The 140,956-nt window shown below is 42.2% G+C and overlaps 9 protein-coding genes across 16 annotated transcripts; 4 read left to right on the top strand and 5 right to left on the bottom strand.

Annotated features, from left to right (window-relative positions):
- Positions 1-5,212: 5,212 nt before the first annotated feature.
- Positions 5,213-16,534, bottom strand: il17rel (interleukin 17 receptor E-like). Of its 2 annotated transcripts, none has more exons than XM_041029709.1 (18): positions 16,182-16,534; positions 15,085-15,112; positions 14,125-14,274; positions 13,013-13,119; positions 12,599-12,713; positions 12,191-12,235; positions 11,820-11,959; positions 10,810-10,881; positions 10,664-10,718; positions 10,376-10,539; positions 9,327-9,371; positions 8,264-8,318; positions 7,908-8,053; positions 7,175-7,234; positions 7,026-7,083; positions 6,316-6,435; positions 5,795-5,839; positions 5,213-5,694 (listed from the first exon to the last, which is right to left on the bottom strand). In XM_041029709.1, exons 1-18 carry the CDS (start codon positions 16,293-16,295, stop codon positions 5,579-5,581), a joined length of 1,635 nt encoding a protein of 544 aa, XP_040885643.1. In that variant the 5' UTR covers positions 16,296-16,534; the 3' UTR covers positions 5,213-5,578. The 2 variants fall into 2 exon arrangements, with proteins under 2 accessions (XP_040885643.1, XP_040885642.1); XM_041029708.1 differs by having other exon boundaries at positions 5,218-5,694; positions 5,795-5,842.
- A 3,762-nt stretch (positions 16,535-20,296) lies between these two features.
- LOC121176514 (protein phosphatase 1H-like) lies at positions 20,297-39,031 on the top strand. The gene is made up of 10 exons (XM_041030590.1): positions 20,297-20,820; positions 25,696-25,885; positions 26,092-26,463; positions 28,104-28,216; positions 28,376-28,460; positions 29,196-29,314; positions 32,042-32,105; positions 33,380-33,487; positions 35,379-35,530; positions 35,725-39,031. Exons 1-10 carry the CDS (start codon positions 20,585-20,587, stop codon positions 35,870-35,872), a joined length of 1,587 nt encoding a protein of 528 aa, XP_040886524.1. The 5' UTR covers positions 20,297-20,584; the 3' UTR covers positions 35,873-39,031.
- Positions 39,032-43,667: 4,636 nt separating this feature from the next.
- On the bottom strand, positions 43,668-62,921 carry LOC121176223 (ubiquitin carboxyl-terminal hydrolase 15-like). Of its 5 annotated transcripts, XM_041030235.1 has the most exons (22): positions 62,832-62,921; positions 61,940-62,067; positions 61,460-61,590; positions 59,180-59,306; positions 58,421-58,566; positions 57,311-57,372; positions 56,696-56,785; positions 52,561-52,708; positions 51,898-52,071; positions 51,527-51,685; positions 51,149-51,373; positions 50,978-51,061; positions 50,376-50,470; positions 49,787-49,975; positions 49,574-49,692; positions 49,177-49,458; positions 48,782-48,852; positions 47,979-48,094; positions 47,715-47,864; positions 47,362-47,465; positions 47,027-47,115; positions 43,668-46,449 (listed from the first exon to the last, which is right to left on the bottom strand). In XM_041030235.1, exons 1-22 carry the CDS (start codon positions 62,918-62,920, stop codon positions 46,078-46,080), a joined length of 3,150 nt encoding a protein of 1,049 aa, XP_040886169.1. In that variant the 5' UTR covers position 62,921; the 3' UTR covers positions 43,668-46,077. The 5 variants fall into 5 exon arrangements, with proteins under 5 accessions (XP_040886169.1, XP_040886170.1, XP_040886171.1 ...); XM_041030236.1 differs by lacking the exon at positions 56,696-56,785; XM_041030237.1 differs by lacking the exons at positions 61,460-61,590; positions 61,940-62,067; positions 62,832-62,921 and adding an exon at positions 60,531-60,557.
- Positions 62,922-72,793: 9,872 nt separating this feature from the next.
- kdm5a (lysine (K)-specific demethylase 5A) lies at positions 72,794-86,807 on the bottom strand. The gene is made up of 28 exons (XM_041030393.1): positions 85,559-86,807; positions 84,810-84,887; positions 84,247-84,369; positions 83,981-84,151; positions 83,377-83,568; positions 82,999-83,077; positions 82,798-82,889; positions 82,528-82,686; positions 82,283-82,402; positions 81,949-82,107; positions 81,535-81,716; positions 81,180-81,342; positions 80,960-81,079; positions 80,673-80,867; positions 80,349-80,530; positions 80,057-80,181; positions 79,796-79,946; positions 79,504-79,624; positions 79,174-79,350; positions 78,902-79,080; positions 78,394-78,712; positions 77,660-78,220; positions 77,376-77,534; positions 76,834-76,962; positions 76,563-76,710; positions 76,124-76,344; positions 75,436-75,909; positions 72,794-73,867 (listed from the first exon to the last, which is right to left on the bottom strand). The coding sequence occupies exons 1-28, from the start codon at positions 85,703-85,705 to the stop codon at positions 73,526-73,528; spliced, it is 5,268 nt and encodes a 1,755-aa protein (XP_040886327.1). The 5' UTR covers positions 85,706-86,807; the 3' UTR covers positions 72,794-73,525.
- A 531-nt stretch (positions 86,808-87,338) lies between these two features.
- Positions 87,339-89,986, bottom strand: LOC121176068 (aldo-keto reductase family 1 member D1-like). Of its 2 annotated transcripts, XM_041030028.1 has the most exons (9): positions 89,823-89,981; positions 89,465-89,632; positions 89,210-89,326; positions 89,051-89,128; positions 88,596-88,718; positions 88,333-88,442; positions 87,992-88,157; positions 87,818-87,900; positions 87,339-87,734 (listed from the first exon to the last, which is right to left on the bottom strand). In XM_041030028.1, the coding sequence occupies exons 1-9, from the start codon at positions 89,913-89,915 to the stop codon at positions 87,692-87,694; spliced, it is 981 nt and encodes a 326-aa protein (XP_040885962.1). In that variant the 5' UTR covers positions 89,916-89,981; the 3' UTR covers positions 87,339-87,691. The 2 variants fall into 2 exon arrangements, with proteins under 2 accessions (XP_040885962.1, XP_040885963.1); XM_041030029.1 differs by lacking the exon at positions 89,465-89,632 and having other exon boundaries at positions 89,823-89,986.
- On the top strand, positions 89,946-98,707 carry trim24 (tripartite motif containing 24). Of its 2 annotated transcripts, none has more exons than XM_041030027.1 (19): positions 89,946-90,972; positions 91,252-91,370; positions 91,503-91,650; positions 92,081-92,213; positions 92,485-92,601; positions 92,733-92,847; positions 92,942-93,088; positions 93,185-93,299; positions 94,136-94,275; positions 94,566-94,790; positions 95,016-95,138; positions 95,262-95,409; positions 95,527-95,584; positions 95,832-95,958; positions 96,158-96,459; positions 96,879-96,990; positions 97,153-97,227; positions 97,575-97,736; positions 97,939-98,707. In XM_041030027.1, exons 1-19 carry the CDS (start codon positions 90,699-90,701, stop codon positions 98,506-98,508), a joined length of 3,210 nt encoding a protein of 1,069 aa, XP_040885961.1. In that variant the 5' UTR covers positions 89,946-90,698; the 3' UTR covers positions 98,509-98,707. The 2 variants fall into 2 exon arrangements, with proteins under 2 accessions (XP_040885961.1, XP_040885960.1); XM_041030026.1 differs by having other exon boundaries at positions 94,545-94,790.
- A 2,000-nt stretch (positions 98,708-100,707) lies between these two features.
- LOC121176206 (fibulin-1-like) lies at positions 100,708-111,322 on the top strand. Its single transcript, XM_041030218.1, has 18 exons — positions 100,708-100,769; positions 101,021-101,329; positions 101,638-101,746; positions 102,876-103,011; positions 103,163-103,316; positions 104,029-104,094; positions 104,280-104,369; positions 104,677-104,814; positions 105,051-105,188; positions 105,273-105,416; positions 105,567-105,689; positions 105,932-106,057; positions 106,239-106,358; positions 106,484-106,615; positions 106,878-107,001; positions 109,571-109,713; positions 110,098-110,238; positions 110,389-111,322. Exons 2-18 carry the CDS (start codon positions 101,251-101,253, stop codon positions 110,526-110,528), a joined length of 2,103 nt encoding a protein of 700 aa, XP_040886152.1. The 5' UTR covers positions 100,708-100,769; positions 101,021-101,250; the 3' UTR covers positions 110,529-111,322.
- A 1,375-nt stretch (positions 111,323-112,697) lies between these two features.
- atxn10 (ataxin 10) lies at positions 112,698-120,610 on the top strand. Its single transcript, XM_041029672.1, has 11 exons — positions 112,698-112,833; positions 113,323-113,514; positions 113,827-113,912; positions 114,023-114,119; positions 114,434-114,598; positions 114,765-114,845; positions 115,011-115,167; positions 115,353-115,470; positions 115,868-116,052; positions 118,002-118,065; positions 119,391-120,610. Exons 1-11 carry the CDS (start codon positions 112,703-112,705, stop codon positions 119,573-119,575), a joined length of 1,461 nt encoding a protein of 486 aa, XP_040885606.1. The 5' UTR covers positions 112,698-112,702; the 3' UTR covers positions 119,576-120,610.
- A 3,597-nt stretch (positions 120,611-124,207) lies between these two features.
- On the bottom strand, positions 124,208-131,086 carry wnt7ba (wingless-type MMTV integration site family, member 7Ba). The gene is made up of 4 exons (XM_041030051.1): positions 131,004-131,086; positions 129,582-129,808; positions 125,649-125,920; positions 124,208-124,687 (listed from the first exon to the last, which is right to left on the bottom strand). The coding sequence occupies exons 1-4, from the start codon at positions 131,084-131,086 to the stop codon at positions 124,208-124,210; spliced, it is 1,062 nt and encodes a 353-aa protein (XP_040885985.1).
- Positions 131,087-140,956: the final 9,870 nt, after the last annotated feature.

The following is a 140,956-nucleotide window of genomic DNA, read 5'->3' as shown; positions in this document are numbered from 1 at the left end:
AAACCCATCCATTTTCAGTAAGTCACCCTGTCCCAACACAGTCAAGCCTTGGTGAGCACTGCCATCTTGTGGCCACTGTTGTAGAATACCATGCGCTGAATCATAGTGAAAATGATGTGGTTCACTGTTAGTGATTCAGTGAACACTGCGCCACTGTATAATTAGTCAACTAAAATACAATGCAGACGTAGCAAATGGCATAATAGTAAATTATATCCTTCTGCCAATAGTTAATCAAATAATTAACTGCATACTCTGCATAAGTTGGTTAACATGTAGTTGTCCCCTGACTTCTCTAGGGCTGAGCATCTGGTGCCCTGCAACTGCTTTTTTTTTTTTTCTCTTTTTCTTGAGACACATCTTCAAAAGATTAAACATCAGTCCAGGCTCACTTCAGTGTTAGAGCTCAGCAGGTTGCTTTCTCTCTCTCTTTTTTTTTTGTATGGAGGCACCCAAGTACTTCAGCTGAGTGGTATTTCCTAAAAATTGAGCTCAACCTAAACGTGATCTTACATTTTTATCATTATAATAAAAATGAACAAAGCGCATTATTTGCCATAAATGAATGTGGAAGTCATATCTAAAATCCAAAGTGAGCATCCAGGACTGAGCTTCCTCCATTCTCTCTGTAGATGATGGCCCATAGCCTCTCCAGTAATGAACCAAATAATAATATGTTGATGGAAAATAATATCAGGGTAGTTCTGTAATTGGCGATGACCCCAATCTCTATAGATAAGTGCAAATAATAATTTCTTCTGGAAAAAAATGGCCTGAAGATGGCACTGTTCACCATGTATTTAATAGAGTATACTATATACTGCCTTGTCCCCATTTCCCGTTACAGTAAATTGCTAACAATTATTATAGTTATATTACTGTATTTACATGAATACTATAAAAAAATTCTCATTATGTCAAACAAAGACATTTTCCTTGTATATAAATACAAACATAATCTTGTACACATGATTTTTTCCCCCTTATGTGAATTTGGTCAAAATTCCAATTTTATCTAAACGACACTGCCATGCTCCCCTCCTTTGACTGAGTGAGATCATGTCTGCCTAGTGATGTTTCTGATACAATCACATCAGGTTAGTGGCTCATTGTGGTGTCTGTTTGAAAGTACAAGGCTTCAAATGAAGCTGATGGACAGACCCACATTGCCCTTTCCTGATAACTGATACAGAAAGATGTTTGTTGTGGGTGCGAAAAGTTCAAGCTTGCACATGAAATCTAACACTGTTGGGTGACGTCAGGGCACAACAATCCACTGCCAAGGGTACACACTTACGTGCCTTTTGATTTCTTTTCCTGCAGCAGTGTTGTTGGAACGTGTTTGTGCATTGATTTCCCTCTCGCATTTTTTTCCTTTGTCTCTTTCTTCATCTTTTTCTCATTTTTTTATTCGTGCAAATTTAATTTTCTTTCCCCTCTTTCATCTCGTGGTAGTATAGTAGCCATGCATGTAGTATAAGATATATACAGTCTGTAAATAGTAGGACAGTTATACATTTTTAGTTGTTACCAAGTAGGTTTGCTCCATTATCACCATCCACAAGAATTCCCTGGTGCTGAGCAAAACAGATGTAATTGACAAAATCAAAATATCTGCACGCCGGGAAGCTCATTTTAATGTTCTTCAGCAGTTCATTGTAATCAAGTAAGAGCAACGGTGGTTCTCTTAGAAACGTGTACTGAAATTTTTATCTGGAAGAGAATATTGTTTGGTGCAACTAACACAACCCTGAGTTCATGTTCTCTGTAATCCTTCTGCAAATTTGCGGGTTATAGCAGCATGTGAAGTTAAAAAACTTACACATGCTGATTGTTTAGAGTCAATGTGTTAAAATTTTTCCCCTTTTACAGCAATAGTTTATTCATGACGAGACATATTCCCACATAAGATACAGTAGAACTATTCACCCTCACAACTGCACCTACAGGCAATTTAGAGTTGCTGATAAATCTAATTTGCCTGTCTTTGGACTGTGGGAAGGAACCGGATCACCCACAGGAAAAAGCACAGGGAGAACATGTAAGCTCCTCAGAGAAAAGCCCTGGCAGGTTTGAACCTGGAACCATCTTGTTGTGAGGTGAGAGTGCTAACCACTGCTCCACCATGCTGCCCCAGAGGTAGGGGGGGGGGGGGGGGCTTTCTCAAAAAATTGTCGTGCTATCTAAGACAGCAGATGACTTAGTATGTAGAGTGTCAAAGCCTGTGCTGGGCTAGGTTTGGGTGGATGGATGGGTCAACAAAATACAGGACTTTGTCATGGGAGACCGTTTTTTATTTCCTGTTCAAAACAAATCCTCATCCTTGTTGTTTCTTTAAACCATTCCACAACCTTTACTGTGTAACCATGACGATGAAGGTCCCGCATGCCTGCTGCCACAGGGGCAGACCCCTATGCGTCGTAGTAGATGATATGGACCTGTATGGTTACTGCCGTCGGAGGACTTGTTGTGAAACACAGTTTCCTGTTGAACTGGTCAAATATCCACCTCACATATAATCTTTATCACTAGTTTATTGGGCTGGTTATACAAATCTCAGTGACAGACTTCCCAAAGCGTGTTCAAAGAAAAACTTTATGGATATAATACCATTCATCGCACGAACGGTATTACATAATTCATGTGTAGTGTGGCAAGATCTTCCTCTTGCCATACCATTCATGGAAAGTGGAAACACAGGGTGGACTTACTCATTAAGCTAGTGAGTAAGCACTTATCGTGCTGCGAACATTTACCAGTGTTTGTCTCAGGTCCAGGATCCTTTCTGGGTTAAAGCACCACCTGATATTGGCAGTGGATTTTTTGCTTTGTCACCATGAATTATAATGATGTTTTACAGTAACCAGATAGCTGTTAAATTAAATTAGTTCCTCAACGGGACAAAGTTATGATTAACACTAACATGCTGATACAACGCTAGGTGAAGGTCACTGATATCTTCTCTTAACACACATGGAAATGTTTTATCATTCATGCACGAATATTTAGTGCCTTTATGAGGAAGCATTTCTTGTACATGCAGAGTTTGGGAAAAGGTAAGAACAGGATGAACATATATGACTTTGTCCTATAGTATGTTTGTAGTCCTCTCGTGTGTGTGCTCTCTGTGCTAAAGAGTAAAAATAGAGACTGCTTTTTATTTCCTGCTTCCGGTGAGGGGACTGGCTGTGTAATTTCAAAGAGCACATTATTTTGTTCTCTTGCTTTATATTCAACTCATCACATGTTTTACATGCTTTTTAAAGCACATTCAAAATCAATCTAACAGGGAAATGCGTTTTATCACACCCAGACTAAAAGACTGACCCATTTAGAATTTTACAGTAACAAGTTCCTCATGTGTGAAAGCCTGGTCATTGGGTGGATTGTGTACTTGTGCATGCCTGCAGGTCTTTCTGTAAAAATGTGCACAGAGACACCACTGTTCTCTTACTGGAATAGTGTCCTGTTTTGAACAACATCATTTGCCTGTGTAAACCAAGCGGAAATCATTTCCGTACAGCGAAAGATGTGGGTTGCGCAGTAAGGAGGCTAGAGGAAGAGACTATGGCAAGAAGGGAGAGAGACATCCAGGCTGTTTGCTCGCTTTCCAGACAAAAATCTGATGTCAAGCCTTGCATCAAGCCCCTTGAAGCTAAAGCAATGGACTGAAATAAATATGCACAAATAGACCAGAGCACTGGGGGGAAAGTGGTGTCTGAGAAGAACTAATATAATTTGCTACTGAAACCAAGGACCTATGTAAAGATGTGATCTAACATTGTGCCAGACATTAGTAGCGCACTTTAAGTGGACTGTGAGTTTGGATATAATGAGAGCCAAAGCAGAACAACTCAATTTAAGTTGAAAACTGTGGGGGAATAATTACAATGAAAGAAATGAATATAACTGAGCTAGAGAAGGTGGCGAAGGTGTATCATGGAAGTTTATTATAGCTAAGCTGGTGGCATGGCTCTACAGCCTGGCCTGTCATTCCACCACTTTGGTCCAGATTGAAATGGGTTGCCATGAAATTTTGCTCTATCATTGATGGTTCCCAAAGGATGAAGCCTTTTGACTTTGGTAAATCCCTAACTTTTCATCTGGCACCACCATATGCCTTCGTTATGAATGACATTCCTGTCAGTCATTGTTGACATTACCATTTAGCTCAAAGCGCCACTGAGCCTACACCAGGGGTGTCCAAACGGTTCCACAAAGGGCTGTGTGGCTGCAGGTTTTTGTTCCAACCAATGAAGAGCACAAGGTGTGACCAATCAACTGTCTGAAGACTGAGATCAGTTGATTAAATGACTCAAGTCTGGTGTGCTGCTGCTTGATTGGAACAAAAACCTGCAGCCACACCGGCCCTTTGTGGAACAGTTTGGACACCCCTGGCTTACATCATCACAGAGACGCAATTTGCAGTATTGTCATCCTAAAACTCTGCAACTCCATGAATTATTTGTCATTGGCATTTATGCATTTTGATTATTTAAATCACCTTTCAGTTGGTGAACGTTAACTGTTGTTCACACATTCATTTTATATATTGTTAATATAGAAATAGAATAGAAGCTTTTATAGTTTGCCGTTACAATACATAAATTCACCTGTATATATAGTATGTTTATCATCATGTGTGATTCTTTATAAGGTTACAGTAAGTAAGAATGTTTTGTTGCTTTGTTTTGTTGGGGGGGGGGGGGTGTTTTGTTTTTTTTTATTCTGGTAAGAATGGTATGAATTATGTGAATGCAAGAAAAAGAAACTGAGAAAAAGAAACAGTAAACAGTAGTGCTTGCTTGTGTGAACAACTTGCTGCAGGGAATACCCATTTCTTGAAAACTGTAAAGTTTAAATGTCAAAGGAGACCTGTAGCCTTTGGGGGCTGGTAGGAGCCCTGGGTAAAATAACACATCTTGCAATTCAGCACAACACAAAAACTTGTGAAGCTCTTAGTGTTGAGCGTCATTTTTGTTGATTCAACTTGCTGCTCCTGTTTGCAAGTCCACTGTGCTTTGTGTCACAATATAGTGCTTTTCCAGTTGTCATATTACATAATTTTGTGAATAACATGCCACACTTAGGGCTGTGACTAATGTACAGTGAGCTCCCAATACAAGGAAGTGAGATACAGAATTGTTATACTTACCATAAAAAAAACTAGGACATACTGTAGAATTGTTGTGTGAAGTATTGTGAAAGAGTTACCGTGTATTGTATTATGATTGAAAAGAAACCAGTGGTATTGTTTGCATTTTATTACTGAAAATAGAAATATAAATTAGGATGGGAAAGGTTTAGCTGCAAGCTGAAATTTTTAACTTAAAAAAAAAAAAAGACAAAATACACTGTAACTTTCACCCAAACAGACAACATCACACAGAATACTTAAACAACAACCACTAACTATGGCAAGCACACTAACCGGCACATATACAGTAACACACATGGAATATCTGTCACAACATCATACACTGTATTCAACAGAGAACTTATTTGGTTTGTGTGACATCTTTACAGTTTTATACTGCACACTGCAAATGTTGTTTTTGACCATGGTAGGATGCTTTAGTTATTCTGAGATTAAGTTGGCCTTCTCAGCGTTCCCACACTGCAGCGAACCTGGTATGAGGATCCCTCTGTGGGGATGTGTTTGTAATACAGGGACCACACAGTGGAGAGCAGGATCTGCAACAACACAGGAATAGAGTCGGCTGAAAGTGAGCGATTTGAAAATGGATATGCCTCTTGCTCAGCAAAAGTTAAAGGAATCAAGTGGTCTTCTTACCTATTTGCTTTTCATCGCCATTTCGATTTTGTTTCCTCCTTTGATCTACTGAAATAAAACACAGGAGGAACCTCATGAGGAACTGCACCAATAGACAATCACCTTGTTTGCAAGCATTTACACGTATAGCAGCCAAGTGTATAATTATTTCTGACATGTTGTGTTTTGAACCTGATTATAATCACTATTTTTTGAAAAAGTGTCAGATCAGATATCAAAGAGAAGGAAAACAAATATAGATAATAACTGTTTTTAACATTAGAAAACTATTAACTGTAGTTTGTTGTTCTTCTTAAGCAAGTCTGCAGCGTTGAAGCCTTAATCAGGAGTGCACAGACTGGGCTGAGGAAGGTTTGCCCTGAACCCTCCTTACTTATCAGGAGTGTGCGACAAAGTCTGAGGGTTGGAAGGGTGGAAGCTGGAAGTGGGCCTAAATCAATTTTGAAGTGCTTACATTACAGTATGTCAGCAGAGAGGAGAATAAAGCAGGCCTGAGCTTGATAGTGTAATTTTCTACCTACCGGTTAACAGTACATGGAGTACCAGAGTGACAATTATGATGCCAGACAGGCAAACACCAGCTAGTACAACAACCCAAGTCAGGCCCCAAGAGCTTCGACTGGTTGTGGGATGTGACTGATCTGTGAAGAGAACACATGGCATTCAGCTGACAGCATTTTATATGAAGCTTTTTTAAGGGATAGTTTGAGATTTTGGGAAATCTCACGTCTGAAAGTGAAAACAACCAGCATACATTCTGTTCCTTGCAGTTTCTCTTTGGCAATCTTTATAGTTATCAATTATGCGTAAAGACATTAGAGCTCAAATGAAAATACTGAGAACAGCACATCAAAGTTGGTATTCTTCACTTTCTTCAGAACCCTGATGTTTACACATGGTTTCATCGACCCTCGCACATAAAATTCAAGAGGAGTAAATGATGCTGACACACAAAATCCTTTAATTTTTTTCAGAAGACAGAGAAACCATTTAGGGCAAAGTCAAAGTCAGAGGAACATACATTTGTGATTACCCTATTAAATGAGGTGTGACAGTAAAGATGAGCTCTATCACTGCTTCAAACCACATTTAAAAATGAAGAGAAAAGAAAGAGTGAAGGAAAAGAAAAGAGTTGGGATACACCCAGAGTAGACCATAGAAGATTAGACCAAGAGAGCAGAGGAGTTCATCTCTAGATTATAAGGAACAGTAGGCCAAAAACCATACTTACTGCATTGCTCAAGACAGTGGATTATTGTGGCAGCATACTTCACATCGAGTCTCCTCACCTGTCCAAATACAGCATTCAAAGTCACTGTCTCAATTTCACAGAACGCACAGTTTTACCTTTTAGAGGAGATATTGACTACACAAACATACCTGGACACAAGAGTTGCATGGTTCCTCTGTCAGGTTTAAGCCAACACCTTTATTTTCTTCCTGAGAAAGAGACAAAAGAAACAAATAACCTTAACTGTGCAAGGGCAACAGATGTCACAGTTTCTGTTTTTTGTCTCTTTCATGAGCAATCAGCCAAGTCACTGTTCAGTACTAACTCAGGAGAGAGATGATTGATTCAAGAAGCATTACAGCTTAATGTCACACATAAATGAGAGGCCTCCTGCAACAATAATACCGGAGAACATGTTGTCCCACATTTAATGTAGCTGATGTGTTGATAGCTCTCCTGTGGTTGCTAAAAAAGCACAATTTTAAAGGTATAATTACTTTTAATTTCTTTGTTTATTACAGATGGTGTTTCAAAGTTACAACACCACAGAGAAGTTATTTACAAGTTATTGCTTCCCAGCAACAAAATAGCAAACAAACTAAGCAGATACACTGGAAGCTGATGTGCAATTATTGCAAGCATGTTGTTATAACTCCTCCATGGTATGAAAATTATGTTAATCAAATGTTTTTACTTGCACTTACTTATAGTGACCAAGTTGTGGTCAGAGTTTGGAACAAAGTGCACAGTGCGCTCCACCACTATCATCAAACACCATCATCATCAACACCAAATAAGGGAATCTGCAACCTGCACTGCTGGCACTACCCTAAATCTGCACCAGATGAGTTTTCCCTGCCTTGGCAAGTGTGTGATACCTACCACATGCACTGTGTTTGTTTTGGTGATCTGGCACACAGCAGGCCCTCCAGACTTCACACATAGACCCACAGAAAACGTTGCAGAGATCTTTGACATCATCTTCACTTCTTCATGACCCTCTTGTCTTGTCACAACCACTTCCCATGCTGGAAATTATTGCACAGCTGTCATTATGATTGCTGAGCAATTTGACAACACCACATTACACATTACATTAAGTCCATCATTATCTTCATAATATAATCTACAAGATTGTTCTTAATTCACCCATAGACAGATGTGACGTGTTGTGATAATCACATGTTACTCGTGTCATATGATGTGACAAAAAATGCCAATGTGAAAAAAGGTGCTACCTTGGAATCTCCCAACAAAGGGGCACCTGGTCCAGGACTGAGAGCCTGCAGTAAACTGAAGAGGATATAAGATATAATTATTGCAGAAGTTACGTACAGCCCATAAACATACCGTGATCCTATGAAACACAACAGCAACTGTAAAGAGTTCCAGTGAACTGCTGAACCCCTGCTCTAATCAGCGTAGACAGTAACACTAGTAACAGCACTTCTGCTTCGTGGTTAGGTAACAGGTTATCTGCTGAAATGAGCTAGAACGGAAGAATTTGAACGCTGCCTCTCCCCCATTCCCCTCCCTTTTTTTTCTATGGCCTGTTATCACAGGTGTGTGATGAACAGGGCTGCCACAGGCCTATACCACAGAGATATATTAGCTTTATTATAATATACTGTATTTAATTACACCATTTTCGGACCTAGGTGAAAGAACTGATTAGGGAAAATTGCTTTTAATGCTGACACACTTAACATTTATGGTGTTACCTTGTAGATGTTACAATACATTTGGCAATGATGTCAATGTTCTTGAACTTTAAAAGCAGTGTATACGGTTTAGCAGAGGTATATTTTGAGATCTGGTATTGGGCTGATTTTGATAGGCCATTGTGTGGAGTTTTCACACAGAACTGGTAAACCTGGTGACCGTAAACGGTGGGGCCCCCTGATATAGAAAATAAAAAAGGCTATTAGCATTCACATTTTTTATCCAGTTTCATATAATTGCGTCAATATCAGCAAGAAAGCTGAGACTTAGAAAGCTTAGAAGAAGTGAAGTTCTCAAAATGTCAAACTGTTCCTTTCAAGACAGAGGAAAGTTATTTGAACACAGTCCTCCTACGCTAACCTTAGTTGCACAACTGCCACAGCTAGCAGAAAGGGCATCTTGCTGTAATCAGACACGAATACAGCATGGTCAAATACAGGAAAAGAAATAAATATTATCGCTTTGTTCCTAAATCCTACAGTGTACGTGAGGAGTAATCTCTACCACTAAAAATGTCAGACCTATTGTTTTTCTACAATGAAACTCCAAAAGAGCCAAAGGGGGAAAAGCGATCATTACCTTTACGCACAGTTGAGGGTGTGGATCCACTTCAGTAAATGTTATCTGAAAAAACAAAGATTGGTGAAATTGTTTTTAATGGAGTAACACTTCGCATTAAACAAACCAGTGTTTCAGCTTCTCAAGTGGATGTCCACAATTTTTAGTTTATATCAGACCAACTAAATGCTGCACTACTCATTTTGTTTACGTTCAGACTGTTCCTTCAGGTCAGCTGGATTCAGTTTCTGGACTGTCTGCGTCACGGGCTATTTTTAAGCTAACGGAGAAGTGCCCTTCTCAAGTGACCTGAGCCCAGGTTTAAATCAGATTGCTAATTTAAGATAAACACAGCCTAAATACAGTCTCTACTTTGCCTGAGGATTCCCAGGTGTGCACACTCTCACTTTGTTCCTGTGACTGTACTTTTGAGGCAACGGCTGTTTGTATTAGCTACATACAGGTTTATCTTGACACAACTCAACATTTACAGTGTGTTTTCAATGTCCAGCGTTGCATAGTTTACTCTTTTAAGGAAACACTTTTCCACTCACAGAATGTTTACAGGCACATGAAGTCAACCTGCTGTTGTAATAACTACTTTCCTCTGTGCAAAGTCTATTTGCTCAGTCACAGAGGAAGATGTTAGCAGAATGATTTCATACTTTTCCCATTGTGTAAATAGCTTAGGTCACAAGCCACGTTGAGATCAGTCACACATTTTCCTGCATGACATGTTCAAATTCCTCACCTCGCTGTCATCACTAATCTTTTGATAAAATATCAAAAGATTAGTGATGACACTTAGCACTTTTTCAGAGGCAGTGACTAACCTGTGAGACACATGGCACTCTAGGTTTTTTAATTTCCTGTTCTCCATCTACATGATCTGGATCCTGTGTACTTTCTGTGTGGCTCTTCTGGCGAGTTTTCTATTTATTAATCTTATGCATTGTGGGCTCATATTCACACCACCTTTAGATTTCATGCTTCTGTGATCAGTGACCATCACAGCCAAAAACTTTGCAAAGTAAATACCACAACAGTTTCAACACTTTCAGGGCTTGTACCTTTCCTCTGCTAACATTCTGGGAAGCATGGGGCAGATCCACACAGGCGCCGTCCCCTCTTTTCTGACACAACGTGGCAACAGCAGTAACTGGACAGGCTGACTCCCATGATAGCGTCTCCTCCAGTGGGTCAAAGGTAACTCCAAACCACAGTTCTTCAAGACCTGTGTGGAGGTGAAGTCAGAATCTTTCATATCACATATGATATGGTATTGGTTTTGAAGTACTCCAGCACACGCCCCATTTATTATGGCATTTTTGAAGACTAAAAGCAATCTGGTGACTCACGGTCTCTGAATGGGCAGACTTGGACTCTAGGGGCATCCGTCACAGTTGACCAACCCTGTGACGAATTTAATTAGAAGCGTTAAAAGTTCTATTTCCTTCACAAACTTTATTACACAACAAATCATAAGTGTTGAGAGAAACTGTACCTCGATACAGAGGCAGGGCAAAGGTCGGGAGTATGGGAGGGCAGCATTCTTCACAGGATCCTCCTTCTTTATCTGAAAAGTAAACAATGTTTTGTAAGTTTTACTCATCTTTCTTCGGCATGTGTTTAGGGGCACATAAGTGTGTGGGTTGGTGTTTGATGGTTCTTGGTGATTCTTGAGTCATTCGTAATCAGCCACATTTTTTCACTAGATAGGTCTGTGAGGGTTTTCTCCATGAGGCAGAGGATATGTTTCCAATCATGCATCTGAGGACAGCGTCATTCTCCTTTACTCTCTTTACTGCTAAGAAAAGTGAGTAAATTTTGTTTGTATGACCTACTGACTCACATGGAGCAGAAAGGTTTCCAGTAATAAAAGGTGCTCTGACTAAAATCAATAGTGAGTATGGTTTTAAGAAGATGATGGTATTAATTCATTAATTCATTGCCGGGAATATATCTATACCCTCCATACCCCGAGCAGGTCAGCTGGATTCAGTTTTCAAAATGGAGACTGTCTGCGTCACTAGCTATTTTTATACTAACAGATATCTCCTTTCTCAAGTGACTTGCGCCCAGGTATAAATCAGATGACGATCACAGATCTAAATGCAGTTTCAGCTTTGTCTAAGCATTCCCAGCTGTGCATGCTCTCATGTAGTTCTTGTGACTGTGCTGTTGAGTCAACTGCTTTGTGTAAGCTGTATATAGGATTTGTTTGACTTACAATAACAACACAACTCAATATTTATCATTATCATTTTTAAGTGAAGATGGTGGTATTTAACACTACTTAAAAGCCGGCAGCATCTATACCCACCATACCCTGTGATAGTAAAATGTATACATTTGTAATTCTTGTTTTCTTACACTGTTCTGTAGCACTAAAAGGATCCTGTACTCCCTTTGCCATGAGTGTGCACTGTTTTGACATAAATGAGCTCATATTCAGAATTTTTAAACACAAAACGTAATTCTTATCTTCAGTTTATAACTAATAGAGGGACTAACCAGTGCACTCGCCCCTGTGCCAGAACAGATGAAACCCTTGTAGCACAGACGGAGGTAGTAGTTGTGATCTTCAAGCATGTCTGATACGCTGACGTTCAGCTCTTTCCTTCTTGGGTTTACATCATACGACAGCCTACCAGCTGAAAGAAAAAGGTCACACATCAGGTAGTTTTAGTTCTCAAGGCCTGTAAAATGTGTTAAAATGAAACAGTCACCCTTTGATAAAATTGCTCAGGGCTGGCATATACACCCTGTGATGAGGGGTTGTAACTTTGTTTTAAAGGCTTTAAAAGGGACCACTAGCTTGTAATACTGTATGTTAGACATATCAATGCATTGTCTAGTTTGGTTAAAAAAAAGAATGTACTTACTGATGCATTCTGGGACATGTTTTCTCAAATCTTCACTCCCGCATTCTGTGGTGAAAAATAACAAACTTGAAAAGACTAAAAGTAGCCAAGGGGGAAAGATGACAGGAAGACAAATGTGACATAACTCCTGTGAGTGTGAGACGTTTACGTAATACCCACCTACTACAGTTCTACTAGTTTTCTTAGCGTTAATCATTTTCCTTCATCTTAACATAACTGCAGATCAAAGTGCTTTTAATGTTTCCTGTTTCTGTCATTTACAAAGAAATACAACACCATTAATGGACTTCAACCATGTACGTTGTATTACATTTCATCTTCAACGTCTCTCTTTCCTGTTTGTGTACCATCATGTGCCCATGAGTAAGTGTTTTCATAATTCTGAAAATATGTATGACGTGTTCTTACCTGGTGCATTATAGGTGCCACTCCAGGTTAATCCACAGTAGCTTGGAATAGTTTTCAGCATTACTTGCACTTGTTGGTTTGGAGAAACGTCAGTACAATCATTCTCAACTTCCACCTTCAGAAAAAGGGCAAATAAAAACACACAAGCTGTCACGTGTCTGCCACAGTTCAGCAGTGTTAGCATGTGATTCGGAAAGTTTTGGTGTCCAATTAGTTCTAGTTTTGAGGGTTCCTAGCTTATGCGTAATACTATAAAATAATATAATACCACAGATCAAAGTAAGAATTTGTGAAATGTCACAGAAGATTGCTTCTAATACTGGCATTGAAGCCATTAAAACATGCCTCTTGCATCACACTGTGTTAAATTGCTGCAACAACTATAGTTTTGATGTTCAAGGCTGTTAACAGTACCTGAAGTCCCGACATTCTTTCTCTTGACGATCTTGTGAAGCTGAGGATTCGGCAGTTCATCATCATCCCTGCAGTTATGGTGCAAATAGACAAACCATGGATGGATTCTGTGGGAAAAAAAAAACATGTAGGAGATGGCTTTCAAACAGTAACAGTAACCATTAACCAGTCAGTTAAACATTAAAAAACTGTTACCGCATTTCAGCTGACATTATTTTAGGTGCCATACAGGAAGAACTGTATGGCTGAGTGGAACTTATTGGCTGAGTGGATGTTAGTTAAAAACTGGATAAAAGGGATTTCCCCAGTTTAACCCAGACAGTCAGGAAATCCATGAAGGTTGTTATATTGTGCTCCTGATATGGATAAGTGTGCATGTGTTTGCCAGTATTCATGTTTTGAACACACCTTATCAGATTGTGTGTGGTTGTGCACAGAATAAGGAACAGAAAAAGTCAATTGACATATTCAAAAGCAGAAGTTCGATCATGGAAAGTTGTTGGTTTTGGAAAGGAGACTTCCTTCACTGCTTATCTACAAATGCTTCTGAATGTGTCATGGGTTACATACATCTCTAACTATGACAAGTGCACATTGGCTTTGCTGCATTCAAAAAGCTGCATTTCAAACTTCCTTAGGAAACAGAGTGAAATAAGTTGAGTAATACATTGTGTAGGTGTGAAAGTCAGTTATAGAGAATATACAGTCATCGTACAAAATAAAAATCCTATGAGAAAACTTTAACTGATAAAAACACTCCCTCTTTGTAACAACATCTTAAGAGACAGATAATAATCTACAGCTCTCCGTCATTTTTGCAAACACATATCTTTTGCTGCTATGCTTTGTTTTTTATTCCTGACCACCTCCCCCCAATGTCCAACTCCCAAGGCCAATGTCTCATTTCCATTAGTCATTCCAAAAACAACAGGCTGACGTGGGAACAGTTCATTCATGGCTTAAGTTTGACATGGTTACTGTCTGAGAGAGGTCCACTGGCTGATAATTCTCAGTGGTAGTCAATCGCCCACTGTGGTCTAGACTGAAACTTCTCAACAACTATGAGCCCAAAAGAGCCATTCACACAGATGTAGACTATCACATTTACATACCAGTAAGCTGTAATACAGTTTTGATTCTGAGGTGTAGTGAGCACTTCTGCCTCCCCTCACAGCTCATGACTGTGGAGAGGCTGATGTTGTGGAACACGGAGGACGCGTTGAGATCTTCCGTAGCGTTTTCACATGGAGGAGAAAACACATCTAGACATAACAGAGCCAGAAAAAATAAATAAATGTAACAAGTTAATTTTCCTTGATGAGATCATATAGAAAAACAGTGACGCTATGATGCTTTATTTTCACAGGAAACTCACTTGGGTCATACAGAAAACTGCCAAAATCTATTTGGTGTGGCTCTGCTGTGTTTAAGTGCAAATCAAGTCATCATGTGGGCTGTGTCCTTCCAAAGTGGGAAAAAGGCTGCCATGGGTGGTCATGGAAAAATATTTATGAGCCATACTGTTTTTCTTCCTCTGTTATTCATAGGGAAAAGCAAAACCCACTGACATTCCCTCCATTATTGTCTGTGATGCACAACATCATGATTTCACTTAAGCGCTTTGTGTCTTTACATACAACTGTTTTTGATGTGTTCTGCTTGGGTGAATAATACCACGATGCCTTGCACAATGAGTGCAGTTCAGTGGTTTAATGTGACGCCCACGTACCTGTCAGTGATGCATTGTATAGCGGGGTCAAAAAAATATATCAGGCATTTGTTTTCATTGCATGCCAAGTTGTTATACGTTGCAAATGTTTCTTGTGTATTTTGATAGGTGGGGCACCCTGCTTTCACCCACTCAAAAAATGATTTGTGTTTCAATAGAAGGTTTTAATAGAATGGTCTTAATGTGGTTTTATAGGCATTTTTTTCAGACCCACCATGTATGCAGTTCTGTGCGCTGAACACATTTTTTGGCAATGTAACATTTAGATTACTGTTGAATGCTGAAATGCATCCACACATAAGTTTAGGTGGGTGATGTAGCAGCCATGCATGTCTATACTCACAATCTGGCTTGGTCTTGCAGTTTAGGCCCTGCAAAGGGAGAAGGAAAAGAGAAGCTCAGGTGAAACACCCTGTAATTCTTTTCTGAGAATAGTAGCTCCATTTATTTATTTATTTACAAAGAGAACAGAGTTAACAGCTGTCCAGAAAAAAAAAAGGATTTGCAGACAATAAGGAGCTTTTTACATCCTCATTGCTCCTTCAGAAGAAGCCCAGTCAAGTTCTTGGAGAATCTATTTATACTACAGAGTAATAAAATATTTTAATCAAATACTCCACCTTTTATTTTTGATGAACACCATTTCACACAAATGAAATTTCAAATCATGCCACGTGTATCACCAGTGTCATTAAGTACATTTTGTTTTGGCTCACTTACAAAACTTTGTAAAATACATCCTTGTTTATTCATCATCCAGGAAATAAACCCTGGATGATGATTTATATGACATGGAGTCTCATGGTAAAAAAAAAAAAATTCTGTTGATCTTTGCCTACACTGATACTAGTGCTATTTTTTTTAAAGAAGCATTGTTTTGAGCTGTCCATCATTTTGTTATAAGACCAAGTACAGTCCAGTATCCCACAAAGTATATGAAGTAATTCACATGACACTGTAGTTAATGCTTATGTTTTGAAAGTGAACACAGCTCATATCTCAAGTTTCCAAACTACATATACCCAGAAGAAAATGCTGGGATTTTTGGGGTGTCCTCAGCTGCTACAGCAAGACAATAATCTGTTTTTACACACAGATACTGGTAGAAACGATCAAAGCAACATGTGGTTTTGTTATGGTGCATTAGCAACACTGAGAAAAAGGTACAGCTAAAATCTTCTGAGTTCGTTCAGGTTACTGAAAGAGAAGTAAACATAGTTTGTTTGTTAGCTATCCACTCTCCACCCAACTAGATTTGAAGTTGTATTAGTTTCCTTCTTAGGCTTGAGTAAACGACTGAGTCAGTAAATTGTAAGGGCACTGGAAACAATTCAGTAAGTAGCAGAGACCAATATTGCAGCAGAATTAATCATAGCTGTTGTACTGTACTGTATTATGAAATAGTAGCACAGTGAACATTTTCTAAGGATGAAGTATTACCTGAGAACACCTAGTTTCACATTTCTTTATCCTCTCCAGTCCTGTGCTTTCTGCTGCAGTTCCATTCAGACCCAACCAAAAGCGAAACATAAGCAGGGCAACCCACAGGATCATCTTCACTGGTCAGCACTGGACTTCTTCTACTCCTCTGCCTGTCCAGGTCCTGTAATCTGTTACTTCTTCTTGTTCTTTTTAGTCCTCTTCTTTTTTTTTTTTTTCCTCTGGCTGTGCAGAATGACAGGGTCAGATGAGGTTTGGCTGGGAGACTGACAGGTGGTTGGATGTTGAGGACGCTCTCCTGTTTATTTTATCCAGAATGTGATGATATCCAGTGTGGAGTGTACTGGGGCAGAGCCAAGCACAGAGTGAAAGAGATGCAGCTCAGAAAAGTTCATTTAAATATTCCCTGATGGAGGTGGGGCTTCTTCTACATACAGACTATGTTTAAGTCATATTTTCCAAGTGATTTTACCTTCTTCAATTTTTTTTGTAATTGTTACTCATTTCTCACAGTAACAATATACTTGACTGTCAAAGCAATGAGCAGTGAACTAAGTAATGAATTAGGTGGATTATGATACTGAATCCCTACCTCCTCTGCACACACACACACACACACACACGCAAAGTTACTAGTTTCTGTTCCAGCTGATTCAACTCCTACTGTGAAATTCAACAAAAGACAAGCTGATGACACCATCAGTTTCCTGAAAGAAAAGATGTGGCTGGCCGGGGAATACACCTGTGATCAAATTTGGCCAAATCTGGTTCAATCAGTCAACTCGGCAAGGGCGGCAACTTAGACTTTGTGGCTGAAACTCGATACAAGCATGATGTTCATTTTATTGTGTTCACCCTGCACATCCTTTTTCTGAGGGCTGAGTGAGCAAGCTAGATTTTTTTTTTGTAAACATAATTGTTGGTTGAATTTTGAGATTCAGGACAAAAAGGTCAAGAGATTTGGGTACTTTGATGTTCATGGACGTCATTTTTTTACATCTCTGGTTGATCTGTTAACAAGAAAAATATTTCTAGCTAAGGCATGTGTCATAATAGTGACCATGAATAGTGACCCCTGACATTTACCACCCCTTTATGATTGCTGTAATGACACTTCCTCTTAGCTCCATGAGTATACTACTTGCCCTTACATGGACAACAGGTTGGCTTGAAGGTTGACAAATGTCAACCTGCAATTACAAATTTTTTGGCCACATGAGCAGTACAAACAAGATAAGAAAACAACACTGACATGTTATCACCTTTTAAATTGATATAGAAAACATGTTAACAAACATTTCCCTATTTACACATCCAGTAGAGGCAACATGAGCCGCATTAGCATTCATGTAGACTAATGTTTCTTCTGTTTGCATAAGCTAGTCACTTAATATGTAAGTCTAAATAAAGTTGAAACCAACAACAGGCTTTGGCCAAAAATAGTGCTGTGAGAGTGGTGAGGGTGAGCCAAAACAGTCCACTTGTGGCTGCAAAAAACAAAACAATGAGCTGAAAGAAGTTTTAAAGCTTTGCAGAGCTAAGGGAAACTACAGAGTCGCATGATGATACTCTGTGGTTTGGTCTCTACGATCAGCCCCTTTCACATTACACACAGTGATCCGATTGAAAATTGGTCACAAATATTTCTTGTAGCACCTTTAAATCAATTATTCAGTGTCTTTAAAATATAGAAACACGAGAATCATTGCAAATCCATTTCACTAAACTGTTAATGCTTTAGTCATCTTTTTATACTGTGGATTTGATTTTTGATATCCTCTTTCATGTCCCCTTTCACACACATCACTAAAGCATGTCAAGCAAAGCACGTCACACATGTAAAAAATGGTGTCCTCGTTTTGATTTCTTCCAGGTGCTGTGAGTGTGCTGTCACAGACAGGCGTTTGCGCAATACAACTTAAAGGAATGTCTTGAAGCAACATCTGAACTTCCTACGACTCAAATGCTGGGAATGAGACAGGGAAGAGATTACCCCAAATACAGCTTCCAAGCAGTCCCAAGATAATCACAGGTTATTTATTACAGGTTACTTGATGCAGTTAATTACAGGACAGCAAAATTTCAGTCAAGATAGATATCAAAAGTCTGTTTAGCACCAGCAACACCAGGAGACCACCGAAAGAGCAACAGCTTCACTTGCGTTTTAAGTGCAGTGTGGTGCAATGACATCAGGGCACAGGACCATACAGGCTCAAGACAAGTAAAACTGATTACCACCACATTCAGGGACAATCATGCCAGTGAAAGCAGATTTGATCTTTTCAGTACATAAAGGCAATAAAGTTTCATTACAAGGATATGCCTTCAGAAAAACAACAACACCACACCGACTTCTTGCTCCCCAGTTAGTCATGTGTCTAATATTAGAACAGTGGGGATTCTCCGACTGTTACCACTGCTGTCCCAGCCCATAGGAGGACACGAACACGCCCGCAAACATCAAGTCACTCACGCAGGTACAAGTATGTACACACAGCGTCCGGGAGGTGTAAGTAAAGAAGCAAGCAGTAGGCCATGAACTCATTTGCATATGTGGCATTTAGTCCATTTCGTGACTTGAGTTTCCTCATTGAGAATGTAAAGTGAGATAACACAGTGCTGATATAACCTAGACATGGAGTCAAGCGTACAGAGCTATTGACATAAGATGGGCCTGTTTCTTTTAGTATTTCTTTGCTGCTTTTGTTTGGAGTATTTCCTGAATAAACAAAAAAAAATCCTTTGGTATCTTATCTGTGGGCTGAAGCTGAAGAAACTGCTCTTGTGTAATAGCTCTATCTACTGGGATTCTGTGAGTATTACAGTACCTGCAGTTTGTTCCACATCCATGACACTTCTCAGGTACACACACAGGATTTTTATGTGGTAACAGTGAGGTTATAAATGTGTGTAAATACAAGCCATTCATCAGTCATAGTCATGAGTTTGCATTCATAGTATAGTGAGTCATCAAGTCTGCAGTCATAACTGCTGGTAATTCTTAATAAAGACTCACTGAGTTCTCACTTAATGACTAATAAGCCACCAAGTGCAGTTAATAAGCGATTCCACCAGTGGAATAATCATAAGTTATATAATCATGATAATCAATAAGTTGTGAATAAGAAGGATGAAGGTATGAATTAACAAGCTATTTAAAGCAAGATATGCTGAAGAATACTTTATAGACAATGCATCATTGATAATAATCACTAATCATTTATTAACAAATATTAATGACAAGTTATAAACACACTGTAGATTTATTTGAAAGTGGAACAAGCATTCTTATACTGGAATGAATCCTAGGCATCATTTCAACAACAACAACAACAATAATAATAATAATAATAATAATAATAATAATAATAATAATAATGAGATGTTGAATGTTTTTCCCTTCAGCTGATTACACCTCGGGCCATAAAACGGCGGCAGAATCTGTATTTGTGCCTCCTCTGCTGTCTATTTTGAGGAATGTATCACGCGTAATTACGCACGAGTCAAACAGCTTGTGACTAAAACAAGTAAAGAAAGTGCTTCTTGTACTGTGAGCTTCAGATTTCTATGGGTTTCTACAGCCTGTATAACGGCTATAGGCCTGACTTACCTTTAACCTGCTGTCAGCCGCTGTAAGCTGCTCATCCTGCTCTGTGAGAATTATCAATCTTTGCTCATCCTGCACTGTAAAAAATGTCGGTCTCACCACGTTATATAGCCCTCTGAGCCATGAAATTTCGATTTTTATAAATAAGTGAAATTACACATACAAATTACACATGATTTTTTTTTTCTTGTTTCCAGTGCCACGGTTTACTATTATTATTTTTTTTAAAGGAAAAAGAAAGTAATAAATGAATAATAACGCATCGCTCCTCCTGTTGCTCTTAATCCCTGGAAATTTCGTTAACATTTGAAATGACCACAAATCACTGCGTGATTCTTTTTTTTATTTATTTATTTTTTAACTCAGTTTATAACTAGATTTATTTGCCTGGATACCGTTCATGGAATTCTTCTTTTCTTTTTTGCAGTGTGCGTCAGTGGATGCATCACATGACCCGTTAATCTTCAATGTATTTCCGCGTTCACGACGGCCGAGCTGTTATCAATGACTCTCTATGGGGGTGTGCAGGGTTTTACTTAAAGCATCATTGCTGTTTTCATCGCCCTGGCCCCCGGTTACGGCTGATGTCTCCGCTCTAAATGAATGAAACCTTAATCATCTGAGGGTCTCCTCCTCCTCCTCCTCCTCCTCCTCCTTCTCCTCCTCCTCCTCAGCCTGTTATTGTCCATTGAGCCTGTCGTCAACCAGCTGGGCCGAGCTGGGGGGGAATCCGGGTAAAGGGACCCGTGGTGCCGCGCACCGGCCGACGGACGCCCCGCCGCGTCGCGCCACCAACATGCTCACCCGGGTCAAGTCCGCCGTGGCCGGATTCATGGGCGGAATCATGGCCGGGGGTAGCTCAGGCGGAGGGGGCAACCCTGGTTCCGACCTGCCGCTGAAATTCCCATATATGAGACCCGAGTTCCTTGGCCTGTCCCCGGATGAGATCGAGTGCTCCGCGGACCACATAGCCCGGCCCATTCTCATCCTGAAGGAAACCAGGAGATTACCCTGGGCCACGGGATATGCTGAGTAAGTAACCCCGACGGCAGCTGCCCTCAAAGCGGCTCCTGTCATCACAGTGGCATTTAATGGAAAGCATCTTGCGTTAAGTCTTGTGGAGGCCCAATAGCTTTCATGTTTCATGTGCATCCAAACACTTTATCTCAGAAACGTACAGGGCTGAGCTAAACAGCAGGGTTAGAGCTGCTAAGAAAGCCCTGATTTGGAGCCAAGCTGCACCTGTTGTGACCTGCACCCATCTCCTGGGTGGATTTGGATCCAGCCTTTTGCATGCAACCTCCAAGCTTTGTATCATATATAAACTGCGTGCTGTTTAAAATGATAACAGCAGATCACAGCACTCAAGCTGGTTTTCACGTGCAAGGAGGATGATGCACCTCCTACCAGCAGCATCTGGGTATTAGTCTACAACAGTGCTCTATTTACGGCTAGCTGTGTGTCAGTGTGTGATTACATGTCACCAGCCTCTAAATACACTGTCACACACCAGTTCAGTGAGATGCAGCCTCATATTCTGGCTTGTCTGTCCAAACTCCAGACAGCGGCTGTTAAGTGAAGAGTTTGTTGCTGTCCGTGCCTCTCGTTGTCGTTTCCATCAGCATCCACTCAGTAGAGCAGTGAGCCATTTGTGCTTATGTAATCAAGTCACATTTAACACAGCAGTTTTTTTATGCTCCTCCACAAATCCGAAAACCCCCAGGATACTGACCTTATGCTGATTCCACAAATAACAACTCCTTTACAAGCGCAGCACTGTTCCGAAGTGCTGTTTCAACCCCGATTTTAATTGCTTTACACTGGCTAAATTTCGTATTGATTTTAAGATTTTAGTTCTGACTTTAAAAGCAATACATGGACAAGCCCCTAAATATATCTGTGATCTTTTAACCCCATACTCCTTGGGTCCCATCACTCAGGTCCTCTTGTCAAAATCTTTTATCGGTGCCTAAGACACATTACAAAACTAGAGGTGACCTTGCATTCCAGTCCGTCACTCCTCATTTGTGGAACTCTTTACCAGTAACTCTGCGTCTGACTGATTGTGTTGACCATTTTAAAAAACAGCTGAGAATTTTAAAAAACAGCTAAAGAAACTTTTATTTAGACAAGCTTTTAGTTGACTGGGTGGCTTGCTTATGTTATTTTAATGGTTTGGTTTTACATTATTTTTAATATGTTGTAATTATGTAGTGTTACTTTAACACTGTCACACTCTTTTGAACACATTTACTCAAAAACAATGCATGACAAACAGATAAAAACCTACACCACAGCTTCTACCTCACTCAGAACATGTGATAAGACTTAGATTTTGGAGCAGCTTGCTCCATCTGCATTGTTTTACCACCCTTGGTTAATGTATCACACAGTTCAATTCCTAGATAGCAATCTCTCGCTCCACCCTGACACCATTAATGTGTATGGTTGATATTTCACAATAAGGTACACAAAATCTTGAGTAATTACCAAGGAACAAATATGGAACTAATGCTAATTAATCAGTAGCTGTCACGTAGTTCCTGAATTACTCTGACATAGCCGATAAGAAAGGGATGCACTGTAGATACTGACAGTCATGCTGACACTATTAATGAACCACTGTCTAATAATCGTTCCTAGATATCTGTGAATCGACCTCTTTTAATATATTTGTGCTTCCTTGAGCGAAGTGGTGCATCACACTGAGTTTCTAGTCATTCCTCTCTTCTCTGCCTCTGGATTATAACAGAATAATGCAGATAAAGTTGGAGGGATTTGGGAAACACTGCAAGATATTCCTCAATATGTGTGTCTACCCATTTACCCCTTTACTGTGGATAACCAGGTTTCTCACACACACTCATCTCACATTGATACTCAGAGCAGGGATGAAGTGTCTCTGTGGGACCAGTGTGGTTAATGAGTTCAGCTTGTATCAGCAATTACCTGTTATTAAAGCCTCCTGTGTTGTCATTACAGCAGCCGTTTTGGTTCCAGCCTCTTCAACCTCACACGTATCCTCTCATACTCTCTACTCTTCACTGAAGAGCAACCATAGGTGCTCCTAACAAACAGTAGAATGGAAATCGGGAACTGATTATCCTAAAACATTTTCATTTTTCAAATACAAATACAAATTCCAATACAAATCAAAGTCATTTTGTTGCAGTGATCGTAATTTACCTTAAACACCTTCAGCAACAGGCTTTGGATTTCTCAACAAAGAAGATATCTAAACCCATCCATTCTGACTTTGCATTCGAAATCACATTTTGCTGTTGTATTTCTTTATCTCATACATCCAGGTTGTAGTGCAATCCTGAGCAAAATCCTCAAGAAAAAGTACTAAATTTGGACATTTTGAAAGACGGTTTTAGAATTTAATTCACAGCTGTTTTGCTGTTATTGTCCCTTTCATGTTCCGACTTAACCAGAGGAAAATCTCTGAAGCATTGTGCTTCACCAAGTAATTATTACATCCTTGGGGCCAGTGTCTGGCCCAGAATCTGTTGCTCAGGGTAGAGAAACAAAGAGGACATTAGATGTCTGACAATGGAGGGGAAAATTAGGTTTTGTTCCTAATGGGAGGAAAGGTAATTGTTCCGAATGAAACAAAAATTTGATTGGCAGGGAAATAAAATGACTATCGTTCTTCCTTGCAAATGGTGAAATGAGGAGAAATGAGCTGCAGGAGTGCTCCCAATCACAAGCACACAACGGCACCAGCTGCACTTTTCATGGAACACAGTAGGATTATTCAATTAAATGCACTGCTAGTTATGAAGGATGAGAATTGCTTTTGCTGATAGTTTTTTATCATTCAGGGTTCAAAAGTTCACATATGACACACACTGCAATCACCACAATCAGCAGCACATGTTTGTACCACACACACAGGTCATTGCATTACTGTGTTTGTTGACAAGAGATTAGATGAAGCAGACAAAGGCTTCCTGGACTTCTGTGTATCAACAAGCTCAAAAGTGGTCGATGCCTCATAATGTTTTATGGCCTTTATAACTCAGAGGGCATTTTCTCCTGTAATTATGGGTGCAGTGGTAAAGCATTAGGTTTGAAAGCAGAGCTGAGTAATCAGAGTGGAAACCAGCCCCCTTCCACATAATGGCTTTTATACTATGCATGCATGATGAACGACACATTATAACCCAAGTAGTGCCAGTTTTAGCTCAGCAGCTCCTTTAATACCACAAGACACGGCAAACAATTTTTAAACACATTTTTTTAACGCACCTTGATTGTTCACCTGGTTTTTCTAAACAAAGGAAAATGTTGTCTAAACTCCTTCCTGCAACAAATGTTTATTTCCATAATCAGTGTCACAGTGACACTAATAAATAGGTCCAGTTGATTAAACAGAACTGTTGCTGATCAATTTTCTATAGATTAACTGTAGCGTATAAGTATATATGTAGGACGCATATTCATGTTTTTGGAGGCTCTAGAGATTTTAATCAGATAAAAATTTAACTTCATACAGACAGATAGATGCATGCAGTCTCACTTCTGCTCTCCATTTCTGTTTTGCTGTATTTTCACAACCCCATCCCTCTTTATGTCTTTCTATCTAAGGTTAACAAGCATTTGAGGCTAAGAACCAGACAATGATGCTGCCTAGCAGAAAACATCCCACAGTCTGAGTCTATAAATAGACATGCCCGTTTCTCAGCTCACACACACACACAGACATTCAGAACAACCTCCAGAGATGTTTGTTGGATTTGCCGGTCTCATTGGAGATTCCTCCACAATCTCGCTTTCTTTACCATTCAGCAGAAACCCTATTACATTAGCTATCATTAGCTACTGTTCAGCAGGTTTAGAGACCTTTGAAATGGCCAGTAAAAGCTTAGTGCTGCCAGTTTGGTGTTGTTTACTTTCACACAGAAAAGCTATGTGTCTAATTTTTAATGTAGAAGTTTTTAATCCATTGTTTTTACAAGCAGAAACTGGATTATATTCTTTAAAATGTTACTGATGTGTGAACAAAAGTCTTTAGAAGCAGCATTTAGATTAAACATTTTAATTATTAACATTTTTTTTGGTCATAACCAGGGTAAAGGCCTATCTCAAACCTTAAAGGTGTGATGTTTTGGCTTTAAAAAAACTAAAATAGCTGTTGCACTTTTTTTTCACAGAAGGAGTGTGGGTAGTGGATTAAAGGTAACTTCCCATACAACCTGACAACACAAAGAATGGGCAAAAGCAGCAGAGCGGGAAATAAAGACATCATACTATGTTTATGCAACACGGTTACTGTGAAGTTGGCCTTAACTGCTACTGGGTCATGGCATCATCTCTGTGTGTGGTCTGCCTGCTTAAATAAGGAACAAATAAAGTTGAATAAGACTACACACGTAGCTCTGGGCATGTATGTACAGACTCACACAAACAAAGACCTCTGATGTACCCAGAAGCAACTGTCCTGATGCATCAGGACACTCCCAGCAGAGCTGTGCCACAAACAAGCGCTCCTGTTTGATCTACATCAGGAACATGAACCATACAAAGCCAGCAGCTGCTTCACGGGGTGAAACGAGAGAAAAATCTCAGGCTGTGGCTCTGACTAATTGTTGTGATCCTGCAGTGAGCCATAATAACCATGAAAGACTGCAGTACCGTTTCATCCAACAAAAAACATTTGATGTAGGCTTTCGTTCAAGCGCTTGTTTCCAAACCACAGCTGTCAGACCAGACTAGGAAATCACAGCAAGTGGTGCATCTGTTGCTTGTAGCAAAAAATTTTAACTGGAGAAATGAATGCCAGAAGTATATTGCCAAATATGATTTTTATATAAGAGACAAGCTAACTGTCAAAGCCTAAAATATGACTCAGCCTGTATATATATATACACCGTGCCCACTGTCCTTCCTCTCCCCTCACAGGGTGATTAATGCTGGTAAGAGCGCTCTGAACGAGGACCAGGCATGCTGCGAGGTAGTGGTGGCCAGGAGGAGGCCGATGAGCTACTGCCCTCCCTCCACACCCAGCAAGACCCCCACCGCCAAGAGACGCAACTCATTGCCCAACGGAGAGGGCCTCGGGCTCCGAATGGATCACAGCAAGCTGGGAGAGGTGCGTAAAAATGCTTAAACACAAATACACACTCAGTTGAATGCATTAGTATATGTACACCGGGTATACAAATTACATATTGCACATTTTGCTTTCGGACACACAGATGGAACAGGTACCTGCTAATTTGCTGCTAATTTTCTTTATTTCTGAGTGCTGATAATTCTATATGAAATAAATATATACCCTGTATATTGTGCCTGCAGGACAGTGAAGGACTTGTGTTCCACTACTGGGCCTTGTTTGATGGTCACGCTGGATCAGGTGCAGCTGTTGTTGCCTCCCGCCTGCTGCAGCACCACATCGCCTGCCAGCTTCAGGCCGTGATCGAGATCTTGCGCAACCTGGCCTCCCTACCTCCCACTGTGCTCGGGGAAGAGCCCGACAACAATCCTTTCCTCCAGGGAAACACCCCAGGCCCTCACCGTGCCCTGACCCGGGCCGCTTCGCTGCGTGGGGCCGCAGGTGCGCCTGGTTCTCCGTGCAGCACCCCGCCGCCACCTCGCTTCTTCACAGAGAAAAAGATCCAGCACGAGAGCCTGGTGATAGGAGCCATAGAGAACGCCTTCAAAGAGATGGTGAGAGACAGAGACACAGGTGCAAAGTCATGATGTATATCCGAGTCCACTCATCCGATGATCAGTCCTGGAAGCTTTCACTCTGTCACACATCATTACTTAACATTTTGGATTTTGAAATTTTGGCTGATGCTCCCCTGTAGAGAAATGTCCTGTGAGGCTGCAGAAAAGTCTTCATTATCGTCTTGCAGGGATCAGTTGTCTGACCTCACAGATGGTCCCTGATCAGCATTTTTACCTACTATGCTGTTAATATCCACCTTATGTTATTTAGGCTGGTGTGACATTATGAAATAACGCACTTCAATGCTTCCTTGTGCATTTTTGGGTTGTAACTAAATGAAGCAGACCACTCTGCAGTTGCTGAATTCCTTGCTGTGTTTGCACTCGCGCACTCACTCGCGCACTCACTCCCTCCCTCCCACCCCCCACACCCCCACACACACACCCCCCCCCCCCACCCAGCGCCCCCCCCACACACACACACACACACACACAGACCACGACCTTCAGCATCTCTGTTTACAGTTTATTTAGACATAATTGGCATCTGGCGTCACAGAGCTGGCTTATGAAAGGATGGCTCCTGGCTAAATGCCACTCAACCCTACACACTGGACTCTGGATTTCTGTTGCTCTAAATATGTCTTGAATAATTTCCCTTTGAAGCAAAGGCATTAATGAACAAACAGCTTTTCTATCTCACCAGATTTATCAAAAAATAATGAATTAATGCTCCAAAACAGAACAGATTCTTTCATACTGTTCGGTTTTGTATTTGCTTGTCGTACTCCGTCTGTTTTGTATTTCATGCTTCGTTTAAACTGCTCCGAGAAGAGATGTCTTTATAAGCCAAACTGTATGCAGTATAACCACTAGATGGCAACAGAAAGCAGTACAGACTGTTCAAGCTCAACGGTTTTCTGAACAGAAAAAAAAAAATCACTATGAAAGATCAACCCCCCACCACCCTTTGCCGTTTTGTGAAAAGAACCACTCTTATACATGATTTCACGTCCTTTGTGGAAGATGTGGCCTCTGCAGAAAAAAATTCCTTCCTGTGGGGGAAAAAAAAAGCTGCTCATCAGAGAGGTCTGTATGCAGGGTTTCTGCACAGACCTGCAATTCATGTGATTATGTCCCCAATGTATTAAAGCAGGGACAGAAACATCATGAAGGGAGGAGTTAAAATATCAAAAACATAAATATGTTTTATAAAATAGACAGAAAAACAACTGCACTCTGAGTTTGTGCCAGTACAAGGCTCCTTAGACCTGATGATGCTAAGTCATGATAGAGACCTTCTCACATATCACTGTCTGCATTATTCAGGCACGACAACTTCTTGTTTTTACTGGTCAACAAGAGGTTCAGGTTAAACCGATCAATAGTCTACAACAATGCCCACACATCGTCTGTCATTCTGAAAAGCCGATCAGATTTTGTCCGTCTCGGCTCTTCCTCACTTTCTGTGTCCGAGTTATTGGACAGAAAGAAGACAGAGATGCTCTTTCTGCCTCTGAGGGTTGCTCACTGGGTGGATTCTGTTTGTTATAACATTTAGTTTTTCCGTTCACTTCTTAAGTGATGCTTCATTAAGGATCGGCAAAACTGTCTGTCTCTCTCTCTCTCTTTCCCAGGATGCCCAGATTGAGAGGGACAAGCAGCTGTATAACATCACAGGAGGATGTACGGCTCTCACCGTGGTTTACCTGCTTGGAAAACTATACGTTGGGAATGCAGGTGACAGTAGGTGTGTGTACTTCTGATCCCAGGGTTCCCAAAGACATAAAAAGGCAATGCATCAACATGCTGGGGCAGAGATAGGAGGAGCAACTAATACAGCTGCTTGTTCTTTTTGAGTGTAAGGTTGCATGTACATTACTTTCCAACTCTTTGTGTATGTCTGCAGGGCTATCATTATTAGGAACAACGAGATTGTTCCCATGTCAACAGAGTTCACACCAGAATCAGAGCGGCAGCGACTCCAGTTCCTGGTAAGAAAGACATCCCTATATGTCTTCATGCGTCATCTGTTGAGAGTATAACACAATGATACAGTCTTTAGTCTGGCATGTAATATGAGTCTTGACAAATATATGTAATAAGGTTAGTCACACAAAGCCACAATAGTCTACCTGAAACTACACACTCTGTTCAGTAAGCAACTTGAGACCCCAGTCACCTGAACTGAACCTGTTAATTTTGTTGACGGGAGAAAGTGTGTATTGTTGGCCAGAGTTTCCTCTGTGCGTTCGCACAAATTGCAACACAATCAGCAAGGCATTTGAAGGCCATCAGTTTCCTATAGAGCTGCGCAACAGGGGAAATCAACTAATGTAAGGAGCTCGCCAGCTGAGAATAGACGGCTGTGATTGACCTTTTTATAGTCAGTGGCAGGTAACAGTGAATCACACTTCTACAATTCCATTTTTCTGATTGATTTCATGAATAAATATGTCAAAAGTGGTGTTTTTTTTTCCTCAAACAATATGATGCTTTGTTTTGGGATTGAGCTGAGGCGATGAGGCGACTGATGGAAAACGAATTGGCAGCTGTTCTGATGATTGATCAGGTCATGTTAAAATGCCAAAAACATTATTAGCCTCAAAATTCCAGTATCAGCTGGGCAAAGACCAAAAATAGTGGAAAATGTCTTTCATTTTATCTGCAAATCTGCCACACGTTTAGCTGCTTGATTGACTCAGAGACCATCATTGTCCGTCCTCCAGGGTTTCATGCAGCCTCACCTGTTAGGAAATGAGTTCACACACCTGGAATTTCCCCGGAGAGTTCAGAGGAAGGAGGTGGGCAAGAGGATGCTCTACCGAGACTTCACCATGAACGGATGGTAAGTCCCCTCGGCCTCCCTCTGCCTCTTTAATTTTCTCTCCTTTACACACTATTTTCACTAAGCAGACAAAGCACTTAAAGATGGCAGACTCCTGCATCCCCCAAAAAAAGCCTGCCTGCCTTCCCATGAGTTACACTGTCAAATTATGATGTGAAATGAAAACTGCTAATTTTCTGGCATTGCAAACCCCAACCCAGCTGGATCCACCTCAAATTAAACAATAATCTGAAAAAGATTTCATTTGTTTTTCACGCTGTGGTCTGAATCCCCGCTTCTCTCACTGGTTTTTTCCTCCTTTGCTGCTGCTTAAACTCTTCCACACAGTGAGAGCTGAAGAGAGTGAGAAGCAGAGAGCTAATGAGGGTGCAGCCTAACCTGATACGATATAATGATACAGCAGAGATGGTCCTGTATGTGCGGTGTTATGTGGGTTAGCCAGGCACCGTGCTGTTTGACTGGGGCTGCAGTGGAAGCCAGTAATGAGATGTGCTTTCACTGACACACTCAGCCTCACTCACTGACACACAGCGGCACACACTGTGTGGATTGTGCTATGTGATGTATATTTAACAATAAGGCCGCCCCCTCCAGCACCACAGTGGATGTGCCGCTGTATGTACTGCTGTCATACTTCTCTTAGTCTGCAGTCGTTTTTATATTTTGTCTGTGTCTCAACAGGACATGGTTTTGTTTGAGCCTCTTCATTTCCCATACAGATATGATATTAGGTTTTGCTATGTACACCAAAATACTCTTACTCTCAAATCTCCTCAGCTTGAAAGTTAGCCTGGGTCACAAACCGAGGCAGCTGGAGAATCATTTTGAGAAATAATTTTGCAGTGCCATTGTGTGTATTATGGCATCCAAAGAGTTCAGTTTTGGTCTCATCTGACCAGACTATATCCCAGTATTTCTCAGGCTTGTCTAAATGTTGAGCAGCAAACTTTAAACGAGCTTCAGCATGCTTTTTCTTCTGGAGTCTTGCATGGTGAGTGTGCACACAGGCCACAGTGGCTGAGTGATTTACTTATTGTTTTCTTGGAAACAATTGTACCCTCTAATTCCAGGTCTTTCTTAAGCTCTCCACAAGTTGTCCGTGGCTCTTGGACAACTCTTATGATAATTGTTTTCTCTCCCTTTGTGAGGAGCACCTGGAGTATAGAAATCCTTCTGTAACCAATGCCCACAGTATGTTTTGCAACAATAAGGTTTCATAGATCTTCTTGTGTGACACCTTGGTAATGAGACACCTTTTTCTAGGCCAGCAGTTGGGACTGAACCAGCTGATATTGATTTGCACTGACGAGGCAGGATTGCTGTCTAATTAGCCTACTGATAGATTTCAGCTGGTGTCTTGGCTTTCCATGCCTCTTCATGTGTTCAATACTTTTTCCCTGTCATTCCATTTTATTACAAATAACTTCATTTCTGAACTTATTTATTTTGTTTTCTTTATATATATGGATTACTTGGGTTGTTACCAACATCTGATAAAAATTTCATGCCATGCCTCTGTATAAAACAGAGAAAAGCAGTAAAACCTCACACTGGAGAAGCTGGAAACAGTGAAAGTTTGTCATTTATGTTTTGTTTTGTTTTTTTAAGGTGTGTTACTCTGAAATGCAAAGCAGATGATACTGAAAATGAGCACTCTCATTCAGCAGCCCCCTCACCTTCCAGATTAAACAGGGGGAAGATAAATTAGTGCAGTGTGTGACTCACCATTGTCTGTCCCTCTCTCTCTGTGAGAGGTGTAAAGTTTGACAAGCAGAGATGGTTACGGCGGCTGACAGATGAAGAAGTCGTATCTCTACCTCTCACGAAGGCAAAAGGCCGGACAGGAAGAGAGTGTTGTGTTTGGAAGGTAAAAAGCGCACATCTCAGTTTTGAGACAGACAAATGGGCAGCGAGAGACACGGACTGACAGACAGACAGAGCAAACCATGGTCAGATATGAAGCCGTTTGAAGTTGCTGATATTTTCCACTGACTGGGTGACGCGAAGTCTAATCTAGCTAGTTTAAGTACGTCAGCGTCAGCCGTGGAGTCTTTCAGCCTGACATCAAAGCTCCATTTCTCAGTGTGTTTTCAGATCCTCTGCTTCCACTTGTGAACTTCTGAACTTATTTTTTTGTTGTTTGCTTGTGTGTCGTAAGACCGCCCCCCCCCCCCCCCCCCCCCCTTGCGCGTTCTCTCAATACATTTTTCAGAAGCAAAACACTTGTTATTGCACTCTGGAGAAACACTCTTGCATTGAGACACAGGCTTAATCAAAGAGTTGAAAAGCTACAGGAAGAATGGCAGTCGCTTTGTTTCCCACTTTTAAGTATATTAATAAACCTCCTCCATCGTTATTTATTCAAGAGGAGGGAGGGTCTGACAAAGAGATGCGATCAAGGTGAAGTAAGAGACGAAAAGGACCCGGTAATCAGCGAGGTGACAGTAGTTTCCTTTAGTTGTGTTACATCTGGATGTGTAATGATGCACCTGAGGGAGGGGGTGCAGAAAGTGCTGTGTGTGGAACTGCTGTAGATCCAAAATGTCTCCCAGAGCCAGTGTGACACAAGGAAAGCATTTTAAGAGGGTATAATTAAAGAGACCTCCAAAGTTTCCATTTACTCTCCTCACTCCACGTGTGTACCTCTCTTTCAAAGTGTGTGTGTGCATTATTTGTGTGTGAGTGTGTGTGTCAGACTCTCTTTTTTTTATCTGTGCTCAAACACAGGGCATACAAGACGATTGAAGATGAAGATCTCAAGTTTCCACTTATATACGGTGAAGGGAAAAAGGTAAGAGTGTGTGTGTGTGTGTGTGTGTGTGTGTGTGTGTGTGTGTGTGTGTGTGTGTGTGTCCACTTCAAGCCCTGTACATCTACTCTGGCATTCAGAACTGCAGAGGAAAAAGTAAATCACTGAGTCAAACGTTGTCAGTCTTATGCACATACACACTCACTCACTCACATGCCTGCCAGCCACCCAGAGAGTGGGCGAACGCTTGGTCTGTGATGTGCGAGTAACACGCTGTGCATGTGTGTGTGTGTGTCAGTGCACACACTCAGTAGAAGAGAGAGGAGACGGTCCATCTGTTTCACTCCAGTAGCTACTCCTAATATACACACACACACACACACACACACACACACACACACAGTGCAATAGATAGACACACAGCATTCTGGAGATGACAGTCATCTCTCTGAGAAGTGAAGTTAATCCCCACTGGGACAGCAGGGGAGAGATGAGAAGAAGAGACCGAAGCTGAAAACACTCCACCACATAAATTGCACGAAATGCTTCACGTTCTCAGCCGCGTCAGTTTGTTTGAATCAGTTGGGTTTGATTCAAAGAGAGACGTAACAAGTCTTCATCAGAAAGGGGAAGAGGCCTCTGTCCACCACACAGCGCCAGTGTTTTAAATTCAAAGAACAGAACTTTTGAAAAAGATTTTGATAATTAAAGGAATAGAAAAGCAACATGGTTCAGTTTCATCGCCCTTAGAGACATTTTACAACACTTTTAACGGTGTCACTGTGGAGATCTGTCGCAGTTGTGTTCTGTTGCCCAGCTGACAGACATAGACCCCATCCACCTTAAATATAGAGTGTAGTGAACAGAAAAATGCTGTTCTATCAGAGATCAGCCTAATTGAGATGCTGCTGGCAGATGTATGACGGGCGTCAGTGCAAAGCAGTAGTTTTTACATGAATAATCTGATGGCCTGATACCAAAACCTTTCATTTACTACTGATGTTTTCAGTCTGTCCTCTGTCAGACTGCATCAGCAATATCCCAACTTCACATGCAGGCATCTATATTTACCCACTGAATTAAAAACTACTACGCCAACATATGAAATCTCCTCTAAATTCAAATCTATATTGCAACACACTGTAGAGTGAGCAACTGTCGCCAGCTCCACCACCCACTTATGTTGTACATGGTGACACAGACCATGTAAACACCATGTTTTCATTCATATGTTCAGTTAACTGACAAAATACTAACTAACCTCTGGCAAAAATGCTTTGTAAGAAACAGAAAGGTAACCAGGCTGTGTTTTACAGGCTCGGGTGTTGGCCACCATCGGTGTGACCCGAGGACTCGGTGACCACGACCTCAAAGTTCACGACTCCAACATCTACATCAAGCCGTTCCTTTCCTGCTGCCCTGAGGTAAGACCTGCAGCAAATAGCCTGCTGACTCACATTCAGTCCTTGAAGACAGAAAAAAAAAATAGCATACACTTTGAAAGCTGGTCTTCACTTAGTTGGTTTACGTAAGATTTATACATATTTAAATTTCAGCTTTTCGCATGATGGCTGGTGGAGTGTTGAATCATTTAAAGTTACAGTTAAAGTAATAATTCTACATTTAGGGAAACTGGCTCATTCATTTTCTTACTGAGAGTTAGATGACGATGATATTTAAGAGTCTCTGTGTAATATTTCTTTTATACACTTTTATATTTGCTGTGGAGGAGCCAAAGGGACCTGTGCCCCTGACTAAAGTGACATTGTACTCATGAGCAGCTTGTTTTATTAAACATACTTTTTAATGTCTCATTATCCCACTGGTTCATAGATTTTGGCAGCATGGGGTACTGACTCCAGCCCCTGTAACTCAGGCTGACTATAATGATTTTGTCCTGTGCCTGGTGCTCGTACCAGTTTAAAACACAGGGACAAATACAGGAGATATCAGCTTACGTCTGCGGTTGTCCTGTGCTTCATTTTGTCATGCTAGGCTTTCCAAACACAAGGAATTGTGGGCTAACGTGTCACCATCTATCTCCTTAAACCCATTAACCCTCAGACTGGGGTTGTAGCTGGTACAATTATCACAAAATCCAATGTTGTGGATGTTTCGTTTCCCCCTTCCTCCGTCTCATCTAGCTTTTCTTTTTCGAGCTCCATCTCCCTACCTCATTTTGTCTCATGACTCCTGTCACATGACTTACCATGCTTCTGCCCCTGTCATATCTGCACCACAGTCACTAGAAGTAGGATTCTGCTGCCTCTCTGTCTGAGTAAGGTCCTCTGCTGCAGGAGAACTTGAGCTCACCTGTCTGACTGTCTGGCACTGGTTTCAAAGCGCTTTCATCTCCCGATGTAGTTCGTCTTACAGAGTTTTGCATTTTTCCTCCCAGAGCTCTCTGCTTGATCTTTAATTCATTAATACCCGGGTTCGCACCAGGTTCACGTGGAAGACTTAACTCCTCTCAGCACTTTATGTCTCCATCTGTGCGCCTCTCCTTCACTTCACAAACACAACTCTCACCTCTCACCAAAGTCTCTCAAGTGGTTTCTCGAAAATGCTTTCAGTGAATGAAAACTGCACTGACTTCATTAAGTTGTGGAAATGCTGGGTCAGTATAGATTTCAGAAACTTGAGCTGCTGTAGCTTAGAAATCTTAAAGAAATTTTTCACTTCGGGATAACTTTCCAATTTAGATGTCATAGTCCTGGTTTCTGAGCCAACAACCACCAATGTCTGGTGCTATCAGTCCAGTTGTTGGCATTAATGCCAGCCAGTGGCTTCCTGCTCAGGGAAAAAAAATAACAGTTTAATTGCTGTTATTTTCTGTTGCATGTGTAAAAACAAATGAGCAAAACCAGGCTAATTACAGAGAAAACAAAAACTGTGTTCAATGCTGATTAACAAACGTTACTACTCTAAATTAAGACTGTTGAACATAGTAAACATTAACATGCATGCTAGCATTCTCCCTGTGAGAACATGCTGATGATTAGCAGTTAACTCAAAGCACCTGTGTGCAGCCTCACAGTCCGGCTGACACGGCTGCAGACACTCAGTCTCGTTTATCAGTCGTTAAAGATAAAGGCGGTAAAAACAACCTTGAATTTTAATGGTTAACACAGCATCAAAGTCATACCAGAGGCTGGTGTCTGAAGTCACTACAAGGAGGTAAATTAAGTGATAAAAATGAACCATATTATTTCTGTTGCCACTTTGTTTTTGAAGGTCTGAAACTTCAAGATGTTAACTGATTTTAAGGAGTGTTTCAGAGTGAAAGCCTTAATGTTTTGTGGTTTGCCAACGCAGGTGAGGGTGTATAACCTGATGCATTATGAGCATGGAGCTGATGATGTTCTGGTGATGGGAACAGACGGGCTGTGGGACGTCCTCTCCAACCAAGAAGTAGCTGAGGCAGTCACTACTTTTCTAGCCAACTGTGACCCTGATGACCTTCACAGGTGGGACACTTTTTCTTTCTTCTCTCTTTTTTCTTCAATTACAGTTTTTTTCCTTGGATTCATATGAGTGAAGATGTATTGTGTTGCAGAGATATCTACTCAAGTTGTTATGCTAACCAGCTAGCCCCAGCTGGTTTGCATGACCCTACACACTGTGAATTGAAGCCTCCATTACTGTTTCCTCTGTTGTCCAGATATACGATGGCAGCACAGGACCTGGTGATGCGAGCCCGTGGCGTGCTGAGGGACAGAGGCTGGAGAATCACCAATGAGCGCCTGGGCTCTGGAGATGACATCTCAGTCTTCATCATACCCCTGATGTACGGCAATCGTCAGCCCTGAGGAGCGTGACAGAGATGCTCCCGCCCGAGGGCCATGAAGGGCCTGAAAGGTCTTAAACCCACTTGACTGGTTTGTCCTGAACTCAGAATCCCATTTTTTTGGTTTCCCCAGTGCCGTTTGCACATGTATTTTCTTCCTTAGACCAAGGTCATGTGGAACATGTAGATTCATTTGTGCTTCATTTCTCTATAGAAGTTCAGGATTGGTCAGCCACCAATCAATTTTGTTAATTTGATTTTTGAAAAGTCAGAAAAACTCTTAGACACATGGTGAATTAATTTGCATCATAAATGAAAATAAATAATTTGGCTTGTGAAAAGTGATCAAGAATTTCAGCGGGTGACAGCAGCAGCTCCATAGGAGGGTGGAGGTGACTGTTCCTGAACTTCTGCAGAGATGTGACAGCTAAAACAGGCGAATGCTCTTCCAAAGTGAAGAACAGCCTTCTTTCTTTCTTTCCTTCTCCTTACGTCTATTTCAGTGGTGTACAATTTAGCCCTCCTCTCCCTCCCTTATACTGTACAGTCAAACTTGTTTATTAAAAAAAAAAAAAAAACATACCTCCTTCATCTTCTGACCTTGGACGGAGCTGACAGGTCAGCTGCGTTTTCTGTTTTGCCACAGTGTGGCTCTGAAGGATTATTTTGCTGAAGAACTTCTTCTAGTTTGCTGAACAGGTAACAGAGCTGACAGAAAAAAAAAGATGAAGACTTTAGGTTATCCACCTCATAGTAGCAAGAATGATAAGGAACATTAGGACAAGGACAAGTCATTTAATCTGAGTCCAAAAATGTAAGTAACTTTCAGTATCTGGAGTTTGGTTGCATTCATGTTGGTGATTGGCAGCATTGCAATGTTGTTGTTTTAACTCAATTCAGTGTCTCACGAGGAGACAGGGGTTATTAAAAGATTGGTTTAACATTTGCACTAATGCACTTATTCCCTCTTTTGCCAAGAGTTAGATAAGATTAATACCACTCTCATGTCTGTACATTATAAGAGAGTGTTATCTGTCTTCTAATCTAACCCTCAGCACATAAGCAAATTGATGTCTAAATTGAACACTGGGAAATTTGAAATTTGTTGAATGGAACTTTTCAAACATAGCTAAATTCCCTAAAAAGTGAAAGATTCAACATTTGATTAAATGACTTGCACATCAGTGTAGTCGCACTTTAGGCTGACCCACATTACTCACCCAGGGGCCATGATACATGTAGTGATGAAGAGGCAAATATTCCCTGCAGCAGGGATGAAAATAAAAATCATTAAGTACAATCAAAGTAAAGCTGAACAAAAGTTTGAGAAAGTAAAAAAAAACCCCTGAAATCTTCCTTTTGCTTTAACATGTTTTGCATGTTTCATGAGCTTTAGATGCTTGATACGGATCACGTTTGTCTTCAGAGGGACAGGTTTGGGTATGATGATGTGTTTGGATGTAGTGATTTACTGTGTGTCAGTGCATGCAGTGACATATTGTAGGGCCTGGGAAATATGAGCGACTGTGCAATGGTTTACACTGCTGTTTGTTTTATATGGACTGAATTTACATTTCTGTAATGTTTCAAAGAGTTAGTGATAATGTTATTTGTTTGTAAATGTGCAATACCCATACATATATTTATTAGGTTGTTTTTCCTATTGAATTATGAGCATCATGGACATTTGCTCTAAGAGCTAAAGGATGCGATTCATCGTAAGGAAAGGGAATGAAATGAAACACAAATCCTAATGACCAGACAGGAAACACTTTTTTCATCGTGTTGACTGGACTTCAGAAAGAAAAGCGACCATCAAGAGTTCAGTTTGGTCTCGTAACAGTTGTTGCCTCAGAATCTGATGCATAAAACCAAGCGTTCGTCCTTTTCCTCCATTAATGTTCTTTATTCATACGGGCTGCGCTGCTCAGTCAGCCACAATGGGTAAAGATACACGAGGTGAAAAGTGGTCTGGGGGAAGGAGAAACTTACACTGCAGAGGATCAGTAAGAAAGTTTTCAGAAGTTTGATACCAAGCTGAGATTAAAAAAAAAGAAAAAGGAAAAAGATATGGACAGCAAAAAATTAAACAGCATGTTTTAAATAAATGTTACTGAAACAGTAATCAGTGATAGCTAACATTTTATGATTTTTATGGAAATATGTCTCCTTATTTTATAAAACAGGGAGCACAGGTGATTGAATCCAAAGAAGTTCATTTGGAAATTGTGCCGTGCCAGGATGAGGAAGCCATTGTTAAAGGAGTAGTTCCACATTTTGGGAAATACATTTACTTATGATTAGACTGAAACCAGATCTGTACGGTAAATATGAAGCTACAGAGCCGTGCTAAGTTATGCTAACCAGCTGCCAGTAATAGCTTAAGATTTAATGTGCAGAAACCAACTGCTCAGCCAAGTGGATTAAGTGTTATGTTCTCAAAATGTTGAACTATTATTTTAAGTCTGTTGCATAGGCTATTTATCATCTTAGCTTGGACTTTTTTGCAGTTGACAATTATTCTCTACATTCCTCTTACAAGCAGCAGCCATTTACATTTACCTGACGTTCGTAGGGTACATTTTTTTCTCCTGTACATTCCATGAAATAATATTTAATTTGACAGTATGTGCTGTTTTCCATTATATAAGCTATTTGGCAGTTACCTGTTTTTTTTTAACTTGTTCTCTATTTAATAATTTATTGATTTTTTTTTTTTACTTTTCAAAAAGTCATAACTGCCCTGCTGCCACCTAAGCTTTGTTTTAATATGCGCCCCAGTTCAACACAGTAAATTCAAGTCACCAGACTTCTTCCAGCATGGACTGAATGTTTTGAACTGTGAGCATATTAAGACAAAGTATAAAATGGGGCACCAGAATATGTGTTGAATGTTCATCCTTACCCGTCGTCAAGCCTTTTCTATTAGATGAATGTCAAAGAATGAATATATAATTTATTTTTCTCATCCTAATGTGCCACCCAACTGCTGCACATCAACTCAGGTTCAACTATCATGTAGTTAAACTGGACATGCTGTTAAAGCAGAGATGTCCAAACTGTTCCACAAAGGGCCATGTGGCTGCAGGTTTTTGTTCCAACCAAGCAGCAGCACACCAGACTTAAATCATTTAATCAATTGATCTCTTTGTGGAACAGTTTGGACACCACTGCTGTTAGAGAGTGGTTGTCTAAGGATGGGGGGGTGAGGGGGGGGGGGGGGGGGGGGGGGGGGAGTTGCTTGTCCTTCATGATGGTTTATTAGATCAACTACATTTGTAAATAAATGAGTGGACTGGTTTGTAAGAGAAGCTCTTAGACTTAAAAGTTTGCTTTGTCCCTTCAGCCCGATTGTAGGTTTCCCTTTCTGAAGTTGCTATATTGTTAAAGTAGTCACTGTTGGTTTTTTTTCTACCTTAGACTAAAAGGTTCATCATGAGAAAATGAGAAGAACTGGGAGGGTTTTTTTTCTGTAGCAAAGAGGGAGTTTGAACGCAGCAGGGAAACATTTTTAAGTGACTATTGTGCTACCCTCAATCTCTGTTTGTGAATGTGAAATGTACATTTTGTATAAGAAAAAAAAACTTATGAAGAAATATTTTTAATGTTTCTTTGTGCAACTTTGACTTTGGAGGGGGCAATGGCAATGTTTACCTTTAGTGTTTCTTTTCCAGACATGAAAAAAAGACAATAAATGTTAAAGATCAATGTACAACAAAAAAAACAAATGTGGTTTGTGTCATTAAAAAAAAAACAGTTGAAGAACTTAAGCTCAATATTCAAGCAGCCAAAATCAATATTTCCCCAAATCTTTCCTCTCGTGGTCCACATCAGTTACCAGACCAAATCAATCTGAAGGAAGAAGAAACAAAAAAGGAGAAGGGCAGAAGAGTTAATCAGTATTGTTGCTGTTTGTATTCCCTGGTTTCTCGCTGTGGGGAAGCAAAAACTAACGAACAGGGTCAACTGGCCTCCAAAAGACTGGTTAGACTTTGTGAGAGGACAGCAGAGGGATTTATTAGTGGCACTGCAGACTGTTCACCGAATCTCAAACATTTTACAGGAAACGCTGACAGAACAGACGGTCGATTCATATACATTGTGGATGCTCTGAATGTGCACAGTACTACAGACAGTTCTTAATGATGATGATGATGAGGTTAACCCTGTTAAAACCATTACCCCAAACCGATTTCCTGTACTGCATCTACATTAATCACAGAGCACATGCAGAAACAGATGAATGTCCCCATCGCTTTGTATAGTACTAACACTTAACTGGTACAACTGTTAAATTATTAGGTTTATTCACTACTAAGGTCAGATTATAACATTTGATGGTGTCTTTATCCAAAACCATATGCCACGACAGGGACTGTATGAAAATGGAAGGAAATGGAGTATTTTTCTCATCACCACCAAATCACTCTATAGATGGAATGGAATTATCAATTTTCCAAAATTATGAAAAGCATAACAAAAATAATGAGGCCTGTTTACTGAATCTTACAGTCATTGTGTGTGTGTGTGTGCTTAACCAGGAGCCAAGTGTCATGTTTACAGTTTTACTTTACTGCAGTTCTGCTCTGTTATGATGCAGAATACAGTGAAGGTGGGAGCTGCTGTAGGAGACTGACAGTGATTCCCTGAAGAGATGACACTCAGTCTCTAAACACCCTCCTCACTCTAGTAAAAAATGACCATCCTTCCTTCAGAAAAAAACATATATATAGACATATCTATATAAATGTATGTGTGTGTGTTTTCATCCACTCCCTAAATACATAAGTTCTACAAATTACATTATATAGGACCATTGTACTTTACTTAGGTACTTGTCATTTTTCACGTATTTTCACGTTGTTGTGTTAGTATGAGGAATCCTTAGAAAATCACATTATTCTTCGAGATTGAGTCATGAAAATGATTTAAAAACAAGACTTGAAGAGAAGACACCCACATGCACGTGATGCATACAAATAAAAATCAGCTTTATTTAAACAAATAGTAAAAGAAGAGCAGAAGAGATTTTAGCTTTGCGTGCGTTTCAGTTGGCCACATCTGCCCCGGTTCACACATTCTGTTCATTTACGCACACGTTTTAATGAATGCTAATCACTGTGGAAGCACACTCGCGTCTCCATTCAGGTTTTTTTTTTTTTTTTTTTTTTTGGATCTGGTTTGATTCCTCCGTCGCAAGTCACCAGCGCCGGCAAGGCAGTAGATTGCGCAGTCATCTCCACAAGGGGTAATATGACAACCCGACCAACAGCACAAACTACTACCTCAACCAGCGCTTGGCTCCAGGTGCCGTTTGCCTTCTTTAGTCCTCTTTAGAATCTCTTTTGAGTCCAGTTTCGGCCTGAATTTCCATTCAGTCAGTGTCGCTGTGCGTAAAAGCGCACGAAAAAAAATGGCGTGCGCGCAAAAACGTGGCCGCAATAAAGCGAGACAAAAACCCCACCCAAAGCATCGAATGAGGGGGGGAAACACCTCCTGCACCTTTCCCGTATTTCCTGCACCCGCTGTTCTCCTCAGATGACCTCAGTGAAAATGACATATGGCAGGTAAGGACGGCGGAGCTCTCCGTGGATTTCCTGAGGAGCAAATCCGACATTCGTCGCTTTGTGGGACCACAGAAAGTGGACTGTGGTATCAGTGTTCATCTGAACATGATTGAAATTAAAACTCAGCCTGCATAATATGAATAATAATGAGTCAAAAGAAGGAAACAATTATTATCTGTAGGCACGAGACTATGAGAAATTCATTTCAAAACATTCAATTGCGCGTGTAAAATCACCACCAACACAACACATGTGATTTACCATTTAAACTCATACATAATCAAATGTACATTAAAGAAATATCAGAGGAAAAAACAATGATCATTAAAGCATTTTGTTTGCCTTTAGAACCACGGGAAATTAAAAGCAGTCTATTAAAAAGTCACAGCAACTCACAGCTCTAATTCCATATGACTGGATATGAGAAAATGCAAAAATCCCACATCGACTCCTCAGACAATCCCTCACCTTGCAGCTGAACTGCAGCAGCCTGTTTTATAATCTATTGTTGTCTGTTTCTTTCTCTGCACCGAGGAAAAAAAAAAAGTTGTCCCGGTATCAAATCCGCTCGATTACAGAAAAAAAAACCCAACACACAAACGTGTGTTCAAATCCTCAGCGGGGTGGCGAGCGCATTTTCTTTACCCCCTTTCTGCACACTAATGCCGCATGTCAGGTAGGTGTGGAAAATGAGTGCATTTGGCGGAGCGGCGTGGATAAAATTCGCGGGGAACGTCAGGACGGGTGTAGGCACGACCAGAGATCAGGGAAAACACAAGAGGTCCCACTCTGACGGCTTTTCCCAGCACCGGCAGAAAGGAGAAACTGTCAGAGAGCGCCATCAGGTGGTTAAGGATGGAGAAATGTTATTCCTTCTTTTTCATTGTTTTTTTCCACAGTGGCACTGATCATTTATATTTTTTCTGGAAAAATAAACGCTGACTGAGTGGTATTTATTAATTAATAATTTGGTTTTAAAAAATGTGGTAACTGTTACCAATTTAAACCATTTTAAAAGATTTCACTACAACAGAAGGTTATTTTTTGTCTTTTCACCAGTTAATCAATGGACACGTGTCTAATTGTTTTTCGTCGTTGTTTCGTTTTTCTAATTCTTCCTATCCTACACTCGTCTTTAGCTCAGCCTTATGACACACTGCCTTTCACTACACATAAAAGTGTGCATGTCGGGCTGCAGCTAACAATCATTTTCATCACTGATTAATCTGTCAAATGTATTTTCCAAGTAATCGATGAATAATGTCATCTAAACGATGCCTGCAATAGTTTGTGAAAAACGCAGATCCCAGCCACTGTCACTTTCTTTTTTTCTTAATAAGAGAGTATCAGTGAGGATTAATCCCACCTGTCTGTAATGATGTTAATCATCTTGAATTACGTCCAGCTGCTGTGTGCTCTCACACTTCTGAGTTGGACGGACGTTTGAGGATCATCCTCACTGACTGGCAGTGAGAACCGGTTCCTGTTTTCTCTCAACGAGTGATCCACTGTTGCGGACACAGTCCCGTCCTTCCCGATCCTCCTTCCTATTGGTCAGGAGGACGAGCCACTGCCCGGGGGAACCTCCCAGCTGTGAGCGGGCAGAGAACCCCTCAGAACCCGGAGAGAACACCGTGTTCCTCCTCTCAGATCAGCTGCAGCGCAGCACTGGGGTCGAGTGGAAGAGAAAATGGAGGCAAACTACAAAGCTGATTTTAAATTTGAAAAAACTCACACACGATTCAGAGCTGCTCAGTTTTTATCCTTGATATTGATGCTGGCGAACTGTGGGATACTCTGGGATACTGTGAGAACCAAGGCATCTGCAGACTCTGCACAACTGGAGATCACGTTGAGCTTTTTCAGCTTCATGACTTTGATACTTCTGATCATACAGCCCTGAACAAATGCAAAGTGTGAATTATTTGGGATTTCCCTTTAACTTAAATGCTGATTAGAAGCTGCTTTTTTTCTTTCTATGAGTTAAGAAGAGAACTTACAAGTTTATCATCTATTATTTATGAACAATACTTAATAAAACATCAGGGACAGAGATGGAAGTCTAACAAGATACAGAGACACGGACACACAAACACAAACTACAGAGGGAAAGAAAACCAGCGGGACGAACAGGAAGCTTTACACAACTTTATTGAAGATTGTGTATAAATACACATGCACATTTCAAATGTAAACCCAAGTGAACTCAAGTGCAGCCAAACCTGGAAACCCCCGTTATGTCATCATGCAAGGATGTCTGGATTATTCTTATTTTTTTTTTTTACAAAAAAGTCCCAAAACAACAGAACCATCCTTTCCTTTTTTTTTTTAATTCTTAAAAATATTCCCTCCCTGACAAGAGCGCAGGCAAGACTTTGCAAACTAGTGTGTACGTGTGGACTGGAGCCACATCCCCCCACCCCACCCCCAGACACTTAGGGTCTTGCCAAAGTTTTAAATATATTGTCTGTTTATTATTAAATGCTTACATATAAATAAATAAACTTTATCAAATGTGCACTCACAGAGTGAACTCTTATGTACAGTATTGTATAAGCCTATAGTAGCAATCACATCTCACTCAGTCAGGATGGGGTGAGTCGCCCGAAAAGCAAGGCAGCGCCGAGGCGATAAAGCCCACTGAAGTCGAAGCACAGAGATGCTCATAAAGGCATGGTACACATCTAATATTCTGAGGCAACAACAGGTACGCTAGTGCTGTTTACAATGGAAAAAAAAAACAGGTAGAAAAAGAAAACGTAACACTCCACCATGGAGAATAGTTTTATCATGAGTTACATCGATGGAGGAATATCCTGCAACAATCTGCCACAAAATATTTTCACTGTATCATGATCCCAAAAGCTGAAAGGCCTTTTAGGCCGACTCACCCCACAGTTTTCAGTTAGCCCCCCCCCCCCCCCCCCCCCTTCCCCTTCCCTACCCAACCTCAAAGCTCAGGACCACAAGAAGCAACCCCCCCCCCCCCCCACACACACACACACACTCTGGAAAGGGACGCATTCAGCAGTACTCATGAATTCATACAGCTAGTATTAAAGGTGAGGAAACCCATTACCATCACATTCAACCAAACCAAGAAAGGGAGCCATGAAAAAAAAAACAACACATCTGGCCCTATAAAGAATCAAAAGGCATCAACCACATATATCTGGTCAGTGTTCATTCCATTCAGCATACATTCTGGCCCTCATGTGGGTTTAAAAAAAAAAAAACTGTTTGAAATGACGTGGCTGCGATGTAACAAGCAAATATGGACATTCGAACTAGAGTGCTGGTGGATGCAGAAGGGGACATGCAAGAAAGACAGCGTGATAGTGACGTGAAAAGAAAAGGCGACCGGTCTGAGATTAAGAGTTAAGGCCGAGGTGATCCAAACAAGAGACGATGGCATCTGATGTCAGCAATATCACCGATGTTCCTAATCTCACAGCGCCTCAAACACGAAGGAGAGAGAGAGTGCAGAGCCATGGTAAAGCTTTAAACACCGCCTACAAAGTTTAACTTAAGAGGGAGAGTCGAAGGGAAGATCAGTGTCTGGCCAGCTAACTTTCAGAACTGATATTTGTTGCAACCCCCTGCCCGACTACGCTGAGTTCATTAAGATAGAAGTTTGAACGCTAGGAGCTCATCGTCTCCTGATTCATTTTTTGCTGATAAAATATGCACAAACAGAATCTGGTTATTCTGCAAAGTTAAGCTGGATGATACAACAACCCTGCTTTATTTTAGGTTTAAGCAAATAGGAATTTTCAACAGAGGAGACCAGAGAGAGAGACAGCAAAAGCAGGACTTTAAACCTCTAAGGTCCATGCCAGTATACTAATTATCTACGCAAGATCACAGCAGCAGCAGCAGTAGTACAAAGCTAGGACAGTTTGGCTGTTTGACACTGTATAAAACCACACAGCTATGTGCGTCGCTTCTCTAAGTTAAGTCTAGACTGTTCATGACAGCGCGTCTCATTGCTGGCTTACTAAAGGCGGCCTCCTAAGCTTTTTACGTGAGCAAACCCTCTGAGAGACAACGCCATTGTTAAACAACTGCAGTATGTCTGGAAATAATACATTTTTTTTAAAAAAAGGTGGATGGTTGGTGATTGTGCAAGTTCAAAATGTTTCAGAGCATCATGGAAACCCCAATATGATTCAGTGTTTAAAATATTTACAAAATATCTAAATGATACTAAAATGATATGCCAACAATGCATTGCTCTCAAAAAATATGTATAAAAAAAAAGAAAACAACAACAAAGCAACAAAAAAAAAGCAGAGGGAGATTCAAAGCGCTACACTGATGTACTGAGAAGCCTCAAAATCAATACCCGGTGTCGTTCAGTGAGCAAATTCCTAAACCAATGGACGTGGCGACACACTCACACACACTTTACACACACACATTTATACACACACTCAGTGATACAACCACAGAGGAGGGCCCTGATTTCTTAGAGATGCGTACCGCAGCAGCTCCCTGACCTAAAAGCCGTTACCCCCACAGTGGCTCCGCCTGTCGAGCGGCCGAGTCTGTGCCGCTGGGTGGGAGCGGTGGTGCCGGCTGCCATGCTGTGTGTCCATATGGCTTTGGATGGAAAGATCCCAGTCTCTCTCTCCATTGATCCGTGTCCTCCGCGTCAACTTCAGTTGGTTTTCATGGCGACATCTCGATTGGGCGCCTGTTCCTCGTCCTCCTCCTCTTCCTCTTCCTCATCATCTTCCTCTTCCTCCTCCTCGTCTTCCTGCTCGTTGTCATTCTTCCTGCGCCGGTTCTCGTTCACGTCCTCCTCAACGTTCTGAGCAGCGGCGGCAGCAGCGGTAGCGGCCGACGAGGCACCATGAGTGGAGGAGGCGGTCTTTTTCTCCTGTCTCTCCTCGTCCTCATTCTCGTCCTCCTCCTCCTCACCCTCCTCTTCCTCCTCCTCCTCCTCTTCCTCCTCACGGTCCAGAGCGAAGTAGCCCGTGCCTTTCACCGTGTCCTGCCGCTGGTAGAACAACACGTAGCCTGCTTTGGACTACAGAGACACACACACACATAAAAAGTTACTCAGCTACACTGACAAACAGGTAGTTCACAAAACTGTTATGCTGCTGTGGCTCAGTTTTTATGTCCAATTCCCTTAATAACCTGAGTCAACACTTTTAAACACTCTCAACTTTTAATAACATGACCAGGCTTGTTTTGTAATCCTTAGATAATGAGTCATACAACAACAGGAGGCCACACAATGTGTTAATTACAGCCTTTTCCCCAGACAAGCCTACTGTATGAACACCTGCTAAATTCTAATTGGTTGAACAAATGATAACTAATCTGCTCAGGAAAAGTTTGCTGATATTCTTTCTATTAATTCTATTCTAATTCTAATTCTAAAATACCCACAACCCCAGAAAACAGAGTCCTCAGTACTTTTTCAGTGCTTTTTGGGGAGTATGAGCACAGCCGGATGCTTTTGAGAAATCGGTTTTGGCAATGTTATAATTAATACCACTTATTCACAACATTACTTTGATGAAATTAACCGTTCCAGTTTGTGTCCAGCAAATTCGCCTTTGGACTGCTGCCCGGCTTCTGCAAATGAGGACACTCACCACTATCTGATCTTCGCTGGCAGGAGACACACTGCTGTCATCAAAGTTGTACCACTTCCCATCGTCTTTGTTTTTAGCATAAGCAGTATCTGAGCAGGATGAGATTAAAGACAAGAACACAGCACAAAATTAAATACATTACTGTAGTGTTAAACAGGTTTTTCTCTTTATAGGTGCAAGTTTATATTTTCACAGTTTTTTTTCTAGATGATGCAAGTGTGAGAGTAACAGACATTTGCTGTTCCCTAGTCAAAGAGCTATACGCCAACGAGCGACACTGAGAAAATTTGAAAGAAGAAATCTAAGTGATTCTTTGATATGTGTGTGAGTCTTACAGTGGCCTCCTCCCATTCCGCCATAGTGGTTGGAAACAGCAATGAGGTCGTAGCGGCACGGCCCAGCGTTGGGGTTGATCAGGAACTCAGACATGTCCAGATCTCTAAAGGGAAAAAAACACAAAGAAGTTGTCATGTCCCATGAGACGTGTTTGTGAGAGATTGCGGTGGATGCGGTACTGTGGGAATGGGAAAAAAGAAACAATAGATACACTGCAGAAAACACAGTGTTCTGCTCAGGTGATAAATTGGTTTTCTTCTGTGTGTGTGTGTGTGTGTGTGTGTGTGTGTGTGTGTGTGTGTGTGTGTGTGTGTGTGTGTGTGTGTGTGTGTGTGTGTGCGTGTGTGTGTACCTGAGTGGGAAATCAACAAGGGAGTCCAGTTTATCCCTCATGTAGCGGCTATAAGAGAAACGTTTCAGATGGACCACGAGCACCGGCGGCAAAGACCACAGGTCCAGCTTCTTAGTGGCCTGTTGGTGCTGCTTACAGTTTGGACAATACCTGCGAGACAGGACACAGGGTAAGAAATGCATCGTGACGCCGCTGTTGGCCGATAGCTGGCGTGGCCGCCTGCTTGGAACTTGTTATGGTTGTGCGGCAGTGAGTGTTTCTCACCATGGGTCCTCCGCTCCCAGTTTCTCCTTTGTGGTGAACAGCTCGATGCAGTCCTTCAGCTTAAAGAAAGCCTTCTTCTGAGGCTTGTACTCCATGCTCTCATGCTTGTCAAAGTCCTGCTCTCAGTCACAGACACACACACACACATATATATATATAGTACTGTTAGAAAACACTTCATGTAGCTGCTGTGTCTCACTGGACACAGATTACGTCTGTGTCCAAAAATAGAACAGAAACCAGTAACACCTTACTCTGAAGGGGTCTTGTATGAGTGTTGTGCGATTTTCCTTCAAATATAGTCTAATAAAGTGTCATAAGTGTGTTACCTATAAATTCATTCCAATTAAAACCATTTAATAGATTTTGTGCATAAATGGAGACCAAATTTGCATAATTGCATGTGAATGCAAAAATGTACTTGTAGGCCACCCCGTAAAATGTACATCACATTTTATTATATATATATATTGATTATTTAAAACAATTAAAATGCTTTTATTAAAATCTATGAGGCAGAAAGCATAAATGTGCCGCATTTACGCTGTAGTTGTCAAGCAGATGTGCTTTTTATTGCACCTTGTAATAAGCTAGATGGACATTTAATGTCTTTCTTAAGGACGCAGTGGCTGCTGCAGACATCAAACCTCTGACCTTTTGATTACAAGACAGTTAAGCTCGTCACCAGGGCTCCCTGTTGCTCCTGTCTGGGTCAGGTTGTCTTACTTCATAACAAGATGGCAGACTGCTCATTTTTTCCTACACTAAGGGTGTGTGTCCTAAGTTTCTGAAATCGGCTTTACCTCGACAACGGTCTCGTCAAAGTACTTCTTCTTGATCTCTGGTTCCCAGTCCAAGGACAGATAAGAGCGGTCTGTGAAAAAGTGGACAGAGTGTAGATACACAAATGAAATGAGTCGTATTTAATTTTACTCTAAACTTATCACCATTGTTTAGTCTCTTATTTCATGATCATTTTTTTCTGGTGCTTATAAAATGGTTTATTTACTTTTCTATGCTGTGATTAAGTCGTATTTATTATCTATGCAAACCACATCAAATGTGGGAATGGTCCTTGGATACTGAATGATGAACCTGATTATACTTTGCTTGATTTTTTGAACTGAGGATTTTATGGGAAGATATATTTTCTTCCTAAATGGAGTTCTTTATTTCCTCACTTCTCCCCACTTCCTACCACTGAGTCGGAGGTGTCCCTCGTCAAAGCGGATCTGCCTGGTGTCCTCCTTGATGAGCGAGAAGTCCGTTTTGCCCATGTTATTGAACTGGAATGTAAAAAGTCTCTTTCTGTTGTGCTCGGCCGTCTGCTGGCCTTTGGTGGAGATCTGTGGACCGACCACGCCGTTCTCCAGTTCGTTGTCCCCGCCCACAGAGTCCTCTGATTGGCTGTTGTCGTTCTCAGAGGGCAGCTCCTGATCCTGACTGGACTCATCGTCCTGCTCATCGGTCTCCATCTCACCTAAGGGACAGAGTGGATTTTTTTTTATCACCTCTGCTGTTTTTAAAGAGGAATAACTTTAAGATGCTACATGCTTATGTGTCGTGTGGGGGCGTCTTTTTTTGTGTGCACTCACTTGGTGACCCCTCCTCCAGCAGTCCGTTAGTGGCATTACCATTGACAGTGTGTTGTTTGGACGGCTGTGTCTCTTCACAGTCCTCCTCATCCTCCTCTACCGGAGACCGCACAAACCGGCTGCAGACAGAAACCCATTTTTATTTTCACTAGCAACTTTTAAAAATTCAGATTTGTATACATGCAGTCTTCAGTGTGAGACACGTGGACCTACCAGAGGCGCAGAAGCAGCATGTTGTAGAGTTTGTCTTCGTTGAGGGTTCTGGGTACTGCGATGAGGAAGGGCTGTCCGAACAGCGGCGTGCTGGTGTGGTTGTAGCCCGACTGTTTGTACTTCTCCCTCAGGTGCACTGGGATCACTACGTGGTCTGTGTCCTCCACCCTGTTCACCGCCACCTCAAATCTGCAGAGAAGAGAAGTGGGGTCAGCTCTGAAGCCACACTGTATGAGTTACATGTCAGCAGCAGGAGCCCAAAGTGAAATCTGTTTTTACTATTTTTATGTCCTTGGCAAATAAAGCAGTTTCAACTGGCGGAGAGCCAGCTATTTCATGCTTTAAATCTGGGTATCAAGTCAAAACACCCACATTTATCACACAAGTCTTCAAATTAGTCATGACTGATGCTTACTGATAAGCCAGAATTTACATTTTCTGAAACCAAACCATGAATTACAGGTAGAATAACAAAGTCCAAAAACTTCACATGAATGGAGTCTGATTTTAATCAGAATTTAGATAGTGCTGTTGTTGTAGTCAAACTTTAGATAACACACTGTGCTTGTCAGCCAAGCTTGACACTCACACGTAGATATCATCTCTCTCCATGATGCTGCTGAGGTTCTCGTTGGTGGCGAAGATCCGGTGGAAACGGTGGTTGTAGATGTCAGTTACGATCATCTGGAGGATAAGAGACGGAGAGAAACACAGTCAGTCAAGAAAGACAAAACTCCTGAAAATGGAGGCTGATTAAACTGATATATAAACCTACCCCCAAGGCCATTTAGTACACTTGTAAGCAGACTTCAGATACTTAAGATTGAGACAGTTTAAAAGGAGAAAACGATTTCTGAACTTAATAAAGTGGTACTGGATGTAAAGTGGCTTCACCGTGAGGTGCTGCTGCATTAGCCTACAGATTATTTTTGTGCTCAAAGTTCACTCAAGGGTATAATGTGCATCCTTTGTATTTATTTTCTTCATTCTTTTGCCTTTTTCTCCAGCTCCTTATCCCTCCCTTCATCTGAAAGGAAAAAGATGCAACATTTTCCCCACTAGCCGCTGAGGCAGAGTAGGCAGGGACAGTTTAAAAGGGAATGGACTATTTTGGTCTGTGCTGTCTGAGCAAATGTCAGCATTACAGTGTGATGGCTAATAAGAGAGCAGAGCTGACTGTGATGTTTATACCTTCTCAGCAGGAACCCCAGACAGGCTGGAGAGGGAGGTACACAGGTCAGAGATGTAGCCCACCTTCGGCACAGTCAGCTTGTACTGAGACAGAAAAACATGGTCATTACCTCCTGTTTCCATGTGAAATCATGATGTTGTGATACTACACTCAGTGGGTTGACATGTTACCTGTGTGGGTTTGGCCATAGGGTCCAGTCTGACTAGATAGACCTCCAGTGTCCGCTCCTTCTTCATGGGAAGTGGCAGGGTCAGATAGCAGAAAGGATCGAAGGTCACAGAGACCTTGGAGCACACAGGACACACCAGGGTGGACTTGAAAAGGCCGTGGAAGATGTCCACAATGATGGAGTCGTTTCTCTTGATGTGGTTCTCCCACGCTTCCTCCGCCACCACCTGGAATACACACATAGGACATTTATTTAATCATATCTTAAACAGGGAGTGAGCAACACTTTTCTTCCACCATACTTAATATGTTTGGCCAGCAACAAGTTTTCAGTATTTTCCAAAGCCTGTATGAAAGCCCTGATTATTTTATGAGCTGACCTTATCAGGCCTGCCGTTAGCGTCCTTTAGCTGGATGTAGGGCTTCTTCCTGATGCGGTTCAAGTCCTCGTGAAGGCCGTCCAGGAGGAAGGCCAACAGCTCATGAGAGTCCTGCTGCTGGTAGCCCGAGAACTGGGGGGCGAAGCGGCCCACCTGGGTCTGGAGGATGAAAACAGGTACACAGATTGGAAAAAAAATGACACGTGCAGAGGAGCAAAAACACAAGGAAATTTAGGACACTCCTATTTGCGCTTGTGCATCTTTATATTCCAAATAAATATTTGTGCTTCATGCGGCAACTGCCGATGCAAACATTTGAAAGATAGAAGTTGTGACTTCATATTTGCTTTTATTTTATTCCAGGTAGTCACCTTGAAAGGCCTTGGGGTTACGTAGCTGTATTTGCCCGACCACAGCTGCTTGATAAGCTCGGCGTAGGCTCTGGCAATCTCCCCTTTCATGCCCAGCGGGTTGTCCTCATTCAGCTCGTCTGTGTACTTGTCTTTGAGGAAGTACTCCGTCAGCGGAGGGATATTGCTTAAACACTGTGGAGGCACAGAGGCAGGAGAGGACAATAATCAGGATGGGTTTAGGCACTTCACAAGATCTGCATTTCAAACTTCTATGCTGTCACTGTCTTTTTTTTTTTTTTTTTTTTTTTTTTTGGTTAAATACCTGTCAAAATGTGTACACATACAGATTAGTGACCAAAAAAAAGCACCATAAATTGTCTTATCAAGCTGCTGGGCCACCACAAACCATCAGAACAGCTTCAATACCCTTCAATACTCTTATTCACCTTCTTTTTTTTCTTGTGTAGCACCTTGATCTTGGGAGATTTGTCTCTCCAGGCATAAACCATGGAGCATTTGCACATCTAACTTTCGAGTCTATGAGTCAGAAGTGCACTGAGACACAGTTCTGTAGGACTTTTCCAAATTCCTCAAGACTCTCTGAACATACCTTTGAAGACATGGAAAGAATTAGAATAAATTTCCACACTTTCCTAGAAGTGTGTAGCGCTCCCTCGTTACCTGCACAGCAGAGTTCATGAAGCAGGTGTTGCCCAGGTTGGAGAGTCCACAGAGGCCCGAGCGCTCACTCTGCCTGCTCTGGTCTGAGTAGTCATAGCTGTTGCTGCAGGGGTGGTAGGACGGCAGACTGTAGCTCAAATTCTTCACACTGTGCAATAAACATAGAAATGAATAAACAGGAAGGTTATACAGGGCTGGGTATCTGTTGGTCAAACTGCTACAAGCAAAGAAAAGCTCTTGAATATCCTAATGCACACAAATGTAGGATTGTTACATCTATGTTAATGCAACCAGTCATATTTAATCTTGATCTGGTTGTTAATACACTCAAAAAACATCAAAAAGACAACAAGGCAAACACACAGCTTCAGTTTTAACTATTTACTGCAGTCTAAGCTATAACCCCCCCACCCCTCAGAAAGACTTTCTCAGGCTTCCTAGACAATCAGATAGATCTTAAAGCTAGGCCTCCCCAACTGCAGCGATCAGCAGACCTCTGGGGTGGCTGCAAGCCAGTGTTGGTCGTTTCTGGCTCCCACTGGTCAAGAGAAACAGATGTGATGGCGGTGGAAGCAGTGGCCTCGCAGTTCAACACACGGTGGTCCACCCTTCTGCTTTCCAGCTCCACCGCCTCAGGCCTCAGGCACCACCAGCAACACAGGAGCATGACATCTCAGCCCCGCCCCGGCCCATGCCGGCCCACATGTCCGCACAAAACTAAACAGCCGGCCGCCTGGATGAGGTTCGGTTCGGGTCCTGCGCATGCAAATCCTGGTTTTTAGGGACCGGGAAGGAAAGTCCAGCTCCAATCTTCCACTGTTGAATCCAAATGATAACTCAGCTCAACCTAGCACAGCTCCAGCAGCAGCTTCAATGTAGTCCAGACCAAGTTTAGGCCCACATTTGACTTCCAGGTCCAGCACAGTCCAACAACCAAACCACAGAGCACATGAACACACAAAAACACACACTCTTCCTCTTTCTTAGAGCTAACTAAGCAGCTCCCCTCTTCTCTGCTCCCCCCTTCTTCTTTTTCGGGCTCGACCGCCTGTCATCTTGTTATTCTCTCTGCCTCAGATGTCCTGTCCTATACTGTCCTGTCCTCTGGTCCCCTGCTCCTCCCTCTGGCCTGCCTGCTGCTCTCTGCCGCTCTACGGCTACCAGCAGATATTTATAGCAGCATCAGCAGCAGCAAGGATGCTCAAGACTACTGCTACCGAAGCTAGAGGTGCACAGAAAGAGAGAGAGAGACAGAGAGAGAAAGAGAGAGAGAGAGAGAGAGGGAGGGAGGGAAAGGCATAGAGAGAATAGGGGGGAGGGGCGGACAGTACAAGGGGGGGAGGCTGACAGAAGAGAAATGAGATGGGGATGGAGGGAGCAGCTGATCCACTGCATCCAGCTGAGGCTGCAGTATTCACAGGCCTGACTCTCTCTTAGTATCTCTCTGCCTCTCTCTCCCTCTCTAACATACTTAAACGCATACATTAGCACATTCACTCATGACGACACGTTTATCCCCTTTTCTTACACTCAGCCACACGTTAGACTGTGTGCTCCCTCATCTCGACACACTAACACACAAATCCTCGCTCTCATTTTTCCTCCCTCGCTGTTAAAAAGCACCCTATGACACTGTTAGCACCCCTCCACAGTGAAACACACACTCTGACACTCCCTCTTTCATCCTCGTTAATATGCCATGGGTGTCTGTATGAGAGCTTTTAAAGGGGAGGGTCTAAATAAATAAAATAAAACCCAGAGACAGGGGCGGTTTCATGACAGGGCGTGGAGGCAAGCGATGAGGGGAGCAGGAGCAGATGAAATGTATTCTGAAGGTCACTTAGACTGCAGAACATGTGCATCGCAATGAGCTCAGGGGAGAGGAGAGGTAAAGAGACCCAGAGAGAAAGAGAGGAGAGAGAGAGAGAGAGAGAGAGAGAGAGAGACTGCCTGCCTGCCTGCCTGCCAAAATCAGGGGACACCGCCTCGTAAGACAGTGACACTCACTGCTGTTACAGAGCATCGCTACTGAGACTAAACTGACCAAAGCAAAACCACAAAATCAAAAAGACAAGTGTTATGTAATGCAGGAACACTTTGAATTGGGGAGAGAAAAAAAAAAAAGAAAAGAAAAAAAAAACAGGCCCCATGCATAATTCAGAGGAAACGACAGCACTGGCACTACAGTGAATCAAGGACAGGAGAGCTGCTGGGACTGAAGATCCAATTTCCCCAAGTCACCCACTCTATGCATTCCACAATCCAACCAACCAACACTGTGCAGAAAAAAACGCCACTGATATCAAACAATATAATGCAGAGAGAAGACAAAGTGAAACCATGTTCCAAACTACGAGCCAGGAGAATAATGTACTGATATATAATTGGTGGGATTGTCGTTTACTGTACAGCTAGTGATTCGCAGGCAGGACGGGCTCAGTTCACTTCAACACCTTCCCTCTTTATCAATATTGATTTTTCGGGTGGCCGAGCTTGTGGCTGTTATTTCTGCATTCCAGCAGTATTTAGAAATGCAATGCAGAGTGTCTGTATCTAAGAACACACACACACACACACGGACACACACCAGCATGCAGTAAATCACACACATGAGGTGGAAGGAGGGGACAGTAAAGTCCACTGGACAGCAGAGGCAAGAATGAGTGAGTGCTCTCTAGCAGAGGGCCGACAGATCCTCTGGGTCCCATCGCTTTGGGGAAAAAAAAACCTTCTTCACGTTACAGTAACATTTTCAGAAAACAAACTGAGAGCTGAAAAGAAACGGAGCGGTAATTTGTTTTGGCAAAGCAAGAAATCTAGACTGATTGATATTATATTTGAGACACTGCTGTGATTTGACGTCATACACAATGCAACACTTGCATCATCTCCACGTCTTGTGTAAAGATGGTGAAGAACACTAAAGCTTCTGAAAATGGACTAGGACTAAGGCTGCATGTTTAAGAATTCAGTGATTTTTAAATGATAGTAATATACTTATATCCCTGAAATTGCTTATGTGGTATATTAACTTCCTTTTCATGCAGGAGAGCTGTTAGACACCAGGGTGATTCACACACACACATACTGGAGAGGCAGCCTTTAACAGAAACATGACTAAAGATGGAGATTTGGGTAATCAGATCTCACAGAGACGACTTTCTTTTATTTTGGAGAAATGTCTGGAAAGTTATCATGGCAAGAGTTATTTTATCTCTGCGTTGGAACTCCTGCTGTGGCACTGAACTGGCCTGGAGATGCAGGCCGAGAAATGTCCCACAGGCTATCTTTGAAAAATATAACACCTACAAAAGTCTGGGAACTGATCAGACTGATGAAAAACCTTCTAAAGTTGAATATGAAAACAATCTAGTTCATGTAGGTATTATTTGGATATATCTATGTGTTAAATCAGATAACAGACATGTGCAAAGATTGTGTCTGTCTCAGACTTGTAGTTGCAAACCAAATACATTGCTGATTTATTATTATTTGACAGTTGTGATTGACTGCTGTATTGGACTAAGACAGTAAGGGTGGAATTATCACATTAGCCTTAATCACGCAGCCCTAGCCAAAGCTATCAAACAGTCAGGTGGAAAATCTGATCTGAACTATTAACTAACATAATTAAAAGCTGACTAAAGCACCCAGAGGCACCGGTGGGCCATTTCTAGAGAGCACCGCTGTCACTGAAGAAAATTCCAAAGAGATCAATCCCTCGTAAGCCCCTTCCCCCTCCCTGCTCTCAGCTCTTACAGCTGAAACTGCATCATCAGGAGACAGAACCACAGCCAGAGATAGACCTGTAAAAAACTAACTTTGACTCACTTTACACTGGGATACTGTAGACTGCTTCAATAAGTATGACTGAAATGCAGGATGAGTGTAAATTGAGCAGAACAGAGCTAAGAAAAAGTTTACATAGATCAAAACTGAAGCAACTTTATTTCAGCAAGAAATTCTGCAAACTTTCTTTAGCTCGCAACCACTTTTTAAGCCAATTCAATCCGAAATTCCAGCCAGGTTAACGTAAAAAAAAATCTGCGCTGAGCTACTACACCTCCAGGCTCCATCTCTGGCTGTCAGCATCCAAACCCACCCCTCAGCTGTTCAACCCACTACTAAGCCTTACTTCCTGCTGCTGAAGCTGCTGTTATGATTGTTTGTGAGAGATGAAGGCGAGATCTTTGGCAAAGCAGAGAGATTGGAAGCACCAGATGACCTTCAAAAGATAAAGAATAGATCATGAGTTAGAGTAGAGAAAATAAGGAGCCGTTCAAGAAAGGTGTGTGAGTGTCCATTAAATAAAACTGAGATGAGATAAAATAAATAAGAGGGATATGTCAGCAACAAAACGTCAAGCAAAAGAGGTAGGCAGAGTCATAGAGAGGAGGATATTTTTTTTTTGAAGATGATGAGGTGCTGTAGTGACGTAGCAGGGTAACTTTAAAATGGGTTTAAATTTTGCAATTTCCAAAGAGAAGGCAATTGAAAAGTGTTTCAGGCAGTGAATTCTGGAGTGGTGTCACATCATATTACTTTTCCCCCCTTCAAACTGACCAGATTTTTTTTTTTTAAATCCTTAGCAATTCAATAATACACTGCCTACTGTATGTGTAATCTTTTGGGGAAAAAAAAATCACAGGTAGTGTTTGGATACAGGATGGAAATAGCTTTCCATTTCTGTGGCAACTTCTTCCTTCTGTCAACAAAGAAATTTAAGCCAGGTGATGTGCCGTTCACTCACTTGGGTGCCGTGGAGCCTCGGGGCCATGTGCCATCCTCATTCTTCTGCTCTATTACAAGAACCTGTGGGAAATGGCAGAAAAGAAAAGAAGGCTCCATCTGCTTTCTCTAGTTTAAAGACGGCAACTCATTTAAGCACTTGCTCACCTGCTCTCTGAGCAAATAAGCTGCATTCAGATGCATTCCTCTTAACTTTCTGAAAACGCAGAGCTGGATGAACGTTGATGAACGAGATGTATTTTCGAGTAATGACCTGTTACTGCTGCAGCGCAGTGGCTGTTTCGAATGGGGGAAGGCGGGGAACCAGGTGGATCTTATCTGCTGTTTTCACTTGGTGAGGATTTGTCTGAGGCTTAGGAAATCCTCTGGAACAGCTGCTGGTGAACAGGACAGCCCTCTGATCTGAGGCCTGCTGGCTCACTGTGGCCAGGTGTCTAAATTAATCTGTGTCAGAGTCAACTGCCAGGTGGATGCCAGGACATGCGTGTTCCATTTAAGCGGCTTACGGAGAGAGGTTCAGTGCCTCGCATAAGCAGCTGAAAAACAGATGTTGTGGGTTTCAACGCTGTAACCATCTCATCACGAAACGGTCTTCCCATATTATCTTAGCACAACTCCTGCTTCACTGTCAAGGGTAATTTAAATGATCTAGTCAAGTAACTTTCTTGTAAATAAGTTTATGTTTTCTATTTCCCATGACAGCAGGTTTTCCATTTACTGCGTTTCTTGCTCTAACCAACCAATGTCAAGGTTTTTCTGGCACTGATGTTAAATGTTTACCCAGGAGAGAAAATGGGCAGATAGTAGGAGCAGTGATGAAAAGAAAAAGACAAGAGCACCACCTACAGAGACTTAAACTTCAACAGGACAGCAAAGGAGAAACTCATCACAGCACCACCTACAGTGTCTAAATGATTTCATGCTACATTATAAAGAATTGAGCAAAAAAAAAAAAAAAGGACACCACTTAGTTTTCAAATCAGTTTTTGGTACTGAACATGGTAGTGTTTAGTGTTAGTTATTGTGCCCCCTGCTGGTCGTGATAAACTGATACAGATTCAAACAAAGCAGAAAAAGAAGAGTTGGGACAACTTCAGATAAAAGTTCCTACCTGTCCTTGGTAGAGGCCGGCGTCTTGAATGGTGCTGTCAGGTTTGTTGAGAGGCTCAAAGGTGTTGCTCATGTACCTGTTCCACAGCCTGGTCTCCTTCTCATCAGGAATGCTGAACAGCTTCCTCATCTCCTTCTCTATCATATCTGCCACAAACATTAGGCAACATATGTTTAGTTTACTGGTTTAAAACAGGAATAGGCAGCTTTTAATCCAAACCTGCATCATTTTGGGGCATGAATGAACATGGCTGATAGTCATAAATATACATAATGAAATCCTGTTTAATGCCAAAGTAAAAGCTATGAAGTCTGGATTTTAGAATCAGTCCTGTGCTTGACTCATTACTGGTGAAGTGTTTATTATTAGCATGAAGGGTTATTTAAAATGAAGACTAAGAAATAACAAGCAACAACAAGTCAGATGTTTCTTCATCAAAAGAGCAGTGTACATGTTTGTTCAGACATTACATAATCACTCAAGAATAACATGACCAGTGTGTATAATTACTACCTCTTGTGAAGAGAATATGTTAGGGTCAACAAATCCTCTGTACTTCACGAACAAAAGTCTTAAAAGCAAGACAATGAACATTCTGGTGACGACCCACATTCTTTACAAGGTACCTTGTAAAGAATGTCCTATATATGTGTTGAAAAGAGGGTAAATGAAAAAGCAGAGGAAATCCAAGTTATTCAAGTCAGCTTGGAACTGCTGCAGCATTTATAGACTAGTTAGTCCGGGGTGCCTCAGGCCTACCTATTGTGTCAGCTTTACTGAAACGTCTGGTGATCACATTGTCCATGTTGCTGTCTTCACAGAGCTTCAGCTCCGTCAGGTACACCTCCACCTTGCAGTGCTTCACAAACATACCCTGTTCCACCACCTGAGGGTAAAAAAACATAGGAGTATTATTAACTTTTCACATCCTGAAAGGCTGGATCCATGATTAATCATATGCAAATACAGTATATTGCATCTATGCTGGTGTCAATGTGGCTAATGACAGACACAAGCTTTATATACAAGTTACCAATCAGGATAATTCAAGATATTTTCAGCATTTATTTAATATTAGCTGTGTGTCATGACTTTGCTACATAGACTGACCCTTTATGTACAACACATTATGTAACAACAGGTACACACTGAACCAAGAAAACAGGACCTGCCGCCCTCCATTACCTGTATAGATCTCTACAGCAGATAAAAAGTAGCCTCTTCCTTGACAGCTAGCAACATAAGTCAACCAACCAGAGAATCTGATAAGGAGCTAGTAAGCTTGCAATTGTACCAGCCAGTCAGCTGCAGTTCTTTCTGTTATGTTATTCTAATTATCTACTTACTGTCTTAATCAGTGAAATTAAGCAGGTAAGTTGTGGATTGCAGCAGCTACTGTTTCTCGTGGATAACAAAGCAGGGTCTGCTGCCCTGGTTGCCACTCATCTGGTGTCCTGATAGGAGCAGAGTCAGAGTGAAGTGCCTAAATTAGCAGCACCTCGTGGAAACAGCTGAGGGGTCCCAGCCTATTTATTTCACCGCTCAGCCCCTCCAACACACTCACATATATACACACAGTACCAACTTCACAAATGTCCCTGAGAACTGCAATAGTCATGCACACACACTCACGTCTCAGATTCTCCCCACAGCCCCTCCCCTACCCAAGCACCGATCCCCCAGTGGGCCCATCCTACCCCTCAGCACAACACCCATGTGTTTGTAAGCTCTGAGCAAAAAGCCCAACTCACGGCCAAACTCTGACAGAATTTCTCAAATCAGAGCTGAGCCAAAACCATTTACCCCACCCACCCCCACTCCTCCCATACTGGTTATGCCTCTCACGCTCCTCTCAAAAGCTTTCACACTGCTTCTCTCAGTGTGACCTCAGCTGGCATTCCTCCACTTCAAAAAACAAGGACACGCAGGAACACTCCGCCGGTGTTGGCAATCAGACCACAAGAGGACAGCGCAAGGAAACATAGCGTCAAACCTGTGACTAAAATCCTCCTAAATCCTTTTTTAATGCTTGTGTTCCCCCCGCACCTCAGGATGACAACCCCGCAACAGAAACAAAGAGTTAAAAAAAAGAGGAAAACTGATAATGAACCTCCTGCATGTTGTGTCTCGCAGATCGCTCCATGTAGCTTTTCAGTCATCCAGAACGTTGCCTGAAAATAGAAACCCGGCGGCCACCCGATACGTCCCACGACATACATGGCAAAAGGGGAGGGTCAGTGGAAGGTGGGGGAAAGAACGAGAGAGAGAATGATAGAGATGGAGGGGGAAGAGGAACCTCTTCTAGCAGCCATACTGCCATGACTAACGAGATTTGAGGCAGGGATTTGATACTGTGAGCCTACATATGTTGTAGCCGCCATCATCAAGTACTCCACTGACCAATCAACTGTAACCACACATACATCCATTCAGTGGCTTGTTTCATGTAACCACAATGTGTATCAAAGCATTAATTTGCCCTAAAATAAAGGAACTGCAGCTCATGACAGAAATGAATGAAAAGCTGAAGGAAATGAATGAAAAGCACCGTCGCTGTTTGCTTTTTATCCATGCAAGGTAAACAGCTAACATATCTGGATCCCGTTTATTTCTAACCCTTGTGCACGGTGTCTCTTTGGACTTCTAACTGACAAATCAAGCCAACTAATCAACACATACTACAGTATTTCTTATGGTTAAACACAAACAAACAGGATTCCATTCCAAATTAAATGCAGTGCTTAACCATCTTTTGCTTTTTTATTTTCCTCTGAAAGTATAATGAGCAGCAGTGGAGACATGTCATGACATGTAATTGTAAATTTTTAAAGTTTTACAGCTGTGCTGCATTTCTGACACCCTGGTCCCAAATGGCTTTATCAGCACATATTTCTCCCTTTCAACTCAACACATGCCACATTAAACTCCACAGCTTTATCCACAGCCATGCCTAATTGGTTCTATTATCAGTGCTCTGAGCAGGGCACACTCCATCCCTAAAACCCATACATAGTCTTATGCTAATGACTGAACCCTTACCTTGCGTGCAATTGGCTCCTGACCCTCTGTCAGCCCATACCAACTGACAAGCTTATTCCAGCCCTCTGTAGGCACCAGGATGTAGTCCAGCTCATCGATGAGGTGCTCCTTGATGGCCAGCACATCCCCATCTAGAGGGAGGGAAGAAGACAGAGGGAGAGAAAGTGTATTTAGAGAGACTACAATAACTAGTCAATTACACAAATGACCCTGCAATGACTGTCTCACAAAATACAAAACACACAAAGAAAAAGGTATGCTGGAGAGCTTTCTATGAACCCCTCAAAAAGTCTACTCTATAGAGTTTGTCAACAATGTTGTTTTCATGCCCCTTTCCTCTGAACTCTTTGTTGTTACTTCCAGAATGATTAAGCTATCCTGTCCTGGGGTCCCCAGAGTGATCTAAAGGCCATAGTATATTTACAATACACCCCTAAAGGTGATTTAGGATCTATGAAGATGAAGCGTAATTTATCTTACCTCTGAGAAGACCAGAGTTATCAACCGGTCCTGGGTAGACATTCTGGTCACCCATCTGGTATTTGTCCCAACTGTCAAACCCCACATATTTCTTCCACTGTTTAAACCAGTGACTGTCCACCAGGTACCTACAGAGAAGGCAGGCAGTAATATATCAGCTCTAATAAAGCAAGGTGGGGCGATGTTAATCAATGTAGATTGGCCAAGGGTCATGCATCAAACTTTAAGGTGTGAACCAAAGCTTTTGTATTTCTTTTTAACCGATAAATGGTGATAACAATAATACTTCGGCAGGTGAAGGCTACCTTTTCGCCGGTACCCTACACAAATCTGCCTTTGAGAGGCAAACATTATACAGTCTGATCGTTGTAACAGTAGCTCTGTTGACGGCGAGCTGAGTTCAGGTTGCTACATGCCTGGCCAGCTGGCTCTCTGATTTTGACAGGTGCTTTTTTCCGACTCCGCCCTGCCGAAGTCGACATGAACCCACTGACTGGCGAACCACTTGGAGCTTCGGTGGTCTACTAGCTTGATATTAGCCTGCTAACTAGATCCGATAAGCGATATGCGGCCCCACTGAGAACATGTCATCAGATAAAAACCGAGGCGCTAGTTTGTAAGTGGTGAATTCAACCACCAGAATACAACATGTAAGAGATAAGTGGGGTCTGCCGCTCTCCATTGACAGTCTAATAGCTAACGTTAGCTCAAGCACCGCTAGCCTGCCGATCTGACACACATGAAGCTGACAGGATTCCGTCAGCTAGCTCGGAGCTAACTGTCAACACGGCCCGTCACCTCGGCTTTCTTATCCCTCATGGCGTTGACAGCCTCGGCGGAGTGAGCCGACGGCCACGCAGCATCCCTGAAAAGGTTTCAGCTCAAGTCTTACCAAGTGTCCCCCTTTCTTAGCTGTGTTTTCAACAGTGCCGCGACCTCTCCTCTCTGGGTATCCAGATCAGCCGCTCCTCCTTCCGCCATCTTTCCTCAGACATCACCCGCTGCATGGTGGGAAATGGGGCGTCACCGAGGTACGTAGTAAGTGACGCCGCCGTTCCAGCCAATCAGCAGCTCACCGACAGGACTGGAGCAGCGTGACACCCAGTGGTAAACTTATTCTAGAAAAATGCTGCAAAAGTGCCCCATCATTGTGGCTGCACAGACTTCTTAATGTCTGAGAAACTCTACCCCTCTAGAAAAACAGTATTCACCAACTAACGCAAGGGACAAGACCTCCCTGCAGAGCCATTTTTCTTCCAGAATTTATCAGTGGATGCAGTTATATGTTTAATTGTTTTCTCACCATATGTGTCCCATTATCTAACCTGATTCTCCTGATCAAAAATGAGACATTCTCTCTTACTGTGTAACAGTAAAATGCATCCTTTCTACATTTTGCTGAGGACAGCCTGGGAGTCTTTTATTATGCTGCCAGGTGCTTATTATGGGAATGCAGACACATTATGCAAACTAAGCTTTTGCATCACAGTTAATGATGAACATGTAAAGCAAGCACAATCATGAATAATGTCATGCTGGAGAAAAGAAATGGTTAAAGACATTAAAATTAGCATGTTTATTTAAAAACATACAAGATTCACATTTATTTGTACAGTCATATTATGTTACAGTACAAAATATGAAACTACATTACATGTACCTTGTTAGTCCTAAAACTGCTGCACTGCTGTTCTTTAAAATATAACGTTTAATTTCAATTCCAGTAAATACAAAAAGGAAAATTCCCACAATCAGTTATAACACAATATACGGTACAAATATGACTAAGTTGCCATGAAATGATGTCAGATACACAAGGATCATCCTCACAGTGCAGACTAAAATATTTATTTTGAATCCTTTGGTGGAACAAGCGTGTCTGCAATTACCATATTTGAATGAAACAAAAATGCCATTAACTTCTATTATAAAATTGTAAAATCTTTTCAGGACAAGCCTGACTCAAATTTCTGCTGACCTTGGATTACTTTATTTACATCTATGAAATGCACAGCTGAATATATGCCAACGTACTTGTGGATTTCAGTTTCAGCAGAGCAAATTATACTTGTCCCTGAAAAAATGCCCTTATCCCCTCTAAAACATCTAGGTAATCCAATAAATGCCAAACTACTTTTTAATTTCTTTTTCTGTATCCTTTTATCACTTTACTGCCATCCCTGAAATGTACAGGTGCTGCTACACCCAACACTGTAGGCTTATTATCTCCTGAGTCCTCCATAAATGTTTTGCATTAAAGTAGACAATGTGACAGTTTGTTGTATCTTTCCCTGCAGTGATCTTTGGGATGGAGGAAGGGTGCAGCAAGTCAAGAATGGAACCAAAACCTACATGTCTGTCCCATACACATGACCACTGGGGCTTCATAAGTTGGAGTCTCTCTCTGAGACAGGAAAGTAGCCATTTCTTGTCATGGTGGTGTCTCCCTCAGGAGCAAAGATGACCAGTAACTTCTCCTGCTCCCTCTTGGTTTTGGGTAAATCTTCAGAGGGTGTGATGAGCAGCTGAATGCGCTGTAGAAAAATAAACCACCGTTAATGGGCTGCAGAGAGTCTGATATAAGACAAAGACATGTCACTTAATAAGCAGCATGGGTCTGTACCCTAAAAAGTTTCCATGGATTACCTCGCGGAGGGTCCCCTGGGTAGTGCTGATCTTGTACACCATCCAGAGTGGGATACAGACCATGGAGGAGAGAGCAAGCAGCCAGCCGATGACGTAGCCCCACCACGGGTACACATACTCATTGTTGTACTTTAGAGGAGTGTATTTGATGAGGGAGAAGGCAAAGGTACCCTGGAAACAAGTAGAGAAATATTACTGTTGGAGAAGAATTAATTTCTTTCTATATTTAATTTCTGCAAGAGGTAAGGAGAGAAGGCATCAGTTGTGGTCAGACTTTGTCATTTTTGGAAAACCATGTGTCTACTCAATTAGTTTGTTGATACTCACAATGCATGTGGCTGGGGTGAAGAACAACCAACAGTACTTGATGTAAGGTCCTGGACGGTAGCCAATCATGTCCTCAATGTTGTCATAAAAGCGATCTGCACCTGCAAAAACACAGCAAAAACTTTTTTTTTTTTTTTTTTAAACATTACTGTGTCACGGCTTAGGAGGCAAGGACTTGGACCCAAATGCGCGACCCCACAGACGTAATCAAAAATAATAGTGTTTATTCTAACAAAGTGGATCAAAACAAGGATCACTCATAAAGGGGGAAAAAAGGCACAAAAACAAAAATACAAAATGCAAACGCAAATTCACTCTTAGCAAGGAGAAACACGGATCAAGGAGCTAAAACCAAAGAAGAAACAAAGTAACAAATAAATACACAACCTGACTGGGGATACGATGACGAGAGGCAAGACGAGAAACAAAAGCGAAAGACATGAGCCAAGGGCAAGAGACAAAACGTGTGACAACTGCATGAGACTAACAAGAACACAGGGAAACGACGAGACTTAAATACAAAAGGCAATGGGCAACAGGTGAAACCAATTAGGGCGGGGCAGACAATCACAAAGGAGGGAAACAAGACAAAGGCAGGAAGTAGAACAAGACAAGATACACAAGGGCAGTGATTTCAAAATAAAACAGGAACTATAAACAAAACTTAACAAACTAAACAAGAGTTCAAAAGTCCACAAAAGAGTTCAGAACATAAAAGGATTCAAAAACACCCCCCTTAGGGACTAGTCATGACATACTGCTCCTTAAAGCTCATAGCTGAATGTCTTCCTGACAAATACATTCATAAAAAAAAAAAAAAAAACATTTCTCCATTATCACAAATGAAAGAAGCTCAGCTTACCATAGACCCATGCAATGCAGACAGTCTCAAAGATGGACATGAAGAGAAGACACATGCCACTGGCTGCGTAGTAATCAAAGAGCTGGAAGACATACATGCCCCCCTACAGAGAGAGAGATATAAAGGGCTAAGTTACAGTTTTTGCAGGGCATTTAACCTGTTACACTCAATCCATTTGTTTTTACACAAAACAGACTGACTGAATTAAATGATCTAATGAACTAAATTGAAATTTAGTTCAGCTTATGCTCTGTGTGTTAAAAACCTACCTCCAGCCACACAGATAGAATTACACAGAGGAAATTAACTGAAAAATCCATTGTTTATGTGAACGTACTGCAAAAAGCGATGATGTTAACTTTCAAGTGACAGTGTTTCTTAGGACGTAGCGGCGCTGCATAACAATGCTTGAGACTTACCTGAGAAGTGTTGCACAAAACCTTTGACTTGCTTGTACTTACAAAATGATGACTTGTTGACACCTCTGCAGAGCATTCATGTTTCCAGCTGTGCAGAGGTGAAACCATGTCAACTATGTTGGTCTCCGTAAGAATTTATTTCAGCATAACAAAGCATCCTGACCTGGTTTATCCCTAAACAACCATCAGCTGCTACCCCCCCTCCTCAAGCAACAGCCTGATTTGGAGTGTACAGTATGTTTGCAACATATTTCATTTGTTTCAGTCTAAATGCTGCTTTGGAAGCAATTTCACCATGTTAGGAAAAACATAATGAGTCAAAACACCTTAGATATTAAAATACATTTTTAAAACACAATATACAAAATATTGTCACTTTTGCTATAAAAATTTGTGGTTATAATTACAGTTATAATTATAGTTATTGTCCAATGAAACCCACATTTGTGCTTGCAGATCTTTGTCTCTGTGCTTGCATCTGTGTGTGTGGTCCCAGAGTGTGATCCCTACCTCCATCAGCATGATGAGGCCCATGAGGAAGGAGAAGAGGACAACACCTAACAGGAAGAGCTCCCTGCGGTTTTTACGGCGGAACACAGCGGGGTACATGTCGACTATCGCCGTCACAAGGCTCTCGACACACACAAACTGATGGGAAGGAGCACAGAGAGAGGAGAAAACAAAGAAAGGTTCAGTAATACTTGGTACTGTGGAAAATGAAAAGCTCTGAAAACACCATTCATGAGCTAAAATTAGTACATGACTTTCTACCTGGCTGTCCAGCCCCAGAAAAACAATCATGATGAAGAAGAGGGCGGCCCACAGAGGAGAGAAGGGCATCATGCTCACAGCACGGGGGTAAGCTATGAAGGCCAGTCCAGGACCTGCAGAGAGACAAGGACAAACACTTAAACCAACTAATAAATGCTGGTTCTAAGGATAAAAAAAAACAAAAAACAGATCATTGGTGCTATTCCTTAGCTTATGCAAGTCTCACCAGATTCTGCCACTTCTGAGATGGGAACATTCTGTTCATAAGACATGAAACCCAGGATGGAGAAGATTGCAAAGCCTGCCACAAAACTGGTGCCGCTGTTCAAAAAGCACAGCGCGAGGCAATCTCTGCAACAGACAGCAGATTTTCTTATAACAGTGGAACAAATTCACTGCAATCCACAGAAAATGCAAATGGAAACTTGATAATATTTTCAGTATCATTTTAACTTTTTTTTTTTTCTCCTGTATCTTTGAGAATGTACTCCAGTGGGATATTGCGTATGTACCTGTAGCAGTTATTGTTGTATTTGTTGTAGCTGCCCAGAGCTGTCAGCGACCCTAAACAGATGGCATAGGAGAAGAAGATCTGGGTGCCAGCATCCATCCACACCTGCCGCAAAGTGATGCTAAATTACATACTTGTATATCCAGTATGAGAATGTGCACACACTTGCAGGCTGAAGTATATACACAAACGTGCTATTCGGTGTTTAGATAATCCAGAGGAGTTCACATGCTAAGCTTTCATGTGCATAATCATTGACTGATGCAGTTGCACAATAGTAAAGTGTTAAAAGTCTGCTATTGGTCTTGTTTGTCTTAGCACTGATTAACAAACCAAGCTTCCATAAATATAGAGAAAGAGCTGGATCTGTGAAGGACAGCTACAGCTACAGATCCGTCATTATATGGAAATAAATTGACTGAACTGTCAGCCATAATCAGGCGCTGCTGTAGAATAATTTTAACCCCTATGATAAGACAAACTAAGACAGGACTAAGCCAGATGGAGACAAAACAGAATTTAACAACAGGAGAAATTATGAAAAGTTCTGAGCTAATATGGAGACTCTGACAGAGTCTTCCTGATTGGACCAGTTAAAACTCTTTTGTCCTCCCATAGAGGAGAAGCCTGGTTAACTGACTGTTTGCAGCTCAGTCCTGGTAGAGCTTGTGTTTACAGTCCCAGCGGTGTCCTGGCCCTGCATTTGATCCCTGCGGTCCCTGCCTCTTTCATGGAGAGCAGATGGACCCAGCAGAAACTAGGCTCCCCAGCTGAGAACCACAGGATACCTGCACCTGGTGCGCCCTCGCCCACGTGGAGCATTAACACAAAAAGGGCCCTCACTGGGATTCTGTGATTTTGTGGTTGGGTGAGAGATGTTTTTGTGCAGGTTACCTAAAGGTAATCACATGCTAGATACATATAGTAGACATTATTTAATAGATTTTCCTTTTTTGTGTGTGAGATCTTGCTACCTGTGGGTCTGCCAGTCGCCCCAAGTCAGGGTAAAGGTAGAACTGGATGCCAATCCCAGCTCCAGGCAGGGTGAGCCCCCTGATCAGCAGCACAATCAGCATCAGATAGGGGAAGGTCGCAGTGAAGTAGACCACCTATACTGACACACACACAAACAGTGGTGTTAAATATACAAACAAGAAATAAATAAAATAAACACCAGATGGCATCTTTAATGTGCCCTAGGACTGTTATAATAAACAGTCACCTGGCTTCTTCCCTTGCGCTCTAAGGTGCAGATTAGGACAAGACTCTGAATCACCTCTCACCCACCTTTCCTGTGGATTTCACCCCCTTCCAGATGCAGAAGTAGCACATGACCCATGCAATGAACAGACACAGGGCCAAGTCCCAGTTCAGAGAGCCCATGTGGTCAATGCCTGGGGAAATTCTCAGCGCTCTTCTCCTGCAGAGGCAATAAGGAAACACAAGGTTGAAACAATATTGTTATTAATATATGCAGTGCTGCATCATTAGGCAGTCTGAAAACTCACTCCCAGAACTCAATGACAGGAGAGGTGCCGTTCAGGTTGATTGTCGTGTTGATTGAGGTATTTCTTCTCTGAAACTCCACACAGTTTTCTGGAGGAAAAAAAGAACAAAATGGAGACATTCTTACATGTCTCAAAGACATTGGTGGGAACCTCTGTTGCATTTGGATGCTCACTTGTTACCTGTATTCCATGTGTTGTTACAGGACGACCAGGCCAGGTCCCAAGAGAAGGAGAACGACAGGTAGAAAATCCCCCAGGCCAGAACGATGATGTAGTAGAAGTTCAGCAGAGTCACGATCACCTGGGTACCATAGCCAAGACCTGCAGAGGGGATGTTTTAGTATATGGAGATTGCCTCAGACAATAATAATAATGATGATTTTGAAATGTGAAAATAAGCCAATTTTCCTTAAATCTTGAAAAGAAGGATACTTATGGATACAGATTTTTACACTGAAGAATATTACAAAACCTGACAGAGGTTCTTTGTTTTGTGTGTCTTTATGGTCCATTTTTCATGTGATTAACAGTCACTTCAAACAGAGACTCCAGCACAGGGGCCCCCCAACCCCTTGAGCCCCTGGGTTTGAATCTGATAGGCTCATTCAGTAATACATCTGAGGCTTAAGGTGACACACCTGTCCTCCTTACCTTCAAACAAGGGACTGATTTTTCTCCAGCAGGTAATACCCCCCTCGCTGGTGAACTGGCCCAGGGCTGTCTCCAGGAAGAAGACAGGGACGCCACAGGTGAACAGGAAGATCAGATAGGGGATAAGGAATGCACCTGAGTTGAGAAAAAGCAAAGGATCAAGGGTCAGAGCTGTAAACATCATTCCTTTGATCTATTGCAGTGCCAGTGCAGAAACAGATGCACACATACATTCACTCTCACACAGTTTCCTGGCATCAATTTGGACTTTGGGGGAAATCAGAGTATCTAGAGGAAACCACTGAGGACACGGAGTTGTCCAACAGGCCATGCTGAGTCCCCTATTGTGGAGTATCCTAAAGCCAAATCTTAATCCTGGTGGGTTTGTTAAGACAACAAAAGACGAATTTGCTACAACATAATGATTCATGGGGAAGGCAGATTGATTTAAGATGAGTATGAACCATCTCTCCCTTTAGCCTACGCTTTCTTTCTTGGATTACCTGTTACATATTGTGTGATTGGACTAAAAGCCATGAAGTTCTGCATGGAGAATAAGGAAAGGTTATCATTGCTCTTTTCTTTAAATGCAGATATGTTATATTTTGACCTGAGCCACTGCCACCTCTCTTTTCCAGCCTTTTCTGTTGATGTCCCGTTGGGTGGCCGAGGATGTTTGCCGTGCTCAGATTTCCGCCTCTCCGCAGGGACAGCTGCTGTGAGCGAGGAGCAACAACAGCTGTCTGACCCCGCTCAGCCCTGAACCTTAACCCTGCCCGCCCCATGGAGGGAGAGAGAGCGGGGTGTCCAATTTAGCAGCTACGCAGGCATGTCCAAAAGAAAATGGGGGTCACATACTTTTAGGGTCTGATTTTTTTTTTTAGTATTTGTATCCATCTGTTTTTATCTCTCTCACCTGAGATCAAGGGTCTAAAGCTGAGATTGACTTTTGATTCTAAAAAAAGTGTACTCAGTTGTTCTGCAGTGCTCTGTTTATGGGTTTTTGAATGCGTTTACTCTGATTTAAATCCCCACTTTCATATCAGCTGCCATCAATCATCTATTCATGGTTGCATGGTTGATTGTGAAGGTGCACCAGAGTAGTATGGGATTCTCTAAGGCACATTCATTCCTTGTTTTCTCTCCCCAGTTCAACACCCACTCACCTCCTCCGTTCTTGTAGCAGAGGTAAGGGAAGCGCCACATGTTGCCCAGGCCGATGATGGAGCCGGCGACTGACAGGATAAACTCTAACTTGTTGCTCCACTGGCCCCGCTCCTCCATCTTCTCCGTTGAGGGGGCCAGCAGGTCTTTGTTGGTGCCATTGGGGAGACTTGCTTTGGCAGCGTCGCCTACAAATCAGAGAGGAGGGCAATATTGCAGCAGGTTATGGAAGCTGGTTGATGTTGGCTGTTGCCTGAAATGTATTTTTCTATTCTCAGTAAGAGTCAAGATGCAGCTTAGAAAGACATCAAACAATTCCAGGTGCAAAGTTGGCAACTGCACATTTTAAATCACATGAATGTAAAGGGGAGCGTTAAAGAAGAGTGCACTCTCAGTTCTTTTCATCAATTACAAACTAAAAATTCACCAGAAAAACACAAAAACAAAAAGATAAGTTCTCAGCAATGTGAACATTATGAATTGCAGCTATTTCCGTTAGGTGTAATGCAGTCCTTGTGAGTTAAACACAGAAATAAAGTAACTAAAAGAAATGCCTTCAGTGGACCTGATGACTGAAATCTATTTTGCTGACATGCATGACTTACCTTTCATTACGGTGCTGTGTGCAACTCTCGTCTCAACACTGAAGATGTCTGGGGAGATTTATCTGTTAAAATGCTCATGTTTTAGTATTTAACATGACTGAGGAGAGGGGCGGGGGTTTGTAATGCTAAACTTAGGCCAGCCTCCTGTTTCTTTCCTTATGTCTGCCCCCTTCAGAGCAAAGTGCATCATCTACCATCACTTTGTGGTTAAAATAAGGTGCAACAGAAGAATCCAGGACAGGATGACACTGAAACTGTCAGGGTTCTGTTTCAAGTTTCACCTGCAATTGATGACCTCTGCTAAAGGCACTGTGTAATAAACAAAATCATATATATAATCATACAATACATGACATATATATGAATATCTATGTATATAATATAAAAATATGTATGTAGACATTCAAAGATGAATCTTTTTTTTTTTTTATTAAAAATAAAACACCTTTCGTGACTTCTGCTTTCTTCAACAAGCATTCCCTTGTTGAAATCTGGAATTTAAGAGAACATTTCTGGGGTTGCCCAAAGTGGAGGCTGGAGTACACACTGGCAAATCTTCCATCCCTGTGGAGGAATAAGATGTGGTCATACTTAAAGAACCACATTTCCATCATGTGTTGTGATGTGATTAGACTGAAGTCATAAATTTGGTGAAGATGTAATAGCATGCAATAATAGGAATTACAGAGGTTACATAACTGATTATGTATCATTGATGCCTTGCATGTCTCAAACTCTCATCTTCAGTGACAGAGGTGAGACACTCAGATGGAGGCTGAAGCAGCTGAGGTCAGTTCACACCGGATTTGACTTAGCTGAGTTAGTAGCGGAGATCAGTACACACCACCCAGCCCCCACTCACAACCCTCGCCTCCCCTCCCCTCTTTTTTTTTTCTTCCCCCAAATGTCCATGTTTGTGCAACAGAAATACACTTATGAATTCATGTGTAAATACTATAAAGTTATTACTTTTTCCACCAAGAGAATTGATGTTGACAGACTCAAAATTAAGGATTTTCAAAAAAAGGTATTCGCAAATGCAAACACACAGAGAGTCTTGTTTAAGGACTAAGGGGAAACACACATGTAACATGTAATTTAACATGTGAGTCTTTGTACCAGAGCCCCTCAACATGCAACCAATCTTTCCTCTAATGAAGCTAATGTGTAACATAGACAATGTGAAGCGTAACTTGCAACCTGAAAACCAATCAGCCTCTCAATAACATGGCCATGAGTCACAGTTTTCTCCGTTTTGTATTGGATGTGTCCCTAATAAGCCAAGTTTTGTTTGCAAAAATTTTTGTTGTTCTGTTCTCTATTTCCTGTGTAAGTTAAACCAAAAAACTCACTCAAACAATTAGCACAAAAAAAACATCACATTTATCAATCATTTGACTAGGAATAGTTTATTAAAGGTGAGAAAACAAAACAAAACAAAAAAAAGCCACAATCCATTTGTTTTAATTGCTTAAAAGCTATGTACATTATAAATAATTCCACTACATTACAACCATTTGTTTTTCCTAGTCTGGAGTCCTACATATTGAGATGTTACTGTCTGAAGGGCCAGGCTGAGGACAGAGACGAGTGGTTCAGGATGTCCAGTAAAACACGACTGGGAACATATTTGTTTATTTGCCGGTTTGCACTGAACACAACAGCTGGAGCAAGTGGGTGTTTATTTGACTGTAAGTTAAGTGTACCAATGACATTGTTATTGTTGAGGAAAAAAGACCAGGAAGAAGCTGGTGGATGTTTCTAGACCTAAAACTGCTGTAGGGGGACAAAGTCTCATCTGTGCGCTAAACAACCTTAACAGCACTTTGCAGTGCTGGGAGAGAACATGTCACTGCTGGAGCCACACGGTCAAAGTGGGATTCTTCTCTGTCTTCCAGGTGCAAGTTTTTGTTCTTGTGCTCTGTAATCCAGGAAGTTACAGAAATGCCCCAAGCTTGACCCTTTTCAGCCACGCTTATTTATACAGGGTTATTCTCTCTGTCAGATGCTGTACAGTCTCACAGGTTGACAGGTTGAAATGCTTGCCTGGATACTGGTTTTGTGTTATACTCATTGTGAGAGGTACAGTATTCAAACGCAGTCCTAGGCCTTTGTTTTAGCGCTAACTGCCCTGCTGAGGCTCTTGCGGCAGCTGCTGCTGTTGTTGCTGATGTGACGTTGCTGGGTTTAAATGAGGGGCAGAGGACACGTGAGACCACGAGGCCACGACAGACGAGGGCAGGCTCTGCACACCGCCGCTGCACATCGACGTCGTCAGCACTACCACGCTCTCCTCCGCCACCTCTTCCACGGTCACCCCGCCGCCTCCTCCGCTCGCCCCAGCGGCCTTGCGGGAGCAGTCCATGCAGATGTAGTCCTCGTTCTCTGCCATTTCGCACGACACGCCCACGCACACCTGGTGGAACCACTCGTCGCAGCCGCCGTCGCACTGAACCCAGTCCACCTGGGAAAATTACACGTGGAGACAAACGCAGGCATGTGAGCGAGCGAGAACTGACAAGGAAACATTATGACAACTAGTGAAACTAGAATTACTGCCTCATGGTTATGTGCCTCAGGTCACCAGTCTGTCAAAGGGGCAACGGAGACAGATAAAAACACACAGAGAGCACATGCAAACCCAGGAATTTATGATAAGAACACATAGCTGAACAGGTCAGATCTGAACTCGCATCCGAGATTAAATTAGTGGATGTAAATTCTCAGTTCTTTAAAATTAGGACTGATTGTTTATTAAAGGAAATGACTGAGGAAACACCTAAATGTCAGTAACACCATACAGCTGTTAATCATCCCAGCTTCAGGTGTTGTCAGCCTAGTTAAGAGCAGCACCTTCACAGTTTCATCATCTTTACTCCACCCACAGAGCTGCAGGCCTACCAGTTCCTCAGCTCTGATTGGCTGCCCTGTGGACACAAAGGGGAAGGAGACTGGCCACTGGTTAACTTGGTGGGGAGTCTGGAGTGCTGTCTCAAAAAAGACCCACATCGGTAAGTCCTGTTAATATGTTATGTGTAACTCTCTTTAAGGTGTTCCAGTGCTGTTATCAGCTGTTGATATTCAATAAAGTTCCATGATGTTCATTTTGAGAAGTGTTTGTTATTAACTCAGTACTCAGAAAACAAAAAAAAACCTGTGTCATTCGGTGGGAGACACCTGTAAACTTGCTCCGATCGAAGAATCAAACAGCATTTTACCATGTCTCTGAGCGTGGCAGGGATGTTACTAAGCAGGGTGAAGAGTTGTCCGACCCTAAATCCGCTAACATCATGGTCCTCCAACAGCACAGCACAGAACAAGAGCAGCTACATTTTAACACACCATCATGCCTGATTTCAGGAGGTCAGTCTACACTTAAAGAGAAATCTGCATCAGGGAGATTTTGTCAATGTATAAAATCACAGCATAAAGGAATACCAAAAGTATATCAGGCCTATGGATTTGGATGAATACACACCTGATTGGTGTATTTGGATCTCCTAAATGTGAAGACATCTTAACCTACTACAGGTCGCCAACTTTTGATCCCCAACTTCCAACATATAAGAGGCTGTGGCATCTTACATGGCTGGTGAGATTCATTGTTACTCATATATTTTCAATATGGACTTTTACAATACATACACACTTGCTTTTAACGTTTTGGAATGTGAGTTTGGATAATCCTGCATGAACATTGCCCATAGTCCTGGTAAATGCGTGGCTTTGAAGGAATATTTTTAAAGTAAATGATATTTAAAACATACAGAACTTTGAGTTTAAACAGGTGCACAGTCTCATGGTCACTTCTGACCTCTGTTACTTGCTAAACCATAGCTGTGTCTATCAATCATCTATGAGTCATCCCTTGTGCCTCTTTTACTGCTGCACAACCTCCTAACAGCACAGATCTTGATCTGAAGTGCAGAGACTCAAGGTTATATTATTACAAAAAAGTTTCATTACCAAACCACAATATTCAGATAATATGTTTTTCATTAAAACTGTGGGGGCTGATGACTGAGTCCTCACCTTGTCTTTACAGGGTCTCTGGCAGTTCTTGGCTGCACACACAGCGTTCTCATCATTGGAGTCCTCAGCTCCGGACCAGTCGTACTTGGAGGGAATGTCGAGAATCTTCTTCTCCTTCCTCTTCTCCAGTCCCTCCCTGATGGCCTCTGCCTTGGCGGCTGCCTTCTCCTTCCTCTTCCTCTCCTTCTCCTCCTTGGCTAAGCGTTTGGCTAGCTGCTTCATCTCCCGGTTCTTGTCCAGGTTGAGCTTGAGTTTCTTCTTCTTGGGTTTCCCACCCAGGCCGAGCTCTAGGCCCACCCTTTTCAGTTCTTTGGACTTGGCTGGACGTATTTCTCCCATTGCTGAGGCTCCGCCAGCGGCGGCGGCAGCCATCAGCATGTGGTGGTGCTCGGCTCTTTCCAGCTTCCGTTTCCTCTTCTTCTCCGAATCTTTAAGCTTGATTTTCAGGGGCTTCTCCATCAGAGAATCATCAGGCTGGAGAAAACAAAGGAATGATGAAACAAGAATTACTACTTCTATCCATAATTCTGTTCTTTGCGCAGGCATGACTTTCCTTAATTTGAACTTTATCTGTGTATCTCTTTGCAAAACTCTTCACCAGAACCACTGACTCAAACACAATCCTCATATTCAGTCACTATTCATTTCCGGCTTTGCAATCAGGTTGCGTAATAAATGACCTCCCTACCTCCATGACCTGCAGGAATCTCTCCTCGGAGGGGGGGTGTGTGGCCTGCAGGATCCTCCAGATGTGCTGGGTCTCATCCAGGGACACCTCCAGCAGGTCTCCCAGCATCATCAGCTCCTCCAGCTGGGCCTTAGCCTGCGGGGACAGCTCGAGCACTGGCGGCTCCAGGCTGCGAGGGACGAGAGGGGTCTTCCTGGGCTGCTTTCTGGGTGTGCCTAGGTCTGACGTAAATATTTTGAGCGTGAGATGACAAAGGAAGTTATTTCAGAGGAAATCAGGGACACACACAAAAAAAAAACAGAATCTCGTACTTCTCCAGAGTGTAAGTAAGAAGAACAGTGGTCTAATAAAATCTAGCCTTGAATCATTTGAGCGTGAATACTCAATAAAACAAATTAAGTGATAGGTATGGCTAAAATTTAAGCAAATGTGCCCTCACTTTGTCCACAGGACTTGGAGGCTGAGGAGTAGGCGTGCTCCGCGCAGAAGGAAGGTGTGGCAGCCGGCCACATGTGACTGACCACCTCCTCAGACTTGACGGGAATCTCCTCATCGCAGAACAGGTAGGGCTTCACCTCACCTGGGTCCTTAAATTTAAAAAAAAAAGAGACACAAACAAAGAAAAGAATTAGAAAAAAAACCCTGGCCACTGATATGAGTTTTTGAGCAAAATCACACAGTTAAAATCAGGCCTTTGCTGCCGCACTCACCTTCATATCATAACCGTAGGTCTCCCTGATGTCCTCGTCCGAGTCTGTCTCCTCGTCATCGTAGTCCACAGATTGGCGAGGTGATGTGGCTCTGCTGAAACCTGACTGCTGAAAAGTCTGGATGTGGCCCTGAGAAGGAAAAACACACACACACACACACGCACACGCTCAGCATCTCTAATGTTCTGTGTATTTAGTGCCGCATTTTGTCACAAATGTCTGTGTATACAGTCCTGTTAAAACTTTACTACTTCACTTCTTCTAAATAACAAAACAAAGGAGAGTTTTCCTGTTTTCAATAGCACTTCTCAAGTACTAAAAATAGAATGTATGCTATTTATCTCATACTTGTAATTCCCTGCATTTGATCACACTTCAGGCTGTCAATCCACTCCTGTGGGCTATGATATATTACATATTAGTGCCCTCTTCTGGTGCATTTCATACTTACATCTAAAGCCCGAGTGAAAGCCACAAGAACTACACAACACTACGACAGAGATTAAAATCATTTAATACATTCAATCATTCAAATCAAGTACCTGCAAGTCAGGGTTGGCAGCAGCTTTCTGAAGCTCAGCGTTGATGATCTTCTCGGTCTTCTCCCTTGCAGCTTGCTCCACCATGCGCTGGCTCAGCACAGACAGCTTTGCCAGGGCTGAGGACAACTCCTCGGTGGCCAGAGCCTGACGTGCTCGGTCCTGGTAGGACAGTCAGACCAGTGTATAGGTGGGTATTTAGTAGAGATCACACCATGGAAAGTAAGTGTTCAAAGTAAAGCAGGTGATGGCTGTTACATAATCAGTGATGTAATTTCTTTGCATACCTGCCAGCTCATTGCCCTCTCTGTCAAACACTGGAGAGCCTCTCCTTCTGGGAGCCGCACCGGCAGCTTCTGCAGCGACACCAGCAGCGACAGAATGGTCTCTAGTCTCGGCCTCCTTGACCGCTGACAAAGCGGACACAGGAATTTGGAGTCTTTGCTATTACTCTGCCAACCCACACCGAGTTTCTTCTGCGATCCCGTCTTAGGCAGAGGGACACACGCTCCGTGGAACCAGTCCTTGCAAAGCTCGCACTGCAGCATGAAGCCGCTGGCCGTCTTTCGACACAGGCAGAACTTGACCTCCTCGATGCGGTCGGCCATGGCCATCTTGGCTAAGTTAGCAGCACGGAGTGAGTGGATGGCCTCCACTTCTTTCTGCTCCTTGGTTTTGAAGGCTGCAACAACAGTGGAAGGGTCTCGCACCTCCTCGAGACTCTCCTCCAGGTCGCTGAGGGTGTCGGGGTCGAAGCCTCCTCTCTCCTTCTCCATGAGCTCTTTGACACGCTTCCGTTTGCTTTTGCTGTTACCATAGACCCCGATGTCCACACGAGGACTGAGAACCTAAGAAGAAGAGACACAATGGACAGCAACAATTTTTAATTCTGCTCAAAATACATGTTATTCCAGTTTATGTTTGTGAATTTATCACCCAGCTTTGTTTGATGATGATTTACACACTTCACAGACAAACATCAAATCAACAACTACCCTATCCCTGACTTGTGACAGCCCACCTGGAGCAGTGTGTATGTGGAGTTCTTCTTGAGGAAGGTGCGAGCAGTCCTCTCCCTCCAGGCTCGAGCTGCTGCCACCTGAGACTCCACCTGGGCGAGTGGATCTAGCCGGACAGGGATGGAGCGACCCCTGGCCAGCAGACTCTCCAGCTGCTCCAGGTAAGCATAGCTACTGCCACTCTGAATTGCCTCCACCTTGGCGGTCCACTCTTTGGCCTTCTGCAGGGCCTCTCTGAGGGCCAAAATATTAGGCAGATATGCCGGGATGTTCCTAGCTTCCAGCACAATGCTTTCCAAGGTCACCATGCTGTGTCGAGGCCTGGGGTTACAGGAAGACAGGTATGGCATGAAGAAGCATGACTCAGCTTTTTGGTAAGTGGCACCAGTTGAAGTTGAGGTTTATGTGCATTCTATCTTTAATAAGGTTTATAAAATAATGAACAGAACTGTGGTAAAGTGCAAACATCCTCATAAAGCTTGTTTGTATTCATTTGTATGTGTGCCTTACCTGGCCTGCAGGCAGGCACGAGCCTTATCCTCCCATCTCTCTGAGACAGTGAGGATCTCTTGCAGTTCGGCCATGGCCTTCTCCACCGCGTGGTGTGGAGCCAGACCCACCCCAGAGTCTATCAGCCTTTTCATCAGCTCCAGGGTGACCCGGTGGGGCTCGGCCAGGGTGACACGCACCTGCAATGTGAGGAGGACAGCATGTTAAGTGAGGCCACAATCACAACAGCTCATTTAAACTATATAAACAGGTTGTGGCACGTAAGGGCCTACCTCATCCAACCAGCGGGCCTGCTGGAGCTCTTGTTTGAGTCTTGGTAGCTCAGGCAGCTCTACGTCCAGGCCGCTGCCCAGATCCAGCAGCGCCTGCAGCTTGGAGGAATCAGGCATCTCGTCTGACAGAGCCGCCTGGGCTCGCTCGTGGAAGTCCTCCACATTCTCCAGTAACTCCTGCAGACAGAGGAAAAAGGAAAAAAGAAGGAATAGGGAAAAGAATAAAAGGAATAAAAAAATGAAGGTGTGGAACGTATTTCATTCACAAAATGGCTGAATACAATCATAACCATGTGCTTGGGTATGCACGTAGGTATAGACGGGACTAACTTTGACTTGTCGGGCCTGGCTGATGATGCAGGGCAGCCTGTAGAGCTGATCCACAAAGGCCTTGAGCTCGTCCACTGTCAGTTTGGTGCGGTTACGACTGCTCTCAGAACGCAGTCGGCTGCTGCATACACACACAGAAAAACAGTGGTGATTTAGTTCACCTTTGAACCTGAGCGGATAAGAGTATTGTTTACCAAATGGAGAAAGAAATATTCAAGTGTGCGTAAATGCTGGTTTTTATCAGTAAATTACTCGAATTACATTGAGGGTTTGTGTATTCATGTCCACTGACCTGTGCCTCTGCTTCCGGCTGAGCAGCAGCTGGGCCACAGAGGAGCATGTCTCCGCTTCTTTGACCATCTCCCTAAGGCGTCGGAACAGTGTGTTCTCAGGATACTTTCTGTCCTCTGCATCCTCCAGCAAAACCTTGAGCTCAATAAGGTCTATGAGACACACAGAAGAATCATAAAATGGCACAAATATACAACACTACAAAAATACAAACATTTTTTGTAACATTTATGTATGCATTTGTAGTAATAATAAAGTAAACCTTTCTTGCTCTTCTGGTCTGCAGCCAAGGCCTCGGTCACCCTCTTCGCCCATGTGTCATAGGACTGAGCCCGTGTCTTGACTCCATAAAGCATGGACGGAAACTCCTCCAGATCATAGCGATACCTGAGATATACCATGCAGATATCTAGTTCACATGGTTTGTGTGGCCAAGTAAACGCTGAGTAGGTTCCCACTAACTGATTTAATTACAAATAATGAACTTTAATGACAGGTATTTTTTAAATAGATCTAACTAAACTGGCGCTGTGACCAAAAGCAAGACCTCTCACCGGAGACACTTGTTGCCCAGTGGACAGTCACAGAGATCTGCTGCATGGTGTAGACAAACCAGACGATCAGGGCTGCAGGAACAGGTCAGTGCAGACAGGAAACACGTTGTCTTACACTTGTGGCACTGGCGCTCATCGTCAGGGACAAGCTCAAAAACCTCCTGTTCTGAGGACAGCACCCCCTGTAGGTAAAGAGGAAAGAGAACTGATGAAAACAACTGTTGACAGTTATATCAAACTGCAAACAAAACACAGGTTCAAAGCCAGGTTACCATGGATCACTAACATCTATCTACTTTCACAAAAAAAAAAGATTCCTCGCACCATTTCTTGGACAGCCTGTCTGAGTTTTGTCTCCTCCTCCATCATTTCTCCCATTTCCTTGAATACAGCAGCAGCCAGTTCCACGTCAAGGCTCTCTGGATCAGCGGCCATCTTGCACAGCAGCTCCTCATGGGAGAAGACGCAGTAGCGGTGAAGCCGTCTATAGTGGGCCACACACTGACGACCCATAGGTAACTGAGGAAGAGCATGAGTGAAAGATGAACACCCGTGTTCCATAATTTTATTTTATTTTTTTTAAGTAGAAGAAATCTGACTCCTCATCTCACCCAGTCAGCAGTGCAGAAATTAACAGCCTCTGCAAAGTTGTAGCCCTGGTTGAAGCCGCTGTGGTAGGCTCTGGGGAAGGTCACCACAAACTCCCCCGCACACTGATTAGTCCTGTACACCTGAAGGTAGGAAATACACACGCATGATTAATAAACTACATGGAATAAAAGACAAATATCAAATTAGATCAAATATCAACCTCAGGCCCAGGATACATACAGGGACGCCATGCTCCATGAGGATATTGGGATTCATGATGGTGACCAGTTGATGGAGAAGATCAGGCTGGGAGTCAAACAGCTCTGGAGCCAACTTCTTCATTACAGCCTCCAGCTGCTCTGCTGCAGAGGCCGGCACTCCATACCAAGTCTTCGGTTCACCCCTGGAAAAAGGAGAGAAGAAAAAATTGACATTAAGGATATTTACCTGAGGCTCAAGCAGAACAAAATAAACAGAACCTGAATTCAGTAGTTTTACTTTTTCAATTCTCAGCTGTATTTTTTGCTTTAAATACTGTATTTTATGTTTACACCAGTAACATAAAATACACTGTTTACAACAGAGTTTGTCTCACCAGTGCAAGAAGTTGATGGAGTAACTCCAGTGGTCCTCGATGTGCCAGCAGAAAGAGGAGAAACACATGCCCACATAAAGCCAGGGTACCTTCATGCCCGAGATGTCCACATTGATGTGGGTGAGCACTGACTGCTCCAGCACTGGCATGTTGTTCAGGTTCCAGCCTGAGTTGGCGTAATCCTGACAAGGGAGGATATAAAGTGCTTTATTTTAGTCCAGGCCATATGCCATGTTTTTACATGCGTCATTAAATAAAAACACCACTTACAGCTACTACTTCGAAATGTGTTGGAAAAACACAACAAAAATACAACAAGTCATGTCAAGATAAGATGTGAATAAATAAAAGCCTCTTCCACAGAGGTCTGTCATGCCAACACTAGAAATATAAACTATGAAACAGTTTTCTCACCTCTTCATCTCCCAGCAGCCTCCTCTTGCCGTCCCTGACAGGAAATCCACTGCCCACCTCTTTGGAGCTGATGTCAGCTCCGTACTCTACGATGACATCCTCCTCGATGCTGCTGACCAGGCGCCAGAACTCCTTCTCCACCAACTCAGTGGGAACCATCTGGGGGCACAAAGTGGAACTAATGAAAGTCCCTGCCTTAGCTCTTCACTGTAAAAGTCTGTGAGCAATACACTTAACTTCTAAGTGTTAAAGAGGAATGCAAGACAGAGGGAGGATAGCAGAACATCCATGACACAGCTGATGTATTCTAGCTTAAAAATCAGATTTTACATACATGTACAGGCATGTTGAAATAGTCGGACTTGAAGTGGTCAGCCATCTCTCCAAAGCTCTGGAGAGTGTACTCTCTCACAGCCTGCTCAAAGCCGAAAGCTTCCCTGGGCTTACTGCACTCCTGCGAGGGAAGATGGACAATATATAATAAATATGTTATATAAAGAGGATTAAATACACAACAGGACAGTAGAATGATAAGGTAACTATTCGATAGCTGTTTAATGAGAAGTGTTCAAGCATTACCTCAGCAACACACTTTGGGCAACGCCAGTCCCCCTTAGGCACATCCTGCAGAGGCGGGATCAGACAGAAGGTGTGGTAGCTGTCGTCACAGCCGTCACACAGCAGGAGCCGGTCCTCCTCATCGCCCCGACCACACACCAGGCAGAGGTAGAGGTCGATCTGGGGGATAAGTGCCACAAAGAATACAGGGATTTTCTTTTCCAGAGTAACAGAAGACGCGATGAATGTCTGCCATCAGGCAAATGTCAAACACAATGAACTGATACTCACAAAGTTGACCTCCAGGGTCTCCTTGCGTGGTCTCATTTTGATGGCGAAGGCCTGGGCTTTGAGGTGACGCTGCTTCTTGTTGAATCCATCATCTAAGAGAAAGTTGCCAATGTAAGAAAAGCAAATACAGTAACTCTGCTGACATGTTGTTCACTGGCTCCCATGTGTGAAAAATACAGGTCAACCAAATATGATCCTTACCAGCTGACACAATCTCCAAGCCCACCATCTTGGGACTTGTGCTGAAGATTTTGAGGCCTTTTGGCTCCTTGTTTTCTCTCTAGAGAAACACAGCAACAACAACATCAGACTGTGAAACAGTGATCCTGCAAAAAGGCCAAATATTAAACAGCCTCTGGGGGCTATGTCTGCCACAGCTGGGAGACAGGGTAGGGAGCAGGGAAAGAGATGCTAAAAGCAGAGTGGGCAGTGTTAAAACGACTCAAGTATTTTTGGTGAATTGACTAGTCTGATATTTGCAAAAGGAATGAAACTGTCCATAATATGGCCTAATCTCCTAGTCCATCTAACAATTACCAATATGACCTGTAGGTGTTCTTGTTTTTTTTTTTTGTTTACCTCAGACTTAAGGCGCCTGGACCGTCTCTCAGGCAGAAGCCGCTCTTTGGTTTGCGTTGCATCACCCTCCCCATCTTTCTCTTTTTCTTTCTCCTCCTCCTCGTCTTGCTCCTCTTCCTCTACCGCCTCCTCGCCAACTCCCTCATCTACTTCCTCCCCATCATCTTCATCATCATACAGCCTCTGGATGCCCTGATTGGAGAAAGGAGTTGGGTTTTGGAAAACAGGGATATTATTATTAGACACAATACTATTTGCAACACATTTGATTTGGTCAGGCCAGGTTTGGTTGGTGTCCCCAAAGTATTAATCAGTCCAAGGCTGAAATGTGACAGAGACACTGGTGTCAGCCAAAACAAATTTAGCTCAATGGAGAGGAAAAAGTGAAGTAACCAGAAGAGTCATTTCAATATAAACACCCACTCACATGCTGTATATATCTACTTGCTCCAACTTTTGAGAGCTGATATAACATTTCAGTTTAAAGAAAAGTCATTTAGGATGTCTTTTCCACTTTCAAAAAAGTTGTTATGGACGGAAATGGGTTAATTGTAATTACAGAATGACTACTATTATGAAGCAACTACATGAAGTATTGACTCACAGTTAGCGTGGCCCCAGACTGAAAGAGCTCATAGGGGTAAAGAATCCTCTCGTAGTGGGAGCGCAGCAGTGAGCCAGTGCCTTTTCCAGATGGGAAGCCCATTCGGCTAGACACCTTGGACCACCTCTTCTCTTTACACACCGTTTCAAAGCCGCCCTCGGACGACACAATCTGAAACACACACAGGTTTCCACATCGTCAAATGCACATAAAACTTTTTTGCTAACAGTATATAAAAGTGGGTGAACAAATGTAACTAGTTTTACCTTGCTGAGTTGATAGAGGTCCAGAATCTTCCTCTCCACATGAGGGAATCGAATCTTACATCCCTGCAGCTCCCAGAACTTTGCGATTTGATCCAGAAAGTTGAGCTTAACACGAGTGAGGGCCTGGACAGGCAGAACAGAGAGGAGAGAGGACAGACTCTAAATGCATGAGCCTGATGTTCTGCTGTTATGCACACTAGACACCTCAGGCAAAATTATGTCTGAATGGCTGCACTTTAATACACGCGTATACTGCTCTGGTTAGGTGAAAACCTTATAACTCTGGTACTGAAACTTCCCTGCTGCCCTTACTTTACAAGAGAATTAAAAAAAAAGAAAAAAAAACCTTGAAAGGTGCAAGACAGAAACCTTGGAGCAGTGTACAATGTGAAGACTGTTTCTCCAAGAAATGTCAATCAAAACTGAATGCATTTAAAAGAGTTTCCAAAATACATGTTGTCACTGTGAATGTTTTTCCATGTTCTTCATAAAGCAACACTTGAGACACACCATCACTCATTATTTCTGTTATGATGATGCATCTTCTTGGTAAACAAACTCACCTCAAGTTCATTCAGTCTTTGTACTCGAGGAGTAAAGCGAAAGTTGCGTACATCGCAGGCAAAGGGAGGCTGCCAGTCCTGAATGACAGGAAACAGATTAACTCTTCCCAAAACAACATCGGTCATGTGGAAATGACAATAACAACACTGCAACTGGGAACAAATCAGTGTTTCACAAATAAAAAAAAAGGAAACGCATGAGGACAGCTTATTCAGTGAGGTTGGTGATTAGAACTACTGTATTCATAACACAATACCACCAGTCATACACAAGTGCAGATGAGCCTGTTTGAAACTATTATTTACAACTTGTACTACACAATACTAACAAATTTAAAGTCCTAGAATACAAAATGTAGTCGAATGATTGCTTGTATGTGTTTATATCATAAATGAGGGTTTATTGTTTGACAGGAGCTACAGGCCTGCATGTGGCTCAATGTCGCATCTTCGTAGCTAACGTGGTACAATTGTGGTTCTGTAACTTAGCTAACCATCAGGAAAACAAAAACAAAGAAACTGTTGAATTTACTTTGTCTTTCTAAAACTTTTCTGAACAACAACTAAAAGACAGTGTCATCCAAGTTCAAAACATGTACGCCTGAGCGCAAAGAAATTAAGCCTTATTTGACCTCTATTAGAGTAATGGCAACTAGTAATGTCGCAAAAATTCACGCAGGCCCAAAGAGGAGCCTAACAGGCAAATACTCACAGATTTTAATCCAATGCTTATAATGATATGAGTTTACCTCGGGGGGTCGGATCTTGCAGATGCCCGTTTTCTCTGCGATCGGTCGGATCTTGTTGATAAATCCTAAAGGATCTGAGAAATCCTCCCAACTCGGCTCAAAAACCGGGCATTCAGGAGGTGGGACGAATTCAGCAAATGAAGACATGTTGGAGTGGTTCCAGAGAAACAGTCTTTAAAAACAATACGTGACAAAATGCGCCGAGTTGAGCTCAGCAGTCCATGATTATTTCCAATAATTTTCTTCGTGGGGAACTTCCTCCGTGTCCATCGTGATCCCGCAAATATACAAAACAGCAAATCACTTCAGTGACAGGGCATCCCAGTCGCGATGGCGAACCATAATCTAGTCCGAAAGTGAATACATAAATACAACAGCCGAGCAGCTACTGATCAGTGTTTTCCCATCACCCGTAAACAGCGGACCGGGCCAAGCCAGGCCAGGCCAGGCCAGGTCAGGCCGGGTAGTCTCCACCACCACTCCCCTACCTGGGACGGAGGGCAGGGTCAGTCAGAGACGCCATCGTCCCTTCTCACAAACGACAGCTTCACAAAAAAAAAAACTACTTTAGGGCTAGGGGCGATCACGGTATTTGAAAGTGAGTTGGTAAACACAAAACAAAAACACTCCTGCTTCACAGTGAGTGCTGCGATATTATGTTACGCAAGCTAACATTGCTATTGCTACGTCTATGTACCTGGGTAGTGCATGATTTCTTCGAGATGATGGATTTCTAACAAACTTATCCACGGTTGGCTGAGTCCTTTAGCTAACTGGCAATTTTTGTTAGCTAACGTAATCGCGCTCGCCTGTCAGGTTTCCACGAATAAGCTCCACTCTTTGAGTTCACTTCTTCGAGCACCTGAGCTAAGTAGCAGCCAAGCCGGACCACAACAAGGAGGAGGCTAGTAGTAGCGAGCGTACATTGTTGACTGGTGCCTTCACTCTGTGCATCCACCCCCATTCATTGAAGCATTTGAGGCAATGGAAAACTAGCACGCAGCTAATTTGGCTGTCTAAGATCAGCTTAGCCGTTGCGCAGCTAACATTGACGTTACCTAAGAAAGTCTACTGAGCAGAACAGTCCGCTATAACTTGAGTAGGTTCCGTGAAAGTACGTAGAAAAAATGCGTTAATCCTTTTGCTTTGTTTTGCTGAATGTCATTTTCCATATGATTTTACGTCGTCTGTAGGTACTGTAGCTGCATTAGCCATCGTATTAGCTACAACTAGCAAGGTTGGGAGAGCTGTTACGGTGCTTTCAGGGACAATCGGAAACCTTTTACTACTTCCGAGTTCGCTGCTTGTGTAAAAGGCAATGTTTTGCTTGTAAATAGCAATTTGCACCAACTTGTACCAGGGACAGCGGTTTATAGCTGTTCTTTTGTTTTGTAAAAACGACAATGCTGCGATATTACATGTATTATCAGTAAAGTGAACGGGGAGATAATGCTTTTTTGACGACTTTGCCGAACATTTTCAACAGACGAAACTCAGCATTTCCTACAGCACCTCAAGGCAGCAATATTTCTGCAGAGGTCCGGTGGAACATCGAAAACAATTTTGTTAAATGTGTGCTAAATACGTGACCTTACTTTATTTTATTGCATAATCTAAAATGTCTTTCTCATATATATTTGTTGGTCACAACAATAGCAATTTCACTGTTACTAATATTTCTAGACAGCTTTACATACATGCAATAAATAACTATCCACCACTTCCGTCTCAGATGAAAACCCCTCGAGATTGCATTTTTTCAAAGAAATGACGCAGAGAACACGGTTTTCCATTTGCCTTTTAATCAGTTACAGATGGTTATATTGCAAAATTATTTTTTAAAAATAAAGCACAAGTACTATTAAAATTAAAAACCAAAATAAAAAATATAAATGAACTGGTCTGAAATATAATGACTGTATAAATAATCAAATTTCTTGCTATATAAAAGTCATGTTGATCAAACTTGCAGTAAATTATAAATCAGAAATATTTCGTTAAATGTACAACAAAAATGCTCTCAAAATCGTAAATTGTAAAAAACAGTCAAACAAAATGTTGTAAAAGCAATAAAGTGAACACAAATCAAATTATTTTGATCAAATTTAAAAGAAGTCTTGACATCTGTGGTGTCTAGTACTCATCATGAAATGGATACTCTGGATGATCAGACCACCTGTTGAGCCAATAGAGAGAAATGATAATTATTTGTTAATTAGAGGAGCAGAACATCACTCACACAGTATGCATTATACTCACATGAGGAGCTCCACAAAACGAATATTCTTGTTCAGCTCCTCAATCGCCTTCATTTCAGCTTCAGAAAGAGAGAAGTCGAATATCTGCAGGTTTTAAAACACATCAGTCACAACGTAGTTCATATTTTATTCAATGACTTTGCAAAATGTACTTTTTAGAGCCACACACACAAACCTGAAAGTTCTCCTTTATGCGAGCTGGGTTGAAGCTCTTTGGGATGACCACCACTCCTCTCTGCACATTGAACCTGAGGGCCACCTGGGCTGTGGTCTTGTTATACTTTTTAGCAACTGATACCAGCAGCTCATCTTCCAGCAGTGGGGGGCATGTTAGGTTTACCCTGTTTAAAAGAGTGGTATTTTATTATTACACAGCAAATTACATTTTTGCAGATCAATGCTATCTTTTTAAGTGCAAAGTCTTGTGCAAGCAAATTACTGTTGTGGGTGAGAGCACAGTGTACTTTTACTAGTTATACATGAGCTGAATATAATTATGCATTTCTCTCTCCGTACCAGGATGCATCTCTGGATGTCCCCAAGGGGCTGTATCCCACAATGACAATATCATTCTGCCGGCAGTATTCCAGCAGCTTTGGCTGAGTGAAATAGGGATGGCATTCAACCTATGTTTTAAAAAAGCACAAATATTGTTTATTAGTCCCTTAAGACAGACTGAATATAAAACTAAGTCACTGACTTGGATCATTTTGTTGTGTTTGTCAGCCCTTTCTCTTCCTTTGATTTGCCTTATTTTCAGAACAGAGGTGAATCATTACCTGGTTTGAGACAGGCTTGTGTTTCAGCCCAGGTTTGTTAAGAATCAGCTCCAGCTGTCGCTTGTTGAAGTTGGATACTCCAAGAGATTTTACAAGCCCAGCGTCTTTGCAAGCCTCCAAAGCCTGACCGAGATGTAAAGAGAGCGGCACAGCCAGAAAGCAACAAATGAAACTGAAAAGTTCTACAGGGACACTTCTGACCTTGAGCCCTGGCCAATGACTGGCAAATATTATCTGTGTCTCTCTGCATTTCACACTGACCTTTAGACAGTAGTAAGTCTGAAAGTAATATGGTTGTGAATGAAAGGTTTCACAGACTTCAGTGAAGAGAAAAGGGACAGCTGATTTTTTTTATAATTAATTACCTATTTATCGGTCCATATTGACCATACATTAGTTACATTATCAGTACGATTTTTTATTCTTGAATGAAAAGTAGACTCAACAAGCCTCACCTCCCATGTAGCACAGAGGTCTGTCTCGTGATAAATGTACTTCCCATTCTCGTCTCTGGGGTAGAATGTGTCTCCTGGCTTCAGGAAATAATAGTATTTTAGTAATATTTAGTGAGGTGCAATAACTTTGGCAATAAAGCAAAGATTAAAAATGTATACCTTAAAGGCAGTGGGCATTTCTACAATATAGAGGTCGACATAATCCAGCTGTAATGTCTTCAAGGTTTTCTCCAAAGCAGGACGTACCAATTCTGGGGGATGGAATGTGTTCCATAACTGCATAATCAGTTCAGACAAAAAGGCATTACTTGTTGCAAAAGTGCAGAAATCATTCTGTTGCCATTTAGTTTGTGTGGGAAGACTACAAGAACTTCCCCTTTCATAGATTCACACAGGCAAGCAAATTTTGCAAACCTTTCCACAGTAAAAGATGTCTTCTCTCGTCACAGTTCCATCTGCAATTTTTTCCCTTATTGCTTGTCCCACCTCATGTTCATTAAAATAGACCAAAGCCCCATCAAGGTGTCTGTACCCTGTTTCAATAGCCACTTTGACCGATTCATACGCAGTTCCTTTAGGGGTCTTAAAAAAAAACAAAAAAAAAAAAACATTTTGAGTGAATAGCAACACTGACGTGTCACAAACAGTGAACAGTATACATCTTTACATTTATGTGACATCTAGGTCAGTTATTAGTTATTAGTTATTGGTTATTAAAGGTTTATTAGTTTATGTCCTATGAGAAACATGGCAAAATAATATAGGGTGTTACCTTGCGGGGATCCCCGTAAGTCCCCAGTCCTATCAAAGGAATGCTGTTCCCATCACTCAAAGGAATTGAGTGTTTCTCAACCGTCAGATTCATTCTCTCAAAGTGTGAATCTTCAAGACCAAACCTTGGTTCATAATATGGTAAAATACGCCGTAAAGGGGATGTTCCACTGCTCTTTGACCACAGCAAGGCTCCTCCCTAGTACACAGAGCAGCCACCCGCACAAACAGGCAAATAACTGATGGCAGGAGGGGGGGATAAAACAACAGTATCTAACAAAGTCACACAGAAGAGAGTAAGAGAGTAATTAAATAATAATAAGAAAAGTGAGTGAAAATGTCAAATTTGAAGTTGCCAGCGGCAGTATGTATTTTGGCCTTAACCGGGCGCTGTAGCTTTAAAACACCGCAGTGCCGCTTGGGTAATATATGGTATGTGTTTTGAGCTACGAATGCACAGATGGTCGCATTTCCCATGGACATATGAGCATCAAATGCTATGTATGTAGGATAATTTTAATTCGTATGTGACTGTGCAATGTTATCTCCTGTCTGTTTTAATAAGAACCGCAACAAACAGGGGAAATTCATTATTTACTGTCTCTAGCATATGTGCAATTAAAACAGGGGCTACGTCGCTAAATTAGCTTCCAGAACGGAAAGAATAAGACTTTGACTAAAGCTGTTAACGTACAGTTTAATAAACCACCTTGTAAGATGAAATGGCCATGTCTTTAATGTCGTAATGCATAGTATTAGTATTTATGTTCCCTATTTGGCTCGTTAAGTTAAAATTATAGGCTGCTCTTTGTTACCAATCGCAACGCTATATTGATTGGTTGACTGGAAAGATCGGGAAGCAGCTGTAAAAACAAAAATGGATGAAGGTGCCGAAAATGTTGACAACGACGACATTGTCATCATCGTGGAAAACGAAGCAGAAAGTTTACCAGCCGAGGAGGAGAGGCTGAAACAGCAAGGCACCTTCGGGCTCATGGACACATGTCCCATCTGCAAGTTGAGCTTCCACAACAGAGAGCCCAAACTCCTGCCGTGTCTCCACTCCTTCTGCAAGAGGTGCCTGCCTGCCCCCTTCAGGAGTGCTGACCCGAGGCGTGACTCGCAAGGTCAAGCTGACAGCAACAAACCATGTGAGAATAGTGTCTGTCGATATGAGGTCTTGTAGGTCCCTGATACAGCTGTGATTGATGTAACTTTGGTAGATTGTGATGAAGCTCTTTATAATAAGCTAGAAGTGAATCAGCCAGGAATGCTGGGAGAGAAGCTAGAGAGTTTTTAAGTTTAAGACTGATATCCTAAAAGCACAAAGTTAATACTAGATAGCTCCTTCCCAACTCTGTATATTTATTACACAAAATCATGTAAATGGTTGTGAGCTGACTCCTTGTATAATGGATCTGTTGCACCAGTGGGCGCCATTCGATGTCCAGTATGCAGACAGGAATGCTGGGAGATGGACGTGCTGGATAATTTTTTTGTCAAGGACTCTGCTGAGGTGCCGAGCAGCACTGTGGAGAAAACCAGCCAGGTCAGTCCTCACCTGCATATCCCAAGCCTTTCGTCTCACAGCAGTTTGGTTCTATACTGTAAATACTACAGTGGTGACTTTTAAGTTGCTCGTTCTTCCTTTGTTTTGTTCTTAATTCTTGTTTTTTAATAGGTGTGTATGAGCTGCGATGACAACACAGAAGCAACAGGTTACTGTGTGGAGTGTGTGGAGTTTCTGTGCGTGACATGCATTGAGGCCCACCAAAGGGTCAAGTTCACCAGAGATCACACCATACGTCAGAAGGAAGAGATGTCTCCAGGTAGTGTGTGTCTACATCAATTTTTCTGTAATAAGATTAACCTAAAAGTAATGTTTTCCATTTTGTATGCTGTACTGTAGTGATGACTCATGGTACATGCTGTACTGAAGTGATAGGAGGAACACTGTTAAATATTTAATTAAGACAATTCTGCAAACATGCTTAGGTGCTCTAGACTGCAGGCTATAGAGTGCATGGCAAGCACAGTCAGAAGTTAGGTTGCTCAACAAGTGAAGGGAGGGGAGGAACCACCTTGGCAGACGTCCAGAAGAGACACTGTCATCCATTATTTGGGAAAGAGTTCTGAGTAAAGCAGACAAACTGCTCTGGTAAGATGTGGGTCATGGTAGTTACTAAGAAGCTGAGTGTAAGCGTAAGCTGATGTTGCATTTCTATGTGTTCTTAAGTTTTTCACTCATCTGTATTCCAGAAGCAGTAGGTATTTCCACACAGAGGCCCGTGTTTTGTGACATCCACAAGCAGGAGCCTCTGAAGCTGTTCTGTGAGACGTGCGACAGACTCACCTGTCGGGACTGTCAGCTCCTTAAGCACAAAGATCACAAGTACGCCAAAATTTTTTTCTTACCATAAAAATAATTTATTTTGTCTGTTTATCCTCCATAGAAACTGGCAGTAGGTGTGCGGGTAGGTGTGTGCTTTAAAACCTGCAATGATGATATAGCTTGTTAGAGAACTGTGGATGATTTAGGAAGCCTACTCCTGATTTTAAGCACATGATTTTTCTGTGTATTAATGTCAAAGCACCATTGTCTGTTACCAAGCAAGAATGGCTTTCATTCATTCATCACATATTTTGACTGTCTTTGTGTCTAGCTACCAGTTTTTGGATGATGCATACAGAAACCACCGGCAGTATCTGGAGAACATGACGCAGCAGTTACAAGAGAAAAGAAAGGCCATCGAGGAAGTTTCCAGCTGTATCAGCAATGGGTAAAGTTATACTCTACAGCTGGAGCCTGACCAGAGTTTAGAATACTGAAATACTGCACAGACTTTTGAGACTTTGGCTTTAGCAAATTTAATTACATTCAAAACGATGTTTTTGTCCTTGATTCTCTCAGACTCCAACAAGTTGAAGAAAACCGGAAGGCTGTAACTAATGAAATAAAGAAGTCCATCTGTAATTTGATTATGGAGATAAACAGGAAAGGGAAGATTCTGGTTAACCAGCTTGAGGTACAGTGTACTTAGTCTGCGTAGTGTTGTAATTTTTTTCTTTTTCAAAGCCAGTTGTGACATTTTGTTTTCTGATATACACATGTACTCTCAGGGTCTCACTAAGGACCATGAGTTGGGTTTGAAAAAGCAGCAGGAGGACATTAACTCCCTGAGTAGGCACCTGGACCACGTTATTAGCTTCACCAAATGGGCTACAGGCAGCCATAGTGGAACAGCCCTCCTGTACTGCAAGAGACTGGTGTGTTTCGTTAATGATTATCTGACAAGATCCTACAATAGTTTTATAATTTCAGAGACACACTTTCTAAAATTTCTTTCTCCTTTTGTCTCGTAGATCCTTTTCCAGATCCACTACCTGATGAGAGCCAGCTGTAATCCCTCCATTGTCCCTCAGAGTTCTGTTCGCTTCCAGTGTCGCTCTGGTTTCTGGGCCACAAATGTAGACCTTGGTAAGAATCAATGTCAGCAGTTGAGCTTCAAGTGAAGGGAAGAGGAACAGCTTTTCCTTTTAAAGGAAGTCCTCGCATTAATGAGAACATAGCAGTTTCTTGGAAAGAGGTGTTGGCCACTCCATCCTGTACTTCTGTGTTATCTTTGTCAGTGTGCTCTTGAATCTAGTAAACAAGACAGATTGTTTTGCCTCTACGTATTCCAGTGTATTAATCTCATCTGGCCTAAATAGCATTTTTCTTAATCTTTTGTTTGCACTTGACAATATTATGTTCTCTCTTCTGAATTATCTTCTTTTTAATTTTAGCACGCGTATGCACTTCTTTTTCTTCTGATGGAGAACAGTCTTAGACAGGAATAGTAAATTTAGATTAGGTTAATATCACCTGTATGTACAATTACTGCCTCTGCTATTGAAAAATGTGTCAGTGCGAGAATATATATGTTTGACTTATAGGCTGCCATTTAAATTAGATTAGCTTCTCTAAAACTAAGCTTTTTGAAACAATGGACAACAGCACTTGTGTGCATGTAATTGCTTTACCTGCTGTTCTGCGAGACAAATTTTAAGTATTATTAATAGATTTTACATAGTATGACATTAGTAGAGGAGTATTCGTTCTCTCTTTTAACCTTAAACCACCAAGAATCACTTGTTCTTTCAGCAAATCATTAGAAACCATATTCCATAAACCATATTCCATAAACCATATTTCATAAACCATACCAGGAATGTAGCTGTCCATCTGAGTCCAACAATGGTTCAGCATCTGTCAACCAGAGGACTGGGGTACAGTTCATAGCTACCCATTAATTGTCTGTTTGTTTTGTCCAGGTTCTCTGATAGTAGAAAGGGGCCCCGGACGGCCGCCCATCCCCAACCACCAAGCAGCTCCCAGAGCAGAGGCACCTACTGGAGGCCTGTCAGTCTCAGCACAGCAGCGACAGAGCACGCTGGCTCAGCTCCAGATGCAGGTAGGACTTTGCATCATAGTCGGCTGTTTTGATACCCTCACGAGTTGGCTAGTCAGTGGTGAAAATGAGGATATTAGGGTTAAATTTAGTTGAATTTTCATATGCACCATTTGCTTACAGCTCGAATATTGTCAAACATTCTCAGTGCTCTTTATATATTTCTTTTCTTCTTTTATATTTCTGTTATAGATGTTACAGATTAAAAAATGTCAACATAGAACAGCCTCTTCTAGCATTGATTAAACTGTTCAACTACCCCTCTGTCCAAGGTTGACAAGCTTTCCCAACAGCCCCACAGACAGCCCCCTCCCAACCACTGGTCCTGGTACCAGAATGTCAGGCTCCCGGGACCTCCCGGACCTCCACCCCCAACCAGGCCCATCCACGGAGGGTCTTCCCCCTCCCAGGGACCCCCAAGCTTGACACAACCAGGACGCAGGTATGGGAGCTCCCACCCTAACCCCAGAAGCCCCACCTCCTCCATGCTTCACAATACAGGATTCCCACCTGCTCAGGTAAGCGAGTTCAGGTAGACAGATTAGAAAGCGATGTATCTGTGTGTGTGGGGGGATCTGTACTTCCTGTATGCCAAACATGAGCTTCTTGTCTCATGGGAAGTTTGGTAGAGGATGCTTATCCAAGAGTCAAAAACCTCAATGTTTCCACTCTCTTAAAACAATGGGACATATTGAGTTGTGGTTGATGCTAAACCTACTCTACTCTACTTTCTCTACTTCTAGTCTCTGAGAGATCTGATCCATAGCTCCAGCTTCCCTCCTAAACCCATGGACGTGTTGCAGGGTACTTCCCGCTACCCACAGCCTCTGTCTGCTGGAGCAGCTACACAGACTACACTACACCAGGTTGGTGAGAGAGGGACCGAAGAGATTATCAGTCAGGCATCAGCAGGATTCAACAGACAGTGCGGGCTTGTTTTGTGTGTCTGTGATGGTGAGTTAATTATAACCCATGTTTTTTTTCCTCAGAGGGGCCTACCCGAGTCCTCCTTCCTGAAGAGGAGTGAATCTAGCGGATCTGTCCCCTCCATCACCATCTCTATCCCTAAACCCAGCTACGCTCCAAGCCTAGCCTCAGCAACCGCAGACAAAACAAGCACACTTAATCACATAACAGGTCAGTTTCCATGCTATGAAAGAAACACAACCCAAATAAGAAAATATATTTTATTTTTTCATATTTTTCATCATGACTTCCAACTCTTCAAAGTCTTTCTCGCCCTCTTTTCTCAAGTTCAAGGAAGGCAGAACTCCCCCATGGCCAAACCATCCTCTTCAGACAGAAGCATGGGGTAAGAAAAGTTTCAAATTTCTAAACTGGGCTGTCAAAGGTTTCAGGTCATTAACTGCTGTGAAAATTTTGCTCTATTTATGAATCTTCTTCACACCTTGCAGTTTTCACAACGTTCTTATCGTACAGTTATTTTAAGTTGTGTCATGTTTTGATAGTTGTCTTTTTTTTTTATGTATATATAATATATGTAAATAAAATGCTCACAATCCTCCCTTCTCCTGTCTTTGGCAATCTATGCGCTGAAGGACGTCTTCATGGAAGCAGACTTCTGAGCCGCCATCTGCCCCCACAGCCAAACGACGAAGGAGGTCATCGCCAGGGCCCGTTATTGTCATCAAGGATGAACCAGAGGACGAGGATGAAGTTCATTTTGTAAGAGGAATTACTTGGGTTACATGAGTCAAAAAAGTTGTTGAAACTTGGTGCTATAGTGTTGTTGTCAGTGTCATTTAGTTTGCAAAATGTGGTGTGTAGGCGAGACAGTGTATTGTCATTTGCAGAAAGGAATGCATTTAATACTGTCTCTCAGTTAAAGGACTATTTTGTCTCCTGAATTTTTCGTTGCCTACAGGTGCAGTCCAGTGTGGGGTCCAGCCTGCCTGACAGCAGCACGGGGGCTCAGTCGAAGCCCCGGCAGCAGCAGAAGGTGTCTGTCCCAGTCCCAGTTCCTGGGTCAGAGTCCAAAGTTGGGAAAGAGCAGCGTCCTCAGCCCACTGCACAGCCGCAGTCTGAGAAGAGAGTGGAGCCAGAGGAAGATCCCAACGAGGACTGGTGTGCCGTCTGTCAGAACGGAGGAGAGCTGCTCTGTTGCGACAAGTGTCCTAAGGTTTTCCATCTGTCCTGCCACATTCCCACGCTGAATGAGTCCCCCAGGTGAGAGACAGACTCTCTCTCAATGACTCAGGGATCTTAAATGCTTACAGAGGAGTCTGCACAGTTATATGATGATAAAACTATGTTAGATACCACCTGTGAATAAATGGGAAGAAAAGAAGAATAAGTAATATGGTTCCTTAGAGACGGTGTGTCTCTAAGGAAATTAAATGTTTCAGTATTATTGATGATTAAAAGTGATTGTTGTGGTGCCAGCAAGTATAATAACTTCCACTTGGGGTCACTCTTTCCTTTTTCCTGAACTTTTTGATCAGTCGTGACAGCATAAGTATTATCCAGGTGCAGACGGCCCTGTCAGTGCAGACAGACACAGTACCGTTTTTTTCCTGTTGAGCATTAAGTGGCGGGGTTTGTGTCCTAACAACTTTTTGTGTCCTCATCTTTCTTCTCCTCCTCAGTGGCGAGTGGTTCTGTTCGTTCTGCCGTGACCTCGTCTCGCCTGAGATGGAGTACAACAGCGACAGCAAGGATGAGGCTGTCTCTGAAAGAATCCCACCTGTTGATAGAAGGGTACACTCAGTCACACGGTTTCCTTTTTTTGCCCACAATATGTTTCAGAACCTAAAGATTTTTTGACCCCCACAATCACCTCCCATCCAAGAAATGTCGTGTTATTAAGCTCTGCAATCAGCTGAATCTAATTTTCCCTTGTTTTCTTATTTATTTACACAGAAGTGTGAGAGGCTGCTACTACGTCTGTTCTGCAATGACTTCAGCACTGACTTCCAGCAGCCTGCTTCTCCATCGGTAAGGCACTGTATTCAGTCAGTAAAGTGAAAAACAAAAAAAGAAACACTGCTGTTGTTTTGCTGGTATATTACTTCTTTTACTGTGGAAGGAAGTCATGAAAAACAAAATGCAATAAAGGTTATTCTATTAGTTCTTTCAAAGGATCATTGATAAGTAATTTTTATGATTTAAAAATGAAAAGACAGATGACTATGTTGTTTCTAGGGGTGACTTTGGAGAATTGCTAACTACATAGTGAGGACATTTATTTATTTATTAAACCTTAAAAGATATGTTTTGGCAAAAATTGAGATTCTTTTGTCATTTGTATTTGGTGCTTAACTTTTTATACATTTTTAATGCAGGAGACCAAAAGGTACAAAGAGCTGATCAAGACCCCAATGGATTTGTCAGTAGTGAAGAGGAAACTCGAGTCAAACTCGAAAGATGGTGAATGTTATTCTAGTCCAGAGGGATTTGTTGCAGATGTCAGGCTTATATTTTTCAACTGTGCAAAGTACTACAAGGTAAATACCTTTCTTTTCTTTCTTTTTTTTTTTAATAAAATGTCCTTTATAAGAGATAACACATTTTCCTCTTAGTGTCACATATCAAACACTTGCAGGTGCATTCTTGAACCTTAAGCTGAGTTTTACCGAAGGTCAGTGATTTTAAAGTACACACATTCTCTTTCATTGTTACTGACATGTCTGTGCACTGATTGTACAGGCGACCTCAGAAGTGGGGAGTGCAGGCTTGTACCTGGAGGACTACTTTGAGGAACAGCTGAAGCTGATCTACCCAGATAAGGTATTCCCCGGTGGGAGGGAAGAACAGATGATCCCTCCTTTAGAGGATGAGATAGACGAAGAAGAAGAAGCAATGATGGAGCAAAGTGTTGCACCCGAAGGCGATAAATCTCCAAGTCCTGCAGGAAAAGGAATCCCTCCTGTAGAGGAGGACTTGGCTCCTCTGGAAGAAGCGCAAGCCCCAGCAGAGGAAGAGAAGTCGGAAACAGAAGAGAAGGCTACTGACACGAGCGAAAAGGAGATGGAGAGAAAGGTAGAAGCTACTGAGAAAGGCACGCCTTCAGGAGAGGAGGTAAAGCAGGATGAGAAAACTCCTTTAAAGGAAGGGAAAAGCTCTCCTTCTGCCAATAGTGAAAAAAAGGATGGAATAGCTCCCAGCTCCCCAAAAGAGGAGAACCGTGAGCTCCCTACTGACAAGACTGTAGATCCACCTGAATCCAAGGAAAAGGAGGTGGCTCCTGCAGATGCGGCCAAACAGAAGGAGGGATAGATGGATTACACCAGAGAGAAACTCTACAAAAGATGGATGATTTCAGTCTTCCATGGAATTGGCCCCAGTGGGGACCGACATTCGCTGCAATCAGATAATTTTTGTACTATGTTATATTTGCAATAGGAAAAAAGGGTACAGCTGTACTAAACAGACTTATTTAGTAGCAGTGACGCTGTAGATGCACATTGAACGGAGTCTTTTTTTGTGTTTTTATTTGCTGGACAGAGGTTACAATTTTACTGTAATATAGAAGGTCATTCTCTGTGATGACGACCCTGAGAAGCACACAAAAGGTATTCTGTTGATAGGATCGTGTGGAAGTTATCATCACTTACCTTGCTTATCACTTGTACATAATAATGCCATGAATTGAAGGCACAAATGCTGCAATCAAAATAAGAGAAAAGATTTTGGATCAGTAATGCATGCAAGATGTCTTAATACAGATAATAATTCCTCCATTTTTGTCTTTATAGACTTTAGCTCACTTCTACTAGCCGTTTGGCTCATAAACAAATTATGTTTTATGGCAACAGTATTATTTTTTATTTTGTTAGTGCTGTAATAATGCTATGTATGCTACAAACAGGGCCGCTGTATGTACTGTAGATTCTGAACAGAAGGAAGTGCCACATATATCACTGCGACATTATTTTAAACAATCCCTCGAAAAACCTGGCGTTTGGAAAATTGTGCTGCTTGGCTGACGGAGAACAAAAATGAATTGGCACTACCACGGTTTTCATTTCTATGTTGCCAGTTCGAGGCCTCTTATCCCCCAAATCCCAAAGATTATTTATCACACAGCCGCCTTATTGGTTATTATCAAGAGAACGTTTCTTCACAGACTGTATTTATTTAAATGTTGTCAGTCAGAGATAATTCAGAGACACAATTATCACTTTCTCATTGTCAGCCTCTGACAACAGTCTGTTTTCCAGATCGTGTCCTTGCCCTGCTGCATCATAATTATTCTTGTGTAATGTTTGGTGAGAGCCTTATTGTTTTAATCAGTTTTCCTCACTGAAATGAAAAGGAATGTGTCTAATCACACACATTTGGCTAATTAAAAACACACAAATACACATTTTTGGCAGAGGCTTCAGTTAACTAAATAACTAAACCTTCTTGTATGGCCTTCAACTCAGTTGAGATGAACAGACTGAATCAGAAACTGTCACTTCAACTTGAAAATAGATTCTTTTGTCCAATCATCACTTTATTACAAATTGAGGATGCAAAGTCCTGTAAATGAACTCTACAAAAGATGTTGAGCATTAAAAACTGCATTTACAATATTTGTAATAAACAGTGTCACATGTAGATCTGACTGGTGCTTTGCTCCCACTGTTGTCATCTTTAAGCTGTATTTTCTTTTTTAAACAATGTTTTTATAGTGGTTCCAAAGCTGGGTTTGAGACAGACCCCCACATCAATATATGTGTGTGTGTGTGTACACGTATACATATATATATTTATATATACACTGCTCAAAATAATTAAAGGAACACTTTGAGAACACATCAGATCTCAATGGGTTAGGGTTAGGGTTGTGTGAAAAGCACAGGGCACCAGTGGCGGCGGACCTGCCAATTCTGGTGTTCTGTGGCAAATGGCAATCCAGCTCCACGGTGCTGGGCAGTGAGACATACCACTAGAGGACGCCGGGCCCTCAGGCTACCTTCAGTCTGTTTCTGATTGTTTGGTCAGAGACATTCACACCAGTGGCCTGCTGGAGGTCATTTTGTAGGGCTCCGGCAGTGCTCATCCTGTTCCTACTTGCAAAGGAGCAGATACTGGTCATGCTGATGGGTTAAGGACCTTCTACGGCCCAGTCCAGCTCTCCTAGAGTGAGAGACTGTGCTGGGAGACACAGCAAACTTTCTGGCAATGACACGTATTGATGTGCCATCCTGGAGGAGTTGGACTGCCTGTGCAACCTCTGTAGGGTCCAGGCGTTGCCTCAGTAGTGACACTGACCCTGGCCAAATGCAAAACTAGTGAAAAACAGTCAGAAAATATGAGGATGGAAAAAATGTCAGTGGCCTCCACCTGTAAACCCATTCCTGTTTTGGGGATTGTCTCATTGTTGCCCCCCTAGTGCACCTGTTGTTAATTTCATTAACACCAAAGCAGCTGAAACTGATTAACAACAATTAACTCTGCTTCTCAACTGACCAGATCAATATCCCAGAAGTTTAACTGACTTGATGCTATACTCTGATCACAATGTGTTCCATTAATTCTTTTTGAGCAGTGTGTGTGTGTGTGTATATATATATATATTTATATTTATATTTATATTTATATTTATATTTATATATTGGCTGGAATTACTTTGCTTATTTTTATTTTATTTGAGTCCCAAAACTTAACCGACTTTTCTTCAAATGTATCATATTTATTCATCTTCTATCCATGCAACATCTACTTTGGACTCACTTCCTGTTCTCACATTGTCGCACTGAATTTATCCTGTAATTATATCGATATATCTTGTTGTATTCAGCCAGTAGCCCCGACAGTTAAGCCCAGCTCCGTCCACCCCGCCCTCACCGCCCCCGATTCTCAGCCCTCACAAGGCGAGATGTGTGTCGCGTCTCCTGCTGCTTTGACTGAGATGTTCTGTTTCCTGACGGAGCACATTTCCACAGGAGACACGCACCGTCCGCTGCCGAGATCCAGCCGCTATTATATTATAATAACTTCAATAAATTATATCATCGGAGAGTTTTGACCATGAAACGGGCCACACTGAGTCCGATGGCGCAGTGGATAATACTTTTGCTATCTTTATACGGAGTTCTGCACGGACAAGGTAAGAGCATTACTTTGGTTTGGCATTAAGGTGCAGACTTTGGACCGAATTTAAAACTGTTTCTGCTTTAAAGTGCGATTGATTACTTATTTAATTTTGGGGATATATATTAAAATTTAACCCAGAAATTCAAATGGAGCCTATTTCCCAGAAACTGTCCGTCTGTCTGAGAGTGTGAGCCCCTTTTAATTAAATCTGAGTCAGTCGCTGGCACTCGGGCAACCCTGCCATTTTTTTCCATCCACTGTGCTGCATGTATGTTTCAGCTGTCGATTTCTAATCCCCATGCCTTCATCCCAACGCTGCAGAGATTCAGCCTCCTACTGTACAAGAGTGCTGTCAGGATGGGAGGGATCGGGCCCTGGGAGGACATGACTGTACAATCCTTCCCCTCATCTCGTCCTCCCACACCTGCAGGTAAGTAACACCTGGTTTCTCCAACGACCTGGGTTTTCTGGAAGGTCTCAACACGGGGCCCAGGAATGGATAGATCATGAGACAATGGGCCCCCTGGGCACACAGGCATACGAGCAAGAAGAGGCATATGAGCACAGATTCAAAAAGATGAATTTTTTGGTTGTTGAGTGTCTCTTTGAAGTTGTTTTGAGTCTCTTTGTAGTCATTTTAAGAGTCATTGTAGTTTAGTAAGTTTGACTGTTTTCCCAACAAGAACAGTTAACAGTTAACTGTTAACAGTTGCTTAAAGCAGAGGGCCTGGCCCCTTGGGCCCTTGGGCCTGTTCCTGGTAGGCCTGTTCAATAATCTGCCCATGGACCCAGGAGCTAAGGAAGGGTCAGTCTAGGGAGGGAATATATGAGGATTATTGTATTGTGTTAATTCACTGACATAATTAATCAGTATGAAATAGTTTTGCAACCCTTATCTAACATTGAAAACATTACTTAGGGTTCAGTTGTATCATAGTGGGCAGAGAAAAATCTTCAAATGAAAGTGTGGAATTTTGCACTGGTAAATGTGTGCATCCTGTGGGCCAGCGTTTGGGATGTATCTTTAAAAGCGGGAAATACCCTCGGGGCTGCAAGTCCCAAATCATCTCTCCAGCCCCTCAACCATCCATCCCGCTGCAGGGGAGGATTGCCACATAATAACTACATAGTAAGTACAGGCTTTAAGTGGCCCCCTGGGGCACTTTTAACACTAAAGGGCCCTGTTTGACTTTAAGAACACGGAGGTGGTGATTGATGAAATAGAGGAACACCTGGTCAACACATGGAGGTCAGAGGAGGGAACATTTGCCAAGGAAAGACAGGAAGGGAGAGAGGTACTGGAAAGAAAACATAGTTTTCTTTCTAATATAAACATTACAAAGCAGCTGTTTTATTAGATACTTTAGTTATGTATATTTAACCAAGGCAGGTTAAATATTGTTGCAAGTATGCAAAGTATTACAACACAAATCCAGTGGGAGTCAGCTGACCAACTGTATCTAATGTGAATAAGCCTTTCTTTACATTCTTCTTATCCAACTCTCTCCTTGTAGAGTGAAGAGCGCTGTTGCACTAGAATTTCTGCTGTTTATTTGCAGGATTGCTCAGGAGCAGTGCTGTGCAGCAGTGGTACTAGACAAGCTCTGCGACAATGGCATCAAATTGGCCCACAGTCAAGGGGCCTGCGAGAGGCCCTTCTTCCAAGGAGACCCCTGGGAAACTCAAATCTCGAAGGTGGTTCTCTTTCCTGATGTCAATATCAACATAGATTACACTTAAATCTTCATAAATCCTTACAAAGTATGTTTCCTGTGATTGTATGAAGTATGAGATGCAATTTCTTCTTCTTTTCACGCTTTTTTCTTTTTACTGTTTCTCCGTTCAGATGTGTTGTGACTGCTGTGTGCTCGGCCTGATGGCAGCAAGCCGGGATTCGAGCTATGAGCTTCAGGGCCTGTTGCTGGGGAGACAGTGTGCATACACAGCTAAAACCTGCTGTGGCAAAAACACAACAGAGGAAGTCAAACCAAATGCTGAGGGTAAAAAAAAATAATCCTTCTGTTTTCAGTCTTTTGTTTCTCCACTCTGTCTTATCGTGTTTGTGACACTCGAGTCAATGGAGGCATTTGTAAACCAATCAATAAACGTGGCCATTTGCACACATTAGGTGCCAAATGACTTTTAGCACAATATGATTTTATTACCTTTCAGAGGCTGAATGCATTTCACAAGTGTTTAGGGTGAAAGGGTTAAAGAAGTGGGTGTATCACATGAAAACAGGCAGCATATTTAGGTGCAGAGAGTAGCACTGAGGGCTGGATAAATGGCCTTGGTGTGGCAGCTGTGGAGCAGACTGCTTCCCACAAGCCAAGCCAGACAGACAGACTAGGTCACAGGAGAGTTCAGTAGGCCAAGCTGTAGACACCCTGCCAAATGGTGACTTGTCGTGGGTTGGAGCTTTTGTCGCCGAGCTGGCTTCAGGTGAAAAGCACAAACATGTGGGAAGCACAGATCTGCAAAAAACACAAAAATTTGTGGAGAAAAGCAAATCCATGTGTTGCTAGAGCAAAGGCCAGAGTGATAAGAACATTCAGAGACTTGTGGGCTTTTACTGCCTGACAAGGTGTTTGACCCCTGTCCCCTTTAGTTATGCTGGGAATTTGATTGTGTTCACTGTAAAAAAAAACAAAGAAAGAAAAAGAAAGAACGAAAAATCCTACATGATTGTAAAGTGATTGTTTTTTTCTATAGTTCCAGCAACAGAAAAGCCTAAGACCAGCACTACTGCCACTCCAGAGGGACTGGGCTCCTGTAAAGGTTTGGCACCCTCATATCTTAATGTGATCTCCTTTGTTATATTAAGAGCCCTAAGAGGCTTAAGCACCAGCCTCTTGGTGGCTTTTTTTTCCATCAGCCTCTTGACATGATTCCTGTGATCTGGGACACAGACTGTACACTGTGATGTCTTCTTCCTCTCCGTGTTGTCTCTGTGCTGTTTTCAGACTCCACTTGCTCCCAGCTGTGTGTAGGTAATGGCACATGTGCCTGTTACGATGGTTATCAGCTGGAAAAAGATGGAGTCAAATGTGTGGGTAAGTAGAGTAAATGGCAGCTTGACTTTACCACAAATCTTAAATGTCATCAGCTACTTCAGCTACAGTGTTTAGGGCCATGGCTCTAAGGATGACAGTGTTGGTCTGACAGTTGAAAGAACCAAAAGTAAAAGTACTCATTATGCACAATGACCCATCTTAGAATAATGTATGTTACTGGATTCTAATTATTGATGCCTTAATGTACAAGTACAGTGGGCATGTTAACACTGTCATTGTGAGCATCTTAGCATGTTGACATTATTGGCAGACTTTCTGATTTTCCAGTGGACCTCTCTCTCCACAGATGTGAACGAGTGTCTGCTGGGTAGTCACAACTGCGTCCTCGGCCAAATTTGCATTAACACAGAGGGCTCGTTTCGCTGCCAGAGGGAAACCGGCTGTGGTACAGGGTATGAGCTCAGAGACAACAACAACTGCCAAGGTAACAAGTCAGGAGCACTGCAGAAATTGTAAACACAAAATCCAAATCACAACATTGGTGGCTTGAGAGTGCCTAACATCTCTTTTAATTCTGCAGTCATAGTTTGATATAATTACAGGATACTGCTTTATATCAAGTTGTAAAAACATACAGGACGTCCTTTATAGTTTACAATATCTGTTCAAACAAGATTTATGCAAACTATATTTATTCTGTGATCATCTTGCATGTTCCAGACATTGATGAGTGTGCTTTGGGGACCCATAACTGTGGAGCAGACTTTTTGTGCACCAACACAGTTGGCTCATTCCGCTGCCACCCAAAGGAGAGGTGCCCTGACGGTTTCATTCAGGACGCCGCCGGCAGCTGTATCGGTGAGTTTGGTGTCACTGTCAAATAAAGACATTCCATAGGTAAAAGGTGAAGGTGCTGAATGTCTTTTTTTTATGTCTCATTAGATATAAATGAGTGCGTGGCCCATACCAGTCCATGCCTTCCTGGCCACACTTGTATCAACACAGTGGGCTCCTACACCTGTCGCAGGAACACAGTCACTTGCGGGCGAGGCTATCATCTGACTGAGGACGGATCACGCTGTGAAGGTAGATACTGTCAAAATTTATTTGCCATTTGTAAAGTCTCCAGTGCTGAAAGATATAATTATATCTCACCTTGATTTTCCTTTTTTAAAATAATGAGATGTTGTTCCCCTTCATCTGTCTTTCTTCCACCTCGCTTCTGTCCTCTTATAGATGTAGATGAGTGTCGTACAGGCAACGTCTGTGGCGGCCATGGCTGTGTGAACCTTGTGGGATCATACCGCTGTGAGTGCAGAATGGGCTTCATCTTCAACAGCATCACCAAACTGTGTGAAGGTACAGTATTTATCACTGTCTTTTTGTTTTAATTATACTAATGTATCCTATATATCAACCATTAAAAAAACATTTTGAAGTGAGAAAATTTAAAGTGAGTTGAGGGGAATGAAATGGCACATACAGAAAGTATGGAATATAAAATTTTTATGATTGTCTCAGTTTTAATCTGAGTTTGCATTTTTAGATCAGAATAGTGTTGCAAATCTCTAATTTCAAAACCCGTCCTCTGTGTTTTTAAGATATTAATGAATGCAGGCATTACCCAGGACGACTCTGTGCCCACAAGTGTGAGAACACAGAGGGGTCCTACCTGTGCAGCTGCACCACTGGCTTCAAACTGTCCCACGATGGCAGAAACTGTGATGGTAAACTCACTTTGCGTTTCATTCATTCATTAAGACTTGAATTATTCCTGAGCTCCTGTTAAACACTGAGTTTCTTACTCAGGATAGAGAAGTCAGCAACTGGATGAAGAGTAGTTTTCATGCCGTAAAAAGAAAACCCTGTTTGTAGAAACATGTTGTACCTTTCCCTGTACACTGACAGATGTGAATGAGTGTGAGGCCAACCCTTGTAGCCAGGAGTGTGCCAATGTCTATGGCTCCTACCAGTGCTATTGTCGCCGTGGTTACCAGCTGAGTGACATCGATGGGATAACGTGCGAAGGTACTGTCTGTCTTTTTCTTCAGATAAAGGCTAGAGCTTGGACGCTTTAATATGCACAGTGTATTTTACAGGGTAACTCAGGGATCTCATATAGATATGATGCCATTCTCCTCTGCTCCTCTCAGATATCGATGAGTGTGCTCTGCCTGCTGGAGGTCATGTTTGTTCCTACCGCTGCTCCAACGCCCCAGGGAGTTTCTACTGTACCTGCCCACCCACTGGCTACACGCTCGCGCCCAATGGACGCATGTGTCAAGGTCAGCAGGCAAACCTTAAACCTCCACAGATTTCAGACATTTTTCAAGTGTAAAAATACACCTGTTTAGGGCAGAATATAAATTTAAGTACTTAAGGTATGTTTTGCAAAAGGGCAGGCAATAATATGATATATACAAGATATGCAATGAAGGTACAGATGGATGGAAAATTATAGATATAGTCCTGTGTCAGAGCGTACATGTGAAATCTAAATTGGAAATTACTAGCATGTCTAACCTTTTTTCCTCCTATGTTTTTCAGACATTGATGAATGTGCAGCAGGGACCCATACCTGTTCTGTCTCTGAGAACTGCTTTAACGTCCAGGGAGGATTTCGCTGCATGTCCTTTGAATGTCCTCAAAACTTCCGGCAGACAACACATGGGTAAGAGCTGATGGCTGCTTGGTTATGTCAAGCTGTCAAAATGAAAGGGTTGATTCTTCCCCTGAGCTTCGCATGATGCATCTTACTCGCCTGTTGTCTAGTATTAAGGCTCTGTCCTGTTGTCTTTCTCATTTACACTCACACCCCACAGCTTTCGGTCACAAACTCCTATCTCACTCTCCAGCTTTCATTTGTCACTCCCTCAGCCATTCCTGCCCTCCATCCAATGAGCCCTTCCTTTCATTTTTTCCCTTTCAGCCGTTGCGAGCGCGTAACTTGCGAGTTCACGCGGGATCCTGCGTCGTGTTTCTCACTTCCGCTGAGAATCTCCTTCTACAACATCAGCTTCCCCACCAACGCTCCCGTCCCCGCTGACATTTTCCGGATGGGGCCGTCCAATTCAGTTCTGGGAGACGAGATGCTGTTGAACATAGTGTCCGGGGACGAGGAGGCATACTTTGCCGTGCAGCAGCAGGCCCATGGAGGAGTGATCTCACTGCGCCGTGCCTTGTCTGAGCCCCGGGACTTCTTTTTGACCGTGGAGATGAGGCTGATTCGTTACGGAACAGCACATCTGTACATGGCCAAGATTGCTGTGTTTGTCACACACGAGCAGCCCATACGACCCTCCAGAACACTGCCATATTAGAAGTCTCTGTGGAAGTTAAGGGAATATGCTTCTCCCTTTGTATTCGCCACTCATATGTGGTTTTCATTTTCATCCATCCTTTTCTTTATGCTGAGGTCACAGCTCCTGCTTTCCATCCACCCTTCATTGCAGTTAATAAGCGACAAATCTATGATTCTTGTTGAGTGCCAAAAAAACGCTCTTTAATATGCCTTAATGTGCTCTGAAGTCACGGAGAGTGTGAAAATTGTCTCTCATTAACTGCTATTATGCTCTGGATGGAAAGCCAGAGATAGATAGTTCATATGAAGGAAAAGTGGATTATTAAGAAAAAAAAAAACATTTGTGGTGGAAAAAAAATCACTTCCATGCTGAGAGTTAGATGAGAAGATTGATTCTTTTTACGTTTCTGTATTTTAAAGTGTAGTTAAAAAAAAAAAAAAGATGAGAAAAGGAACGAGTGAACCAGTTATTTTAACTACTCTCGATGCCTTTTTATTTATTCTAGGATAGGATGTAGCAGTAGGTATTACAAATATTAGGACATTTCTTTTACCACTAGATGGGGCTCATTAGCTGCTGGCGACCCCCTAACACTGTGTCAATATTGTTCATATGCATTAAGTATTAATGGCAGCTCAGTCTACCTCATGTCTCTGCGGCAGCTCCCCTCTATGTGTTCTCTCTATGTGTTTGGAATTAAAACGTGACAGATAAAAATGGCTTTTCACTCTTTAATATCTGAGCACATATACGCACACCGGCAATGGTTTATGCCACTACTCTCGTGCTTCCTCCTCTGTGGTCGTTTTTAATGTAGAAACCAATTTTTCCTATGATCTGTTCCAAGCGGCCTCACCATATGATCAAACAGGCCTCGCCTTAGCAGACAGCAAGAAAAATAATCGTGGCACTTATTTATGGGCACCTGGGGCCCAGCCAGCATGGGGTCTCAATTAGTGGTGGAGCGGCATTACAGCTCATGTGATGGATGGTGCTTTTAGTGTTGGTGTTGGGTGGTTATCAGTTGATTTGCTGTAAATGATACCAAAAGGCCAGTAGCTGTGTTGGTCAGCTGGATAAATGCAACCAGACAAATTTTCCACTGTTCCACTTTCCTGCTGGTGGTTTTCAGGGTTTGGTGCACATGCAGCTGATTGAAAAGGCAAAGATATGAAATATATGCGACTGTAATTCTCCAAAATCTTTGAATTATGTAACCTCCTAACGTAAAAATAGTGGAATGATGTATGATAATAATAGTATCCCTTTTTTTTTTTTAATTTATACTTTGGAAAGACACTTCAGTCATTTGGAGATGAATTTCTGCCGATTATGTCAAAATTTCGATGTTTTTCCTTCTTCTACAATGTGAAGATGATGTCACTGGACAAACTCAAATGACATTCATTCTTACACACCCTCTGCTGGTTTTCTACCAGCCCCGTTTTTCCTTGGTGGCATTTCACTGGTGTGGAATACCACACAATCATCTCTGCGGCTTTGGCCTCTGGCTCCTAGCGAACAACTTGGACTCACCTGCTTGCTGCTAATTACATGGCTCTGCTCTTGCTGCAGTTTTTGAGGTTGCATTTGAAAGCGCTACTGTCTTCACATCGGGGAACCCTCACAAATGTGATTCCAGGTTTTGGAATCAGGGTTTGGCCTCTTTTTAAGGCACTCGTCGCTTGGTTAACCATAGAGGTCTATGGGGCTATTCAGGTGTTGCCAGGTTTTTTCTCGCTCAACTCAACTGTAGAATTTTGGTCAAAAGATTCTCTGACAATACTGCTGAATAGATTATAGATTATGTATTATCTGTAGGCCTGTATTCCTCTTTCTTTGGCACATGTCATAAAACCAGTTTTCCCCACTCTGAATCCTTCCATACTTACTCCTTTTTCTTCTTTTTTTGAAATCACGGCTGTCTGTCCATCTCAGATCCAAACAAGATGCTTCATTCAGTGTGCGTTGTGTTAAGGCCTGCCAACCTAATGACATCGGCTGTTCTCTGGACCCCGTCCACCTCATCACCCACAGTGTCCTCTCTCTGCCAACCTTCAGAGACTTCACTGGACCAGAGGGTACGATGAAGTGAATGAATGAAGTAAAAACTACTGAAGTAGAAACAGCTTCACTTCATAAGTCTGTAACATTTATGCTTGATTTTATGCATGTGCCTTTGTCTCTATTATGCCAGTATGAATTTGTTCTAGTATTCTGTATCATATTATTTAACTCAATTGCTGTAATAGCTTGTAATAGCAAATTCTAAAATTATTTGCAGCCTCATTGAAATAAAACTTTCCATCCACCAACCTGCCACAGTGCATAAGACTCAAGTACATATTTCAGCCCACAGAACTATTGTTTAATTGTAGCATAAATATGTGATTTGAAGAACTGAATGCACTTGGTGGTTTGCCTCTATCAGACTAACAAAAACTTTGAACCGACTTCTTCAACAGAAATAGTTTTCCTGCGGACAGCTGTGGCGGCTAACCTTGCTCCTCCCCCTGGTGCAACTGATGTTTTCTTTGAAATTGTGGCTGCAGATGAACAGTCCTCTTTTGATGTGGTGAAACGCTCCCACCAAGGCATGATTATGGGTAAGAGGAGAGAGTATCACTTGGAACCAGGCAGCTAATCCTTTATTAAATCCCTTCTTATATAGCATACACTGACATTGCATTTACCTTGTGCATATCTGTGCCAAAAATGAATTTGAGTCACTCATCCCAATCTGTGTCCTCCCTCAGGTGTTGTTCAGCAGGTGAAACCAATCATTGGCCCCAGGGATCTTAAGGTGGAGGTGACTATGAACTATGTAAAGTCAGGGGTCATTTCTCATCGCAATGTGGTCATCATCCACGTCTTCATCTCTGAGTTCTGGTTCTGATATGAGCTAAGAAGGGGATGAAAATACTGCATTAACAATATAACACATAACTTGGCAAATATTTAAATTTAGTTTTGAATATTTGGAGATGCCACATTTATTTTGCTGAGCATTAAAAAAGAGCCTCAAAGGTTAATTATTTTTCTTGCAAGATTTCAAGTGCTGGTGCTCTAAATTCGGCTACAGTGGCAGTTTGCAACCCATCCAGGTCATTTCAACAAGTCTTTGTCATTTCAACACAGTTCATACAGAACACATTATCAAAAAAAACAAAACATGTCAACCTGCTGGTGGTGCTAGAGGAAAAGTCAAGGGATTGCCAGAGAAGATTCATTCCCTGGGGTACAATCAATCCAGTTGTGGAGATATTTCAGTCTGGCTGAAAGTAATGGACTGACCTAAAAACCAACATTGCATCCACAGAGCCACTCTGTTAGCATGGCTAAGAAGTCATTTTTCAAGCAACAAAACACTAAAATCTCTCACTCGATACTTCTGACCCAGATGTGTTGAATGTTACATGCCTTTTACAAGATCGGAATCAGAGAAAATCATAGACTAACGGGGTAATAGTCACCTGTCATCTCCTTAAAACCACTGTCCTCTGTGTTTAATTTGAATTCAGACTTTGTTGTCATGAGTGCCACTATGATAGACTGTTGGTTAACTTGCTGAAATGTTTGATGTTTGCTCCATTTCATCGGTTGTGACAGACCAGATTCAACATCCTTCATTTGATAATAAAATGATTCATCTATGGACTTGCTTTCGACATCGACTGTGTTTTGTACCACCGGACTGCACGACCATCTGTGAATAATAAAGACTCTGCGCAGTTATTTGTGTCCATGTTTTGGTAGAGAGCTACCACTGCAGACTAAACCAGCCGTCTTCTAGTTAGCATAACTGAGGTTTCCAGAATAACTCAAATCTGATAGGATGTCCTGTTTTTCCTGTAACTCAACTCTTCAGATTCCCCATGATACCATACCACTTCCAGTTTGTGAGGATATTTCCAGTTATTCCGCTCAAAGAATGAATAATGGGAACCCTATACTGGGAATGTTTGGTTCTCGGGATACCTCATCTTAAAGCTGACAAATTGCTTGAGGTGGATACCTCTTACCATCCATAATCTACTCTCTTCCACATCGATCTGCCTTTGACCACCGCTGTGCTGTGCCTTGCCAGTAAAAACACTGGGGACAACCTTATAGAGGAAAATCCCGTAATCTAAACTTCACCATCCTACATGGAAATCCCAAAAGCTTGTCCTGTGGCTTTGTTGTTGCAGCTGCAACAATTGTCCCACAACTTGTTTGGACCTACGGTCTTGGCTCGAAATGGTCATCACACCTTTTAAACATTGCTTTAGGTAAACTGATTTAAGATGCAGGTGCAGCTGAACCTTAGAGCCTGAACAAAACTTATGTCTCATTGGGTGTAATATTGTGCGGCATGTCTAAATATAGCATGAGCAATGATGATTATATTTTAACCACTTATGATTGCGTTGGATGATGATGATTAATGTTTTAACAATATGATTTATGCATCCTATGTTCAAGTCTGTGTGTGTTTCATGTTTCATTTGGCTGCAAGACAAAATGCCCTTTGGAGACAATAAAGCTGAAGTTACAGTCACACTGAAACAGAACTACAGTATATGTAAATTGGTGTATTGGTTGTATTAATTCATGAATTAATAGCATTTACTTAGGAAGTGTTTGAGATCTTGAGGCCTTATCTTTGAAAGGGTCCCAAATCCATTTTAGAGAATTTAATGTTTCAGTTGTGTGCTTTCATGCTCCACATTCCTAAATGGTTTGTGTTTGATCAAATTATAGAGGTATTACAGACTATTAGTGCAGAGATATCATGCATATAAAGTATGATAATTAGGTGGTTAGTGGGAGCCCGCCAATTAATTTTTGACAAAACAAAGTGCAGTATTGAAATAAGGAACAGCATAATATCATTTCTCACTTTGAGTTAGTGTCTCTATCAATAGAGCTGACCCATTTCATGTTCCACTCTTGGTCCCTGACAGTATTAAGAATCTGTGTGAAAACAGCAGCACATGCTCTGACTCCGCCTTCGTCCTGGATCGAACCAATAGCGTGTTAGAGGTTTATCCGGAAGTCCCGCCCACACGCACTAGACAAGCAAAAAAGATGGCAGCGCTCAGCAACAGCAACTTGGACATCTCAGCGTCTATCGCTGGCATTCTGAATGAAAAACACTGCTCTGAACACTTGCAGGTTTTGAAGACATTTACGGCTGCGTTACGGGACAGGGAATACAGGTGCGGATTAATTAACTTACTGCCTTTTTAAACGGAAAACGAGGGTGTTAGCTCACCGGCTAAGCTAGCCTGAAGTCCAACCGTCAACTACGCACTGTCAAGTACCACGTCTAGTGGGCTTACCCCTTTGCAACCTATTATTCTGGCCAATTTAATTTAACCATTGTTTTAATAAAATTAAGGGCTGGAAGTTTACTCAGCAGTATGACTGCCGTTTTAAAACACAAAAGCCATAAGGATCTCCTGCTGCACACTGACAATGACGATGGATATTTACATTGACATGGTTCACAGCAGACATTTTGAATTGTCATAGCAGCAAAAGCACAGGTGGAACTAATATCATCAGTGATGCCACCGACCCAGCAATCAAAGCTCAAGGCAGCAATTAACAGTGTTACTAGCTACACCTGCGTCTGCTGTGAAAAGCTCTCTTCAGCTTTGATTAAATCGCCTCCTTTTCTTTGTCGGTCAACTTTTTGTTCTCAGGGATGCTGTGCAGGAGCAGGCCTTCTCCCGTCTTTTGAAGGTCTTGACCGGGCTCAGTGATGAGCTGCAGGATGCCAGCGGAGACTGTGAGGACCCGCAGACTGTCGCCCTGCTGCTGCAGTTGATTGCTGAGTGTTTCAGGGCCCAGAGGAACTCATGTGTCCAGAGCACACGCAATCAGAGTCTGCTCAGGTAATTCCAGATACAATGCAGTGTTGCTGAGACAGTGGGAGAGAATAAGAAAATGTCATTGTGGTCTTCAGCTTCAGGGATTCTTAGTTAAATAATTGTCATATGATTTTTATTTGACCATTTAGTTCGTGTGGTATCGTCTCAAAATCAACAAGTTGTTGATACAGTCTCAACAAGAATTCAGTGTCAGCCTTATGTCAATGCTGCTGTGTTAGATTACATTATATGTGCATTATGTGTTTACGTTGTCATGCCAAAAAGCAACTAAACACACAGTAAGCACAGAATATTCTAACTCTCTTTTTCGCCTAGGGAGCTTGGTTTCATTGACGTATCCCTTAAACTTCTGAGCTTCCTTCAGACCACAAATTTGGAGAACAGAGATGGCAAATTTGAACGTAAGTCCTAACTTGGGTTATTGATTGTGAATAAAATTAGAACCATTACCATATGAACTTTTTTTTTTTTTATATTAACCTATTTATTAAAATTATACCATGTTGTTCAGCTCTCCGTTGTGGGATCCAGTTCCTTGGTAACCTGGCTGTGGGAAACCAAATGTGTAAAGATGACATTTGGCAACTGAGCTTCCCTAATCTTCTCCTGTAAGTTGTGCACAACACACCCAATGAAGAGCACACAGTTTGACCAATCAACTGTCTGAAGACTGAGATCAGTTGATTAAATGAGTCAAGTCTGGTGTGCTGCTGCTTGGTTGGAACAAAAACCTGCAGCCACATGGCCCTTTGTGGAACAGTTTGGACACTTCTGCAGTAGCAGTTATGTTTGTATATCACTAAACAACACTATTTTACACCGCTATGTCAGAAATACTGATTGTAAAATCAGTATAATTTAAAATGTCTTTATTTTATTTTTTTTGCTGATTCTTGCACTTATAACTCAAATGTGTAAACAGGCAGCTGCTCAGTGCTGAGGATGAGAAGACGGTGAACTACTCCTCTATGGTACTCCACACATGTCTGGATGAAGCCAAAGTGGAGCAACTGTCTGAGCCACAGAACATCCAGCTGGCACTCAGGGTAATGGATCTGTGTAGGATTCAACCTGATCTGGACTGGACGTAAGTGTGTGTTTATCTGTGTCTCTGTCTATGATGATGTGCATAATTAGTTGTTAATAACTTACATGTGTAAAGAGTTTACAGATTATTTGTCCCATTTCAAAGGATTATTGACTAATTTCTACTACGTATTAGTGAAGTTTTTAATGTGTTTATGATTTTACAGGGTTCTCATTGCAACCCAGCATTTCCTCAAGTCTTCAGCTCTGGTGGAGAGCATGTACTCAGGGATGTCTCACCATGAAAGGTACTTGACTTAGTGACAGACAGATGCACAAAGATGAATAAAATGTCTCTACCTATCACAGACTGCTCCCTGGTCCAGATACATAAATCTGATGTTTGATACTGAAAGGTACTCTAGATGTGCCTTACAGTTTTTTTGTTTTGTTTTGTTGTTGTTTTTTTCCAGAGTTACTCTGTTAGAGCTGCTCTTTGCCCAACTTAGAGAGGAAGACTCAGAGGAGTGTGGCATCCCACCCAGTGTGGCTCGTTTCCTGGCGAACTGCTTCCAAACAGGTTGTGGGGCTGTGCTGGCACTTGCCACTGGTTCTGCTTCCAATGATGAGGTACAGATAGATAAACCAGATCTCAGGACTTTAAGTTTTAAACTATGTGAAGTCCAAATTCTCATGTTTTAAAATAGGGAATGAACTGAGCCTAGCACTGCCAAAGAGCGAGTTCTTCCCCATAGCATAATCTCGCACATCCTTTCTTCGTGTGACTGACACCTGTTGGTTGCAATCCCCTGTAGGTCCTGCAGGAGGCGCTGACAGTGATTAGTCTGCTGGACGTTCTGTGCGAGATGACCTCAGACCACAGGCAGTTCATGTTCCTGCAGGACCACCCTGACCTTCTAGTGACCACTGTTGGTAAATGAAAGCACACATTCACACAGCTTCTCTGACCGGGTCCACGACTGGAGTCTGTGAGTCAGATTTGGCCATCTTAGGGTACATCTGTCAACAGCACACTAGAGGCACTCTTTGAAATGCTGTGCTGTGAAAGATCCAGATTCCCATCAAATCACACAGAGAAAACAAATAAAATTCAGGCAAAAAAAGAGTTCAAATACAGAGACGTTTGACACAAATCACTTAACATGTCTGGAGTAAATTTATCTAGAAAACAGATTCTATCATAGTCTGACCTAATAGCGCTAATGTTTTAAACTTAAGCTTGAGGAACATCGATTGTTTTTTTTTTTTCTTGTTTTCTACATCATTCTGCTTTGTTTCTTTTCTGCTTTTCTTTACATTTTCCCTGCAGAGCTCCTGGAGCAGGTGCATGCCATAGGGAAGGCCAGTAAGAATATTTTCAGTGCTGCTCAGAACTTCTCCTCCTTCAGTGGAGACGGAGACTCTTCCTCCCATTCTCCTGTCATCAGCTTCAAGGCCCACCTCATCCGGCTGATAGGAAACCTCTGTCACAGAAATACTAACAACCAGGAGAAGGTTTGCAATGGATGAATGGATGGAAGGATGGAAAAAACTGATTAAGTGTTTAATTACCAACCTTGGTGGTGTTAATAATAGTTGTGAAAACGAAAGAGTGAATGGATGCTTGTCAATCAATATTCTTAAAGTGGACGGAACCCATATAGTCCAAAGTAATGACAATGTTTTACACAGGACTTTTGTTGTGCTTTAAGACAATTTTTAAATTGTGATATTCTTTTTTTTTTTGTCAGATTTTTTTTTTTCTTTTCTAATCCACTGGGTCCCCCTTCTAATGGCATCTGAGGCCTCTCAAGATTTAGTAAGCAACCTTGATCAGTCTAACACAGTGAGGCTAAAGGTCAAGAAGAGAGCGTGAGGTCTGGGGGGGGGCCCACTGGTCTTTGACAGGCCTATCTCTACGCTACATTAGCATCTTAAGAGTGCAGGTTGTAGTAATGGGTTGTTGTATCACAGCACAAGATCTCCTGAGGACTGAGAATAACTGAGGAGTGCAAATTAGTGTGGTATCTAATGGAGCATGAGGCCGTGTGCCCCTGTGACTGCAAGCTTACGAGTTCTTTCAACACAGCAGCTCGTTTTGCACTGAAATGTGAAACACTCCCTCCCTGGTGATTTTATCAGTTTGTCTCCATCGCCATCTGTCTACATCTCACTATTAACATAAAAAACCGATAACAAAGTGGATGGGGAGGAGTTGGCCTTTATCTATGGCACATTATAGACTCAGTCCTACTTAACAGAAACAGATTTGTGGAATGCTTGTGGGATGGCCACCCTCAGCTGGCCTCGCTATAATATTTATGGATGCTGATCTGTGGTCTGTCAGTGGTCAGAAATCACCCCATATCTGTTTTCACTGAGATCTCTTCCAGTAAACCAAATGTCATTCTGTTCACCTTTGGGAGAGATTGTAATTTAAGATGTGCATGCAAAGCACTGAACTGCATATACCAGGCTGAAGTCAGGGTCCAGTTGCTTGTTATTCATCTCTTTATGGGTTTGGACATAATGTAAGCAACTTCAGACGATCATTCTCAAAGTGGAAAATGCAGACCTGGGCACTTGTGCTAGTCAGCGACTTTGTTTCTTTGACAGTTGAAATGACATTTCCATTTTCTGAAATTCAGCACTCGGCAGTGTTCTGGAGCTCATACCAGTACATTTGAAGGGTAACCACAACGACAAGAGGAAGGCAGCAGCAAGCTAAAGACAACAATTAAGCCTATAGAATCAGACAAATGATACAGAGCAGATCACCCTGTTGTGATGGTCGCAGAGTTACCCACAACCACACTGCTGCTTTTGCATGGATGTGAGGCTCTGCTAAGGACAGGGACATTTAGGTTGAATACATTTCTTTCCTTAATTAATTTTACTTACTTTGTTTTTACTTTGTTTAAACAGTGATTTCAGGCTAAATCCTATAATACACTGAAGTGTTTCTATGTAAGATTTAAATAGTACTGATGAGAACTTTTTTTTTTTCCACTGAGAAAATGGCAAAATGTGCCTGTGGTATATTTGTTTTTTCAGACCACAGAAAACATTGACATCAGACTTGTGTGTTGAAAAGCAAAGTTTATTGGTCCTATTAATACTCCTCTCACCTACTGCTTTGAAAATGTCATGAAAGGCTGTCAGAATTTTAGTTTTTTCAGGTTTACTTTTTCATAGGTATAATTTCTTTGTATTTCCCAACATTTTTTTTTTCAGAATAATCAATACAGAATGGGTAATAAAACCACAAAGCAAATAGAATATACAAATACAAAAAATGAATCTCTTTCAAAAAGGCTTTATTTATTTTTATTTAGTGTGTCAGCAGTGTTTTCCACAGTGTCCATTTGTCGTAACGGCTCTAAAAAAATGTTAGCAAACGCTGTCAGAAATCAAAATTTGATCTGTTGGATTCTTTGACATCTCGCTGTATTTGTTTTCCACAGGTGAGAGAACTGGAAGGCATCCCCCTCATCTTGGACAACTGCAATATAGACAGCAACAACCCATGTATCCTTTGTCTGATCTGGAGACACAAACACATCTGTGTTTACATTCGTATATTCCAAGTTTCAGTCATTGTGTCTCTTATTCTGGCACTTTTAGGATTGGATTTTGGGATGTTTGCATAGGAAAGCTGGTGAGTTTGCAACCAAAAATAACTGTTGCATCAAGCTTTGACTGCTTCAGTGTGTGCAGGCTGGCAAAGCGAACGTGCTGAAATTTGCACGCAGCCTTGTTCACCACCTTTCAGTTCATCTTCTCCTGCAGCTGTTCAACAGTGTGAAGTGACAAGATGCATTCAGGCTACTCTTTTGTTTCCAGAGGCGTTCCAGTTTTTTCAGTACACTGGAACTGTTGAGTTGTAACTAAATCAGGTAGCACTGATTTAGCAATTTATTAGTTACACCAGAGCAGCGTAATACAACCTAATACAATAACCCTATAATAAATTCAGTTTTTTGTCAAGTCTTTCTGTATAATGTTCAGTTTTTCTTGATGCTGTGGCAGATTTATTCAGTTCTATGGTAATTATTTAGCCCACAGTGGTGCTTTTGTATTAGATTGCATTTTAATGTGTTTCTAATGTTTTATTAGCCCCCACATACACAAGGGGGGGGCAGAATATTATAAGACTCCTCAATATGATGGTCAAATACAACACCACCACTAACTATGGCCTCTAAAATTATTGTACACTTGAATCTCTTTGACACATTGTCAACGAAAACAGAGCAGTGTAAGCTTCACGGCGATATGAGTTATTGAAGGACTGTTGTGTTGGTTTGTATTAGATTGCACAGATCTACCTTAATGCAGTGTTAACTCTGGACTGTAAGTGGAGTTTTGTGCCCTTATAGACTATATGGTTATTAACTGAGCTTCAACCGCTCAGCAGCCCCCACTGTACAATCTGTGCCAGATTGTGTGTGCACACACACTCTCACTCACTCTCAATCACTGAACAACCTGTCTGTGAAACTCGTTTGTTTGTTGGGCTGTCTGCGTACTCGGCGAACCTGGGGTAAATAATAGGCTCTCATGAGTTTGACATCCTGAGTTGGACACTGACAACATTTGGCAAATGTTACTTGATTCACTGTTGACCTCAATACCAGTCTATATTTTAGCTGACTTTTTTTTTTTTTTTTTTTTTTTTTTTCTTAATCATATGAATGCATCTTGTTTTACAACTGCTCGCACATACTCATGTCAGCATTAAACATTGATATTGGGATATTACAAATCATTTTTATACCTGACATAACTTGAAGTCCCTGCTTGTTTTTAAAGAATATGAACTGACATTGCATTCCTTAACGGGATGACTCTAGTCATCAGCCAGTGGGCCATCTTCGCCATCAGGAACCTCCTAGAACACAACAAGCAGAACCAGCAGCTGGTCGCCGACCTGGAACGGCGTGGCCCCGCTGACTACTCTGCTCTTAAGGAGCTGGGTTTCCTGGTGGAGGAGCGAGATGGAAGCCTGCTGCTCAAACCTGTGAGGAAGGACTCATAAAAGCCTTGGAGAAGCAGGAGTAAGGAGATCCCCCAACCCACGAGCTGGTTTTCATGTGAAGTAATTGTTTAGAAGGGAATAAAGTACATGTCCATGCTTGTGTGAACATGTACTCTTGTGCTGCAAGCCTCCATAATGTTACCTAGTATTTAAGCTTCATCTGCTGATGAATCGCTCATCCTCTATCAAACATGTACGTTTTGTGCCTGTCCAGTAAATTCGACAGCCACACTGCCGATATATACAGTAAGCAAAAAATGCTTTTGAATTAGATATTTATCTCAGAAGAGTATGTATAACTTAATTTTCTACCTCTGCAATTCTCAGATGGGTCTTACAATAATCTTGACACAAAAAAGGTGTCAAGGGCTTTAAGATGTCAGGAGCTTTTATCAGCCCTGTCATCAGTGAGGGGTCAAAGGGTACAGATGACCACAGCCCAAGGCCCGGGGGGGGGGGGGGGGCATGCGGAGGTGATTTATATCACTGACAGTACAATTTATATGTGTTTACATAAAACTATGTGTTAAACACATTACATCTGGTCATCTGATACCCCACCCCCTGCTGTTATTGTGAAAATGGTGCAATCGAAACACTTGGCCAGTCAAACAGGCGGAACACACAGACTGACTAGCTTAGTCAAAATGCTCAGTCACAAACAATCAGGGGCTCAAAAACAGAAAAGCCAGACTAAAGAGAGCGTGAGAAAGTGAAAGGAGAAAAGAGGCAATGGCCACAATTCTGCGCCCCCCCCAAAAAAAAAAATGTGAAGAAGCACCAGGTGTAATAGGTATTCAGCTGTTTTGGTGTCTCCTCTGTTTTGTTTTTAGGTAAAAGAAGTAGTATAATTGTCAGAGTCTGATTTGAAAGAACATTTCGAAATAACTGACCTTTTGTGTTTATAATCATTTTGAGTGTATGTGTACAAAATAGAGCATGGCCTATATCACCAGGTTTGGAGATGGTTCTCCATCTGTCACTACAAGGCTAATGGCCAAGAGCGTATTTGAAACTGACCGTGTTGGTATTACAGTTAAGGGTGGGAGGGTGGGTGGGTGGTGGTGGTGTTGCTGGAGTGGATGTCGATGAGTGGCCCAATTTGGAAATTTTTTGTCCCCTTGTCCATAATTCCTAATGGCTTCCCTGGGCTGGTGTTCCGTCTTGACCTGAGTCTGGGAAACGAAGAGTCTGGGGACAGGCGAGCACATGCTGGTACCTACTGGCAAGGCTGATGCTTTGTGGTTTAATCCAAAGACAAAGAGCACCGCAGTGTCCAGGCTTTTCACTTTTCACTGACACTGATGTTACCAGCAGGGGTTGGGGTTTAATTCCAGGCCCATAGTGACTTCTGCAGCAACTGTGAAACCGAGAATGTTCAAAACATGATGTAATCAACCCCCTCACCACCTTACCTAATTAAATGGTGGTGTCTTTGCCAGAGGGACAAAGGCTTTTTTCTTCTTCTTTCAAATGCTTAACATATCTGCTTATCTGAAGTGGCATAATAATATTCTAATCAAATCGCATCTAAGTGCAAAATGCAATAGTAAAACTAATAATAACAAACTATGCATGTTTTGTAATTTAATAACAAAGCTCAGTGTACAGCATGGCCCTGTCACTGTATCTGCTTGCTTTTGCAGTGTTTCCTGTATTAAGGCTATAACAACCATGGGCTTTTTGCTCAACATAGTCTAGTGAATTTCATCTTATTCTTCATCATCTCATTTACTTATAATCTTAAAAATTTCTATTCCTCTGCACAGTCCTATAGATAAATAAAGCATGAGGGCTTATGGCAGGCATCATAGATCATTAACCATCTTTAAACTCACAACACTGAGTTCATGTTTTACACCTTCGACTGCTTCTCTGTGCTCTGAGCAAGCTCCGTTTGAATTTTACTTTAGAGGTTCTGTAAATACTGTACTTCTCATTTAGCTGTAGCTGTGTGTGTGTGCGTGCTTCTTCTGTTGATCAGCGATGGTGATTCTGGATCAGTAGTCAATGGATGAGAGCATATGGAAAGTGTGCGTCTGTAGAGTGAGCGCATGAATGAATGAGTGAGTGAACCAGAGCAGAAGCATTAGTTTGCAGAATGACATCCCTCCCTGCTCCTCCTGTTGCTGGATAAGCTGAACGGTCCTGACACCTCAACAATGCAGCGCTTTACGGGCCTGCCCACACCCTGCTCCACCCTGTTTGCTCTGCCTCTGATTTTTAATGACAAAATGTATTGAAACAATCGGCTGGACTCTCCCCTCAATCCGCCGGCATAGTAAAGGGAGCTTATGTGGTTCCGGTCCCCAGGATTTCAGACAGCTAACAAAACAGCTGTTACTTGCGCTCGACTGGCTGGCTGCAATGCTTTTCAGCCGCACAGGAAAGAGCCTGTGCGAGTCAGCCGGGCTGAATGAGGTGGCCTGGCCACAGTCGTCTGTTCACCTCCTAACACATTAGTACCACACCAGTCAAGACCAGAAGTTCTTGTGTTTCCCATATCAGCGTTTTACTCCATAGGCTTCCGCTATGTTGTATTTGTGCCTTCTGGTTTGATATTTACCTTTAGCGAAAACACTTTGTCAGGGTGTAAAGTACGTGCTTAATGTTTCAGTTAGATGATATGTTTACATAACTACCTAATAAAGTATTGTGTGTGTGTGACAAACAGCTTTTTGTAATGATTTTAATTAGACCAGTAAAGGCCAGATGTGACATAAAACTCAAGAGGCATTAAAGGATGCTCAGATTTTATTGGTAAAAAAGAAAAGATACAACTGTCCATGTTTGAAGGTGATGTAGACTTTGTTTTAGCCACAGAACAAATGACCATCAATTAGCTGTATCTTAAGGTATAACTATGCTTTCAGGAAGCAGTGAGTTGCTCCTTGTTACTCAAAGCGCTATATGACAACTGGAAACACAGAAATCTCTTGGATCTAAAGCTGCACAGTTAGATGTTTGCTGAAACGTCCAATGTCCTATCTACTAGTAACTTCCACAAATTTACTCATATACTTTACAGTGGTGGCCACAAGATTCCCTGGACTTTCCAGGAATCACTCAAGTTTTATGAGCTACTTTGAATTGTGAAGAATTGTATCAAGATGGACAATCTGGGCTACTTCCATAAAACACAAGAAGTATTTACAATTTAGGAACTTTGATCAAAGACATAAATTCCAAATAATTTATAGCTCTGAAATCTGAATACAATGACATTAGAAAACACTGGTAAATAGTGACTTTGTTTTCCATCTATAAATGACATAAAGTGCCACGTTCCTCATATAAAAATATACTCTTCAAATTGTTTTGTAAGTTATATAAAGCCTAAATAAACATTTCTGAATACATTAAGGGTGCTGTCCAAAAATAGCTTCGAGGCCTTTGATCCTCTCATACCCCCCTCTGTGTGGTTAGGGCACATGCCATCCACCCAGGCAGGCCTAAACCGCGCTGGAAGGCCTTGTGTAAGCAGAGGCCACGATGTGGAATTCCACGTCTCTGGCGCTCATGGGAATGTTGGATGTATCTGAACCTGATTGCACCTCTATGGAGTTCCACTGAGGCTTACATGCTTTTTCTCAGAAGTCAGGAGCCCTCTGAATACAAAACAATGAACACAGTCAGGATTGTAAGTGCCGCTGAAACTGACGAGTTGGGTGCTTAAAATAGTAAGTCAGTGGTTTCTGCCTCTTTGGCTCTTGGTGTAACAAAGGGTCTGGGCCCTGGGGGGAATATGTCCATGAGAGAGAGGTCAGCACGGCATTCGACAGAACCAACCCACGAAATTACTAATGTCCACTGAAAAAAAAAGAAAAAAGGAAGAAATGTAACTGTGAGTGCAAAAGAAAATGAATGTATTGTAAAATACCCCACTGAGCACTGATAATGGATGAAAATGAAAAAAGGGATTTAGCTGTTTAGTGGCTGAAAATGTGACTTAATGTGTCTATAGATCTGTTACTCCCAGGCTGAAGTGTATCAGTAGCAACTGAAGATAAAAGAAAGAGGAAAATTGTTGAATTGAATTTGCTATTGAGAACTAGAAGACTTACAGTTTGAAGGTTTTGATATTTTTACATAAATAATTTTGTTTTATTTTCAGTGTTCAAACAGAATACAGTGAGCGTACAGTTAAAAGTATTCCGCTGCCATCTTTCAGTCTCCATCAGGGGCAGTCTAAAGCACTTTGCTTCCAGTTAGCGTGTAACAAAAGTCTTCGCAAGATCCAACAATAGTCCTTGTTGCTTTTCCTCTTGTGTCTGACATCTGCAAGCTACATTTCTGCAAGATGTGTTCTTCAAAATATTGCTTTGCTGGAGGCAAAAAGAGACCATCAAATCCTTTCACCTGCAACATGTTTTGTGCCACGTCACAGTTTTGCACCAGTATGCAAGCAAATATGTTTCTGAAATGTTTGTGCTTATTTTTCCCCAAAACTCTCCGAACCTCACGTTCCGTTTCACGTCTGTCTTTCCTCAAAGAATTCCAAACAGGATGTCAAAATGTGCAAAATGTTGAATAAATACTTCCAAGTCCTTCACTTCAAATTTGTCATAATCCCCTTACCTTCGACCCATGTCCATTTTCCCATCCTCACTTGCCCCCCCACTTCCTTGTTCCCTACTTGCAGGTGAAAACTTCCGATCTCTCACTGCAGGTGTTGCACTTCACGAAACAGCACCAGTGGAACTTGCAGTTGCACTGCCAGACACGTGTGTAGTGGTGCGTGTTGTAACCCCGGCCACAGCACATCACATTACAGCTGTCTGTGTGGGTCGAGGTGCCGTTGCAAAGTCTGCCTCTTGTCCCTGTGCTTCCTGTGGCTGTGTCCTCCTCGCAGTAGTTGGGCGAGCGCTCCAGGTAGACCAGGTCTGTGTCCGTGGGCTTCTGGTAGCCCCGGGCCTCTTTGAGACGTAGGAAGGAGGGTTGGCGGAGCCGCGAGGCCCGGACAGGCTCTACTTGAACTGCTTCGCTGTAGCGTTCCTTCAGCAAGTAACCGATCTCTCTGAACTTGGGCAGGGTGATCCAACAGGTCTTAGTGGTGCAGGAACCAGATACACCGTGACACTTGCACTCCAGCTTCATCCTCTCCTCTAGGATCTGATCACATTAAGAGTAGAGACAGTTAAAAATGTATATATTCTGTTGGAGAAATGCATACATTTCCATTTTTAATTCACATGTCCATGGCTTGAGTTTGAAACAGTTAATAGTAATTACATAACCTTAAAATCTGTCTCTTTTGGTAAGCTGGGCTTTCTGCAGGCATTTCGACTTTCAGCACACTAACCAGTGTGCCAACTTTATGTCAAAAACCTGGGGAAAATAACTCATACCCCAAAACTCTAGTCTCTAATTAACGTTACCTTTCTTCGGACCACAAAATGGCGTGACAGCCCGAGAAAACTGACCAGAGCTGTTGTGCAACCAAGCACGTGTAGAGTTACATTGTGGTTTGAACCAGATTTATGTTATAATGCCATTCAAATATTTTCGGATGAGAAAATTGACAGGTAACTGTTTTCCCTTGGGACTGAGCTTAATGTTGATGTGAAAAAAAAAAATGGGTCCCCTCATTTTTATGGTAGATACATTTCGATTCCAAAACAGTACCAAACAGTTTGAGTTATTAAAACAACTTGTCCAGAGCACTATATCTGTCCCACTGAAAGGCTATCACAAGCCGCCGGAGTTTGCTCTTGACTTTGGTTGGTTCAGTGTGTGCAGTGGTGCAGAAGTGTGGTCTGTGGTGCAGCAACTGAGAAAGGAAGAGAGAGAGACTTGCAATAATATCCTCTATCCTGACTGAATGCGTAGTAATTCAGTCAATGGACTGTAGGACCATGGCACATCTCCACATTTGGCAACTGTATCTGCCAAGTCCTACATTTCTGTAACACTTAACACTCCCACACTTGCATGAAAATACTCTAGTGCACAGGAGTTTGTTTAATCTTTTCTGCATGAGTAATTTGGCAATTTTTTTTTTTTACCATTTTAAATGGATATTATTTTATACTTTTGTCCTACATTCGATCAAGGTGACTTTTGCTCACATTACCTTTCGTCCCGCCTCATTGTTGTGCAGGTTCATCAGCCGGCGGGCGTTTTTCTTGATCTCTCGGGCGTCCACAAAGCGCCGCGAGAACTCCACTCCGTACTTAACGTCGGCCGAGCAGCCTCCCCACTTCCAGCCCTCCTCTTGGTCGTGGTAGCCCTGCTTCTCGCGGTCACAGCCGCACTGGCTCAGGTTGCCTTGGCTACAAGCTGCAGTCACTGCATGGGCAACCCCGGCTGCAGTGATGGCATATGTGAATGCTGCCTCCCTGCTGCCTAAAGAGAATACAGAGGAATCTGAATAAATTTGATTTGGAGAGGAAAGTAACATAAAAGTACTCATTGTTACGACTGAGTAGATTTTTCTTGTACCGATACTTTTTTGTAGATATTCTAAAATCAGTAATCACAGTAAGGCAGGAATATGTTTGCCATACAGCTTTGCAGTTATGGCAGATTTGGGAAGATATTCCTTTTTCAAGCAGTATGTAAGAAAGCTTTCTTTTGGAAACAGTCCACTGATTTTACATATGAAGTTCAGTGAAAACAGTTGTACAATCTCTTCTTGGCCTGAGACTTAACATTTTTAGCAGAAAGCCTGTGTTACAAACTGGGAATGTTGGGTTTGAAATAAGTGGGCATTGCTGAGATGCCACTTAGTTGCACAATGGGTAATGTAGGATCCAACATCTCTGGACCCATACCAGAGACTAAAGCTCAGGATATCTTTGCCACACAGGCCTGAGAAGAGGTCTGATCAGGCAGTGAAACCATATGTAGGTGAACTATAGGTGTTGTAGGGCCTTTACACTGTCTGAGGTGCCCCATTCAAGTGGTTAAGGAACATAACTGCACTGTCCACAGTTTGACTCTGGACAGGGACTTCTGTGGCATGCCAGGCCTCAGCAGAGAGTGTTGGGTGTGTGGGTGCAGGTAGAGAGGAGTGGTACTGGGACTCTTGAACACACTGTAGCACTGTCTAGTGGGCCAACACAGCAAAACACCAGGTCAGAGTTCATACAAAGAGGTTTCTAAGTCATGGCCATTGGTGAGAATAGTGGAACCAGTTGATTGATTGATGATGGGTTGGACACCTAAGTGAACCGTCGTTGCCTAACAAGCCAGTTGGGCCATCCACTGTCGCTTAACCTGAGAAAATACCTGTACAATGGTGAGGTTAGGATTCAAGAACGCTTTAAAGATGCCCTAGGTTGGAGAGTGGTAATTTTCTGATATAATTAATAACCACTAGTAAGTATTAGTTCAACTAAATAATTAGGAATGACAGTTGGACTACTGAGCGGAAACTACAGAGGGAACTGCCTATCGAGCCAGAGGGGCCAACCACAGCAGCTTGCCTATACTAAAAAGAATCTTTAATCAGAAAAGGAAAAATAAACAGTCTCTTGTGAGCCCCCAGACTTACTGAAGTGCAGTACTGAATAGCTGGACTTCTCTTTCAAAGAAAGATAGTCATCACTTGTGTGAAGTGCATCACTGAGTTGGAGAGGAACTGGTTGGTAGAGTTTCACTTTGGCCATTTTATGATGTATATGTAATTATAATTAAGTACGTGCTATTCATTAGTCTTCAGATCAGCAGCTTTGGCACTTTCACTTGAGGAGTTTTCAACAGAACTAATCTTAGTATCTATATATTCATTAATGTCATATAAAGTTAGAGATTGTAGTAGTATATCATTTACTGATTTCTTTTTCCCTTTCTGCCTCATTTCATATCTCTGATCTGCATAAGGAGTCAGGCACAGTTAGAACAATAATCAGTGCGGTGAAGAAAACACAAGTGACATCTACTGGCTGACTAGAGGACTTTTTTTCTGTGTGTCTTAATGTTTTTCATCAATGGAATTTCTCACGCGGCTTAAGTGTCGTTCTGCGTCTGTGTTAGGCGGTCCGCATTATTACAGCAAATGATACTGCTGCGTTACATGTTGAAATAATCTGTGGCCAGGCTTGACTGAGATGTGCCCATTTCCAAGCTTTTGTGTGTCACCATTTGAACTTCAGAATAAACACATTCATATTTATGGCGTGGAGGGGGGAAATGAATTTATTGGCACAACAATTGGTAACAGGATATCCTCCCTCTCCAATCAGGATAATGCTGGGCCTTCGTTCTCCTCAACAGGCTAGAGTATTAATGCATGGCGTCTCTGGTACAGGCGATTCTAATGGCTCCCTTCCAACCTGACAGACTCACTCGCTGAAACCAACGGGCCTGTGGTTCCTCGGGTCCATAACTCAAAGCAAACTCTGAAGTCTTCTCTCATCAGGCTAAATCCACTACCCAATTCAGATATATTGTATGGTGAGCATTTCTCAAGGCATCAGGCGCATACAATAGCCAAACAGACATCTCTTCGCGCTGTGATTTGTTTTGATTGTACGGTAGTGCATGCAGGGTTCCATTGTTGCCATCCAGCTGCTGGAGCTGACTTCAATTAGTGGTTAGAATGAATCTCTCTGGTCTTTCTCAATGCTTAATGAGTTCAGAGGCCTGGCAGGTCAATCAAATGAAGCGGCGGATGGTACATGAGCGACATGAGAGGGGGCACGGCCCTGGCTTACCTTTTCTTTTTTTAAAAATAGCAAAAATGGACAAGAATGGGAGGAGGAATGTGACTCATTTTACGAAGAATCTGCGAAGATGCCTGGAAATCTGACACCTTTAGTTACAACCCTCTGATTAGTTTTTATATAGATCTAATTTGATTTAGTCATACTGAAAATTCTTACTTGGCAAAACCGTCTTCATGGAGAGGACATGAGGAACAAAGCTGAGCCCAAAGTGTCTCTCTGAGCTCGTTTACACACCACAAGAGAAAAGAGACATTTCCTCTGACAAAAGAAATAAAGGGATCCAGACGTCTGTCTGCCTGTCTCCCGTGTAGAAGAAAGTGATTGCTCCCAGAGCTGCTAGATTAAACATGGATCCAAACCCACAGCAAGACCGCAACAAAACATTTCGGACTGAAATACAATTTATATAAGAGGTTCACATTAGGAGCAAACAGGCTTCTGTGAGAAATGAAACAGCGAAGAACGTTGCCTAAAACCAGGGAGATGTGTTAGTTTCTACGTTTACAGATCGCGGTTATAAATGCTTTGAGAGGATGGCACACCCAGACAGGCCTCAGGTCGTGCTTCATAAGGAAGTCTTCACCATCCACTTAGAGCTGCTTCGCCGTGACAGCGTGTTGTGAGCACAGTGATGTTCCACACATCAGTTACAGATTGAACCTCCTCTGGGGGCACTATTAAAGCCTTTTGAGTTGGACTTTTTTTTTTGGTCTTAGTGTCTCAACAAGGCAAAGAAATCATTGCGGTTGTTGCATGTGGGATTCCAAACAGAAATGCCCTCATTCAAGTTTTGCCACCCATCTCGAAGTCTGTTTCATGCCACTTAGTTGAGCTACGCCACAGCTTTACAGGACGTCTGAGGACAATGCAAGATGAATGAGAAGACAGGCTGATGTCAAAGCACACAGCTCAACTGCTCTCTCTTTCGATTTAAGGAAAATAAGGCCACACATCTCAGTTTGGTTTAGATAGTCCAGTTAACATTCCTGTTGACGCACTTGTCGTATCTCATTTACATTGATCTGACTGCTGTTGTGACTGTTGTTGTTTGTTTACAGGTATACAGTCCTAGAATTCATCTCACTTTACGAAGGTGAAAACCAGTTTCGTCCCAGGGGCACGCCATTTCCTGTCATTAAAATCACTAATAGAGGTGAGAAAATGCCCCCCAAAAAAACAAACAAAAGGTTTTGCCCCACAAAAACTTTATTTAAAACCCTGCCCTCAGAGCAACTTCATTCACTCAGCCTATTTTGATTTTCTACTATCTTTACTGAGGTAAAAGAATTTAAAACTCCTTAATAAAACTTAAGAATCCGAGTTTCAAACAGACTGACCTACTCTCAGCTCTTGTCCAAAGACAGTCCTCTCGCCCAGGGCTGAGCAGTTCCACCGGCCGTAGCGGAACTGGTACTGACACTCATTGATTCCCAGCTGGGCGCCTTCGCCGATGACGATGATGGCGTCGGGGCGAGTCTGACAGAGGGCCCTCTGACGGGGGGCCAAACCTGGTATCTTGTTGCAGATGATGTTCGCACCCAGAGCTACCACAGAGGACAGCGCCCTATAGTCAGAGAGAGAGAGAGAGAGAGAGAGAGAGAGAGAGAGAGAGAGAGAGAGAGAGAGAGAGATTAATGACAGAAGAAAGAAGAGCTACAGCTTTTACAAGAAAATATAGTTCCCAGTCTCGACATCAAGACCAAATCACAAGAGACAGTAAGAGCATGCTCTGCATCGCTCATCCTTACGCCAAATCACATCATGAGTAGTTTAATGGACTTTCATAAAGACATGAAAGAGAACAATAGTTACTTTTAGAAAGGGGTCTAAATCCAGTTCATTTCTGTCTGCCCCTCTCTCTCTTCCTCTGTTACAGAAAACATGAACCACCACAGCTATTTTAGGTTTCAAGAGCTGCCCTTGTTATGAATGAGAGGCATGTATGGTGCAGCAATCATTCTCTTTGTGAGGGTCTGGCTCTTTTAATGTCATAAGAAAGAGCTCATTACATCAGCCTGCTCCTATAGGGAGACCATGAAGTTGTCCAATATTACTCTTTGCCACATGTTGCTTTCATATTATACTTGTCTGACCAGGTGCTCCCACACGACAAAGTGGTTCTGGTGTAATGTGTAAATCCATAAGAGCAGGTTATCTCATCATATTAGAACATGTAAAAATCATGCAGATTAAATATTGGCTTCATTCACCCAAATCTCCATTCACTCTCTGTAAGCAGTCGATTTATGACACAATATTAGAATGAAAATGACATAACTGCTCATGTTATGTGGAAAAATCTACAGCCCTTGTTCCGTGGCAGTCTGTAATTCCATTGTGGAATAAAATTAAATTGATTGAACGACACAAGTCACGCATTTCCCACCAGTGTTTCCTAAATTTTGGCTGACTGGATATTCCAAGTTACATTTTTTCCGTTTCCAAAATAATCTCTCTGCCACACCAGAACCAAAGGTAACCACAAAAGAAATTAAAAGCACAGTCATTTACTCCATTTAGCAGTTAAAAGCTGACCTTTAAAAGTGTAGAAACATGGTGTGCATTCTCTCGTTGTAATAAAACCTCACAGCAACCATACTATGCTCTCTCTCCATGTGCGATCTAACTTGACTGCTCAGTTTCCCGGTGCGTAATTGGCCATTTTACGCGTAAGGAACAACCACCTGCACATGTCAGGGAAGATGAAAATCTAACTGAGTAAGGATTAATGTGAGCAAGTGCATTTATAAGAAACCTACAGGTAGCTACCGCTGGTGAGGATGAGGAAGATCTGTGGGTAGTAGACGGACAGCAGCGCACTGCGAGACGAGATGATGAGCATGGTTGCGCATTGAACACCACTTGTGCTGCACTCTTGCGGTTTGAAAAAGAAATGAAGAAAAAAAAAGATGAGGATGAGGTGTGAACAAATAATATCCTTCTATCTGAAGTCCAGGAGTTAAACGCGGGAGTTGCCGTCTCTTCTGTCCACTGTTGAGAGGTGGTGCCTTCAGCTAGTGCAGCCGTGGCGCGCTGCGGCCGCTTCAAGCTCCGCTGTCCATGTGCTGGAGATGAGAGGCTGCATCCCTCGGCCGGAGTGCGCTCTGCCACCTGGGCTGACAGAGGGCTGGGTGGGAAAAAAGAGAGAAGGGGAGGGGGGCGGCGGCAGCTGGGGTTCCGGATGTCCGATACGCGCCGCTCACGTCTCCAAAAGTCTTGTGGCATTCCAGTGCCACAACAGTCCGACCCCCCCCCCCCCGCACCAAAACACACACACACACACTCTCTCTCTCTCTCTCTCTCTCTCTCTCTCTCTCTCTCTCTCTCTCAGTCAGCCGTTTGTTGATGCCCTAAGTTGTGAAGTTGGTCACAACAGGCAAAGTTGTGGTTGAAAATTGTCAATATTTGTTCTTGCTGTCTCTGACTAAGAGTGGGGGTCAGCTATTCATATAACGTTTTTAAAAACTTTTCTGTATAGTACTGTGAACCCTAATGAATTCAAAGTTCAGTTTTCTAAATAAAAGAATGTTAGTGTCACTTAACCAAATAATTACACAACTTATTTATGATAAAATGTAGAGCCCCTATATTTTATGGTTTTGAGTTTTAAAGTAACATGAAATCATGTCTTTCTTGAGTGATTTCAGTGGAAGTAACCAAACACTTTGTTGATTAAAGTGGCATTCAGCCGATCAGACTCTGGCCCTCAGCTCATACTTCAAGTTCTGCTGGTGTATCACCAACAATACGCCCTCATGTGGTGGCATGAAGGAAAATGTAATCATCGCGAAACATCTGACTATATATTGGTGCATGGCATGAAGTGCAGTGTCTGAAAAGTTTCTGTGCTTCATGCCACACATTTTTATGTGTGGTGGATATTCTTCAAACCCATATAATCTTTGCGGTGCCCAAGTGTAAAGCTTTGTTTGCTGTGGAACTTTGAAGTGAGTTTAAAAAAAAAAAAGTACAATGGGAAGGGACAGTCCTGTTCAAATCCAAGGGACCTTCAAAAGACGGGGTGTTTTATAGGTCTACTTCACAGAGTGGACCGAGGACAAAGTACATATTTTCTTCGCTTGTTGTTGACATTTTGGAGATTGAAAATTGAGACATTCTGAGCTTTACTTGAGCTGAATAAATAACCACAAGGAGATAATATTAATAAATTTCTTCCAAAATGAGCTATCAGTCATCTGAACAAAAGTGCGACCTTCTCTTAGAAAATTATTGAGGGTATTGTGGACATGAACCTTTTAATTTAAATTCTCAGCTGCTGCCAACAAAGCATTTTGAGAGATAGCAGTGATTTGGAGTATAAAAGAATAAAATACTTTTCATTCTTTGGCTGTTATAAGATTGGCCTGATCCTTATGCCCACTCAGACTGTGTGTAACTGTAGCTGCAGTCAGATATACCTAGTGCTGTAAAGAATGTGAAGCAGCTTTGCCACTAAATCGCACCATCTTGGCTGTTGAAACCTCGTCACAGGAACTCAATCTGCAGCCATTCCAGTGGACAACTCACAGATAATGTCTCTGGCTCAAGGGCAGCAGAGGCAGAACCTTTTGTGTATGTGTGTTCTGCCTTTTACTCAGTTTCTCTGTCTCTTCCTCGCTCCCTCTCCCTCCCTCTTTCTGTCCAAATAATCCTCTTAAACCACAATTTCCAAAGCCAAGATAGCACTTAAGCAGTGTGCACTTACTGTCCTGGCATTCGCGCAGTGATATCTGTTTCTTTTCATATTTTTGTGCAGAAGACGAGGTGAACAGGGAGACATGGGAAGTGTGGGGCCGCACAGATATTTGTTTTACTGCAGGACAAAACAGGGCATCAGATCAGTGATGACAGTGGCTGTAAAGCTAACAGGACTTTTGTTTTTGTTTTTTCATCTATAGGGACAACTGTCAACAGTTTTGATAGCGTCATCCATATTAAAATGACAGGTGACGGGGCTGGAGACAAGCAGGGAGAGACTGGTGATGTAGAGGGGGCCACAAACTGGATGGGAGCCCAAAAAGTCCAGATTAATAATGGTGTCTTATGGCTCTGCAGAATTTTGGGCCGTTCTTGTCCCAGAGCCAAGAATCCTCAACAGGGTCTCTGAGTGGTTGTCGAGGAAACGGGTGTAATTGATCATAACAGTAAACATCTGATAATCCTTGAATTCTGGAGAAATTCATGGACTGTTCCCCATGAATGCAGGAGGGAAATATGATAGAACATAGTATTGCAATATTTTCTGTTACAGTGCTCATCCAAAACACAGATGATTAAACTATTAATACTTTAGAAAGCGCACTGAGACTCAGGCAGAGCACCGAGGTCACGCTTGCATTAGCTGATTGGCATCAGCTGCTTCATTCATGCTTCACAATCATTGGCTCAGTCTAAACTGTGGCTATCAGCTGACTAGTAACTTCCAATCAAATGGATGAGAGTGAACAGCTTGGCCATCATAATCTGACACTTAAGGTATGGTCACATTTTATTTCTGTCCCATGAATGTTCACTGTCCTTCCTATTCATCTGTCCTTCTTCAAGCTGGGGGGGCATGTTGTAGGGCTGAAGTGTAATTTGACCTTACCTGTCCTCTGCCAGTTACCTTATGCCAGCACCATCAGCTGTTGTGCCTCGACCGCCCCAACCCGCTCCTTATGTGCTGAGCCTTTGTTATTTTTTTTCCTAAGATTTAATGTTCATGTATTTATTCATACGAAAATGATTCTCAGAACAAACTCTTAAAACCTGAAATAATATTATATGGTGGAATAGAGCTGGTCTTTTATGTCCCTGAAAGCCAATTTAGTTGCCAGACAGTAGTGAAAAAAATAAAGTGCCTGAAGTAGAAAGATGAATAATAAATAAAAGAATACCCAATGCACTATTGCCGTCATCGGTATTACTGCGACCATCTGAGAAAAACATGTAAGAACATCCAAAGGCTGACCCCCACTGTTGACAGTCAATACATGTGACATGCGAATTTACAACGCATTTAAAAAGAGCAATAACTGACAATAACAAATGAACGGAACGTGGTGAATGTTAAAACTGACTATAAAAGCAGAGTTAGAGACTTTCAACAAATATTGTCACCGCTGAAACATATTCCATGGCTCGTGTTTTCACAGAAAAAGCATCCAGGATTGTTTCTTAGCACATTAGCTCTTCTTCCTTTAATTATAAAGCTACAAGAGGGAACATCCTCAGTCCTAGACATATTAAGTTGTAAAAAGTATTTATTTAGCTCCATATACCTTCACTGTTGTCCAAAAACTGTTAAAAACACATCAGTGAGCCACATTGTTGGACTGGGAACATCTTCCTTCATTACAATGAACATGGAGGCTGTAGTCAATCCCACATACATCAGCCTTGTATCATAAACACCCACCAGCTCATATTAATCCTCACTTGAAAATAGTCCCGAACACATGTGCTATTTACTCCTGTTAGAGCAGAGTTTTTCCTAAAATCTTTAGTTCCCAGCTGTTGGTCATTTCACATGATTTGTTGACAGTAACAACATTAGAAAATAACACCAGCTTTATCCTTTAAGTATGACATTTGAGCTTTAATTAGATGGGGAAAGACATGCATCAAAGGCTTTGGTCCTATACATCGTGTGTGTCTCTGATCTCTTAAGACAGCCTGATGGGTTTAATTTGTTTAGGTCAGACATGTGCCTATGGGCAATTTTGGCACATAGCTACGTGCAACTCAAGTGGCTTTCAAGCTAAAACCGCAATGTCAGAGGCATTGTTTAGACTTTAATATGGCAAGACAAACACATGGTGCTTGTATGTGTAATGGGCTAAAACGCATGCTGGAATGCACAAGAAATCTGAGTGTGGTTGGTGAAATGAATATCACCCCCTGCACTGTGAGGGGAATACGGAGTGTCTCTGATAAAAAACAAAACCACCCCGGGGGTTAACAGGCAAGGCAGTATTTATGACACAACTAGAAGAAACTACTTTGTAATCAAATCTAATTTACACTGTTCAGAGCATCCATGAAACCCGAAAAGATGACAGAGGGAAATTGTTCCCATGTTGCAGTGCAACAATTCCACTTTTAAGCAATTATTGTCTTTGAAGCATCTTGAACCTTTTTCAGAGCAGATGAAGGGAGGGCCATATTTTCAACAACGCCACGAGGTATATAAATGCCTTGAGAAAAGATTCCTTTTATGTAAACAGGATTTATGCTTTTGGTGTAGAAATACAGATTGTAAGTAGTAAACATGTTACAGATGTTGAAAAAAATGGATTTGCAGTGTAACCAGAAAAGGTTTTGCAGACAGTACCATGAGTAACTTGACAGAGCCAAAAAGGAAAAATTAACAAGACCTGCCGTCTTTATAAGTTTATGATTTATTTAGAAAAGTGTGCCATCAGACAAGCTGCTTTCTATCAGCCTGTTATTCATTTCCACTCTCATCTTTCTGCAACAATTTTAGCACCTCAGTCTGTTTTTGAATGACCTCCTGCATCTGTCTTTATTCAGTTCTAACTGCAGAGGGAGACAAACTACCAGAGAAGATCTCACTTAAGAGCAGACCTCTCTGGTTTGGGTCAAGCACGTCCTCTTCACACCAACATTCAGTCTTTCATGGCGTGAGAGTAGCAGCTGTAACGTGCTTTCTCAAAACAGACGCTGGCATCATGTTTTAAACAGTTTAGAGAGGATTTATCATAATACACTGCATTATCATCACTCTGTCCTGTATTTAATTGCTAATGCATATTTGTTGATATTTAGCTAAGAAAATTCCTCTTTCTGATTCCATTTGTTTCATATACTTTATATGTTTAGTGAAATGTTTCGCATTGAGCCACAGGAGATCGTACTACTACCATGTCCAAGCAGTTTGTAGGCACAAGTAATGTATAAAGTAAATAATTTTTAGATCCTCAAGGGGGCTCTTTACTCCTATGTTTCAAAGTGCGGGAGGCGAAGCTGTACAACAGCCCCGTCACTCCCAACACCCCTCAGTAGTTCCACCATCTTGGTTCCTACCATCGAAATTTCAAAATTTAACCGTCGTGATTGTTCGTGTAAACACGGGACACACAACGTTTTTCTCGAAGAATCTCAAAGCTTTTAGTGAACATAAAATCCAAATATGATTGTGTTCATTGCTGCTTTCCACAAAGCTGTAGCCTCAGGCTTTTATTTGAACACACAAAATCTTTTAACAACAGAAATTATAAGGTTATTTCTATTATTTACTCCACCATCAACTAAAGCTTCTAGGATTAGGATCCTGTGTGTTCAAACTTAAAGCAAGGCATCACATGTAAAAAGGACAACTTCAATGCACTCACCTATGGACAAATTTTAATTTACAGCCTTGTAACCATCTTTACTTACAAATAGAACCATCAGCCAGTTATTAGCAATTGACAGCAGAATTCAAAAGCCATTAGATCTGCTAAAGTGTCCACTGTAACGACAATAACAGATCTAAATCACATAAAGTGCTTTCAAAATGCAGAATCCAGCTACACCGCAGTGCCACATTAGTCATGTGGCAACAGCCCGTTCCCAAAACATGAAATACTTAAATGATAATTAAGAGCAATAAATACAAATAAAGGAATAATCTTAGGAATTGGGTGAGTGGGTGTGAGTGTGTGTGGGTCATTAGGCCCCTGATCCCCCTGTGTAATCCTGGATTCTGATCCCATCTGCTTTATTCTGTGCTGGTATCTTTTAAATGTACGACACCATTTGGCTTAGATCAGGACCCCAGAACCAAAAGTGATGCTGCCTGACGTCCACGTGCTGATGGTCACACACAGCAAATGATCATTTTTACTTTACAGTGCTTTTTATTTCACAGACTTGTACTTATACTTTTCTGTTCTATAAGTGAAACATGTTGGAAATAGGTTAAATAGGTTAAGAGCTGCTCTTTTGCTCCTTTTAAGCCTTGTAGTTAAAAAAGAAATACATGAGGCAGTGTCCACTTTCACAGGAAACTTAAGGAAGGTTAATTATAGAATTAACAGTATTTGTTCATTTACATCACCAAAGATTGTAATTTCTCTGCAGCTGGTGTGATTCAGTATGACTTGATTTGATCTGTTAGTAATTCATATGTGAAGAATTATTGTACTGGGGCTTTGGGAATCAAACATGTGTTACACTTCTGTAAGTTTTTAGTCCCTTGAAAATACTCAGCCCTTAATGGGCTGGGCATTGTCGAAAGAGTAAAAAAAATCGCTCCCACTCTCCTTCTCTTCCTCTCTCACACACACAAACTGATATAACCACGACCTCTTAACCGGTTTTAGCAGGCTCTAATAGCTCAAATCAGAGAGAGTCAAGGAAAAAAACTTTTCTGAGAGTCACATCATGTTAATGCTGACCTTGCTGATTGAGTTTGCTCACAATCACACGGGTCAAGGCTGGGGTGAGGTCCATGGATCATTTAGTTTAATGGCTGTTTCCTGCCTGCTCAAATGTACGTGCCACATTGTAGGAAACGGGGAGATGTAATGTACTGTGCAACCATATTATTTACAGGATATAATGCAGAGGGGGGAAAAAGGGTAGAAAAAAGGTGTGCAAGGAAAGAAAGAAAGGCAGAAAGAAAAGCACCTATAGAGAGAGGGGGAAAAGAAGGAGTTCAGAGGGACAAGGAGAAAAAGATCAACAGCAAGAAACCGAGAGCCAGAGGGGAAGAAAGAGACGGTGACAAAGGCGAAGGGAGAAAGCTCTACTAATTTTGTGGCCTGTCTGTGTCACCAGCACCCTGTTGGGACGACAGATGTGCAGATGATGTCATGTAGAAACTGGATAGGGCGGGAGGGTGGAGCGAATGGAGCGCGGGAGGACAGTCGGCAGGCGGAGCCTCAATCTGAGAGAGGGAACGGGGAGAGAGGAGGGGAGGGAGAGAGGGAGCAGGACTGTGGCAATCCTTCATTGCCCTGCAATCACGCAATTATTCAGTTTTCATAAGATGTGACTGTATAGTTTAAAAAGTGTGAGGGCTTTCCGTAAAGAGCTACTCGTGCTTCTTAACAGCGGTCTACTGTTAGTGGAAAGTGTTTGCATGAATATGAAGCATACTAGTTCAGGAAAAAAAAAATGTCTGTATTTGCTGTGCCGTCGTTATTTTGCTCTGCAGAGGCAACAAATGTGCTGAACTGGTGGTTTTAGTTGCAGGACCTCTCACAAAGCGCAGCCTCTCCAAACCACACAGGCCATTGGAGCTATAATTTACTTAGTGCAGTCATTGCTGAAGTTTACCCTCCCATCCCCTGACCAGCCACAGCATAAGAACCCAATTGTTCTCGTGGTCTGCAGTGACAATGGCTGTTTGTGGTCATCCAGAGAAAAAGAAAGTGAGAAATGAGAAAGGGATTGAAGAGGAGAGAAAGTACAGACATGCGATCCAGTAATTTGTACCGTTCACTGCTAAAGATATAGTCAGGGTCAAGCTCAGAGTGGGGGGTCAGGGTGACCACTGAGCCTGGTCGGGATCGCCTCAAGGACACAATTTTCCCAACAGTCTGCCCCGTGTCCTGTGCTTTAACCCATCCAGACCTCAAACAGTCAGAACTGTGTGACCAACTTTAGCTTGCTTGCGTTTCAGCAACAAGCTTCCCAGCCTCCTCTGCCCCCCACCTGCACCCTTTCAGGCCAATTGTGCTGGCATGGCAGAGGGAGAAATTGAATGAATTAGGCAGTCGGATGTTGCCTAATGGTCGCACCGCACAAATGCAGCCATTCCTGGCATTGTTATGTGTTCGAGTGAGACTGAGAGGGATTGTGCTCTTCGGTCCAGTGCAGGAAAGCAGCTAATAAGTGAGACAACCTGTGGGAATCAGCCCAAACCAAAAGAGGACTGAGACAGTCCCCCCCCCCCCCCCCCCAGCTCTGTCTTTTTGTTACCTTAACTTTTTGGGTCTGCTTCTAAACATTATTGATGCGTTACAACGGACAACGCTCCAGTCATTGATTCATTGATCCAGTCATGGCTGAACACGTGGCAGTCAACTTAAAATGAGATAATCGTGAAAAATGTGGCGCCTCCTTGTTTAAAATGGCCACTTAGAAAAACAGAAAAAAAATGTCCACATTGCATAAAATACAACATAAACTCCTGAAGCGTGGCCCTGCCCTGACACAGCTCGCATACACAATGTGAACACAATGAAGCTTTTCAAGCAGATAAGACACTGATAACTGCACAGGCCTAGAGTTACTGATGGCAGCTGCAGCCCACTGTTGCTCCTCTCTTGCATGGGGAAGTGGCTCTGACCTGAGCTTGAGGACACCCTTCGCCCTCTGGGTAATCATTGACCTGTTACCTGTGGCAACCAAGCCACAACATACTGTACTTCCACTGCAGTGCTGATAATAAAGCGATAACGCAGGTGCACGGACACATTCAGACGGTAGCGCATGCATGTGCACTCACAGGGATTTCTAAGAGATGAAATCAGATATAAGTTACTCTAGGGACATGTGCTCCTCTCAGTAAGTTCAGGGGAAAGCTATTATCCTTTAGTCATTTTCATTATTTCCTTTAATGGGGCGTTGCTGTAAAAACATGCGTGCTCAGCCAACCTTCATTGTCTAAACAAAACTTTAATAAAAAAATATTGACTGCATACCAATCACAAAGGAGGGGATGGACAAAAAGAAGCTGTGAGGCAGCTTAGATGTGGATGAAACTGGGGATGCTGTGATCCAACTTTTTCTCTCCCTGCACTCTGATACTTCAACTTGAGACATTTGCCAATTCGGTGTACCGATCCAATATCAGTATCCTTTTTTCCCTAAAAATTAAAACCTGCACTTCTCTTTGTGGAATTCACTGCGATAATTATTATGTAAGTAATTATGAGTGTCAGGTTTATGTGGATCTAAAACCAGTGAGTGTATTTAACGTGGCTCTGTCATGTCATTGCCTGATCCACTTAATAAAGTTTCTTCATGCCCTGGTCCAATCCAGTTTATCACAGTGGCACATTTCAAGATGATGTACGTTATGGTACTGTCTTTGTTTGGTGCGGTCAGGAAACCGAGCTGCTGATGAGTTTATCAAAGTTCACACATTTTGCAGACTTATCTAGAACCAGATTTTGCTCAGAGTGACTAAGTAACCAAAGATGGTGAAGGGGAAAAGGTCAAGATCAGCTGCCCTGGTCTGGTCCCCAGTGTGATCGATGAAGTCGCGAGTCTTTTCGCGGTGCTAGGTGGGGCGTGGCACTGCACTGCAGCACGTTTGAGGGGAACAGGCCAGGGTACCATCCAAGGAGAGGAAGGAGCGGCAAGAGGAGGGTAGGTGGTAAGGGCGGTGGGGGAGAGAGACAGCAGTTTGGCCCTCAACAAAGCCTCCTCCCACTTTTTTTTTTTCCACACCTCCCCTCGCCTCTCCTCCTCTTCCTCCTCTGAGTTTGCTCCTTCCTCCTCTCTGGTCTCTAGGTGCTGTCTTTGGGTACTCCATGCAGAATGGTCTGTGTATGAGAGCAGTGGCCTGAAATAAAACTAAGAGGGGTCTTGGGCGGCGGAGAATGCTAGCTTTGTCTCAGCTGCCATCCACAGTGTCTGGAGACGTGGTAGGGAGAGAGCTCAAAGAGAGTGTCTGATTGCAAATTAGTAGTGCCAAATGGAGTGCCCTGGCCACCTCCACAAGATTCAACCCCTTTTTCTTCTCTTCTCATCTCGTTTCTTCTCCTCGTCTTACCTC

The sequence above is a fragment of the Toxotes jaculatrix genome, chromosome 22 (assembly GCF_017976425.1).
Source record: "Toxotes jaculatrix isolate fToxJac2 chromosome 22, fToxJac2.pri, whole genome shotgun sequence".
Taxonomy (NCBI): domain Eukaryota; kingdom Metazoa; phylum Chordata; class Actinopteri; family Toxotidae; genus Toxotes; species Toxotes jaculatrix.
This window is presented reverse-complemented; position numbering and strand designations above follow the sequence as displayed.

Coding starts and splice junctions, on each gene's coding strand:
- wnt7ba (XM_041030051.1), bottom strand. CDS start 131,086: ATGCTCATCATCTCGTCTCGCAGTGCGCTGCTGTCCGTCTACTACCCA. Junction 129,809..131,003: donor CTCACCAGCGGTAGCTACCT/GTAGGTTTCTTA, acceptor CTCTGACTATAG/GGCGCTGTCCTCTGTGGTAG. Junction 125,921..129,581: donor TGGACAAGAGCTGAGAGTAG/GTCAGTCTGTTT, acceptor TATTCTCTTTAG/GCAGCAGGGAGGCAGCATTC.
- il17rel (XM_041029708.1), bottom strand. CDS start 16,295: ATGATCCTGTGGGTTGCCCTGCTTATGTTTCGCTTTTGGTTGGGTCTG. Junction 15,113..16,181: donor GTGAAACTAGGTGTTCTCAG/GTAATACTTCAT, acceptor CTCCCTTTGCAG/GGCCTAAACTGCAAGACCAA. Junction 14,275..15,084: donor CTGCAAGACCAAGCCAGATT/GTGAGTATAGAC, acceptor TGTTATGTCTAG/ATGTGTTTTCTCCTCCATGT.
- LOC121176223 (XM_041030235.1), bottom strand. CDS start 62,920: ATGGCGGAAGGAGGAGCGGCTGATCTGGATACCCAGAGAGGAGAGGTC. Junction 59,307..61,459: donor AGGAGCCAATTGCACGCAAG/GTAAGGGTTCAG, acceptor TTTTACCCTCAG/GTGGTGGAACAGGGTATGTT. Junction 46,450..47,026: donor CCAGCGAAGATCAGATAGTG/GTGAGTGTCCTC, acceptor GTGTCTCTGTAG/TCCAAAGCAGGCTACGTGTT.
- LOC121176514 (XM_041030590.1), top strand. CDS start 20,585: ATGCTCACCCGGGTCAAGTCCGCCGTGGCCGGATTCATGGGCGGAATC. Junction 28,217..28,375: donor GGGAATGCAGGTGACAGTAG/GTGTGTGTACTT, acceptor GTATGTCTGCAG/GGCTATCATTATTAGGAACA. Junction 28,461..29,195: donor GGCAGCGACTCCAGTTCCTG/GTAAGAAAGACA, acceptor TCCGTCCTCCAG/GGTTTCATGCAGCCTCACCT.
- LOC121176206 (XM_041030218.1), top strand. CDS start 101,251: ATGAAACGGGCCACACTGAGTCCGATGGCGCAGTGGATAATACTTTTG. Junction 105,417..105,566: donor GGACGGATCACGCTGTGAAG/GTAGATACTGTC, acceptor GTCCTCTTATAG/ATGTAGATGAGTGTCGTACA. Junction 109,714..110,097: donor AGACTTCACTGGACCAGAGG/GTACGATGAAGT, acceptor CTTCTTCAACAG/AAATAGTTTTCCTGCGGACA.
- kdm5a (XM_041030393.1), bottom strand. CDS start 85,705: ATGTCTTCATTTGCTGAATTCGTCCCACCTCCTGAATGCCCGGTTTTT. Junction 77,535..77,659: donor AGAGGGCAATGAGCTGGCAG/GTATGCAAAGAA, acceptor CTGTCCTACCAG/GACCGAGCACGTCAGGCTCT. Junction 75,910..76,123: donor GATTCCTGCAGGTCATGGAG/GTAGGGAGGTCA, acceptor TGTTTTCTCCAG/CCTGATGATTCTCTGATGGA.
- trim24 (XM_041030026.1), top strand. CDS start 90,699: ATGGATGAAGGTGCCGAAAATGTTGACAACGACGACATTGTCATCATC. Junction 92,602..92,732: donor TCCAGCTGTATCAGCAATGG/GTAAAGTTATAC, acceptor TGATTCTCTCAG/ACTCCAACAAGTTGAAGAAA. Junction 97,737..97,938: donor ACTGTGCAAAGTACTACAAG/GTAAATACCTTT, acceptor CTGATTGTACAG/GCGACCTCAGAAGTGGGGAG.
- LOC121176068 (XM_041030028.1), bottom strand. CDS start 89,915: ATGAATCTGACGGTTGAGAAACACTCAATTCCTTTGAGTGATGGGAAC. Junction 89,633..89,822: donor CTTACGGGGATCCCCGCAAG/GTAACACCCTAT, acceptor TTTTTTTTTAAG/ACCCCTAAAGGAACTGCGTA. Junction 89,129..89,209: donor AAATGCCCACTGCCTTTAAG/GTATACATTTTT, acceptor TATTTCCTGAAG/CCAGGAGACACATTCTACCC.
- atxn10 (XM_041029672.1), top strand. CDS start 112,703: ATGGCAGCGCTCAGCAACAGCAACTTGGACATCTCAGCGTCTATCGCT. Junction 114,846..115,010: donor GGGATGTCTCACCATGAAAG/GTACTTGACTTA, acceptor GTTTTTTTCCAG/AGTTACTCTGTTAGAGCTGC. Junction 115,471..115,867: donor CCTTCTAGTGACCACTGTTG/GTAAATGAAAGC, acceptor TTTTCCCTGCAG/AGCTCCTGGAGCAGGTGCAT.